The sequence below is a fragment of the Electrophorus electricus genome, chromosome 17 (genome assembly GCF_041902795.1).
Source record: "Electrophorus electricus isolate QZ-2024a chromosome 17, ASM4190279v1, whole genome shotgun sequence".
Lineage (NCBI taxonomy): Eukaryota > Metazoa > Chordata > Actinopteri > Gymnotiformes > Gymnotidae > Electrophorus > Electrophorus electricus.
Genome location: NC_137513.1, coordinates 15,549,017 through 15,663,538, shown reverse-complemented (window position 1 = coordinate 15,663,538; position 114,522 = coordinate 15,549,017). Strand labels below are relative to the sequence as shown.

General features: G+C 41.2%; 7 protein-coding genes across 17 annotated transcripts in view; 2 read left to right on the top strand and 5 right to left on the bottom strand.

Annotated features, from left to right (window-relative positions):
- Nucleotides 1–1,143, top strand: part of acadm (acyl-CoA dehydrogenase medium chain) — a 4,554-nt gene extending 3,411 nt beyond the window's left edge. For all 3 annotated transcript variants that reach the window (XM_081700160.1, XM_027008596.3, XM_035534176.2), the window contains 2 exons: nt 28–276; nt 416–1,143. In XM_081700160.1, the coding sequence (XP_081556286.1) occupies nt 28–276; nt 416–487 (321 nt within the window). In that variant the 3' untranslated portion in view covers nt 488–1,143. The remainder of the gene's footprint in view (nt 1–27; nt 277–415) is intronic.
- A 136-nt stretch (nt 1,144–1,279) lies between these two features.
- rabggtb (Rab geranylgeranyltransferase subunit beta) lies at nt 1,280–8,434 on the top strand. 2 transcript variants are annotated; one of them, XM_035534177.2, is made up of 9 exons: nt 1,280–1,438; nt 1,992–2,099; nt 3,955–4,152; nt 4,610–4,715; nt 4,851–4,903; nt 5,098–5,208; nt 5,332–5,457; nt 5,613–5,762; nt 6,582–8,434. In XM_035534177.2, the coding sequence occupies exons 1-9, from the start codon at nt 1,436–1,438 to the stop codon at nt 6,720–6,722; spliced, it is 996 nt and encodes a 331-aa protein (XP_035390070.1). In that variant the 5' UTR covers nt 1,280–1,435; the 3' UTR covers nt 6,723–8,434. The 2 variants fall into 2 exon arrangements, with proteins under 2 accessions (XP_035390070.1, XP_081556287.1); XM_081700161.1 differs by lacking the exon at nt 3,955–4,152.
- A 2,207-nt stretch (nt 8,435–10,641) lies between these two features.
- Nucleotides 10,642–13,063, bottom strand: LOC113576488 (ankyrin repeat and SOCS box protein 17). The gene is made up of 3 exons (XM_027008580.2): nt 12,909–13,063; nt 12,587–12,764; nt 10,642–10,848 (listed from the first exon to the last, which is right to left on the bottom strand). The coding sequence occupies exons 1-3, from the start codon at nt 13,061–13,063 to the stop codon at nt 10,642–10,644; spliced, it is 540 nt and encodes a 179-aa protein (XP_026864381.2).
- A 2,493-nt stretch (nt 13,064–15,556) lies between these two features.
- Nucleotides 15,557–62,662, bottom strand: efna2a (ephrin-A2a). Of its 2 annotated transcripts, none has more exons than XM_027008536.3 (4): nt 61,704–62,662; nt 23,121–23,413; nt 18,543–18,608; nt 15,557–17,798 (listed from the first exon to the last, which is right to left on the bottom strand). In XM_027008536.3, the coding sequence occupies exons 1-4, from the start codon at nt 61,811–61,813 to the stop codon at nt 17,668–17,670; spliced, it is 600 nt and encodes a 199-aa protein (XP_026864337.1). In that variant the 5' UTR covers nt 61,814–62,662; the 3' UTR covers nt 15,557–17,667. The 2 variants fall into 2 exon arrangements, with proteins under 2 accessions (XP_026864337.1, XP_026864338.1); XM_027008537.3 differs by having other exon boundaries at nt 15,558–17,795; nt 61,704–62,660.
- Nucleotides 62,663–63,346: 684 nt separating this feature from the next.
- Nucleotides 63,347–74,330, bottom strand: ptbp1a (polypyrimidine tract binding protein 1a). 6 transcript variants are annotated; one of them, XM_027008574.3, is made up of 16 exons: nt 74,239–74,330; nt 73,272–73,325; nt 72,895–72,925; nt 70,820–70,886; nt 70,534–70,706; nt 70,258–70,404; nt 69,912–70,067; nt 69,675–69,785; nt 68,726–68,906; nt 68,526–68,609; nt 68,108–68,268; nt 67,011–67,044; nt 66,146–66,238; nt 65,747–65,963; nt 65,593–65,670; nt 63,347–65,494 (listed from the first exon to the last, which is right to left on the bottom strand). In XM_027008574.3, exons 1-16 carry the CDS (start codon nt 74,244–74,246, stop codon nt 65,362–65,364), a joined length of 1,728 nt encoding a protein of 575 aa, XP_026864375.2. In that variant the 5' UTR covers nt 74,247–74,330; the 3' UTR covers nt 63,347–65,361. The 6 variants fall into 6 exon arrangements, with proteins under 6 accessions (XP_026864375.2, XP_035390080.1, XP_035390081.1 ...); XM_035534187.2 differs by having other exon boundaries at nt 68,526–68,606; XM_035534188.2 differs by having other exon boundaries at nt 72,895–72,922; nt 74,239–74,316.
- A 1,343-nt stretch (nt 74,331–75,673) lies between these two features.
- Nucleotides 75,674–89,960, bottom strand: palm1b (paralemmin 1b). 2 transcript variants are annotated; one of them, XM_027008592.3, is made up of 7 exons: nt 89,560–89,960; nt 84,375–84,420; nt 82,766–82,846; nt 79,337–79,458; nt 78,409–78,478; nt 78,005–78,026; nt 75,674–77,645 (listed from the first exon to the last, which is right to left on the bottom strand). In XM_027008592.3, the coding sequence occupies exons 2-7, from the start codon at nt 84,417–84,419 to the stop codon at nt 77,242–77,244; spliced, it is 744 nt and encodes a 247-aa protein (XP_026864393.1). In that variant the 5' UTR covers nt 84,420; nt 89,560–89,960; the 3' UTR covers nt 75,674–77,241. The 2 variants fall into 2 exon arrangements, with proteins under 2 accessions (XP_026864393.1, XP_081556552.1); XM_081700426.1 differs by lacking the exon at nt 89,560–89,960 and adding an exon at nt 87,077–87,262.
- A 5,526-nt stretch (nt 89,961–95,486) lies between these two features.
- On the bottom strand, nt 95,487–106,253 carry plppr3a (phospholipid phosphatase related 3a). Its single transcript, XM_027008533.2, has 8 exons — nt 105,831–106,253; nt 103,041–103,141; nt 101,726–101,911; nt 100,611–100,740; nt 100,081–100,276; nt 99,462–99,519; nt 98,805–98,978; nt 95,487–97,640 (listed from the first exon to the last, which is right to left on the bottom strand). Exons 2-8 carry the CDS (start codon nt 103,113–103,115, stop codon nt 96,330–96,332), a joined length of 2,130 nt encoding a protein of 709 aa, XP_026864334.2. The 5' UTR covers nt 103,116–103,141; nt 105,831–106,253; the 3' UTR covers nt 95,487–96,329.
- Between the last annotated feature and the right edge of the window lie 8,269 nt (nt 106,254–114,522).

Here is a 114,522-nt window from a genome sequence, read left to right as displayed (position 1 = left end):
TTGAAGGCTGATTTTCTTTTCAAACAGCACCAGGCTGTTTCATTTATTCTGGCAGAGATGACCATGAAGGTGGAGCTGGCCAGGATGGCATATCAGCGGGCTGCCTGGGAGGTGGACCAGGGCCGCAGGAACACTTACTACGCCTCCATTGCCAAGGCCTTTGCTGGAGACATCGCCAACCAGGTTGCTAGTGATGCCGTGCAAATTTTCGGTGGGAATGGATTCAATAGTGAATACCCTGTGGAGAAACTGTTGAGGGATGCAAAGATATATCAGGTCAGAGTTCTTAATATGTTAATCTTTAATTGTTGGCAGATGTGGTGTCTCAAAGCTGCTCAATTTCAAGATGGGGTTTGTAAAGGTATTAAAAAGGATATTTTTAAAAGAATAACTCTCTTTTTGTTTCTCTTCTCAGATTTATGAAGGAACTGCTCAAATTCAAAGACTCATTATAGCACGAGAGCATCTTGGCAAATACCAGCAGTGAACTTAACTTGAATCTCTTCAACAGGAGACTTAATTTTAGACCCTCTGATTCCATTTGAAAAATGGTTCTAAACAACAGATGCTGTTAATTGTGTAACACCTATTGTAATTGCAATAAGACCTACATGCTATTAGTGACTTGGTGGAGTGTTCCTTTTACAGCCAGAGGAGGATGGGCCATGCTTTGAGTCTTGGTTCCTCTCGAGGTTACTTCATGGGGAGTTTTTCCCCTTGTCACCGTCACCCTTATCTTGCTCACAAGGGGCTTGGACTGTTGTAAAAAGCACTAAATAAATGAGTTGGTTTGACTTTTATATGCATCAATGGATCTCAGGACTGTCATTCAGAATGCCAGCTTCCTCCAGTGTCATAGGCCAGATACAAAATCATAAATGCTTGTCTTGCTAATGTTTGTGCATAATGTAGATTTTCTTACCAATTTAATGTCAGTTAACACAATTTTGACTGGTGCAGAAACTGTTTTGTTTGCTTTTAAAAAAAAATCTAAATGGTATACCTTCCAAAAAATGAACAGTGTCCTCTGGGGAGTAGGGTTAATTCTATAATTGGCATTACTTTTGAATGTGTATTTTTGAGAATGACTGACTGATGCTTATGGCTGAAACTAATTAAATGTGTTTATAAATTAGTAAGCTATGTTTTCTACGTGTAATACGTTATTTTACTGCATAGTGGCAGAAAAGAAAATCTCATCGAACTTGTAGGCATAACGACTCAAACAAAGGCTTTGATTTAGTATGTATTTTAACAGTGCCCGTACTGAACAGTGTATATACACTAAGCAACATACCTAACGTTCTCGAAAATGTAATGGAGTGGGGATATATGTCCCAAAGGGCTGCCGTAGATCGGGCGCTCTCCAATGACGCAAATAATTTGGGACGACTAGTCAGTTCGCTTAGTTACTTCCCACACCGGCGCCGTCAAAATGGTGAGTGATCAGCAGAATTTGCTTTTTACGTATTATAGATCATTAAATTGTTATAAGGCATTAAAATATTTGACCTAGGTCACTGAGTGCTAACACGTCTTGAATGTCCGACATGAGATATTTATACACCATACAATAGTATGCAAACCAACTTCATAACAGTTCAATGAGTAAGATGAGTGAAATACAGGGAATCTTACCTGCAGATCGCTAGCGAGCTAGTTAATTAGCCAACTTCTTTTTATTGCTGACTGTTTGAAGGAGACTGTATAGCTAATTAGAACCGTTCAGAATCCTTCTCGGATTTAGACCACATACCCGCTCTCAGCAGTGCATACCACGATGTCTAGAATGAGTCTTAACTGCCCGTTAGCCGTATCTGACATAACGTAATTATATTGTTGCCTTTATTTATGCTCCATAATAAAACTCCCATGGTTATTAATGTATAGTATGGTTGTCTTGAATTCCCTTCTAAGTGTTTCATGGCTAAATAAAGCAATGCATTTTCTCTGCATCTTTTTTTTTTTTTTTTTTTTTTTTTGCCTTGTAGGGGACCCAGATAAAAGACGTGGTCATTAAGCCTGATGCTCCCAACTCTTTGATACTCGACAAACATGCAGACTATATTGCCGCCTATGGCTCTAAAAAAGATGACTATGTAAGTCTTGGTGAAATCAGGTGAACATTTGATGTCAGATTTATTTAATTAAGGGCTTCTATTAATTGCACTATTGGGCTCTGAGACAAGGCACCATTTTTGTAATGATTATTACTGCCACTGTTAGGCTCTATTTAGACTAATACAAATGAAACAAAGCCAGTTAAAATAAAGGAATCATAAAAGAGCATAATCAATAAAAGTATGATAGTGTTTGAGTGAAAAGGTTAGTCTTTAATCGAGATTTGAAAGATTAGATTACTGCCAGAAGATCTAATATTTTAAAAAAGATTATAATGATGGAAGAGTTCAAAAGAATAAACAGGAGCTATACCATGCTGAGCTGTGAATCTGAGAACATGGATTAAATGTTTAATACAGGAAGAGACAGGTAATCGGTGTAACTGATAAAGAACAGGTGTAGATCACTTTGTGTGTATCAGTACTCTAGCAGCAGAGGTTTGAATGTATTGAAGTTTGTTCAGTTAGCAGGAAGACTAGGAATGCATTAATATTGAATTTTCTTTGGCTGATACGATAACCAATAATTAGCACCTTGTTGTGACTAATGCCAATATTAATGACTGATATTTTTACCTGCATTTTTAAGCAAGTTCATGCTATAAATATGAAGTGCAATGGGTGTAATATGTAAGACAAACTGACAATGGATCATTAATTCATTTTACATAGCCATGTGTCAGGTAAATCAGACAGCACAATTATTGTAAACATACATAGCTCTTAACAGAAAGGGGAGCAAAAATAGTCTCATTACGTTTATTTTTTAACCTTTCTCAAATGTTAATATCCTACATTTCACTTGTTCTCATGACATCAGAGAAATACTGATTTAAAAATGGGCTGTTTTTGCATCTTAGATATGAACTGTATGGACAGGGGGAGTAAACAGTGTGTGTTGAAACCTTAACAATATTTAGATATTCAAAATTCTTTATTTCCATGATAGGTGGCCTTTAATTGCCATCTTTTGCCTTGATCTTTTTCAGGCATAAGAAAGCCTATGGCTGTAAACACCCCCGAAAATAATATAACTGCAGTACTACACAGTCACCAGCTACTTTGCTTAATGAGTAAAGAGCATGTCAAAATGATTGCAAGCACAGGTTGCATTTTGTGAAAGAAAACTAAGCATCCCTGATTATATTTTTTCTTAAAACTGTAATAATATACAATCAAGCCATAAATTAAACAGAAGGCTTAATCTATTGGATAGATTAACATAATCAATTATCAGCCAAAATTCCAGTATCAAACTGATGATGATAAATTCAAAATTGGCTTTATCTTTTTCTTTTCGTTTTTTTTTGTCTCTATGGGCAAATAATATATCAGCTACTGATGATCTATGCACCTCTAAGAAAAACCTATAAAAAGGGAACAGTCATTACAGTAGTCAATGCAAGAGCTGATTAAGGCATTTACTTGAACTTCAGCAATAATAATATTCAGAAAAGGGTGAAGATGGCCAGCATTATAAAATGAAAGAAATCAGATTTCGTGAGAGCTGAGAGATGGGACTGAAGAGGATGAGTAGACTCAATAAGGAAGCCAAGGTTTTTAACAGCCTGGGTGGGTTTAACAGCCACACCATCAATAGCAAAACTGGACAATTTAGAGACTTGGGACTTGGTGCCTACTAGGATAATTTTAGTTTTAATTGTGTTTAAGAAAATTTTAGTTCATCTAGAGTTTGAGGTCAGAGATACATGCAGTCAACACATGCACCAGGAAGGCAGTAGTAGACGTATTATTGGGAATGGAAAGTGGAATTGGTGATTGTCTACTCTCAGTGTTAGAGACTTGACAGAAAATTAAATCCTGTCCTCTGTAGGAATATACACTTTCAGAGTACTTGAGGATGAGTGGCATTTACTGGGGCCTGACTGTGATGGACCTGATGGGCCAACTTGACCGTATGAACCAAGAAGAGATCATAGACTTCATTAAGTCCTGCCAGCATGACTGTGGAGGCATCAGTGCCAGTACTGGCCATGACCCTCACCTGCTCTACACCCTCAGTGCTGTACAGGTCACACAATGCTCTAATGCAAAGCTTCTGCACTCTCGGGGATCCACTACACTGCACAGTTTCAAGTTTCCCCCACATCAACAATTCTGACCTAGCTCCTCAGTTTATTACCTAGCCACACATGAACTGCATAAGGTGTGTTGGGCAGGGAAAACGTAACACCAGTACATTCCCAGAACTGGAGTTAAGAACCCCTGTTATAAGTTTTCTTAAATCAGAAAGCAGGGTTGTTCACATACAGTTGTGGTGGGTTGCACAGATTAGTGGCTTTCCTGCTTACCAGATGCAGCTCATAAAGGCCTTTATAATTTGATAAAATACTTAACGTTGCAAGAATGGATTTTAACATCCATGCTTTAAGGCAACTATGACAAGTATGTTATCAAATTTCCTATATGTTTCTTCAAAATGGCAGTATATGAATAGACTTTTAATATTTTATAAAACCTTTTTCCAGATTTTGACATTGTATGACCGTGTTAAAGCCATTGATGTAGACAAGGTTGTGGACTATGTTAGAGGACTGCAGCAGGAAGATGGTTCATTTGCTGGAGACAAATGGGGTACCTTCTGAACTAATTCATTTAAACTGTTTTCTTGAATGAATGGTTTTTGGAATTTGTCTTTCTTTTAGAATCATGTGCAATTATGTGTTAGAAATAGTGATTTAACAGCATTTGGGTGTTTTTCCTTTGCAGGGGAAATAGATACCAGGTTTTCCTTCTGTGCAGTTGCAACCCTTGCATTGCTGGTGAGCTTCTTGTTTTGAGAAAATGCAAACCTCTGGGCCTTCAGTCTATGAAAATGAATTCAGCACACCAAGGAAGAGTGGAAAAAGGGCAAATTTATATTCCTTTGGGCTTTGGACATGTTTGGATGAGAATCATTTATCAGTGTAAGCCACTTTTAAAGATGTACCCATACATGTTGTGCATGACATTTCAGGGCAGACTGGATGCAGTGGATGTAGGCAAGGCAGTAGAGTTTGTCCTTTCCTGTATGAACTTTGATGGAGGATTTGGCTGCAGGCCTGGCTCTGAGTCTCATGCTGGGCAGGTGAGACCTATTTGGAGTCAGACACTGTTGAAATCAGTGTAAATCATGTATTATTAGAATTAGTCATCCATGGGCAATGTGTTTTTCTCAACTCACTTGTCTCCTCTGCATCTGTTCCTGCAGATTTATTGTTGCACAGGTTTCCTGTCTATCACAGGACAGCTCCATCAGGTCAATGCAGATCTGCTGGGCTGGTGGCTCTGCGAGAGACAGCTCCCATCCGGAGGCCTCAATGGGAGGCCAGAGAAGGTAAGCCAAAAAGAGTCGCCTTATTCTGAAGGCATCTGTTTTTGATGCTGTCAAACTTACTTTCTATGTTTTTGACATAAGGCTTTTTTTTCTGTGCTGCAGGGTGTAGTAACAGCTGTATCAAAGTTCTTTTTAAAAATTATTTTGCTTTTCAGCTGCCAGATGTCTGTTACTCCTGGTGGGTTCTTGCAGCTTTGAAAATCATTGGCAGAATTCACTGGATTGACAAAGCCAAGCTGCGAGCCTTTATCCTGGCTTGTCAGGATGAGGAGACAGGAGGCTTTGCTGACCGACCAGGAGATATGGTAACATTCAGATAACACTTAATCTGTTCTTATACTTTAGCTGAAGGTTATATCAGTATTATAGAAGATTATAGAAGTCATAGAAGATGGGTATTAGAATGGATATCACCTTTCTGTGGGGTTAATTCCCATCTGAAATGGTGTTCACAAGCTTTTCAGTTCTAGAGGTTTTTAGCTACATTGATGTCAGCAGTGTTTTTACTTGTTCAGGTGTAAATTAATGTTAAATTAATTTAACAGGAGGGTCAATGTATACATTTTCTAATACTTCTCTCTCAAAAATGATTTATTTTTTATTTATTTATTTTTTACACACACACACACACACACACACACACACACACACACACACACACACACACACACACACACACACACACACACACGTGTATATATAAATAAATTTTCCACTTGCCCTCCGCCTGGACTTTTTCCTTCAAGCTCGGGTCCTCAACCAGAGGCCTCCGAGCTTGAGAGTCATGTGTAGCTGTTCCCAGGACTGCGCACTTGAGTGAGTGAGTGAGTGAGTGAGTGAGTGAGTGAGTGAGTGAGTGAGTGAGTGAGTGAGTGAGTGAGTGAGTGAGTGAGTGAGTGAGTGAGTGAGTGAGTGAGTGAGTGAGTGAGTGAGTGAGTGAGCGAGCGAGCGAGCGTATGAGTTGTAATTGGAAGATTGTAAGCCTCTTTGGATAAAAGTATCAGCTAAATGCCAAATATTTAAATATATAACATGGAGAGAGAGTACAATATATATCAGATGTATTTTTTAAATGGTGTTTCTGTGACCCTAATCTGTCCACTGGCTTGTCATTTTACACACAGGTGGATCCTTTCCATACCCTGTTTGGTGTGGCTGGTCTGTCTCTGCTGGGGGATGAGCAAATTAAGCCTGTGAACCCTGTGTTCTGCATGCCAGAGGATGTCCTCCAGAGAATTGGCCTCCATCCAGACCTGCTGACTTAGGGCTATAGGCTAGGGAATTCACCAGAGCACAGTACTGCACAGATTAGTGTTTTTCTTGCTCTAACAAAAAAAAGTTTAATAAGGGTTTGATAATCATCAGATGAAAAGCAAATATGTTAAATCACAGAAAATGGTAATCTGTGTAGAGATGTGGCCCATCAAGATTGGCATTGGATGCACGGTTATAGATCCAGTCTACCAGTGTCTCTCCTTCTGTTCCCTGTTTATAGCCAGCTCTGCTAAAGGCCCTGTGGATCAGAGACATGACTGGGACGGTGCCAGGGAACCAGCTGCTAAAGGAAGGCTTTGGGTATTGCCCGTCACAGTAGTTCAGGGCTGTTCAAGTGCAGTTCTGCAGAGCCAAGTCATTGCATAGATTAGTGTTTTCCAGCCCTGACAATCCTGAATTATCTTATGAAAGACTTTAGCAGTTGGAAGAGGGAGAACACATGAAACGGGTCCGCACTGTGGTCTTGCAGGAGTGGACCTGGACACCCTTGGCACAGAAGTAGACACAAAGTATGAAGCAGGGTGCCCATACTCTATTGCTCTGTCCTGGAGGGTCAGAGCCTGTCACAGTTTTGTTTACTGCCTTGCCCACTAACACACCTGCTAATTTTGTAAATTAACTGATAAATTGAATGGGGATTGAGCAGGGAATACTGGCACTTCAGGACCTCATTGGGCACCCCTGGTATAGAGGGACCAGAGACTTTGGTTTTGTAAACTGTGCAGTTCTCTTTTAGTTGTGTGTCTTTTTTATGTATACAAGTTAGTAATGTTTGTATGGGCTTCATCTGTTTCAACTTAATTTACATGATTGCAGTGTTTAGAGATGTGTAAATCCTTTCCTAGGGCACTGAAGAAAACATTAAATTTATGTACTGCATCATGTGATTCAGATACAAAGTTTCAGTGGAGGGGCCTTATACTGTATCTGATGCTCTGTAAACACGTACATGTTATTGCATATTTAGAGGCATTCATTTCTGGACTGCAAATCCCAATGTCTAAGCCTGGAGTTTGTTATCTCTGGTAGTTAATTAAACAGCTAATGTTCCTGATTGGCCACTTTCTCATCACATCCGACTCCTAGGTAAAGGGTGTGTGGAAATTCTGCAGTACGTGGACCTTTAAGGATGTGATTTGAACAAATATGTTCTACAACTTAAATTGACAACCAGTTATTGCATTCCTAGATTGGATTTTGGCTTCATGGTCTGGAGTAGAATACCTCTAGCACTTGGTTCAACATGGATATTATGTATAAGACTGCTAAGGGTGTACAGTCACAAAGATTTTTGCAAGATTTTGCAAGTTTTAGAGATTTTTTTTGTCTGAGTTTGTGCATTACTTAAAATAATAACCTGTAAACTTGTTTCACTTATGTTTATCTCCAGTAGATGTTTGTGCTAAGTTAACTATGAAAGATATTCTGTGGTCATCCTTATGCTTGGTAAAGTCAAATCATCAATGCTTTATTCAGTAAATCTGCTACATTTTATCCAGTTAGCCTGAATCAGGGATTTTTGCAATGTGTACTCACACCAATATAACATGCAATAGCATTAAAAACAACACCCTAACTAAAATATAGTCCATATATCAAGTCTATAGCTAGTCATGGGGCTAATACGGTAGTGTGCATATGTATGGTGTGGCTACTGGATATTTTAATGGCAGTGTATGAATAAATGATGTCTGCAACTTCATCTTCCTGTGTCATAATGAAAGTTTAGACAGAATCATGTCTTCTGTAAAGATCCAAATCTTGTTACCAACAAGTAGTTCAGTTAAGGGAGTCTAAAAGAATCTAATTAGAACTAATTGTTCCTAAAAGTGAGCCCACCCGATGGTCATGGTCTCCTCAAAGCACCTATGCCTCATCTCTTGTGGAGATAAAAGGAAACGGGACTGGCAGAAACATTGTGCTCTGCATATAGAAGGTGTCTAAAAAGTATCTTTTAGAAGAGTTCTCATGACTTTTCTGCAGTGTTCAACTGAATTTGGAAAAAACTTTACAAATTCACTTTATTACATATTTTAGATTCTTAATCCCAAATAGTCAATAGTTTGATGTTTCTTGGTTAGACACAAAAGCAGATCAGAGGACAAATATATCTAAAAATTTCCCAGGTTTTTTTTTCCATTTAGATGGGCTTTGGTAGATGTACATGCAGTCAGGTTTTTTTTCCCAGTCTGTGGGAGAGCAGCAGAGCCGATACTCCTGGCAGAGCTATTGAGGCAAACCCAACTGTTGTTAGGGGACAGTGAAACCCTGCCGGAGCTCATCAGCTGCTTCCCCTGGAGGGAAGCGGACATGGCCCATCGCTGTGCATTTCATATGCTGTCCCATCCACGAACACAGATTTAAACTCTCCTGAATCTCATTTGGTGTAAAATCAGCATAGCAGCTTTTCCACATGAAAGACTCACAATGCAGTAACACAAAAACTACTGGATGTTTAAAACCAAAAAATGTGCACAGTATACAACCCATATGTGACTGGATAGCTACTTTGAATTTACATATGTATTCGGTTAAGCATATAGCCCTCACAGCCCCTTGTTTTTAAGGGGATTAAAAATAGTCTTATATGAAATGGCCACGTTTATGTTTTTTTGTAAATCCTTTGCAAATGACCCTAAGTCATCATAAGATGATCTTCCCCAGTGATGCTTTGCCAGGAGCAGCACGCTGCACTCTTCTTTTTCTACTCGTTTTTGGAGCATTTTGCCTTTGCTGTCATCAATAACAAGTAAGCCAGAGCTACTGGCAACCATATGTGAGTTGTCATTCTTACATATAGCTTTGGTTTAGCTTTGGATCAGGAGCAGAGCCGCTCCATTTTTTTCCACTGAATGTTCTTCTTTTGCTGTTTCATGCTGCCATTTCATGAGATTTTTAGCAAACCATGGCTTTGTAGCCTTGGCTTTCTCTTCTTGAGGCTTACTGATTTTCATCCTTTTTGTCACCTTGTGTTACTGTTCAGTTAATTAAGATGCACTGTAACATAATTCACATGTAGACAGTATCTGACTATTATATTAAGTGCTTGAATTTGAAAAAGACCATCAGCAATTTATGCAGTGTTTCTTAAGGTTTTGACAACTAGACATTTAGGAGTGGCATTTACAGCAGACAGGAGTGCACTTGTGCACTAGTACAAACACAAAGATCATACTGCTTACAGTATCAGTGTGGGGTAGATTTACAATTATATTCAGTAGTAAATTCAACTGTAAATCTTTGTACTCTGCCCATAAAAGGAATTCCACCCAAAGATCATTTTTCAAATTTGTCCCAATTGTCTGTAACATAAGAAGGGAATCATTATGTTCAGCAATATTTTATTAATATTTTACTCAGTTTTGACTGGACAAACCTCAAAGCCACATCATCTATAGATCAGGCGTGCCAGACTCCTGGAGGGCCATTTTGGTCGTTTCCCTGCTCAGATACACATGACTCAATTCCTCAGTTAATAGCCATCTTAGAGCATGGAAATGACCACACTGTGTTGGTCTCATGGACCAGAGATAAGCATTCCTGATTGCATCTAGTTCATCTGGTGATCTTAAGACAGATTCTTGTTTCCTTTAAAAGCAGGATGTAAGCATTGTCTACTTAGGTGTTCAACTCTTCAAAACATTCTCATTTATTCTGTGACCCTGAAAGCTAATTGTGAGGTGAGAATAGATTGTCCCAGACTCACTGGGCTGCCTCCCACGGATGACAGTTTTTTATTCACCAGGGGGTGTTTTAATCACTTTGTTAACAGGTTGCTCGGGGTGTGTGTGTGTGTGTGTGTGTGTGTGTGTGTGTGTGTGTGTGTGTGTGTGTGTGTGTGTGTGTGAGAGAGTGAGAGAGAGAGAGACAGAGACAGAGCAACCTCCCCCCCATAGTATGGAAGACCTGTCAGTACTTCAGATTGAGATAGTGCTGTAGATATGTGGGAAGAGGTAAGATCTTAATGGCATCTGGGAGGCCTCCTGTGAGCAACAGTCTTGCCCTCACAGACACTCTGCATAGGTGGGTGAGTTCGCAGGGCTCCTGGCAACGGTTGGTTGGAATACACAGCCTCCAGTCCTTCAACAAAGGAGTGTGGCCATAGGCTATCTGCATCTGAAGAAAAAACTCAAATCTGTAGTGTCCCACAATAACAAACAAGGCTGTGTGTTAGGACATGCATTCAAACTCCTATCTTTGTCATTAGACTTTGGCCGTATGACTGTTAACAACTATCAAAGCAGAGGTCTTGCAGAACTACACTATATTGCCAAAAGTATTCACTTGTCTGCCATCACAAACTTGAGTGACATCCCAATCTTAATTCATAGGGTTTAATATGATGTCAGCCCACTCTTTGCAGCTATAACAGCTTCAGCTCTTCTGGGAAGGCTTTCCACAAGGTTTAGGAGTGTTTCTGGGAATTTTTGGCCATCCTTCCAGAAGCGCATTTGTGAGGTAAGACACTGATGTTGGACAAGAAGGCCTGGCTTACAGTCTATGCTCTAATTCATCCCAAAGGTATTCTATCAGGTTGAGGTGCAAGCCAGTCAAGTTCTTCCACACCAAACTCGCTCATCCATGTCTTTATGGACCTTACTTTGTGCACTGGTTGGAACAGGAAGGGGCTATCCCCAAACTGTTCCCACAAAGTTGGGAGCATGAAATTGTCAAAGATCTTGGTGTGCTGAAGCATTAACAGTTCCTTTCACTGGAACTAAGGGGCTGAGCCCAACTCCTGAAGAATAACCCCACACCTATAATCCCCCCTCCACCAAACTTTACACTTGGTACAATGCAGTCAGACAAGTGCTGTTCTCCTGGCAACCCCCAAACCCAGACTTGTCCATTGGATTGCCAATTGTGCTACACTGTTTGCACTTGTGTAGCATGTCTGTTGCACTGTCATTTTTATGTTGCACCATAGTCCTGGAGGAACATTGTCTCATTTTTGTTGTATACTTGTATATAGCTGAAATGACAATAAAACCTCTTGAACTGAACTTGAACTTGCCAGACAGAAGCATGATTCATCACTCCAGAGAACATGTCTCCACTGCTCTAGAGTCCAGTGGCAGCATGCTTTACACCAGCGCATCCGATGTTTGCATTGTGCTTGGTGATGTAAGGCTTGGATGCAGCTACTCAGCCATGGAAGCCCATTCTATGAAGATCTCTACGCACTGTTCTTGAGCTAATCTGACGGCCACATGAAGTTTGGAATTCTGTAGCGATTGACTCTGCAGAAAGTTGGTGACCTCTGCGCACTATGCACCTCAGCATCCACTGACCCCACTCTGTCATTTTACGTGGCCTACCACTTCGTGGCTGAGTTGCTGTCGTTCCCAAACACCTTCACTTTGTTATAATACCACTGACAGTTGACTGTGGAATGTTTAGTAGCGAGGAAATTTCATGATTGGGCTTGTTGCACAGGTGGCATCCTATCACAGTAACATGCTGGAATTCACTGAGCTCCTGAAAGTGACCCATTCTTTCACAAATGTTTGTAGAAGCAGTCTGCATGCCTAGGTCCTTGGTTTTATACCCTGTGGCCATGGAAGTGATTGGAACACCTGAATTCAATGATTTGGATGGGTGAGTGAATACTCTTGGCAATATGGTGTAGCTCAGACACAGTTGTGAACTGCAAGTTACATCTTAGATGACAACTGGTTCTCCTTGCTACAAGGTATGTTAAAGAAAAACACACACATTTGCAAGGAATGTGGTTTTCATAGACATGCTGACCCTAACCTCTGTCAGTGATAGAGATGTATTTGAGCACTCTGAAACACAGCACCATGCATTCCTGCATGTGACTGATGATACCATCATGGTTGTGGACGTTTACTGTCTCCTCCAAGCTGGACGGATGGAAGAGGATGGAGATAACGACGTACAAAGGTCTCCTCTCGCACTCCGGCATGCCGTACTGGAACAGACCTTTCAGTATGTCACACTGAAGATTCCGTGCTATAAGCATAAGAGGAGTGACGCCACTTGGAGGGCTGTATCTTGGACTAATTGACCTAAAGTGAAAGAAAAAAGGTTAAACAGATGATTAAGAATGATAGTACTGTGATGAACCAGATTTGGACTGTGGAGCCTGAGATGGACATTAAGAAAGCCCTTCATTTAGTTTTTTTGGACCATATACTTGTTTTAGTTTCTACCTCCACACAATGGCCAAATGATTCGTTTGGTCGGGCAGATACACAGACGTCATTACCATCTGCTTCCTGACAATATCTGCGTGCTTTCTGCGCACAAAAACCCAGTAGAGAATGAAGTTGGCATAGACGTTGATGAATTCAATGTAGAGCCGCATGTCCAGGCGCACATGAGCAGTCTTTGTAAAAGTAATGAAGTCCAATATAAAGGAATCGAATTCCTCTGCTGTAGCATTACTCAAGATAGTCCCGAGCGATTTATAGATCCGCGGTTCATATGTTTCAGAACGCCACTGCTCCGGAAACCGATAAAGCGGTTTTCTGACAACACGTGACATCAAACGAAGAAAAATATTTTCACTTTGATCATCTTCACCAGCCGACATTTGCTGTTGCGGCCAGATAATGTAATGATTTCCACGACTTATCTAATTTAACCAAGAACATCATTATTACGTAAATAACGATCTTTTAAACAACACGCATATAAACTCGCGCTTGTACGCTACTGATCATTTATAGGATCATTTATATATATATATATATCACTTAGTCTTAACTGATCATTTATTGGGTGCTCTGAACGCTTTAGAACAAAACCAGAACGTTTCCCTCTCAGAATTATTTGTCTGTCTTTTTCAAAAAAATCACCAATATTTCAAATGAAACTGTAATCCATAATGAACTACACGAGGCCGCATCTTGGACGCCACTGGCGCTGACTTTAACGTAATGAATTTCAATGGTGTCCTGCATGTCAGTGGCGAAGCCACATGGCTGACACAGGGTGGCAGCTTCCACCGTAGAAAAAAAGCCTTCCCACCGAAGTTGCCACTCCAGTTCAAAACCTAAAATTAAATAATATAAATAAAGTACTGCTTTTTAAACTATCGTGCAAAACTATTAGCAAAAAAATATATACCAGTTTCGCATTGTCATTGGCTAAGAAACATTTTTGAAAGGCAGTAAGGACGTTTTTTAAGTGGCCTACTCCACCACTCCATTTGTGTGTCCTTGCTTGCCATGTTAAACGTTGTTTCCGCGTAAAAGATATAATCATAATATAGTGTACTGTGATTACCTTCCGCATTCGAGTAGATGTTATATAGGATTAATTCCTGTCCCAATATTTATAGTTCTTGAAGTATGCACGCTGTTCACTGATCAACGTGTTAAGCCGATTGATCAGTCATGATTATTATACCAATCTAAGTACCAGTAATATGAAATAACATAACTAGTTACATTGGTCCAAATGTCAAGCCAGTACAGTAATGCCATTATATGCCCATTAATTTTACAGGTAAAAATCATATTCTGCAGATGCAGCTTTGCCCTAATTAATTAGGACCCTTATTGTGTTCTTACCACCCCATGTATAAAATCCTGGAAACACCATTGATGCACGCGTCCGTCAAATGTTACTGCCATTTTCCCCTCTATAGTCCTGAGCAATCGCCCAAAGAGTTGTTCAGCACAGTACATAAATCATTCATCGTTGTTTGTCTGTTTTCGGACAATTTGTGGCCTCCTTTGTGGAGCTGTGAAAGTGGTTAAAAACTGGCGTGGTTCATTAAGTTTTGTCCTACATGATATTATTAAAGTTATAGTGAGGAGTGGACTTTAGATTTCAGAGACATCAGCGTTGTCGCCTTGCCAGATTTAATTCTCTACAGACCTCCAGAGTCATCTGAGCCTTTCTCCAATCTTAAATCTAAGACATTACTTACTGACTAAGGGTGATGCAGGACGGTTTGCTTTCAAGTGTCACATATCAGTTTTATATCACTTTTCAACTTGTTGAATTTCCTTTTTGAGCAAAAATATCGACCTCAAATAACCCTGGTGAAATCGTTTTCGGCCCAAAACATTTCAGTTGTTAATCGTTTTTTGTTTTGAGTAGGCATTTATCAAATTATCGCTTATCGAGGTGCTCGATATCACCATTCGCGTGTGAATCCTTGTTCTACACACTTTGCTGGGTACAAATTACTTAAGCACTGAGAGACAGACTGCATTAAAACGTGTGCCATTAAAGAGAAGGTTAGGCCTAAGTATTAGGAATAGCGAGTGCCAAAGGCAATCAGAAAGAGTAAACGACCATTCATATTTGCGCTCCTATCTACGCTATGACGGTCTATTTAACTAAGGATCGATAGTGGCATTTAGCATAGGTTATTTAGTGCATTATAAGGAACCGTAGTTGTTTTCGAGTTGCAATCACAAGGGGGCAGTAGATGTCCATTACGTGGCACAGGGAACTTCGGGTATGCTCTCTCTCTCTCTCTCTCTCTCTCTCTCTCTCTCTCTCTCTCTCTCTCTCTCTCTCACACACACACCCCACAACCAATGCTTTTGGGTGCATATAAGAATAGCTCTAATATAATGTAAACCTGAAAGAAAAACGGCTGTGTCAAGAGCAGCAGTAGCAAACACAGCATTGCAGCAGTAATACATGTTTAACTTGGTTTATAGACAGACACTGCTTTCTCAAGCACAAAGCTGTAAGACCGTTTCCCCATATTTCTACCAGAAATCACAGGATAAGAGATCTTCCTTGAGATGTTTTACCAGGCCTCCAGCTGCAAGTCACTCTACACTGATCACCTGGATAAAGATTATCTACAGAGTGTCTTTTCTAGGAGGTGGCCTGAAACATTCCTTGCCAATGTATTACAGGCTACACTGCATAAAATATTCAAACAGGACCTTCACATTTTCTGGGACCAGCCAGACCACGACCCCTCATCTAACATCTGAGTGAATAGGCCAACCACAAGTGTGACTCAAGCATATTTTACCTACATCAAAGCCACTGACTGAGGGTTGAGTCATACTATGCGATACAGCTTACATATGAAACGGAAATGTCAAAGTGCAAATATTTTAATAATAACTTATTCTAATTAATTTTTTTTTCAAGTTACAAGCACTCATTACTAGCTGTAAGAGTGTGTTAGATTGATGGGTTCTGTAACATTGCACTTTGATATTGAAACTTCAGCAGGTTGGCATCTAAAATTCACTATCATGAATATGTTTAATCCAAGGTAGGTAAAAAAAAAAGGTTAAAATGAAGAACATACAACATAATAGGGGAAATGAAATCTCTATATGATGCAGAGAAAATGTCAAACAAAACACAGCCTTTTACAGTACAGCTCAGTATTAAGAAAAAAGATTTTGTATCCAGAACAACATAATAGTTAACAACAAATATATTTTATATAGTCTAGGCCCAATATGGTTTTAACCATGACATACAAATAGATTAGCTTGATCTAAAACCATGTTTAGTCCATGACCTGATCTCTCATCCTGAGTTTACAGCTCAACAAAACTAATAAATGCTTGAGTTCACCATTTACAGCATCTTGTAGACAAAATGCTTTATTTTCATTTTCTCCATTTCAGTACTTTACTGCAGTTTGACAAAAAAAGTTGGCTGTACAAAATGTCACATGAGAAAGAGGACACTATTTGGATGAACGTCGACACATTGCCTTTTTACATACTGAATCGTTGGATAGGAGCACAATGACAGAGGTGTTTGGGAGAGCCACTTTCACTGCCTGCTGACTCACCACTGGATCGTCAGTCAAGACACTAAAACCATTGCCCATATCACATGAATAATTGATGCTGCTTTTAAATGCTACAAAAATAACATGAAATAGAATACAAAAAAAAATCCCACTCCAATTTCCCCTGCTGATTCTCATGCAGTCTCATTACTTCAGCGATTTTCACATTAAATGGAGACATGTCCCCGCACTCTTCCTCAAACACAATCATTTTTGGTTAGCATTTCACTCTTCCTTGCTACCAGTAGAACCCAGGGTGTGGTGTGAGAATGTGGAGGCTTTGTAGGGTTGAGCTGCAGTGGGGTCTGACCGGTACTGACCGTGCTGATTGCAGAGCTTTCTGGTACCTGCTCCCTCCCTAGGTTCGATGCGTGCCGTCACAGCTTTCAGGTGACTGCAGCGAGCGATGACATTCCGCTGCATCCGATAAAATCTCTTATCAGCAAAATCAGGGGTGACGGCAGGGAGTCAGTAGCGTGGCTTGAGAGTCTGAGAGGATTAGTTCATTTTTTCCACCGATAAAAATATATAATTGTTATTGTAACAAGATCAGTTTTATTCCTTCACAGTGTTTCACATGCACGTGAATAGTCTACAGCTATAGGTGCTGGTTCATAAAAACAAGATCTCTTCCATTCTTTCAACTGCTAATGCAGAGAAAAAGGTAAAAATATGTCCTTTGGCATCATCTGTCATAGGGAGACTAAGCTCTGTGTCAGGCTAAAGAGGGTCAAAGTATGGAATGACATCAAAATACAGCCTTTCTAGGAACCTAAGTCACAACATAGGTTTTTTTGCAATCTTCCCCTACCTGCTGGATCCTGGACAATAAACTGACACATGGACATATGCTTTGCTTACAATTAAAATGCAGACTAAATGCCAAAGTCACATTCCTCAACAGGTTCCCTCAAGCATCCAAATATCACTAGAGCTGCAGCTCAACCAGTAGGTCACTTTCCCTGTGGAAAGCTTGAGAGGGGAGCAGGTGTCTCTGTCCTCCATCTGGGTCCTTGCCAGCAGAGCGCTCTGGCCTGCTTCACCGTTGTCCATTTCCAAGGCTCTGCTTGCGTTAACCTGTGGACCAGTAGGCTGGCTGAGAGGGTTTCCCTGAGGGGTTGAGGGAGCAGTGGCAGGGTGATCGGCAGGTTGGAAGGCAAGGGCCGCTGCTGCACCTCCTACAGGTGGGGCAGCAGCAAAGCCAGCGTGCAGGCCAGCAGTGGCAGGCCGGTGGACCCGGGACCCTCTTCCCAGTGTCCGGGGCTCCAGTCTGTCAGGAATGGCTCTGGAGACTCGTAGCCTGAGCCATCTGAAACACATGAGCAGAAAGAGACAGCACGAGGAAAGGAACTGCTGGGAAACACACACCTTTTCTCACAGCAGCAGTGGGGGCAGAACGCTGACCTAATTATAGTTTAATTACTGAGACGGAGGATCTTGCACACAGCTCACTTGAGTACTGCACACTCTATTGCTGTAGATCCTGAGGTTCTGTTAGATGTGTGCTGAAACATTTAAAAGGCCATCATGAAGGATTTTTCTCTTTGTGTGTGTGTGTGTGTGTGCGCGTGTATGGGGCAAGTGTTCCATTTCATTGACCGAGCACTGACAGACACATCATTAGACACTAAAGGCAGCCACTCTCAAAACAGTTCTCTGAAGCAGAGGTGGAAGTGTGTAGGCGTTTAAGAACTGAACTCCCAACAGTGGCCACAAGTTAACAAAGAGTTTTCAGTCAAAATAAATCCTTAAGGAGAAATCACCCCTCATGTCTTTTATGCTCACTGACTATATTTGAGGTGTGAGTGTTATAGATCTTAGCCAAACATTTGCTATATATAAAAAATATACATAAATATAAGTGCAACATATGTTAAATATGCACAAGGAGATATTATTAGAGTTATTTATATGCAAGGCAGCTGTATCTAACAGCAGATCAGAATATACACATATATTCACAACACATATACACATACTGTATTTGGATAATAAAATTTTTTTTCCACTATGGGCATGTCCATGAAGGAAAAGAGCTGAAGCAGTAACTTACTTGTTGGCTTCACGTAAACCTTCAGCTTCAAACAAGGTTTTCCAGCATGGTTGGGGTGTGGAGAGGCTGAGGGGAGGAGAGGGTGAAAGAGGAAAAGAATAAATTCCACTCATGAAATAAGCATTTAACCCACTGTTGAATCCAGTTAGAAAAGCTGGAACTAGAAAAGTTAGAAGTAATGATTTTTAATGAGTCTATATCCCAACTCTGGACTGGGTTCTCAGAGTTTCTTAAGACTGAGACTCTGTTTGACCTCTTGATGTCCAAGACAAGAAGAAAGTCTGATATTTGCTCCTTCAGGGGGAAATTGCTCTGACCTTCTCTGACTCTGGTGCCGTCATTTACAATGGCCTGTCACGCTCGGTTTTCCCATAGCAAATTACTCCCCAGAGCAGCCGCTGACCTGAGAGCACGGAGCAGATCGCCCCCATCGAGTCGACCAGCTCTTACCCATTATGTGCCATCAGTCTAGTCGAGTATCAACAGTGCTCATATGCCCCCTCGTCAATAGACATAACAATTCTCTCCATGACATTCCCGCCTCGCAATGCTGAGTGTTGCCAGGCAGGTGCTGTGAGAGACTGAGGTGAATAGATGGATTTGGCAAAGCCGACACGCATGCTCTCATGAGCAAAGGAATGCATATATTTATGATGCTGTCAGGATGTGGCAGTAAATATCATAACCAGTGCATCCTTGAGTTTCTCATCCTCAGACTGGATTCCCCTGCCAAAACAATTTCTCTTCATGCCATGAGCCACCCCCTCTCAAAAAAACCCAAAAACAAAACAAAAACAATGACCCTCCCCAAGGGTCATTGTGCATTCCTGCACCGGATCCTAGGTTCATTGAGGATCACCCAACCTCGACCGATGGCAGCAGTGTGGAAGATGCCTGTCAAGATGTCATCACGGCCGATCAATACTGGCGGAGAGACGTGGAGATGGACGTGCTCTTTTATCAGCAAACAATCGAAAGGCGGCCCCATCTCCCACCCTGATAACCCCTCCAATCCATTGCTGCTCAACTGCCGCCTGTCTGCCCCACCCGACACTGATCCCCCAGGGGCTGTGACAGCCACAGTGCGGCTGGTGTCTAAACAATCCTCTGTAGGACATGCATTGCTGATGAATGGAGGTGACTGTAGGGAGGGGGGATGGGAGAGCTCTTCCCAGCTTCTCCCTCAGCCTGAAACAAAAGCCTTAACAATGTCAGGCCTGGCTAAGATCTGACTCTAAGGCATTAAAAACAGTTTTGTGGGGAACAGAGTGCAGGCGGCTGCTGAAGGCTATCTTTGAACTTTTTGTCCAAGACTGTCAGACGTGGATGATAAGCAGCACAACACCCTGCCGATCTAATAGGGGTGTGAAACGCCACCTCTCAACTCCAATCTGCCTTTTTGAGTCTGAGCCGTCACTCAAGTGGAAACTCAGCACTCGCGAAAGAGCCAAGTAGGATGTACGTCCATGTCTGTAGGAGGAAAAACTTGTCTGGTGGCTTTAAAAATACTGAGGTGAGGTTGTGGATACAGCGACTCCTTTGCTTGGACCTTCAGAGCTGCCTCTCTCCATACTGTACCCAGAAATCACAGGGGGTTCCCAGCCCTTCTGCGCTACCTATGTCATGAACCATAATCACCATCCAAAGTATGGCTTTGCTTGGCATGCTGTGTTATGTCCGAGTACCTTATGGTCCTGTCATGTTATCTTCTTCTAATGGTTTGGTGGGAAATTCAGAACAAAGTCAAATATATCAGTTTTATGTCTCCATGTTTTGTACACATATTGATGAACCAAATTGTGTCTTTAGAAAGGACATTAACCCCAGTGATTAATAGACAATAGAATGAAACAACTGAATCTCTGTGAGGTTAATGGAATGTGATTGCTGAAGCCATTTGTACTGGACACTAATAACACTATAACATTCCCAACCTTATTATTCATAACCTGACAATCTCTCTGTGTTTCTTGCTCTAAGGCTGTTTCTCATTCCAGTAGTTAATGCCCGTCTTCTTGCATCAGACTGTGACCTTGCTTTGCTATTTATGTTGCTTCACTGAAACTGCAGCCTGAATTTACATCAGAGGCCTCAATATCGTGGTAAAGTACTAGACCTGAATTAAAGGAAAACAACCCAAATACGCTAACATGGCTAGACCAAGTGAAAACTAATAATCAGTATGACATGACTGGCCAGTCATTAGGAGAGAAGTGATGTCTGTTCATTGTAAGAGAAGTGACCTTTCACTGTAAGAGAAGTGATCTCCATTCATTATGAGTGATGTGATCTCCATTCATTGTAAAGGGTGATCTCCAGTCATTATGAGAGAAGTGATCTCCATTCATTGTAAAGGGTGATCTCCAGTCATTATGAGTGCAGTTAGGAATTTTGTTTTAGTCTTGGTTGAATGTGTTCCATGCACCAATGGACCTGATTCAAATCACCAGGTAATTGTCAGCCCATTTCATGCACTGAGGCAGGTGTGTTAGAGCACCGAGAACATGAAAATGTGTGGTGTGTGGGATCCCCCGGGAGAGCACTGGGAACTGCTGCTTCAAGTTTTATTTATACAGCCTGACAGCCTTCATTTTATTTACAGAGCCTGACAGAACATTCAGCTTGACACGTGTCTGTCAAAGCAGTCCAAGGTTGTTATTGTGCAGTCCCATGTGGTTCATTGCTAAAGTCACTACTGTTCTCTCTTGAATGCCTGCCAGCTAGAAAACTAATTCAAATATAAGTCCTACACGAACATAGTACACACGACACGCAATTATACTCACCAGACACCAGACATTCAAAAGAGCTACAGTGCACCTACACTCACACTATTTGAGTGGCAGACCATTCTCAACACAACAGTGACAATGTCTTCACTGTGACATGGTAATAGGTGTTGTGCTGGTATGAGTGTATGTGCCAGAGTATTTCTTGAGTTTTCATTTGTTGCCAATAGCTGCTGAGTTGAATGTATCCATCTAACAGTGGTTCTCTTGTCAGAAACTGACCATTGACAAAGAATTGGGGGTTGGCTAATTGTGCATTGCAACAGACATGCTAATTGCACACACACAAGGTGTTTAACAAAGAAAAGTTTCAAATAAAGTGCTTGTGACATATTTGTACATCTGTAAAGTTTCCCCCCAGTTATTATTTATAGCCTTTACACTGAAGGTCAAATTACTTTTTTCTACTTTAGTCAGGAAAGTGGAAATCATGATATACCAGTTCAGTATCAAACTGACTACAAAATCCAGCTCCTCACATATAAATTTCTGCAGGGCCATGTTCTAAAATACCTCCTGGATATGCTACTTCCTTACCAGCCTACATGAAATTTAAGATCAAGCAAATCTGGATCACTTCTTTCAATGAGAATATAGAGCGACAGCGCTGCTCCACTGCTGAGGATCTGTAAGATTCATCTTGCGTCTGACGACCCCTCATACATATCTCCTTCATTCACAGCCTCCCAGCACTTTATCCCATCATTTTGATGTTATCTACATTATTGATTTCTCTATATGAGTTATCATATTGATTTCATTATAAGAATGTCCTTACGCAGTTTCTTGTACCATTGTTTTTATTTTTTTTTTATTAAACTGTGTTCAAATCTTGTTGTTCTCTCTCTCTCTCTCTCTCACTCTCTCTCTCCTTCTTACTTATGTGCTAAGCTTTCACATCTGGCATTAACATGCATCCTGCTTGATCCGATGATAATTGGACAGTGCAAAGTACACAGAGACACATTGAACAGTCCAATGTGTCTCAGAGACTCATTGTGATTTGATTATTCAAACATTTGGATATGGTCTGAGATGCATTTAACCACATGGCATTTGTAGTGTGAATGCAAAAGTGTACCAACAACAGAGGACTGCTTAATTGACTGTGTCTCTGTCATAGCCAGAAAAAGCATTAATCATTGCAAGGCTGGAAACTATCCTATTCGATCCACTGCCAGGCTAATTTATAATGGCGATGCCCATGTTTCAACATTAGTTTCAGCATCAAGATGCCTTATCTACATTTAGGACAAGGGCTCTACATAATAAATGTGACATAATAAATGTGCACCTTTCCTCCAGCAAAAATGACATTCGAAATCCAATCACAAGTGGTAACAGGAGATGCTTTAAACCTGGCAGCTGGAAAGAGCTAAGCATTTTGGCTGTCCACTTGTGATCGGATCACCATGGATGGATGTTAATATCAGGTGTGTACAGGGGCACTGGTGCAGACATCTGGGTACAGTGAGGAGGCATTTGTGTGTACTCAGCAGTTCAGGCCAATGTGTTCACACCTGTGAGTGTTTCTATTCAGAATGTTGGTAGAATGGAGTTACTGTGGTGTTTGCTGGCCTACTTGGCATGGGATTCCCAAATTCTCAGTCAGGCTGCATAAAAAGATTCAATGATCTTGCTCTTTTTCTCTGACTCCCTGCCTTTTCAACAGATGTAGTGACCTACACCACCAGTATTTAAAACCCTGGTACTTTGTGTGATTACCAAATACAGCTCCTGTAAATTGCTATAAATAATTTTTGTCTACAGACATTATTAGAGCACTTACAGATGTAGTAGTACTCATGCCCGGGGCGGAACTCGAAGCCCAGTGAGAAGGGTGTGAAGAGTTGGAACTTCTCAGAGAAGCGCAGTGGCCCCTCCGTGCTCTGTGGCCGGTTGCACTCCCAGCGTTTAAAGCCCCTCATCCGGTGCTCGCAGGCCACGTAGCCATCGTGGTTCACCATGAAGAGAATGTAGCGCTCCATACGTCCATGAGCTTGCGAGCTCTCGTAGTATGGGCAGTAGACATCCAGGTAGTCATTGATGCTAACTGCCACGGTGTATTCTCCATGCCAGAACCTGCCATTGGTAACAGAGAGTGAAGAAGATGAATCTCTAGATGGAATGCTTTAATTTTATATATTATATATATAATTTATTCTTTTTTTCCCTTCCAAATATCACAGCTTCTATGAAGGCTGGGGCCATAGACAGTGCGCAGGGTCAACCATTGTATGTAGCTGAGAGGGTTAAGGGTCTTTCTTAAGGGTCCAACAGTAGCTGCATGGCAGAGTTGGGATTCAAACCCACAGTACCAGTGCCCACTGCACATCAGTTCAGTGCAGGCTATGGTCCAATAAGCAATCTTTGGGATGAATTAAGTATGACTCCATAATGTAACAGACAGACAGACATATAATGGACTCTGAAACTCAGCATTTTCATTTTATCTTCTCTCACATCATATAGCTGTGATTCGGTGCATTTAAAACACAAAAGAAGATGGGCAAGAAATGACTGGCAAGACAAGAGAATGATCTGAAGAAAACAGACCCAGTCTACAGTCTTCTCTGAGTAGATGATAATTATGCAGCCTAGCAAAGCGAAAGGCAAACCCAGCGACAATCGAACAGAGCTGGCGGAGCGCTTCGAGTCGGAGGCTGAAAAGAGGGGGAGGTTCAAGTCTGATTGGAGCTTTTGTGCGCATTTACACCAGCAATGTGGGTGTACCACAGAATATAGATAAAATGTCTGTCAGCTCTTATTAAGTGACAAATGACACTGAGTTAGAGCTAGACACTACTCACCAAAATCCATATCTCTATAATTTTCTTATATGCCATTCGCACAGTACAATAAAAATATGAAACAGCCTAATTTTCTAGCAACACAAAACATGTAAGTCAGCTTACATTTTTCAAATTCAGAATCACTAATATTCAGTGGTATCACCCATCTGGATTACAGGGAAAATCAAAGTACCAGATAATGAACATCAGGAGAGATACTGCTCAATTCACATAGATGTTCTGCAGAGTGGTAGTTGGATGAGCTCTCTGATTTGGTTTTGTTTTTTTCGCTCAGAGCACATCTGTTCCTTTGTGAAGGTGGAGTGATCTATTTGCTGGCTGAGTATGTTCAAGATGGTGGCTCCCACTATGACATGAACACACTGATGGCTGTATGATTGATTTCCAAGGCTGACGATGCTGGAAGGTACTTGTAGAAATCAATTACAATTTCCACATCATTTAGAAGAACCGAGTCAGGTAGACTTTTAGCGCTGCAGGTGATGATCCACCTCACCTTCCCTTCTCACTGCTGTCTGTATTTTTATCGATGAGCTGCATGGCTACTGGAAGTAGAGTAAAGGAAGGGCCATACACACTTGTGCTGGTAGTTAGGCATCCTGACAGGTAAGAGTACATATTGTTTCCTTCTTGTCAAAAAATGGGAAATGAATCTACAGAGTTTGCGAGTTTCAGAGTTTGCTTAGCAGTTGTTCAAAATCCACAAACTCAATTCTGCCACATGCTATACTCTGCGTTTAACTGTGAGCACAAGTCTGTGTGCTCTGTGTGTCCTGTGGATGGGGTAATGCTACCATTCTTTACTGGTTCTGGTGTGGGGGCAAGAGTAGTCACAGAGGCTCGCTATTTTTATCTTTTTTGGAAGCAGGACAATAACAGATGATTTGGAGCTATGGGGAGCACAGGCTGAAATGTGCGCAAAACATTGTGTGAAGCAGCCACGCAACGTCTCATCTCAGGGTTGTCATGTGGTGGAGAAGAATGCGTAAGGGCTACCTGAGTGTTCACTATTCTGTCTGGAGAGTAGCCTGCAGGTTGTTGGCATTAGGGGAATAGCCCTTTCCTGGTTTAAATTTTATCTAGCCGGTTGCTACCAGTTTGTTAGTTAACATAAATGGGGACTTTTCAGCATACAACTAGGTTAGCTATGGACATCCACAAGGATCTGTTCTAGGGCCTCTGCTTTTTTTTTTCTTTACATATGCGATGAAAATGCTGTGCTAGATTCCACTGCTATGCTGATGATACTCAGCTATATGTCTCAGCTTAGTATTATTGACGAATGCATAAAGAACATCAGACACTGGATGTTGAGAAACTTTCTCAATTAATCCAGACAAAACAGAAGTGCTTTTATTAGGCCCACAGACATCTAGGACCTCACTAATGAACTACTTAATGAACCTCAAGGGTCTCCCAATCACATAGTCTTTAACAGTTAAAGATCTTGGAGTGATTATGGATCCCACTCTCTCGTTTGTAGCTCATGTAAATATTTATAGGACCACCTTTCTCCACCTCAGGAACACTGCAAAGATTAGGAACATACTCTCATTTATCACTTCATGACTGGACTACTGTAATGCCTTACTATCCGGCTATACCACTAAGTGCCTAAACTAACTCCAGTTATTCAAAATGCAGCAGCCAGAGTTCTTACAAGAACTAGAAAATTTGATTATATTACTCCTATCTCAAAAAAATCAAAATCAAAATTATTTATATATTTGTTATAGAATTATATATATTTTTAAGCCTCAAAAGGGTGCCAGTGCCCATCCTCCTCTGGCCGACAATGGACACTTATCTTTGCTACTTTTCGTTGACTCCCAGTAAAATTTCGTACTGATCATAAAATACATCTAATGATCTACAAAGAACTGAATGGACTTGCTCCACAGTACCTTAGCAAGCTCCTAGTGCATTAGGACCCACCAGGTCTACTTATATCAAAAGGTGCACGCTCTTTACTAGTATCAAAAATAAGAAACTCTACCGCAGGAGGCAGAGCGTTTTCCTATAAAGCTCCCACTCTATGGAATATCCTTCCTGTAAATGTTTGAGACTCAGACACAGTTTCAATATTTAAAGCTAGGCTGAAAACCTCTCTGTATAATCAGGCATTTTATTAACTACTTCCCATCTTACATCTTATGTAAAGGTGTAGAGCTGGGGGTCTATGGGCATTGAGAGTTATGGTAAACTGGGATGTTATGATGCTGTCACTTCACCTCTCTTTTGTCACTCAAGTTTGTTGATTGAGATTGGCGGAGTGCTGATGTTCCAGGATGCCCTAATGCCTGTGTTTGCTTCTGGCTCTATCCTTTTAGCTGTGCTGCCATAGCTAGATCTCCCAGAGTCCATCTTTGCACATTATAGGTTCCTAATTTACACACCCCCATATCTGAAAATGCCTAATAATCCATTTTCTCTTTCTACTGAGGACCGCCTACTCCTGAAGTCATTTTGTTATTGAGCCTCAACCCATCTCAGCTGCCATGGCACCTCCCACCACCATCACCGATGCCCCTTGCTGTAGCCCACCACACCTCCAACCCAGCCAAATACTTTTCTGTTGCCCTTGATGGACATTTTTGTGCAGGATGGGTTTCGCACTGGGGGCTTGGACTCGGACATTTGTAAAGCTGCTTTGTGACAACAATTGTTGTAAAAAGTGCTATATAAATAAATTTGACTTGACTTGACAATTTCTGCTAATATATAGGTAACAACTGTGATCTTGGTCGGCATTTACATAGTTAAATAGTAGTTGGGTTTGTGTGGTTAAAAATCAACATTTATCAATATGTACTGGGTAATTTAACATTTACTGGGTAATTGTCATAGTAGTTTTCCATTGATACATTTTAATCCGTATTTTCTTGCAGTTGATTCAAATACATTTTTTTCTTCCGAAAAAAATCATATGCTACATTGCAGAAAGTCAAAAAGAATTACAGAAGTCCTTAACAAAATGAATTCCATCTCACAATAATTGTATGTTCACAATGCAGTTACCAGTTCTATATTCAATCTGTGAGATCCCTTCTGTTTGGCACATAAATCATAATTTCATACTGTATTGTACATTTCATCCCAGCTTTGAAGCACACAGGAGAATTCGGCTTCAAAGGCTCTCTGAGCTTTGCATCCCATCTTTTCTCTGTATTGCGTGTTTCATGAGAATTCTGCTGCATGAGAAATGAAGGGAGGAAGAGAGGAAGGAGAAAAAGAGATGGAGGGGAGGAGGAGGTGGAGGAGGAGCAGAGAAGGTTGAGTGAATCAGTTTCAAAGTCAGCGTGACCTAAGATGTTCTACGAAAATATTGTGGCAGTTCTGGGAGATGACAGAGACCCATATGTGCATTCTACTTTCTACTACATCAGGCAAAAAGCTCCCGGAGTGGGGCAGCTGCAAACTCACTCCCACTTTACAACACAGTGCATGTTAGTTCCCTGTGGCTGGGATCTGAATCTCAGTTAAGACAGCCCCCCCCATGCTGGGATATAATGGTCTTGGAGAACCAGTACAACTGACCTCATTGTCAGTCATTCTGCCAGAGGTCATTCTCCCTGCATTCTAAAGTGATGTACATTTTTGGCAAATGTACTGTCCCTCCCAATTTGCTGAGGCAGCAATACTTTTTACCTTCACAGTGTGCAGTGTAATCTTTGGAGACATCCAAGGGCTTTAAACCTGACTAAAGAAAGTACAATCAAATTCATTAAAAAAAAAGAGACCACCAGAACCACAGTCCTGTGTCATGTCAATCTCATGACACTATATATACTGTAAGACCCCTTAGAGAGGGACAGTAATAACCCACCTCTGTCTGTATACCCATCAGGGGTTTAAGGGAGAACACACAAAAGCACTCCTGCCTCAGAGCAGGAGTGTGAGAGTGCTGTCAGGTATTTGGCTGGGCTGAAGGGTGTCTGAGTCACTCACGCAGAAGAGCTATGTACATGTGTGAGGACACTAGTGTACAGCTCTTTCAGAGGGACACAATCATCATAATCATGCATGTACACGTGTGAGGACACCAGTACACATGTCTTTCAGATAGACACAATCATGCACATATGCATGTGAAGACACCAGTGCACAGTGCACCAGGGCACAGAGGGACATTTTTCAGAGGTACACAAATATTTGTACAAAAATCCCACATCTACACATGTGCACATATACATGAGCACGTGAGCGCATGCACTTACCTATGTAGACACTCAAATATGCACAGATGCACACTTTTGTCTGTCTCCCTGTCTTTCTCACATCCACACTCCTCTTGACGCCATAAAAGCAGAGTTTAATTTACATTTACGGCATTTAGCAGACGCTCTTTTCCAGAGCAACTTACTTAATCACTTCCTCTCTGTGGAACATCTCCTGTCATGTCTCAGCGCAGTTCCCACAGGATCCTACACAATGACACCTGTTGGAGATTAGTGGCTGGAGCATGGCACTGTTGCCTTGGATATATCAATCTCAGGCACGTTTACACTACACAGACAAACGCACCTTATTTACTTTTAAACATGCCACATGGACTAGCAGGCTAGTCATCTGTATAAACAGCAACCAAGAATTCATCTTTTCTAAGTTTGGATATATTGAGGGGCAGTATAAACTATGATGTGATTCCTTTTTTCAAATTGCTCATGAATGAATGAATTAAACAGTGGATCTGTTCACAAACACCAGCAGCAATACAGATTGAGACATACAGTGTGTATGTGTGTGTGTGTGTGTGTGTGTGTGTGTGTGTGTGTGTGTGTGTCACACACAGGTCACCAGTTTTCCTGGAACACATTTCTCTTTAGTCTTTGAACTGTCGTATCCCTTCTCTACAGCCCATCAGGAATGTGTTTATGGTGGGTGGTGAAATATAGATTTGAGGCAGACTTCCATAACCTATTCATCAGTAACCACACTGATTTGTTACAGCTCTGAGCGCAGGATTGCGCAATCAATGCTTTTCTCACAAACAACCCCAAATTGTATTGTTGTTCAGACAGAGATAACATCACAGGCAGGCAGTGGAATCTTAAACAGAGAGTAACTCATGCACAGAAAGATCAAAGACCAGAGTCCCGTTCTCCCTCTGTCTGCCTCTATTTTTGCTCTCGTTTTCTCTTTTTTGTTTTCTCCTCTCTCCGACCAGCTAAGAGGAACGAGGTGCAGAATTGTAAACAAACACGTCGGTTCCTCTCAGCTCGACTCCTCTTATTCACCTGCTGTCGTCTTCACATCCGTCTCCCCTTCGTCTACTCAGCTTTCATATTCAATATATCCGTACTCAGACATACCGGCCTGTTTTTAGACAGAGTAAAGGGCCAACAGAACACACACACACACATGCACACACACACATAGAGCAAACAAGCAAAGACTTCCTTCCCAAATGAATGTTCAATGTTACAAATCTTCGGAACATACATATATAATCAACACGGGTGAACTGTAACACCACAAAGGAAGGTATTATTTTGATTATCTTAATACAGAGAGAAAAAGTATACACATACTAGCTCACACAGGCAATGCCCAGATTTATTTTTCCTGTGCAAGAGTATGGTGAGGTAACTTTAGCCAGTGTGGATTACAGCACTACTTCAATCTCCTCAGCAAATGCAGTTTTACTTTCTCCTTGTATCTAAAGATCCTTCAGGGCAGAGAAACACATGGATTCTCAGATGTGTGCTCATGCACTCCTGTATACACACACACACACACACACACACACACACACACTTTCTGTTTCTCTCTCATATTCTCTCTCTCTTTCTGTCTCTCTCATACACACTATCTGGCTGTAATCCCAAAGTGTAAAATACCTTCCTTTATGAACCCTTATGCTACACACTGCTGTAAAATTTAGATGGTGGCCTGTAAGCAGAAGAGTCTGGAATTTCTCCAGCTTTGCTTATTGTTTGCTTGCCACAAGCAAGCCTTTTGCCACCATGCCAGCCCTTTCACACACAGAGCTTTTAAACGATATGGAGCAGCACAAGGCCGCCAAAATGTGGTGAATGCAAAGCTCCCAGGCAAAGCTCTTCCACCACAGATAAAAGAGAGGAGAAAAGGCACTTATCGCACAGGCTATCAGCTGCCCACATCTGAAGTTGGGGCTTGGGAACCAGCCCCTGTTATGTCAAGGGAAAGAGGATGTGCTGAAACTGCCAAAAGCAGAGAGAGAGAAAGTGAGATAGAGAGAGAGTGAAGAAGAGAGAAAAAGTGTATGAGACAGAGGGGAAAGAAAAAGAGACAAAGGAGAGAGAGAGAGAGAGAGGGAGAGAGGGAGAGAGAGAGAGAGAGAATCAACAGTGGATGAGTTTTCTGAATGACAGACACGCTAGAGAAGAGGAGCCAAATTAAGCCCGAATGACGTCATCTCTCTTGTTGTTTCCATGGTCTTCTTGCTGGAACAGTAAATATAGGGCAAACATATAGAGAACCAACAGTGCAACAAAACAATACAGTTAAATCTCTGTACTGGAAGTGGTAAAAAAAAGATGTGCTCCATTCAAAATATTCTTGGAAATGGGCACAATAAACCCAGGGAGCTGAGCCAGTAATCTAATCTATTATGTGGATTTGATGAGGGGCCAAAAGTGAAAAAAGCCTCAATCATTTCTGCTCTGGCAATAACAGGCAGGAGTGATTAATCAGGAAGCAGTGTCTGCTTTACAAGGCTGCAGTATGATTGATGACGTTTGGGCCATAACGCAGCCCAGAGTTACAGCGGCGGAGGGCTGCAGCCTGTGCCGCTGGGCTCCTGGGAAGGTAGATCCAGGCCCCTCTGATGGAGCCTGTTTCTCAGGGCCCACCGAGGCTCATTACCCAGCCATCTAAGCCCAGGCCGAGACGCAGCGGGGACCCAGCTGCCTCTCAGCAGGCAGAAATGGTGCTATTGGATGTGATTTTGGGACCAGGCATCACATGCGAGTGCAGGCACAGTGGCGCCTAATGTGGCACTCGCCACTGGTCAGCACCATTTACTTGTGCCAGCAGCTGAATAAGGGGAAAATGACATGACCGCAGGGGGCGTCCCCACTGGCCCTTCCTACCCGACCTGCCAAGAACTCTGATCGCCTTAAATATGAAATCATAAGGTTTTGCGTGTGGGTGTCATAATCCGGAATATTCTGCTGCTCTTTAATTGGCTGTTCCAGAGACCACCATGAACTGGTGCGACATAAAAACATATGAGCTTCTTGGCCGTTGCTGTTTCCCATCAACAGGAGTGGTGTAGAAAGCATCTTACTGTACAACCACAGTGTCTGTTACAGAAGGTTTTGTGTGTGGGCCTCATAATCCGGAATACTGTGTTGCTCGTTCATTGGTTCATTCTCGGCTGTTTCCAGCTCCCATCAACAGGAGTGGTGTAGAAAGCATCTTACTGTACAACCACAATGTGAGTTACAGAAGAGGATGGGTGGAAGGTGGGTTGGGGCAATTATTACTCTGTTTGTAGTATATGACAACACTTGTATTATTAGCGGCAGTATTCTAGTAGAGCTCAGGGCAGTGTCGGATCCCAGGGAGCTCCCATGGGGAGAGGAGGAGCAGAAACAGAAGGTTAAATGTTCAGCTGAAGGAAAAAAACTCCAAATATTAAAGCTCCATATGATAAATCGAGGGCTGTTCAGCTGCACACACATTAAAAAGCACTGCGGAGGTGAGTCCTGTGGCGTGACTTTTTCATTTCAACTGCAAGACTCCAAAACTGTCCAAGTTTTCTTCATCCTGTGCAGTGTCAGTCTGTTAGGGATGCTTAGCATTATTCACAGATGCCTTCAGTAATGCGTACTGCTAGTTTAAAAACATGGGGTGTCTTCTTGAGCACCTGTCTCCACTGCTCCCTACTTTGGAGTAACTGAGGTGTGGTAGAGGTGAGGGCCCATTGACAAAGCTAAACAGGGTGAAGCAGAAAAGCTCTTAAAAATCTATACATTTCGAGAGGCTAGATGAGAGTGAAGAAGCAGGAGGAAGAGCTCATTCCAGGGGCTCTCGTCTCCACTCACCCGAGAGGGAGAAGCAGCAGTGTGTGTCTCTCTGCTCGCCGAGGCCTAATGGTGCTGGACAGCTGTCCGCCAGAGGGACGAGAGGCTTTTGCGTGACGGGCCTGCCGATGAGGCCTTCTGAGTAGTGGGCCCAGAACCACTGCGCTGATTTCACTCCGATGTCCCAGAATGGGCACCGGGTGCTTTAATTCCCCTACCAGATCCAGGCAAGAGACAGAGAGGGGGGGACGTGCCACCAGCCAGGGACAAACATACAATGAGGTAGGTCGTTCGCCCGCAGCGCCTCGGGCTGGCTTGGGGCTTCCTGCTGCAGAGTGAGAGTCCGAGAACCAAAACCGCTGTGTGAGAATGCTGACGGAGAGCTCAGGGCTCAGAGCACACCTACAAGCCTGCACACCTGCACACGAGGCATGGCCTTTTTTTTTAAGTAAGAAAAATGAACCAAATTCATGTGAATTGTATTTGCAGGAAAGCTTTCCATGATAACAGAGAAATGATGTGACACTGTATTCTCGGCTGCTCTCAAAAGGTAAATAAAGGTATGTTGATAAATAAAACATTCTTCCATAGACAGCACATCTGTCCTGAATGACAAGTAAATTGGAGCTGTTTGAAGTGAAGGTCAGAACAGGTGGATTGATTCTGTAATTGCACTGATGGCTCCCAAACATTACCATCTGTTGCCTTTTTTGGAGAATTAATCAAGCGATCCGCTGTGAGGTCGGCATGCCGTCCTGTCAGACCTGATTCGGCCGTCCCCGTCTCATGTGCATAAAGCAAGGTGAAAAATGGCTCAGTTCAAACTTCCCCCAAATCCATCTTCCCACCTGCCAAGATGGAGCAGCCAATAATGTAAATGTGAATGAACCAAACTCCCCTGCGTGGCTCCGCATGAACAGATCACCCTGAAGTTAAAAACCAGATGACACTGCAAATGCTATAAAAAGCCTGATAGTTTGCTCATTTCTTCATGCTTTTCTCTTCATTGGCTCTGCACTGACTTGCCCTAATCAGGGCTACTCCTGTGGAAAATCATCCTCATTGCTGCGCTGCATGATTGGGCTGAGACAGAATGGTCAATTTAACAGGACAACATGCAGCTACGAGCTGAACTGGTGCCAAAAGTGACCAGAATGCTGAGCTTTAAGGAGCTGAAAGATAAAAAAAAATTATCCACTCGATGCAAAACAAAACTAATGTGGCATTTTTAAAAAATGTATCTTGTATATATTTTTTTGCTCCCACCGAAAATCTTTCAAAATCTTACATATTACAAAAGACACCACATAATATTAGTGACTTTTATGTTGGATTCCCAAATTAGTTTCAGCCTTTATTCTTTGCATGCATGCAATTCATACTCCAGTAGAACTAAATTACAGAATAGATATGATAGAATTTTAGTAGGCTACAACACACCACACGCTGTTCCTACATATGTCATGACGTCCTATAGAAATTATTCTGCATTTACTGTCTTGGTGTAAATACAGAGACATCAGGGACACCAATTATAGAGGATAGAGTGGTTACCCTTGGGTTTAGCTCTGTGTGTGTATGTGCACGCATGTGGAAGGCTCTGTAACCAGTTCAGTCTGAAGCGGCTGTTGCTCTTATTTAAACGAGGCCGCTATTTTTCTCCTCTGCTGACCAAACCTTGACCCTCAGACAGCTTCTGGAAATAGGTATGGGCTCTGGGGAAACGCAGGCTCGAACAGCAGCCTAATTTTAAACCAAATGTGCAAATCACTGCCTCCATACTCTGCTGCCAGATGTGCTTTTCCCTCTTCTTGTGTGCTGAAATCAGATCCCAAGAATGCACTAATGGACCTGTGTCTGGTCCTAGCGATTAGCAGCCGTGCTACTGCTAACTGGATGATGTGTGTTAATAGGGGGTGGTGATCATGCTCTGACCCTGCAGAAGCTGACACGTCCTCACATGGAAAGCCTAACTGACGCTGACAGCAGAGTCGATATTCAGGCAATGGGAAAACGCTGGCTCAATCCATCGCAACAGTGAAATTAACTGACCTTCACTCTTCCGAAAAGAGAGTTTTTATTCCAAATACAAATCAAATAGCTTTTGTTGAGATGTCGGACTCTAAATTACATACTTCATAAGGGCTCAAATATAACTCTACTTTCCATTAAAAAATTTTGCCTTGCTGAGTAAAATGATGTTGCCAAAAGCTTGACTGGTGAGAGCTGAAATTTCTCATGGATGCCTATAAGCGAGCCAAATATAAGGTAACAAGGTGGGATTTTTGCCCTGTCTATCATCTTTTTTCCACATTTGTGCATGACAGTGGTATTTGCAACCAAAGTAACTGCACTCCCTGCAACTCCACATTGAAATTGCATCATATCCACACATCATTGCAGACGTCAAGCTGCTAGAATCACAACAACTTATAATATGGATAAAGCACAATATTGCAAATATATGGCTAATACTCGGTCCTAACTATACCTGGCACATTATTAAGTCCCTGAAGTTTAGAAAGTGACCTACTTTATTTTAACCAAAGTTATTTAATTTGAGGAAATGTGTGAATTTCTCGATTTATCCTAACCACCAAAGAACACTCAACTCTACCATCTGCATACTCACCAAACACAACATAGTTTAGGGCCAGTTTCCCAGATGCAAACCTAACCTTACCTAGACTACAAAGAATTAGGATTCATCACTGGGATTTAGTTCAAGACTACATTTACTCCATGTTTAGAAAACAGGCCCTAGATATGATTTGTTAGAGGATTCGTTTACATATTGTAACTCTCTGCTATATCAGTAGGGTCAATATTGCATTAATGATTAACAAAGTTAAATGATTAACAAACAATATACTGTGCAGTCCTAGGAGCAACAAATAAGAGAAATGACCAAAATAGGGAAGAAATAAAACACACACTGATAGTATGAATATATATCCTGTCAGTTTCAAATTACAGTGTTTTAATATTTTAACTACTGTAATTCTCTCAGTTGAGCAAAATCCATACCAGATGTTCCTTTAGCTTGCTCAGGCCTTCCCCTGAATGCTCATTGACCTGCTACCATTTATTATGAGTTCTGCAACAATGTCAAGATCTGGCAGCAGTTTCAATGTGGACTTAGATGTAGCAAATATGACTAGTTGTCTGTGCCATGTGTAATAAAAAGAGAGCAAATAAACAAACAAATAAATAAATAAAAACACATCCACTTTATCAAATGTCTACTGTAAAAATATATTGAAGAAAATTATAGATCTAATGTGGTAAGGCTAAAGAATCTGTTTAGACGATAAACTGATTCTTCAGTCTTTCAGAATTTGAGCCTGTGATGAAATGGTATTTTCTGACAAAAATCCATGCACAAGGAAAGATAGAATGGGTCACAATTAAAGAATGTCTTGGGGCATCAGCTCAATATGAAAGAGCACTTATATGGACATGAATTTTTGATGTCTCCTCCACGAGAGCAGGGGAATAGCAGTCAAAGAGGTGACTACACTACAAAAGGCATGGTACAAACTTTCATATTAACTTCAATGAAGGTCAACGAGTCACAGGAGCACTTCAGTAAAAAACATTGAACAAATATTTATGATTCAATAGTAGCTGGCATGCAGGAGGTGACACCTTCAGCACATCTCTGGAGAAAACTTACATGGTGAACCTGCACTCTGCACGGGAGCTCGAGCTCAAAGTCTTTATCCAGACTATAAATCTGATGGATCTCATTGGATGGAAAAACAGAAAAGAGTTTTTGCATTCTTGTCCCTATTTTATCCATAAAATGAAATGTTGGGCAGCAGGCTAAGTATTCAGACTAAATTATTCACTGATTCCAAACTGTTGCTTCTGGCCCTATACATATTTAATAATTCCTTTTGAAGTTCATTAATTAGCATTGCTGGCTCTGCTGTTTTCCACATCCCGCTTCCCTTCCTTCGTTCCTTTGGCATTAGTTAATTAGAACCAAAGAGGGGGTAATCCTGCATGTCTTGGTAGAGTGCCTTACACAGCATTAGAACATAATATTGCTGTGGGGTTACAACACTGTAAACACACACTTGTGAGTGAGCACAAGACCTATGTAAATATCTGTGACAAGCAGTAATGTAGGCATACTGAACCATGTCACTGCCCATAGAATTCAATAAAAACAAAGTAGCTGCTTAATTCTGAAAGTCATTTAAAACACTAATGTCAAGAGGGACATCAATCCCTGATCTGTTTTTGGTATCTGAAATATGACTCATGCTTTCTTTTTGAGTGCATACCGAAAGATTATCATACTCCACGACTGATTGGCTAGACAAGAAAATCAAACTTGATTGGAGCATTGTAGGATGGTTTACTGACAAAGTCAAACAGTCCTTTAATAAACTACATGAAAAAATCTAGTTAACAGCTCCCAAAATTAACGTTCTTTATGCACACCTAGAGCATAAGAGGGTGATTGAGGTCTTAGTAGCAGCAATAACAGGATGGAGAAAGCCTTCCAGCATTAGGTCAATATCCTTGAAGACTAACCTGAGATTGAACGAGTAGCCCTCCAGTGTGCTTCTGCTCTGGGCCCTGTTCAGAAGGCTGCACCACTGAGCCACCGGTACCTCCAAATCACTTCATGCTCCAGAACAACAGAGACATCCCCGAAATGATCTTGGCACATCACCGTGATGTGTCATTCCATCAGCTCCTTGAAGCGTATGCACATAGTCTGAGCTCACACAGATCCTCTTTTCCTCTTACAGCCAACATTGTAATTATAGAGGATGGCGATTACAAAGGATGGTCAGGTGACTGCCCGGGAAGGAGGCGCAGACATACTTTTTCACTTACTGGGGGAATGGATCTTTCATGCCTGAGATCTCTGATTGACTGCTAATGAGCTAGCAGTGACAGAGAAGGATAGAGGCCACGCTGGCCTGGCCTATAAATACCACTGGTAAAAGCTCCGCTGTCATGTTTCATTGATCTGAATGTGAGAGCTGGTGGTGAGAAGCCCGCCCAACTGCCGCACTGCTGCCTGCCAGTGCTGCTGTCTGTACCTGGGAGATGGTGGAAGCAGCAAGAGGGAGCCCAACTGTGGCGCTCGAGAAGAAGGTGCAGTGAGAAATCAGGAAGGCTCATCCCAACTGAAAACTGAGCTCGGAATTCTGAAGGCCATATACGGATGATTACAGCGCCTTAAGTAAAATGGAATTAAGTAACTCTGTGCCTGTCGCAGGGGAGTGGGGTCTTAATTTCATGATTTTCTAAAGGATTCGTTTGAAATGTCACTCAGTGAAGCAGATGGAAACTAATAGAGCACGTGCCGGGTCTTAAAAGAACAACAACATTGAGTGACAGAAAAGGCATTAAAACAACTGTGTGGAGGGAGATTACAAACCAAAATCCTGCAGGTGCTGAGCGCTGGTGGAACCATCACTGAGGCTAGTGCCCTTGTGCACATACCAGTTGGGATCAAATGTTAGTGCTCTGCACAGGACCCCAGCAAATGGTGCTAATGATATCTTTCCAGCGACTACCCAGAGATCAATTTCCCCCCAGCAGGTGGTCATGGAGAGAGAAAAGAGTCGCTTTAACAGATGGCTTGCAGTTTGTCACATCGATTGACTCCTACATCCCCAACACTGGGCTTGCAGTTAACTTTGAGCTGCAGCCAGCTACTTACTGGGGTTGAAGATTAGTATTACTCTCACAGTCGCTTATTTTCATCCTACTACGGCCCTTTCAAATAATACCCCCCCCCCACTCCATGACAGTCTTCCACATTTCATACACTTCAAGTGTTTTCATCTCAACATGAAGCAGCAGATGAGAAACAGTTACTTCGGTTCCTGTGTTACCACAGGCAACAGTTTTAAACGGGAGCACAAATATGCAGTTTATTCATAAGGGACGTGGTCTACAAAACCGGGAAAGACGATTTGTGCTGGTTGCCCAGTTGCTCAATGCTAAAGCACTGTATCCGCATCTGCTGTTCAGGATCAACATATTGTTTACTGCTTCACAGCTCTAGGACATAAAACATTTCAACCATAAAATTAATTCCGCTAAATAATTTCTGCAAGATTTTCATGAAACATATGAGTACACAAGCTTTCCTTTTACCAGAACAAAAGTTGGTAACTACTGCATCTAAAAAATAGAAAAGAAAGAAAAATGTATGATTAATCATATGGTGACAGAGGTTGCTTTGCACAGACAGCCACTTGCATCACTAATGAAAACCCTCATAAAGAATATTTTAATCATTCCAATTAGATTTAGTGCTAAATGCCACTCAGCACTTTAAGATGAGAAAATTGTGACCAAAAAATGATATTCACCACCAAACTTCAATCAGCTACCCGAGGCAAGACTCTCACCGGTCTCTTCAAATGAGTGGGTAGAACTTCTCATTGCCGCAACTCAGTATTCACATCAGGCAGAAGGCACAAGGAGAATATTTACTGGGGTTACATAATGGAGACAGAGGCACTTAAGTGTGTTTGACCTTGAGTGGAGGGCAGCGCCCTGTTCAACTATAGCAAACCGGGGGGGAAGAACACAGCATGTGTCAGGGCAGGAGGGCGGAGTGGTCCGGACCTCAACTGAGGGGGAGCGGGTGGGCAAGTAGCCTAGAGCACTCGGTGGGAATTGTGCCTGTTCCTCTGTCTTCCCCCCCGGCCCGCCCCGTATCTCTTACCCTCTTTAACATTCCCAGCGTGGGTAATGTATTCGTGGGGCGCTCCTGCTGCCTTGTAGTGCCCGTGGCTAAGCGGAGATCAGACAGTGAGATCTATCAGGACTCTCCTGGCACCACTGGCATGCAGCCTTTTTCTGGCTCCCACTGCAGTGTGTTATGTAAACACACTCGACTCCCTCACCATGTGATGGAAAGGATGGGACAGGGAAGGGTGCTCCGCTCCTCACCACATCAAAGCAGCTCGAGATGCATGTCATCATGGGTAGAGTGGCATGTTAATTGTTGTGCAGGTTAAAGTTGCCGATAAAAGAGATATAGAGGTTAGTTGTTCTCAGCGCTTGAAGATGAGATGGCTTGGCTGCTTCGTTTTTTTCTCCTTTCCAGCCGAAGTTTTTGCTAACTAAAGCCGGCTTTGTTGACGCAGGCTTTGATTCTTTTCCCTAGTGAGGCTCGTCACTTGATCTTAGGCAACCTTCAGGAAGTTCTTCCAGCTTGACAGCTTTGCTCTATTCCTGGTGTGCTGGGCCTTCATGACTGCACACAAAGTTTGCTGGCAAATCACATCTGTTGGAAAATGACCGCCAAAAATGTGAAATCATTCGATCCATCATTGAGCCTCACATATCTTCCTAAAACTGTGCTCAAGTAAGAGGCCCATTTTTAATCCAGACAAGAAGTGCTCATTAAGTGGATAAACAGATGCAAAACCTTGCTGCATCTGAGCGTTATGCTAACATCCTCAGCCTGATCAGGATGCAGCCAGGACAGTCCAGGAACTCCAAGTCCATTGAATCTGTCCACCATCATTCATCACTGCTTGAGCCATTCCCATCCATCTCCCCCAACACGTCAGGCACCAGAGACAACAAGCAATTAATACACAACAGGAGATCTTGGGAGGATGCAAGTAGGAATGAGCATAATTGCTTGAGCACGATCTGTAGCAAATACTATATTCAAATTAGAGTATTAAGCTTATTCATAAAACAGAAACAAGTTAGTGCAGTTATTTTTTCTATGGTGGAACAGCATGATACATCAACACAAATATAATTTTAAAGCATAAAAACCAATAGGGTAAAAAAGACCATCTCATATTTCGATTAGGTGGCACAACTGTGTCACATTATTCACCTCTAGGTGACAAAGTTGCTCTGACAATGTTGGACAAATGGAATCAGGAATGTGAATCTCCACACCTTTGCAATAGGCCGATCAAAAAGCACAGAGATGTAATTGCATGCAATATGTGAAAGAAAGAAGAAGGTAAATGTTGCAATCACATATTGCATGCAATTAATACTAATTAAGGCCATTGTGGAACTCGGGACAACTACACTTAATCAACTGTATAGTCCCATGTCTATAGTCTCTATAATGTATATTAGTCTGAGCAAACCATTCATTGTAATGGGAACTCACAAGACTACTGGAAAATATACTGTAACTCTGGTTCAAGCCACCATAATATAGCTTGGTTCTTCAGGTAAGATGGGCTGTTTGTAGCTGTCTGACTTTGTAGGCAATCTACACTGAAACCATTTTCTACCCTGAAAATCAAATTAGCCTACAAAGCTAACTCTGCTGGGTTCCACAATGTATTTGATGCTGCTTGCAGGTTGGAGGGTGAGGACAGATCTCCTCAGAACTCACAAAATGTAGTCAGAGGTGAGCTTGGAAGTTTGGCCTTTAGACATCCATCAACAAAAATGTGCCATCATAAAGTAATCCCAGCTTGTAGTGATTTAAATTATTGGATGATCTAAAACACATTGGAGAATTAAAACACAACAAAGCCCTAAAACCTATATCCAAAACAAATGTAATATTAACAACACAGAACTATAATACAATACATCCAAATGAAGGAAATATTCTTAACAGAATAACATGGTGTCTTTCTAATGGCAAACTCCTGATTCCCACCAGGAAGTCCTGCTCCAGTTCCGAACCTGATGCCCATCCCTGCTGGTGCTCTGGATGTGAGAGATAGGTGCCAGTCCTTCACCAGCACCCTTGCTGCTTCCTTGCTTCTTCAGTCATGCCACAGCTATTCGCCAGGGGCCAATTAAGATGTTCCCTGGGTATCGTTTCTGTCCCCGAGCATCACTCTCACTCCCATACCTGACAAGACTGTCAACAACAATGCCGAACGCAACACAACTGCAACACTTGTCTCGGACTCCAAAATCGCAGCCCCACCTCACACCAAGGACAGCAAGCTCACGAGACAGAGGTTTCAGCACCACGTGGGGTAATTTGAGACCTCCATCGGTGGGTGCGGATGGTGCATGTGCTGGAAGCACTCGGCCTTCTCCTCTCGCCTGTCATCGTTTGATGCTTTCCTACAGTGAAAAGTCCGGCTCGTGTTACCGGAGAACGAACAGACTCGCTGAGCCGCAGTAAGGCCTTAAGGTTGCATTGTCTTGGGGAGAGGGCCTGAATAAAGCAGCCCAAATGAGAGAAATCTACACTGTGAACCTTGCTGAATTTGGCAAACTTTCTAATCTTTTATTAGAAGAAAACAAGTATACATGCATGTATGAGGTGTACAACACGAATATTCATACACTGTAATATTCATTTTTATTCAAGTTTGTGTCAGCATAACAGTAATGTTTTTCTACAGGAATCTTTGGGGAAGCTTTGATAACAACGCAGAGAAAATAATAGAATGGAGCAATGAAACTGAGACAAGAAAAATATTCTATCCGACAAGTGCATGCTTTGCTTGATCGCATTGTACTGATCATCATTATGCTTACTATTCCCGACTGTGTTACAATTAATTTATTTATTTATCATAATTTATTATTATTATCACTAATGTTCTGTTTATTCTAGCACTTTGCTGGCAGGGCTAAATAAAGCCTCGATCTCTAAAAAGAAAGAACCTGAGTTCATATTAATCACTTTTATTACCCAAAAGGAAAGGGGTATACGCTTTCAGAGTTGTATTATATTCACAGAGATATTGAGGGTCTTCCTAAGGCTAATATACTGAATGGTTTCTCTTGTCCTTGGCGCATCATATAGTGCTGTATTGGAGGGAGTCACAAAGCTGCAAAATCAGATGATGAAACTAATTGTTATTGAATGCCCCACTGGAGCTAATTAGCTCTGTTGAAAGACAGTGTAGCATACCTCTGTCATTACCACACTCTGGGGATCAAAATGTCCCTACAATGCTGTTTGCACTTACCTTTTCAGTTTGACATGCGTGGTCAGAAGCAGTGATGAAACAGCTGTCTCATGGTAAACCACGGTAAACTGCCAAATGGTCGGTATTACCATTTAAAATGTCATTATCATTAAAATCACAGTTGATTACCATACATTGAAAAACTATTAAAAAACTGTTAAATAGTAAAATAGCAAAGTTAGTAACAGTCTCCCAGATGCAGGCACGTAGGTGCAGAATGCAGCGTAGGTTTGTTTTGTGTCATTGAAAATATAGCGGAAGGCAGTGACAACAAGATTTTTCAGCATTCTTAAGAGGACTTAAGACTTTGGAATGAAGGAAAATCTCATGGTTTGTCTAACTTGATAATAGCTTGTCAATAAATTATACTGAAGCTTTCAGTGTTATCTACTCTTGTAAATCCACTACTCGTTGTCAGTGGGGTGGGCCCTTTCTTTATCACAGCCTCAGTGCTACCTGAAAGCCCATTAAGAATGAATTCTGTTAGTATTTGCATTTTTCTAAACAGAACACTGTTTAGACCAGTTTATTTCTTTCTTTTGTGTGGATTTTCCAACATAACTACAATATGACAGCATTATTTGTATTTGTCTGAAGTTCAGTAAACAGTTGAACTCTTACTAAGTCTTGAGTCAGCCTACGTTGCTGTTAGGGGAAGTGAACAGTAGAAACATTGCCATTTAAAATTGTAGTCTTCAGCATTATTATTATAATAATAATATTATGAAGCACCTGCAAATTAGCCTATTATACCAGGTATTTTAGAAAACAACTTGCATACGCAGACTTAAAATTTTCCCTTCGCGTTTGATTTGCGAGGAATAACACATCCTTACCGTCCACACTCAGAAATTCAAGTCTTCCTTACAAGCTTATTTAAGCAACTGAAGCCATGCATGGGAATGTTGGTGGCTTAACTTTTGCATTTCAATACATGTATCTGCGCTTCATTTTAGAGCGTTCATCTAGTCTGAAAAAGTAATGTAATTTATAAAAGACCTGATAGACTACTGTAAGCAGACCTAATAAAAAATAGTAATAACACTAATAACTTTGATCCCCAGATTCTTTTGCATCATCGTGTGTCTGTGGACTATTTGCATATTACACAGAATAACACGTTACATGGTTTAGTCCCCCAACCAACGTATTTTGTTCCTTCTGACAATCGTTGAATTGGTTCTGAAAGTGTTCTGACAGGAGAACCACTCTTCTGTATTTATGTCAATTCTTGGACTCATTGCAATCACTATCGCTGTCTTTTTAAGACTCTTTTGTATTTATGTATATTTTGCATAGGTTTATTGTATATGCCCAAATGCAACACAGAAGATAGACTGTATGTGTGTGTGTCTGTATGTGTGTGTTTGAGTGAGAGAGAGAGATAATGAGAGAATGATGATATTATTATTATTATTATTATTATCTAAGAAGAAGAAGAAAATTAAGAATACAAATAAGAATAATAACATTATTACTGATAATAAATAATAGTACTTTTTGAGCATGTTCAGCAAATTTTAACAATACCAAGAAATACTGAAAGCTATGAAAAATTTGGTCACTATAATTGTGATATTAAAGTTTCTGTAGTCAGAGATTGTAACATCCATGAAAAGAGCTCACAAGTTAAGTGAAGCAGCAAGACTGGGGGAGTACATTCTACACACCTTCCCACAGTCACACACAAGTTCTGCACACTGACCCAACAGTTTGGGCCTGCTGGCATTTGCTGTAGCTACTTTGGATTTTGGGGGTTTCTCATTTAAAAACATGTAAGGCTCTTGGAAAGAGTGTGAGAGCCCCTTAGCAAGTAATCTGTTATTACAGCTGGGCAGATAATGTAGTACTATTATACTGATACATATATTATTGCTGTAGGACTTAAGGATGGGCAGGATGAGTTGGAGTAATAATATGCAGCAGACTCCTGTGATGTATCAGTCACAGAAGATTCACTGAAAACACCTCGAAGGGTAAGATCACTAGTTTCAAAGCACACTTTATTAAAGCTTTTGTTTTGTAATCATGCAGAGCAAAACTAGATTGTATTTAAGCGCAGTGAGAAGTTGAAATGGAGTCTTAAGTGCCTCAATGTTATGCGTTGTACTTCCCAGACCTAAACCTAGCAGCCTGACTGCGCTGCATGCAGTTATAAATAATGAAAAACAACTATTTTAAAATAATTAAAATTACCATACTGTTTTAATGCAGTATAGTTTTAAAAATGATAACCCATCCTTTACAAACTACACCATGGAATGGAATTTTGTTTCATTTATAGTAATATAATATATATATATATTTTTTTAAGTTTAAAAATGTAGCCCTCGTATTACAATTTAAAGGTAAGCTGTTCTTTAAGTATTTCCCCTGCTTTTCAAAATGACAAATCAATTGTTAAAAAGGTTACCATCTCTTGCACAAATAGGAGTGTTTCAGAATTAGTAGGTTCTATGTGCTTAGAAAAAAAGCTCCTGCATTCAAGAAACTAAAATCCAATCTGATTTGAATAAGTAAAAAACTCTCAACATATATCAAACAGCCGAGTTAAAAATGCATAATTAATTTTGTATGCTTACGTGATTCCCTAATACCTCTAACTAAATATTTAATTTCATTACACAAGAAGAGGATGTGTACAGATCAGACACTAAACAAATATTTCCCCTCCTTCCCTGACTTGTGACCACGGTACTGAGAATCTTGACTGTTTTACACATCAACTGTAGACATCCTTCGGAGGTTCACTTGACTTTTGTATTAACATTTATATGACTATCCCTAACCAAATTCAGGCTTTTTAAAATGACACTTGTAATAAGTCGCCGGAGTCACATTGAAAGCCCTCACGCAATCAGACCGAGCACATGGACCACTACACTCCAACACACAGGCGTGGAAAGGGAGGGGAAGAAATAAAGAGAACTAGAGGGAGAGAGGGAGAGAAAGAGAAATTCTCGAAGAGAAATGGTCAGGTGGGATTTGCTTTTGCACCTCTCCAACTCCTGTTGTCTCTTCCTCTCTTTCCCTCCCTCTGTCTGCTGATTTTCAAGAAGGGAGGAGGGTAAGAACATATCCAAGAACTAACGGCTTCCCTGTGGCGTCTTCCAACTCTCCACATGTCAAAATGACTTCTCTTAGCAGAACCTACAATCGGCTATAAATGACAAAATGCAATAAATCCCACTGCAGCGTGCAAGGAGAAAACAAGAAGCAATGATGCCGCTTTACAGCACCCTGCTCCATTCATTGGTAACACCACTACAGTGTTCCCTCTTGGATGGAGCCCACATGCGTGCTCTTTCGGCAAGGGGCTGGCAGGATGAGAAACACGCGGCATTCGCGGATCAAAGCAGCCATATGGTGATGTTGGGAGAGTGTAATTACACTAATTCAGCCGGCGGTCCCCGAAGCGTTCCTTTTCCCTTCACGCGGCATTATCCGCCTTCTTTCATGTTTTTGCTGCATTATGTCCTTAATGATGTCTAACAAGATGGCTCTGTATCAGAGAAGATTAGTAGGAGTTTTCCATTCTTGTTTTACAGTGGCTACACCCTGTGCGAACACCACACCTTTGCTGGGGTTTGAAGTGAGGACACCTTATTACTCCCCTGGTGTAAATCTTGACAGCTCTTAGGCATTTCAGCTGATAAATGTTACATCTGATTCAAGGAAAGACAAACTAGCATCCGAAACAGTGCACAGGTAGTACACCGTTTATGCAGATATACGTGAAAAGCGTCCACTGCAGTGAACTCCATGGGAAGGAGAACTGACGGGGGTTTCTTCCTTCATACTGGATTTCAGCTTTATCTCACCGAGTCCAGTTGTTCTCATTTCTGACAGACCTACTTTGTTGACGGGGACAAACAAATGCATGGATGTGGTTTTCTTGGGTCCACACAAATGACACAACTGCTAATCGTCTAAACCAGATGTTTCCAGGCAACATTGTCGGATCTGCCAGACCGCAAGCTCCTTCAGCTTCCAAATGCACCTCAGACAGGTAGCCAGGGCGAATACTTGAGCTCAGATTTTATGGAGAGGGAGAGATGGAGATGAGGAAGACAAGGGAGAATGAGGGAGTGAGATTCTTAAAGGGAAATGTTCAGGTGGGATCTATTTCTACATGATTTCCATCAGTTCCACTCCCTCTCTCTCTTTTACTCTTGAAAAATGAAAGGGGATAAAACATATCCAAACAGTAACGGCTTCTCTGTGGTTTGTCTTCCAGCTCTACAAACATCAAAATGACCTCTTTTAGCAGATCATTATAACAGAATTGTTGGCTGACAGAGGGTCTTTGATTGGTGAATTAGAAACATTGGGACAAAATCACAGAACGGTCCTATCAGACATACAGTAGACATACAGTAGCAAAGACCACCATGCATTACACAGTGTGCAGGGTGTGGTTGATTAAGGTGATGGGTAGGTATGGGTTAGTTTACATGTATGGGTATGGTTGGTTAAAACTTTATGTAACTGAAACAACTATCATTTCAATGTATGTCTGTGCTGGAGAGGTCCTGAGATAACTATAAGCAGTCTGAACATTAATCATCCCCACACAGGAGAAACTCAGCAGCTGGGCTTAGGAGGACTCATGGGAACAGAGCCAAAAAAATAAAAAATAAAAATCAGGACCAGGAACAGGTGTCACTGTACCAGCTGCCAGAGGAATGAACCCCATCAGCGCTGCCTGATACACCACAGCCGGAGCCTCTGCCCTGGATGTAATGCCACAATGACTCGGAGTTTAGAATAATGAAATAATGCATGAGGTGCATGACAATAAAGTGAGAAAATTGTTGGGCTCACTGCAATTACTGATAAAGATGTCAAAGGACATATGACCAACAAATGTGGCTACTGTAGTCAATAGCCTGGTTTCACAGTATAATTCGAATTTTGGTAATGGTAAATACAGTAATGTCTATAACCATATATTTATTTTAACAACCAACAGGCAGCATGACACCCTCATGGAGAAACTGTATCAGTGTGAGGAATTAGAACAGAATGGTAGTGTTAGCAAGAAGATTAAACTGGATTTTAATAATAACTCTTGTACTGTCAAGACACCCGGGTTGAATTAGTGTAAGTCCCCAAGTACATTTTGAAGGGTGGACTAATTATCTAGAATAGGTTTGCAGTCATGGGATCTCAGAGTCTAGTTTTGCTCAGTGTTTCCACCTGAGTGACAGTGGGTTTGTAACTGAGGGTGGAGTTTACCAATTAAAGGTGGCTTAAAATACTTTAGTGATTAACGGTTGGTGCTCATTGGAGCTGGTTCAGGGAATTCTCCTGTGTTGTAAAAGGATGGTATAGTTTTCCTTGAGAGAATGAGCAGAGGAAGCACTTTTTAAGTTTAGTTTATGCCCTCTTGGGAATTATAAATATGTGTTGCCTGCTTATCTTATGAGCTAATGTTGCTTTCTGTCCCCCTTTTGGTACACCTCCCAGTTAGTCAGATCCATATGGTTTTAATCTTTCTTTTTCTTTAACTGAAACTGGATTTAAAAACTGTTTTTCTCTTTCACAGTGACTTGTACCAAGAACAACATGTAAAGTGATCACACAATGTTACCTCACTAAATTAATTTGTGGTGCGTAGAGGACCTGTTTTTATTGTTGTTGCTATTTTATTAAGGTTTGTGCTGAGTCATGTCTAGAGGTCAGGTCAGGTCAGACTTTCAGCCACAGCACTTTAAGGACAAAGTACTATGAGTTTACATTTTGGGACTAGATAGCTGGGGAAATGGCAGAGTTATATAGACTGGCCATGATGCATATGATTACCTCATGCAATCCCATCAATGTTAGAATGAGAGGGTGATGGAAAACCATGGCTGGTTAAAGAAAAACTTGAGTGTTAGTCACATTTTTATACTGTGTAACAATATTTTATCATATCATTTTAACATAATATTTTGTTAAATTTACTGTGGCTTAATTGTAAAGTAAGTAAGTCTCTGTTCACTGCACATCTCTCAGGCCAGGTCAGTGGTTGTGCCTGTTATGTCTGAATTATTGTCTTCCCTTAATTTCCTTTCAGAAATTAAGAACATGCGCAGACATGATTTATTTTAATTTTTCAAAAAACTTTTAAAATCCTTTTATTTTAAAGGCTTGCCTGAACTGCAACCCCTCTACCATACCATACAATGACTTCCAAACCACTAATTGGTGGAGTGGGCCACTCCAAGGTAACAGCATTGATACTGTGGCTATGGTCTACTGATCAATCAAAAATCTGAGGAATGTGTCAAAAAAGGAAAAAATCTTCACACTGATAAAATGCTAGGCACATTGCCATGGAAGACCAGCTCAAAAGCTGAGTTATTAAAATTGATCTTTTAATGCATGGTGCAAAAAGAGCTTTGTAATTTACAAACCCAAGGCGAATATTTTAGCCCTTGGGCCACCATGCGTGCAATCAACTGCTAGGTGACAGATCAAAAACCTCCTCATGAAAGCTGGCAAACACATGAGGTAGAAAGTGCTACTGTCTGCTTTCAGGCAACAGAAAAACAGAGCTGCCTCTACCCATTTCAAGGCCAATGGCTTGTTTACGCCAGAACATTTCACATCAATTCATTTTTTAATTTATTTATTTCATTTCTCAAGTGGATTTTTTTGGATTTGTGTAGCCCCCCGTGAAGATGCAAAACCGTACTGCCAAGTCCCGAACCCTTCAGAACAGAGAGGATGAGAGCATGGAGCCAAGATTATAACAGTAAGAGACATAACCCGGATGGGGAGCTCAGGGGCCGAGCGGAGCACATGGCTGCATGCACCCGTGCTCTCCACCAGCCGCTGTGATTCTTTTAAGTTCGAGTCTTCACAAGAGAGCTCAACTGCTCCTCAACATGAAAGGAGACGACAATGCTATCAGTGGCTCAAACTCCAGATGAGGTTTGTAGCGATCCTGTCGATCTGTGATTTAAACTCATTTGTGTTAAAAAAAGAACATAACATTACAATCATGATCAACGGGAGATATCTGTGGTAGTTTGTGAATGGGGCACAATGATAGTTGAGTAATCATTACTTGATTAAAGATCAATGCTGGCACAATATGTAAGAGGTGCTGGGACTATAGAGCAGAATTCCTGCCAATGGGGAAAAGTGAGAAAAGTCCTATGAGTTTATGTTTGGGACTGGTGCCCTTAAATTGATTTCTGACAGCCCAATGCACTGCTGTCAGTGTAAAGACCACGGCCACAGGACCTTACTCCAGAATATTTAGATAAACGGCAGCCATGTCATGCCAAGTCGTTCAGTGCCATATACAAGGGCATTTTTCAACTGTGAACACTGTCCTTGCTGTTTCTGCACCTTGACAAAGGGGTTGGGAAGGTTAACCCACAGTGAAAAGAGTTTCATTCAACTCCCACGGAAGACATCACTGGCTCCTCTACTGGTACCAAGTTTGAAACAGTACAGGTTCAAATGATGACTCTTTTGTTACATCACTGTATGTGTGTTCTCTTGAACTAATCTTCAAAAATAACCCAACACCCTGTCTTCAATTATGTCATTTTGCTTCAAGGTCTCATGAGCAACTTGACACTGCAGTGTCCCCTTACGTTTTGTTTTTTTTTGACTGTGTTCATGTTTCTGTAGTATTCAGTAAAAATCTTGACGCTACATGTGTATGGGTCACCACTGGTTTTGACTAGAACGGGTTGGAGTGGTTGGGAACCAAAGCGTTTTCTCTCTGTTAGACTCCATGGGTTCTAAAAAGGCTTGCAGATGGTGGAAGTGTACACAGCAGGGAGCAAGAAAATGGAAACAAAAAACCTCAAATCCATGTCCACCTCTCTCACTCTCACTTACTCACACACACCTTCCTCCAAGACCCTAAGTTCCAACACAAATTACACCAGGAATGGGCGAAAGGGAGATTTATTGTCCAGCGTAATCCTGGTTACTCGCCTCTTTCAGTGTGTGACAGAAATAGGGAAGAGCAGCTATCAGTGCTGGACCCCTCTGCCTCCCTCACAGCCCTCCCTGACCCCCTGCTTTGTGCAGTTGCCAGGGGAAACAGGGCCTGTGGGGAGTGCGAAGCTGCCTCTCAGAGTGTCTGATGCACCATTTGGCAGGAAGAGGCCCCTTCATCCCATCTCTGGAGCGCTCAATACACTCTCCACACAATGCACAGCCAGGCATTCTCTCACCCTCTGATCCCCTCCACGTGCCCACTTAGCAGATGTGAGCTCATGCACCACTAGTGCTACTGCTTGCCAGAAAATACTCCTAAAAAACGACATCAGCGACAGCAACTCTCCCTCGGAAAAATCTGATGGTGCAACACTATTGCACTGCTCACTGTGAGAGTGTAACTGAGATACCGTGCTCCAATGCTTTCCCCAGAGAAAAGAACCCATCTAGTAGCTTCTTCAGCTCCATGGCAGAAAAGCAATACCACCCCCCAGTCATTCAGGCACGCCCTCTTAATCAATATGTTTGCTGTTTTATTAATAACTAAGAAGTACGGGCGAACCAGGTCAGCATTTCATCTGACAGTGTGCATGCAGGCAAAACGCACTTTTTCCTTCTCCTTGACCCTCTAAGTGCTTTTGCAAATCAGCGGCTTTGAGCTCTGGCTATTTAATCTAATTCTGCAGCACTGCCACAGTTTCTGTAACAAATGCGCCTTGCATTCTCATGGTTCCAATGAATTTAAACAAGGCTAAAAACAGAAAAAACTAAGATTTAAACAAGGCTAAAAACAGAAAAAAAATACACTTTATCCAAAATTCAGAGCCAGCGCTGCGAAACCTGACAGAGGTACAGTTCCAGCCCTGTAGTGACAGCCTCAGGATGTGTGACTGGACGTATGGGTTTGTGCTAAATCAACCTGCTCACTCCCATCAGGCTCCTCATCCTCCGCTTATTGATGCTGAGTGAAGAAGCTCATTACGCCGGCCCCCTTTGATAAATGCCATGAATCAGCAGTAACACCACGCTTCACATCTCCAATTATTTCCACAGTCTCTGCCTGCGCTGAATTCATCATCAGAGTTGATAATTTAAGCAGGGAAATGGCTTAAACGATTTTAAGACTAAACTAATATGCTTCTCTAAACATACTGCCTGCTTCTTGAGACACCATGTGTAATATATCTTGCCTAGTATAAAGTGTAGGTTAAAGGTTAGATCTTGAGAGAATTCTGACAGTCAAATCAGCAGGGTCTAGTTGCATATGAAAATATTTTTTATTGATGGGATGGGAGATGGGGAATTAATCAAACCTGTCCCATTATAGAAACACTCTTATCTTAAAAGGGAAGGTCTCCCTGCTGTTTCACCGTAGCTGACTTCTTGAATTTGCTGACATGAGCACTCTCTTTAATTCAGGACAGTCGATAGTTATTTTCTGGAGAAATAGCGATGGATTGATTTTGTTAAGGGAGTTTCTCAAATCCCCTTTATGTGGTTGAACAGGACAAGCACAGGAGATGGTTAGTCCACTAACACCTTGTTAGAAGGAGAACCCAAGAGACTTATCAATCTCATTCAGAGAGCAGAAGAGTAGAGAAACCACTTCATCTTGGGATTTACAGGCTGCAAAACCCTGCCTTAAGCACACCAACATCACAGTAAGGTGCAGTTAAGCAGTATAGTACACGCTATACTATTGTTGATCTACTGTAATGCTACCACAACACTGACCGGGGAGAGCGAGGATGATAGAATCATGCTCACAGCTGAGCTAAGCCTCCCACCAGGAAACATGCATAAACAGATGGAGTCATCTACAAACGGAAGGGCTGACCATTTAACATCCTGTCTGAATTCTGACATACAGGTCACAATGTGCAGTCCATCCCCGAAGTCCAACCACGCTCGCTTCCGACCTTCATGGCAAAGGGATCATGAGAGAAAGCTACAGCAAGTGAATTCTCCCCAAGACGCCATTTGCTGGCAGGAGCTTTTTGCGAGTCACCTCTGAGCCGGCGTAATAACCCATGTCACAAAAATGGGCTGAAATTGCAGGCGAGTGCACTGTGCGCATTAAGGGTCTATTTATGATAATACAGGACAACATTTAGTGGGAGGAGATCGGTGGAATGGAACTTGTGTCTGAGGACCGAGCAGTGAGGAGGAGGAGAAGGCCCAGGACCGGACATAATGTGGCTCTTAGCCACGTGCTGTGTCGCTGTCTTGTATGGCTCTGTAGATTAGGTATGAGTAAATCTGTCCAGCGCAAATAGTCCATAACGAGAAGGTAATGTTGGGGGCTTGCTGAAAAGACCTCTACTTTTAAATGTGACTTTATGGCTTCAAATTGGTACAATGTTTGGCGAGCTCTGTGCAGGGGCAGCGCAGGGTATGTAACATGACAAGCTAGAAAACACAAGCCCTTTATCTTCCATGGAGGGGTTTAGCTCCTGTAAACGGTGACTCGGAAACTGCCTCAGCAGTTCCTTCATCGATAGAAAATAATGACAAGGATAATTTGAGAAAATTTGTCAAGTTTCAGCATGTAGGATGATGTAGCATCAGCAGAGGGCAATCTAACATGTTTTCTTTCTCTTAACAACACTGTAAATTAAAACATTTCCCTGTAGTTAACTCAAATTAACTGTATCGCATATGGTGTGAATCAACAAACATTAATTTTGTCAAAGTTAACAGAAGGTAGAGGATGGCTGATTTACAACAGGGCACTATCAATATTGCACATTTCTCTGTGGTGTAAGCACCTGGAAGAGTCCTGGAAGGGAACAACCCATGTTCTTACTGCCTCTTTCACAGACAGCAGAAGCACTGAGCCAAGGTGTCAGCATTGACCTCCAGTTACATCAGAGCTACTGTAGGCTGTGCAGGAACAAACAACAAATGTATCCAATAGGTGGACTGGGACCTGAACCAAGCTCACAAATCCCAATACTAAGCCTACTCAGGGCTGAGTTGGAGGGGTGATTGAGAAGCAAAGTTCCCTGGGATCCATGTTAAGACTGTTAAAAACAATGTTCTGTACCTCTTAGCCAAAGGAGCTGTTCAAAAAGTCATTCTTAGTTATCCATCTAACTAAGACATCTGACCCAATGAAATACCATTAGGGCTGCACAGTAATGCTTGCTAATGGTTATTGTTATAATGGCCTTTGCAATACCAAAATCATTGTGTGCTGTGCACATCTTGACCAATGTTAGATCATTTCTGGCATTTTTTGATTAATCATAACATCCACATCTAACAAGCATAAATAATAACAGCAGCAATAATAATAATAATAATAATAATAATAATAATAATAATAACAACAACAACAACATGGCCAAAATAATGCAGTCCAGTCTTGACCAGCCAGGGTTGACCAGTGTTATTACAGGGTTATTACACTGCAAGCTATATTGCAATCACAATATGTAGTGAATTAAGCACGAGATAGTATGTTTATGCATGCAGTCGTTTTATGCTCCATATACAGCCCTAACCCTTAGTACAGATTAGTACAGCTATATTGTCATTCTGTATCTTAATTTTTTTATCTGATGAAAGAAAGGTAAGATATCATGAATTATTTATTGCACTACGCTGAAGTCATTCTGGAAACTTCACTTTGGTAACACTGTCTTAAATTAAAACTTTAAATTAAAACAATTCTTATGGCAACTAACTGACTTAGCTTATTGAATTGGCCCTAAATCAATTTGATTAAACATAAATAAACATTTCCCTAACTAAATGTAGCCATTAATTAAATATAAATAAATGGTTTCCTTTCATAAATGTTGCTCTCTGTTCATTACTTTAGGAGAATAAATCCTTCAATAGCTAGAAAAGCACTGTATGTATGTAAAGACAAAAGAATGAAATAAAGTGTATATGGCAAAATGTTCAATTTCAACTGAATAAGAGTATTTTCAGCCTCTGAAGGTCTCTGAAGTTGTTAGTGGTAGCCCTTCTCTGTGTGTGTGTTGGCTAGAGCTGGAGAATGTAGCTTCTTGCCTGGAGACACGTAAAACAAATCCGGTGAAATCCTTTGCAAACTAAACCTCCATTTTTAAACTCTCTACTAGTCCCATTAAAAATAAACTAGGTATCAAACTCCCAGGAAACTTCCCTGTGAATGTGCTGCTGTTTAGAGTGGAAATGTTTATCTTCCTCGCAACATGAATTCTGAAATTGTCTCAGGATGATGTAGTCACCCCATCATGGGAGAAATGTATCCTCTGCATTTTCATTCCCCATAGAAAAAGCTGCAAATAAATAAATAAATAAATAAAATAAAATCAGGCAGGATCCAGAGGTGTGGTGTGGGCACTCTCGCTGTTTTTTTCACAGCATCACACAGGATCTGTACATGCTAAACCTGTCAGACTTTGATGTCTTGCAATCTCAATGTTCGGCGTCAGTCTTTAAACTCTAAAATTCTAAAAGATTTATGTGGAACAAATAGAAAAAGGGGAAGAAAGAGGGAAAGGAGGAGAGAAATGGAGAGAGAGAGAGAGAGAGAGGGCTCTAAATTCCAAAATTGCCTCTCTCTTTTGCCTCTTTGCAATTAGACAGTCCCCTCCTTTGCAGACTGGGAGTAACACATGTACCACATACAGAAATAAGGCAAGCAAAGGGGAAATGAATTATTTAAACAGCCCTGTCTTTCAGAATTAAGGTGAACACCATGAGACTCTTCCAAGGTGAACAGGGTAGAACTGAACAGTTCAGAGCTACTACACCGACTGACAAACACACACACATGGCCCATAAAATATGGGCAAATAAGCAGGAGGTACCTTTTATAGGTTACCAGGAACAATATGAAACAGATTATATCAGATATTTTAAAATAGATATTTTTTGTTTTGGGATGGGTAATGAGAAACTGTTATTTCCATGAACAGTACGTGAAACTGTTACCAAGCATGACTACTAATGCCAAACTCCAAACAGCTACAGTCAAATGAGGAGGTATCTGTGTCACTCTGAATCTGTGGTGGTGCAAATCTACTAGTATTCTATTCTCATTCAGAACATGGATGGTTCCTTTCCCTGTTATTTTGCCAGAGAAAGGCTTAACCTTCCAAACCCCAGGCTCATATTTAAGTTATTAATGTTAGATCATATTATTCACAGTGAATTACAGTGAATTATTTAGTAACTACAAAACTAATGGGAAAAGTGACGAATAAGAGTTAAGACATGCTGGTAGCTCCTTAGAATGTAAGAGGACAAGTCATCACTGCTGTCATTTCAGATGAGCTATTTGCCATATACAGATTACATTTCTTTCACAGCAAACTCACAACAGTACGCATGAATCTGGCTGCAGCAATTTAATGCAGTAATCTGGGTTGAGCAAGGGCAATAATTATACCAAACATTATTACACATTACCCTGTTGCTTTTCATTACAGAATATCACAACTCCAATAAATCTATAGTACATGAGACCTTCAGAATATAAGTGTATTACACATGAGCCTTGAACACATTTCCAGCTAATGTGCATAGCTGCTACCACCAGAGTGTCATATACATCTATATTAGGGAATGTGCCACAGACAAGCACATTTCTTAGTTCTTAGGGGCAGGAAATGGCCAACACCTCAAATGACTAGGAGACAAAAAAAGCTGCTTCTCACTTAGCAGAAAAAAAGATTTAAATTCACTTAAGAATTGCTGGATTAATAAAATGTAGACTAATCGGAACATTGGTCACTAAAAGATAACGGGAGAGCAATTCTCTGAAGACTATTAATGAACATCATTGTACTTAATCTGTGTGTGCCTGTGTGTGTGTGTGTGTGTGTGTGTGTGTGTGTGTGTGTGTGTGTGTGTGTGTGTGGAGTGTTCTTTGCCCTCAGGGTCCTTCGTTCTCTTCAGCCAGCACTGAAAGCAGCACTCATGAACGAGGAGGACAGGCACACTCTCCTGCTGAGTATCACCAGTGCAGACCTAATGCTGAGGGGAGTTCTCCTTCTGTTTCAGTGGCTCTGGCAAACAGACTCCACATTTCCTTGGTTAAAAAATGAATAAAAATATTACTTTCAGCTGCTCTTTTTGACATATTTAGTTCCACAGACTGAAGCAAAAATAAGTAAGACATGCCTCTCTGGTCACTGCTATCAAGTTCATTGTCATTTTTCTCAACCTTTTTGGATGTGAGGCAAAGGAAAAATGTTGAGAGACGCCAGCAATGAAAACTCCGTGCTCGTACCCAAAGCCTCAACCCCCACTCTACCTCACCAATCTTACATCCTTTAAAATAATCAACGAGTTGCTTTAGGGCACACGCTCACAGGAACACACTCACCACTATAAAGCCAGTTTTGCTCAGAAAATAAAACGGCAAGAGTGTAGATAATCCAGTGAAACTATCAACAGCAGCAATAAACACACTGAAACAATAAAGACTTCTTGTTTCATAGGGCTACCAAGGTGAACGTTTGCCAATATATGAAAATCATTTAGAATACTAACTGCTGCTTAGTGGGATGTGTTCTCCACTGGCGTGTTTTGCACAAACGAAGAACCTTGAAACTAGGGTGGCACAGCAATTTGTTTTAAACTAGAATTTATCCTGCTATCTTAAACATCTTCTGGATCAGTTGTTAGTCCATGCTTCAGGGAAGGATTATACCCTCAGGACCACAAGGCTCAGGGCTGGACTATCGATGTGGTTACATATCTTATAATTATCTCTCTATCTATATTGCTTCTCAGAAAGCAAACGCAGGCAATAACATCTGGCATAATTGGTGTGTTTTTAATCACTGTGCAAAATGCATTTGTAAATAAGCAAACAGAGTCGATATACAATGTGTAAAATGGAGTGTAATGGAGGTCCTATCCAGGCAATCCTTACTGCTGGCATGCAATTGCCACCTCTGGCTGGAACTCATGGGGGTATGTGGGGATTCTTTGCTTGGAATGGAGATTCAATCAATAACCAATCTGTTGGAGTTTTATTCTGTGACAACACTCTTAATTAAGAGCCACTGTGAGCATGTCTGCGAGGGGCTGGGAAACTCAAGGGGGAAGGTGTGTTGATAGTGTCCGAGCGCTCTCCTGTGAATACAGCCCTGGAGGCCAGAGGCTGGTGGAAGACTACAGGAATGCACCGCTGACTCATGCCTGCCTCTGATCAATGACGTCTGCAGGCACGAACCCAGGCATGCAGAATGTGACCGACTTAAAGTTCCTCGAGCGTACACCCCATATAATATTGAATGCTTCACACTCAAATACGATTTTGTTAATCAGCGCGTTTGTGTCTGTATTTGTCCACTCATATTAAAAGGGAAAGACATTTGGTGAGACCATATAACAGAATGTATAACACCAAGACTACAGCAACAGACTTGCCTTCAGCTGTATGCTTTTGTATAAGTGATACTGATTCAAACCAATAGAATTAGAGATTAAGGAAACCAGTATGCAAAAAGCATCCAATACTGGTTCAGCAATTCCAATGGCACTCATGTCTGTATGTACATCATCATGGTGCTATGGGAAAACAAAACAATGACCAGCCCGTGTTCCACAGCACTGCAAACCTTCAAACAACTTCAAGAAATAAGAGCAGTCTTCCCCAGTGAGACACCACATGTCCTACAAGCAGTGAAGGAAGGAGACTTCAATGAGGAAATAGAGAGCAGTAATACTCACAAGAATTGCCTTATCCCATTCAAAACCATGTGGGAAAAGTGACGGTTTTAGTGAAGGGTTTGGTTTTACTTTACTTAGATTCCAACATTGCTTAGTAGATGCACAGAGTTGAAAAGAGAGATGTTTATATACTAATTTGTTCCAGTCAAAGCCCTGCTGCCCACCTGGGCTAAAAACTACACCATGAACCTTTACTTTTATGTCCTTAGATACCTGTTGACCAAGCATCTGTCACATGAATTTTCTGAGTCATGTAAGAAATGATCTGCTGTTCCCCTGCCTCATCAGCTATACATTTGCAAAGCCTGAAAAATATCCCCACCATAAAGTACACCAACAAGTGCGTTTTAGGTCTAAATTAAAGGAAAGGTTTGCAATATAAACAACACAGAAAATGTGCTACTACTAATTCCATGCAGCCATAGAATACCATGCACATTCATTGTTAAAACTGACACTTTTTTTGGTTTGTCAAGTTCATTCCATGCAAACTTTCACTCATTTAGTCAAATGCTCAAACTCTTGTAGACCAGGGTCCTCAAAAAGCAGTCCATAAGGGCCACAGCGCTCGTGTTCGCTGTCTCTGCTTCAAAACCCCAAATTCAACTCACCTGCTGTTCGTCACACCCTTCATGTGGAATCATTTATATTAAACACTAAACAGTGTAGTGCTGTGGGCCTCCAGGTTGGGAGCTCTCCCTTCATGAATCAATGTAATCTAGAGTGAAATATATACAAGTAACATCAGATGTGATAAAATATAGAACACGGTCAGTTAACTTTTACTCAGAGGCTTATAGAGCCGTGGGATTACATATTTAAAATGCACAAACACAAAATGCAAAAAAACAAAAACACCTTCACAGTTACCTTGACCTCCAGTTTTCCACAAAAACACAGTAAAATAGGAACAATAACTTGTACTTGTAATGTCAAATATTTGTAGAATGTACTGTTCAGTGTGTGTAAGCCTCAGGGCTGTTACAGAATAATTAGAATTTAGACATCTATTACAAAAAATAATATTTTAAAAAGACACCCTCTACTAAATATATAAAAATGAGTGTCACCACACACCCAATGAATTACGAAAACACTTCCAGTGAAATAGGGGAAAAAATCAAATGAAATATATAGGCTTTGTTGTCAGTTCTTCCCCTGTTTCCTGATGAGGCTGTTCTCAGAACATAACTCATGAAAATAACTCATAGAAGCACTCAACTCAGACGAAGTCCTGTCCCTCAGGAAGAGGCTAACCAGCTGTGTGAAAACTTCTCCAGATTACATTGTTACTTGGTCATGCAAGCAAACTTGAGTTAGGGAACAGTCGCAAATCTCCTCTGCCCATTTCATCTAATAAAAGGAAATTTGATATCACTCTAATACACATACACACAGTAGACAAATCAAGTTTCCCATTTCAGCACAGAGTGCAGGACAAACAGAGGCAGCAGGAAATAAATGTGTTTCATTCTGAAATAAGCTCACTGCACACCACGTAAGAAAATAGCTTCATGGGACTGAAGAAAGAACCAGAAAGCAAAAGGGTATTAAATCCTAGTCATAAATTTATCATTGTTCAGTATCCGCTCTATTCAACAAGAGCTCAAATGCACACGGCAAGTATTTCAGACGTCTTACATCAGATGCAGCTGTACATCATCAGAATCATTACACGTAAGAGAGTGTGCAATTTCATCTGAAACTAGCAATCTGATGAAAGATTACACTTAATTATACTCAGTCTTGAATAACAGTAATTTTATACAACAACATGACTTGCTTAACTTCTTGCAAATATATAATGGCATGTGAACAAAGATGTATGCAGCCTCTTTCAGGCCTCATTGCGTCGATAATGGCAGCAAATGTAAAAAGTGGAGTGCCATGCAAGTAACCTTCAAGATCTCAGCTTTGGCAAAGACAAGCAGAAAGCACAAAACCAGGTCAATAAGGAAATAAATAAATAAAAGTGGCAAGCGGCAGTATCTCTAGGAGGTGGAAGAAAAGCTTTCTTTTTCTGTCCCGGGAATAATGACAGCAGCTATGGATACACCTCCGAGGGAACTGGATTCCTGCGCTCCACTCTCTCTACCTCTCCAAACAATGAGACCTAAGGAACAAGCCATCCTCAGCCAGCAGCAGCACACAGAAGATGGCAAAAGAGATTGTGTGCATGTGTGCGCGGGTGTGTGTGTGTGTGTGTGTGTGTGTGTGTGTGTGTGTGTGAGAGAGAGCGAGAGAGAGATGGGCTGGAAGTTCCGTTAAGAACCTCAAAGCCTCTGAGAAAAGAAGCTCTTTTGAAGGATAAACCTCAGGATTAGATTAGTCCGCTCTCTAGGGTTACAAAGCTGGTCATCTCTTTCTGTCATGTGGACCCCCGAGAGGCCAGCCATATTGGCACTGAGGATGTGTCCAGCCTCTTTTTAACGCCTCCTGCCATAACAATCCCTAACGGAGGGCTTCAAAGAAAAAGACAAAGAAAATATGAATCATGGTAGGCTTGTAAAGCTTAAGGTGAATTGCTCCACAAAGGTTCATCTCCAGCAGTGCAGGAGGAGCTGGGGGAGCCGAGGAGGCCAAGTTGTACTGATGACCCCTGCGTGTTTTCTTCTTGCATAATCCCCTGGCAGGGAGTGTGAACAGCTCCTTTCAAAAGATCCAGCGAAGGCAGGAATGGGTTTGGCGAACAAGGAGATGACTAATGGAGATCAGCAGCTTCGTATTAGGATCAACCAGAGAAACTGGGAATGCTTCTAAGCAATCTATTTGCCTTGTATCTTTGAACAGGCTCTAATGTGTCACAAAATATACAAAATAACCTTCAGGTAAACACACAACCCAAAACTGTGTCAAATTTAGTTGTGCATCATAAACAGGTAATCACGGATTCACAAATTTATCACCTGAACATTCACTGGCTTTGTTTATGTAAGCACTTCAGAAAGGGCATGAAGGGCATTTGTTTATCTAGGTCTAAACAATGATTCACACTAATGGAAAATTTCTATGTAACATGTTTGATGCAAAAACCAAATCTAAGTGTTCTATTGAGCTGGATTTAATTGACAGACAGCTCGAAAATAGCCTCTTAAATATTTGAAGCCTCAGGAGTCTAGTGCTATACTGCAAGACAGTGCTGCTAAACTTTGCTTATTCAGCCATGAGAGGACCTCCAATGTTTATTTAGCTAGCCAGGATCTACACCTGTATAACCAACTGTCAGAAGCTATTAGAATGACATTCCCTTTCCATGTCAATGAGAGAATACCACACCTAGGCACCCTTAAAATACAAACATGACATTCTTCTTCACATCCCTCAGAGAAACAAAGAGCCCATAATGGGCAAGTGTTACCATGCTCCTTGACCAAAATAAGAGCAAACAAACAAATAAAAAAGACAAATACAGAGTGAGCTAGAAAGAGAAGGCTTGGATAAAAAAAGGTATGATGGCACTCGCTTGATACTGCCACAAAACAAATCACAAAATGTTGTAAAAAGACTTTAGAGTTTCACAAAAACTGCAAAGAGTTTATAACATGGAAGAGTTTGCAAGAATTATATTGGCTATAACATATATATGATAGAATATTGGAGTTATGACAACTACTGATAAATCTGTTATTGATGAAGAGGTGACCATGGTGATTGCAAGCCCCATGAATTGCAAGATGCCATGAAAATAGAAAGGTTCTAGCAAAGTGTTTTCACTCTTGAGGGGAAAATCCTAGCACTTTTACTATGTAGAACTTGAGACAAAAAAGAGAAAATATATACATTTAGGCTGATGGGCCCATTTTCGATGTCATTAAATAACTTAATAAAAAGGTGTGTTTAACTAAACAGATCCCCAACCCTATGATGGTTGTTAAGCAGACTAAGAGTTTTCTAATGCCTCTATTTTTGAAACACCATCAAAAACTGTTTGTCTGAACAGCAAACGTAAGACAAGGATTTGATTATGATAAAAAGCAGTCCCCGGTATACGTACTTCATGGAGTTCTCTTACCTGGAGTTGGAGCTATTCCAGTAGACAGCATGCCTATCTGAGATGATCTTGTCATCCGCCCAAACGGATACCCAACATACAATGGTAAAAACCATCACTGGCAGCTCCATCTGAGATGTTGATGTAGGATTTTCTTGAACTTGACACGAATATTCTTGTTACTGATGCGGAAAATTATTTCGTAAAGAAACCTATGTTCGTATATTTAGCCATAATGAAAACGCTCTCATCCAGTATCGTTTTTCTTCTCTGATTAACCAGTTTGTGAAGTCCATTTTAAGCAGCCTATTTCATGGTGGAATATTGGTAGAGACGATACATTAACTATAATTAATTTCTAGCCGAAATGGTCTTTTACGAAGGCGCTTAGAATCAGGCTAGATTATGCGCACAGTGTCCTCCATCGTCGGGAAGTGCGACTGTAAGATGCCTCGGTCGCCGCCAGAACGACAGTCCTTGGCAGCGCAAAAAGTTCCTCGCTCCAAATGCCTCTATCCCATGTGGTCTACGAGCGAGCGCAAACTGAAGTACAGCACCTTGCGTTAAACGTTTCCAGGTACTTCATATGTGCCTTAATCAATCTAGGTTAAAGTACTCACACAGAACTCGTTGGTTCGCATCGCCGTAGTCCAACATGTACAAGGATCACTGCACATCACAGTTCGCCTTCACCCCTTCGTCAGCGGTAAATACAAGCAAATTATTGCATCCCCGTTGTCACACTCTTGGAGCGCTTGCTTCCAGGCTAAAAGCAAAGGTCCAGAAGATACTCTCTGTGAAGGCTTTATCAAACCACCACTACTGTTCTTAATAAAGCCTGCCGGAATATAAATCCTAATTCGCCGAGCATCCATAGACTACCTTGAGAAAGGGGCGGGGCGCCCCGAGGCTTCCTCAACCTCTGCACATTAAAAGGTGATCAACTTTCCCTTCTTGTTCTAGACTATATTGAACGTTTTTATTTAAAAAATTTACGATGTACCTTTTCAGACTAAACATGCAGCCCAGGAACTCTATCCGACAAATTTTCCAGATTAGTTATATTAATACGGCTTTCGAACATTGTAGTAATAAAACACGATTTCATTTAAAGGAGGATATGTGATTTTTCACGTGTTTAGTCCGATGCATCTCTGCGGTTACAATGAAAGGATTAATGTACAGACTAATGTAGAATATACACTAACGCTCTGAGAAGAGACTTTAATAAGTCAAGTGCGCCCCCTGCTGTAAGAACTAGCCTACTTCCCCCACACTTAAAGCGTTGTTTTGTAAATTTAAATTGTACATTGTAAAACTGTTACTTAACTGCACTGATATTTAAAATATTTCCCAGCACATAAAACAAACGGTCCATTTACACATTTTTAGGCAATCCACTGCAGTGGTCATGTTAACACCACTGGAAACGTAACTTCCCATTTTACTACAGAATAGCTGAAGCGTGTTATTTTACTACTGGCAGAAACGACACCCAGCAAGTACAAGTATCTAAAAAGGGGAAAATATTTTCTTGAGGCAGAGTAAGGTGTAGGATGAAAAAAAAAAAAAAAAAAAGATAAGAAGCAAATGTTTTGTGAGTACTAAGCTGAAGTTATGTATGAATAACAAGCTCAACAAAAAGGGAGAAACCGAGAACAAGATAAAAGTGAGGAAATTTATTGAAAGCAGAAAAAAGTATCAAAGGATGGCTGTTTTCAAAGAGGGGGCATTTACATGTACCGACACATTTGGATTACCTTTAATATTCGGTGCATTAAAAAAAGCTCCACAAAGAGCAATGTTCTTGCTGTTGCTTTTATCAAAATAGAGAAAGTATTGAGTCCCCATTTAGGAACACAAGGTAGGACAGAAACTCAAAGGAATATGTACACAATCCAATTAACTTAATCTCTTTACAACTATTCCAAACAAGACTGTCTTTTTTTTAAAGGCCACAAGGTGGAGCTATATTTTTACTGTTAGACTGTTTTGGTCTCTGGTTTCAAGTCAACCATTCCACAACCTTCTTTCTCAGTCCAAGAGTGACAGAATAAGGCATACTTCCATTAAGTAGATCAGGATAGGAAAGAAAAACAAGGCCTGGAAAAACACTCCAATGCTGTCTCAAAACACTTTATACCATCCCAAAATTTAAAAGCAGGACAGACACCTGCTTCTCCTAAACGAAAGTTACAAACAAGAATAATGTCTCCACTTACAAATTCCCTGAAAACGTTGCAAAATAGGAATGTTTGAGAATTAAGACTATCTACCAGACCAGGGTAGGCAGTGCATGTACACACATTCAAAATATAGGACATATTGGTCAACCCTAAACCCCATAATTCCCTGCCCTCCTCAGTTTCACAAAAATTGCATCTACAAAGAGGTTATAAGTGCCAAAACACAGGAGTTCACAATTTTTTAAACTGTATTTTAAGACAGATGTTCTTAGCTTTTTAGTGCTGCCAGGCTCAAAGGGGGGGGGGGGGGGGGGACATTTGCTACATAAGCAAAACTGTCCTCATCAAGTATGAACAGCCAAAAAAATATTTGACTACTGAAGTGTCTACATTGACAAAGGGCAACCACAATGCCCTTTTCTTGCCTTATTTTAAATTTGGACAAAAGCTTCCAGGTAAAGAAAAACCCGGTTATAAGGCCTGTTGTGGAAGTATGCTAGCATGCATCGGTATTGTACAGACCCCTGTACAAATACACTGCAGAACCACTGAAGGCAACTAAAGAGAAAAGTAGTAACTGGTCTCCAAACACAATGGAGACAAAGCTAGCTAAGGCACAGTGATTGTGGTGGGACAATGCCCAAATAGATCTTACAGTATAGAATCAATACAAAAAGTGTGCATCTAAAAAAAAAAAAAAAAAAACCTCAAACAGACTGAAACTAGCTAAAGAGGAATACATTTTTACATTAGATAAGGAACCTTATATATAGAGTAACTATCATGGAAAAAAAAGCTTAGAAAACAGGAGAGTGATTTAGAAGTCAGCCATGTGAAGCTGTGTCTCATACAATAAAACTGAGGGGTATAAAAAAAAAAAGCTAGATCTGATATGTATTTGTAGAACAGTTAATGGGTTTATGTTCAAATAAGACCCCCCCCACCCCCCCAAAAAAGTCAGGGCTAGCACTGAGGCCAAACAGCAGATGAAGATGCATTTCAAACACCACTTAAGGCACAGCATTGCAAGGCAAAGGGGAAAAAAGGGGGGGTGGCAATGTGTGAAGGTACCAGAACAAAAGTGGTACAAAAATTCAGGTGGACAAACCTGAAACTGTATTGGTTCCCCTCACAGGCACATAGTATAAACTAGACAATTCTATGACCCAAAGCAAGACCATTTCTCAGAATCCCCACAAACCATGACCTGGTATGCACCAGTGCTTGTGTCTACACAGTCTGAGTGAAACAAAATACTCCAAAACAAAACCTTGAAACCAAAACAAAAATATTGGGTTTTCTGGGTCTCTTCTGGTCTACTAGAGTATTCATCTTAGACAAGCATACTTGTGAATAAAGATATAAGGTAAGGAATGATGAAGTGTGTTTTGTGGAAAATCCACAGCATACATTGTGGAAGGTTTATGTTTGGTCTAAAGTGACAGTCTTTTCACCCTCTTCTCTACATTACAAGCCCTTAACTAAGCCCTTCCTCAGATGGTGGACTTGGAGAAGGACACTCTAAGGTGATGACTCTCTCCAAGGTCATGATTGTGAAACTCAATCAGCGATGCGATTGCCTCCTCTACTGAGCCCATCTGAATGAGTGCCATCTTGTGGTCTTTCCTAAAAGGGAAAGAAATTATTATTTTTTTTAAATAAGAAAGACCAAGAAAATTAAAAATATGGAAAGCCCAATTCTACGAGTTAATATGGAAACCTACTGGAAAAACTTGAAAGCCTTAACCGTTGCCCCTGAACTTCTAAACAGCCCTTTAAGATCTTCTTCGCCAACTGAAGGTCTAGTAAGACAAAACACATAACAGTCATAAGATCACCAGGGTTCTCAACTTCTGTGGTGCAGTGCTGAGAACTCACGGGATGTTGGAGAGGTGCAGGGTAGACGAGGGAGGGAAGATGTTGGAGTAGTTTTTGGAGCCAGGCTTCTTGAAGCGGTGCAGGGGAGAGTTGCTGAAGTCCTTGGTGAGGCCTTGGTCTTCATGGCCCTCACGTGGAAGCTGCACTGTGGTGTGTTTGGACAGGGTGATGCGCAGGGACTTTCCATGCAGTTTCTGCCCATTCAGGTGGCTCATAGCTGAAGGGGACAAAAATGGCTCTGTCAAGTGGCTTATTTAGAAAAGAAAAAAAAACAAACAAAAAAAAACAACTCAACCCACCAAACACCAGTATCACCTACACGTACATGGATGCTCGCCATAGCTGCTGCAAGGAACATGACAGTCCAACAGAATAAGATGAATATTTAGGTGTCCATACCCAACTGGGCTTGTGTTCCATCAGCCATCTGCACCAGGGCATTCTCTTTCTTGTTAAAGAGGATCTTCACTCTCATGACATCACCATACACACCTTAAAACAGAAGAAACAAGAAAGTTGAAGCTTTCCTCAGAGCACCCACTTGATTTGTATTTAATCAATAGTGTTTCAAAATCCGTTAAGGCATCAAATTCTAAAATCTACCCATATCAGTTCAATCATTCATTCAGAAATGCAGTGCTACAACATGCACTAAGCACACCTACATGTAGAAACAATCTCCCAAACTGGGTGTAAGCAAGTATTCTGAAACATTACATTCTGCTGCTATATTCTCATCTAAGCAACTGACTAAATTAACTACTACAAATTAACTGTTTAGATCAGTAAAGAAGCCTACAATATATGCCTGTAGCAGAGAATGATCAATTATATGGTAACTGATTAATGAAACATGCAAAACCAAGCAAGATCAGTACATGCAAATCCCTAAAAGATGGCTAAAATAGGCTTTTAATTAGATGGCATACTTAAAAGAATGTTAGAAATGAGCAAAAAGATGCAACATCTCATTCCTAGATTACCAGCACTTCAGGGTTAAGTTAAGGCATCAAACCAAAGTCAGTATGCACTGTGACATTAAAAAGAATAGGTAACGCTGTGTGTATTCTGGTGAATTAGGCCAAACTGATCATTACTGCACAGTAAGGTCTAAAATGCTGCACCTTGTTGCCATCTCAACATGAAAATGCACAAAATATAGTATTTTACACAAATCAAACAAAATGCTTGTTTTAGACTGAACAGTTAAAAATATGAAAAAACAAAAAAGGGTAATTAAAAGAAGATGCCAATGATAACATACCGAAAAGAATAAAGAGGCATTGGGGCGTAACGCTCTTTAAAGACAGCAGAGGAAGGCAGCGGAGGGAGGAAGGGACAGGAAAAAGATCGGAGGCAGGAGAGTGGAGGTTGAACATGTCCGCAGCGAGGCAGTTCCACAATGGCGAAAAAACGGTGGTAGGATCATGAAGGTGGGTGATATTTGTTCATGATGGGAAGAGTAGACAGGGACGGGGACAGGGGCCAGGGAGGCATAGAAGAGGAGGACATTCACCACGGTACAATGAAATGTTTGGGGGCGTTTGTAGTCATTTGTGGACACATGTTTTGAAGGTGCATCCAATTTGGAATGAAGGGAGTGGTGGGGGGGGGGTGTTTAGGAGGGAGGTTAAAAAAAGGTGACGGGGGCACAAAAACAAACAATACGTGCAGTCAGTTTGCAAAAGGAGAATCCAGATGAAGATATATGGGGTGGGTGGGGGGGTAAGGGGAAGAAATGAAAAAGGGAAGTAAAAAAAACAAGGTCAGTATACACAAAGAAATGTAGTGTTCCAGTCAGCAGAACTTGCTAAAATTAAATGCCTTTCACTAGAGGAACACTAAGAAAAAGAGAGAGGAGAAAAGATTAACAATGAAATACAGAAAAAGGCAAGGAGACAATATAAAATCACAGCTCTAAAGAAAGGCTATAAATGAAAATGCATCAGGTGACTTGAGACAAGAGTTAATAAATGTTCAGAAATAGCCATCAGACACCTGTCTTTTTCCCTTGCTTTTTTTCTTTTTTTTTTGTTGAGTCAAGGACAAAGGTCATATGGATCAAACACCTTGAGTATCAAACATGATATGAAATGGGTCAGAAATAGCTGCGACAAAGTCAAGGTAAACAGATGAAGCTTCCAATTAAAAAAACAGCAGATTTCTTGTAAAAAGTCACATTAGCCAACTCCTTATGTAAATTCTGCAAAAGTGACCAAGAAACTGCTTTTAACAGCCAAAATTATTTCCTACAAATAATTAATTATATTCTTTTTGTGCAACATCTTGAAAGTGCAATTCTGCTTCGAGTTTTTTTGTGCAGGCTTGATGGGCAGGCCTGGTGACTGAGGGAACACTGACCTCTGGGTGCAGGTTGCTGACCAGCAGAACGCTGTGTCCTCCGGCTCCCAGGCTGGTCAGGCCAAGGCGGCCGGCTGCAGCAGCCGCAGCAGCTGCTGCGGCAGCACCTGGGACACCCAGTGAGGCCAGAGCACTAGCAGGCATGGCTGGTAGGGACAGACCTAGGAAGATGGGGAGACCAGTAACATTATGCTACAGTAGGGTTTTCCTCTTAACCAAGGTCTGACATACATTCACACCAAACATGCACAACACAAGGTTTGATTGTCTTAAAGAAAGATTAGTTTGTGAATTCAGTTGGTTGCAACCAGTCCATACACACACTGCAGCCTTTAGTGGAAATACCCCTGCACGGCACTCCAGAATAACCATAAAGTAGTATTACAGCTACTGTGTTCCTACAAAAACAGAAGCATACCTGCTGCCTGCTGGATGGCAAATGCAGGTGGGAAGCCATGAGCACTGGCATAGGGGGCTGCGGAGATGATACCAGGAGCTGCTGCTACACGGGGGGGAGGAGACCAAAGCAGAAAACATAACTGGTATTCCAAAAGCAGGGTAAACACTTTAAAAAGTGCTTGAAGCAGTGAAACAGTGCGCAAAAGGCAGAGATCTTACTAAAGGCAGTGGCAGCCATGGCCTGTGGGTCGAGCGAGGGCTGACTGTCTCCAGAGGGCAGGTCTGGCCGAGTGTAGTCTCTGCTCTTGTCGTTGTTGTACTTCACATTGAGGCTGGTCAGTTTGGAGAAGCTGATGCGCAGGGTGCAGCAGGCATTGTAGATGTTCTGCCCATCTAAAGACTAGTCAGAGCAAAAATAAGCAGGCTCATTCATGTAATTGATTCCAACCTTACATGGTCCACAGGGAAGAAAGCAGAGAAACTGTACATGAATGGACTGGTCTCCATGTTTAAGGACTCTGGTTTCCACACATGCAATTGAGTGCAAGTTAACCCCCTAAGAACACTGCCAACCTATGACCGTCATTCACACCTGCTCATTTCATGTCTTGAATATCAGGATTAGATCTGATTAAAAATTATCCACAAACAGGTGTAAAAATAAAACAAATTTGCTCAAGCCAATTCAAGAAGTGGTCTAGTCTGAGATTAATATTAGACATGGTCTAATCATGGATGCAACTGGTTGGTCCATGAACAAAACCCATCAGTTAACTAATCGGTTATTAGTCACTCATGCACCAGAACTGATCTGTGGTCCATAGTGGTATTTGCTACAGCTGTGACCAAGGTCGCTGCTGTACAAGTTAGCCTAACCAGTCTTCTCATTGACCGCTGGAGCTGGTGTCGCTTGAATTTTAAAGAAATCCATGATGCCATGCCAAAGTCTGAATTGAGGCATATTACACACCGCACAGCAGTTCCACTTCAAAGTGACCAACAAGAGATGTTTGACAACCAAGTGTGGCTAAATTCTAAGCGGGATGCAATCCATGTATTAATCTCACAAAACAACCAGGTGTTAATGGGATCTGTGGTGCACAGACACACGTTTGCCCATTGCCAGGGGAAAAACTGCTGACTTTTGCTTCACCGAGGTTGCACTCACCAGCTTGGCATGCTGAGCAGTCATGGCATCAGAGTACTGCACAAGAGCCTGGAACTGGCTGTTTTTGGTAAAGGTTATGATCTTCAGCACAGTGCCAAACTTGGAAAAGATCTACATCACCAGAAAACCAATCAGATCTCAATTAGTCACATTACATCTTTACAGAGAAACATTTATACTGACGTGATCTGTCAATGAACTGTGGTGATTTGAGCAAAGCTGAACAGAAATGAATACCTGGTGCAGAACATCCAGAGTGACTGGGTAGAAGAGGTTTTCCACAATGACTCTTAGCACAGGGCTCTGGTTTCCTGAACCACCTCCATCCACACTCCCCATCGACATGCTGCCTGTCTGGACCGCATTTACTGCCTGCAGTGCTGCCTGTGCCCTCTACAGGAAGGGTAGAGACTGGTGACCAAATCTATTTGGCAAACATCTACATACTAAGGAATGACCAATGGGTTCAGGGGTGCCTACTGAGGTCCTAAGTGGCTGGAAACCAGCATATTTTTGGCGATTTCCCTGGTAAAAGACCTCAACACATCAGCTAGTTATCAAGCCAAGTAGGCTCATGACTCACCACTTGGTTAGGGGAGTTGTCTGTCTTCAGCTCCTTGTGATTGGAGTACTGCATGAAGACTGGGTGGTTTCGGATAACAGGCGTGACTGAGGAGTAGTAGCTCACCATCGTCTGTGCAGATTCTTCTGTGTTCATCTCTAGGAAAGCCTACATACAAAGAAGTTCCATCAAAACGTGACTTTCAAAGGTGAGGACAATGAATCAGAAATGTTACAGTTTATCTATGCATGCTATTCTAACACCTGGATGATTTAGAACAGCTGTAGATGAGAACACCTGGTTTTTCCCCTTGAGCATCAGTAGGTTGGTCACTTTGCCGAAGGGCAGCCCCAAGGAAATCACTTCTGCTTCATTTATGTCATTCGGTAATTTACGGACATGGACAACTCGAGATGGAATGCCTGGGCTCCTGATGTCACCTTTGAACTTTTTGCTGTCATTACCATTTGCTGAAAGGTCAATTTCATTTTATAAATGTTGGCAAACACCACAAAGTAATGCAGTACAGACATGACAAAATTAGTTCAGCACTAGCAGGCATTTTGTGTGTGTAAACACATACCTGCTCCTGAGCTCATGATATATGGCCCGTTAGATAAGCAGGAGGAAAAGAGTTCGTCAGATCCCCTCTAAAATTAAATCAGGAGGGAAAAATCCTCTAAATTACAAGTCTCTCTCAACCAGTCTCTTAGTAATTTAGTACTAGGTACATGATGTAAGAAAATACAAATAAAATTTTCAAGAGCTCTGGATGAATGGTACAAATCAGCTGTAAAATCGAATGTGAACCAAATTAATGTAAATGTGTCTGATATTTAAAGGAAGTTTGTTTTAAAGATTCAAGGAGACCCCTGAACCTAGTTTTATGTGGCACTTGTCAAAAACATCAGGTGATATCGCACAATTATTGTAACAAAAATAAAGTAACAACGCAAGACACTGCAGTTTTTTTTAAGTGAACAGTAAAAAAGGTTAGAAATGCATTTTCTTCAAGTTTACTTACAGCATAAGGTTTTACAAAGGAGTCTGAATAGAAAAGGTCCCTACAGAACACGTGTAAGAACTGCCAGCCAACTCTGACAAGTCAATTTCTAAAAAGCACCTTATTGCCTAAAAACCATCTTTGTTAGCCAGTGGCTAGAGAAGAGATTACACAATTGTTTACTTATAAGAAGCACAACAAAGAGACCCAACTCAAACAGAGGCAGCTGTGTCCAGCACCAGCACAAAGCCCCTTGCTCAAAAGCAGACTGTGGCCCCTTGGTCAGCCAAATGCTTGAAGAGCAAATCATTCAGCATCACTCTCTTAATAGAGTACTTCAATATGGCAAGAGTCCGCTTAAGTGGTCACATGCGCTGGATAAGCTAAAGCCTTTACTCTCCATAGCCACAATGTGTGCTCTGTTTCAGCCAAAAGGAGTGCATTGTTAGTAAAGCTGAACTGGACTTCTCACTAGCTTTCTAGAGCAGGTTCCAGCATTTAATAGTCCCAAGTGATAAGCTACCACACCCTGATAGCCATCCGTACATCTCCCAAGCTTTCATTATGATAGCTTGCTTAGGACAGAGGAAAAATGCCTTCTGATGCAGCAATACACAGCTGGAGCACTCTGGAGTGGGGAAAACGACAACACGAGAATGAGTTCAGACTGAACAGTGGTAGCTGCATCTGGTTGCATTCAAATTTATAATATATAAAAAATAATTCTAAACTATTTTATACATTTTAGAAAGCAGACCATCGTCCAAACCAAATCGTCTTTCAGCACATCGGTTAGAGCACTCCAGCCTGGTCTTGATGAAAACGTCAATTGTTCCATGCAAACTGTCCACCACTAGCAGCATTTCCTTCCTCTATTTTTATGCTGCTCAGCAATAGTAGTGGAAGAGGGGTTGCAGATGACAGTAAAGGAGTAAGGGAAAAATTCCTACAGTAGCCTGTAGCAACTGAAGATTTGCAGGTGTCAGCTTGTTTACATCCTGGGACGAAGCATAAGACCCACAGGACTAGGCATGGCTACTGTTGAATTGGGAGATCGGGGAGGCAGGAATGCAGCCGCAAACATTCCAGACCTAGTGCTTGCACACAGCTATAATAGCCTTCAGCAAGCCTTGTGATGAGATCACTCCTTAAGACATGTGCAAAAGGCATTAGAGGCAAATACCATGTATTCCCACAATGCTCGGGAATGACCAAGCCTTTAAAAAAAAATGTGTGGGAAGAGAACACATTGGAACACACAATCTGTGTGCTACACTACACTAAACACATGTAGACAACATTAAAGGGTCTCAGTACTGTTTCTTCCATCCTAAGGCTTGTCAACAATGAAGAATTACAAGGGCAAAGTGTTACGCCTTGTGCGTTCTTGTAGCTTCAGGGTGATTGTTTAAACAGCGGGTGGCCTTTGGCCGGAATAATTACAAAGTTCAACAGGAGGTAGAATACTAGTTACAAATGCAATGTCCTTCAGTCTTGAGAAAGAGGCCTTATTGAAAAGAGGAGAATTTATACAATACCCAGAGAAGACCAATGCTGAGTCAGTCAATAGAACGCATAGTAAATTTCAAATGAGCACACCATTTTTCACAAGTGTAAAGAAAAACTAAAGTAAAGGAGGGTAGAGTGAAACATACCTTTGTGCCAACAGTTATATCATGGACACTACTGAGGGAGAGGAAAAGGATACTGTTAAGTTGGATACAATAAAAGGAACAAACAAGAATGCATTTCCATTACAAAATAAGCATCAGAATCAGAATTAAAAAAAACCGAATAAGTGGGCTGTAATTTTATTTTTAAATGGTCAACCGTGATGTGATTGTTTAACGTTTCTTTATGTATCGTTAAAAATCATCACCGCTTGCTACACACCTTGTGCACAAAAGCTTAAGTGGGTTTAATTCAAGAATTGTAGGAAGCTCTCTTTTCTGTAATCAGCAAAAGTGACAAGACAACGCCACTCAATGACCTGAATACATTAATACTAAGGATGCGAGCTAGAAAAACTTACTCTATATCGGCGACGTAGCTGGATCCCAAAGGATACAAATCCGTCTCTAAACGTCTGTGAAGGGATGAAACAGAAAACCTGACTTCAACGTAGAATACATAAGCAGCACCTTTTAAAGCGAAACTTATGCTCAGAATGTCCGTTTTAGGTTAATTAAATGGCTCTTGGGTTCCAGTATATAGACATGATGCGCCCTGGCTGCACTTCAGCTCTGTACCAGTAGGAAATGCTAGGCTGCTTGATAGTTAATGCTAGCTTTGAAATATTGCATTAAAAAGGTTCAGCTAGATAGCGCAATCAAGCCTTAAGGTTTGCGCAGCTAACGTAACCAAATATTGTAGCTAGCCAAGCGAGCTATGCATGTTATCTAACTCAATTAAATTCGTTAACACCAACGAAACGGGTTACGCAGCGTTAGCTCGCTATCTCGTTTACCATCAACTGAATAAACGTTCTTTGGAATAAGTAATTTAACGTCAAACAGTTGAACATGTTTCTATTACTAGCCAGCTAACCAGCAACGATGCGGAAACTGAGTCACGTTTTCGGAGAAAGTAAGCTAACACATCTAGCGATCTTAGCTAGGTTAAGTTAACCTGTATAAGTACCTGTCAAGTTAGTGTCATTTAAGCATGGCCTTGACGTTTTAGATGTATAGGTTAGTTCATTAGATTAGCTAAAATTACTGAATAGCAACACTTGGCTATCAAGTTCGAAGGTGCCATAGTGCAGCTACTCGCAACAGGTTGTTGATACAAGTTGGGCTCAGTGTCTCTTCCGGACATGTTGCTACTACCAGCCAAGGCACGCTGATGCCTTCTTCAACGAAACGGTTAAATGAAAATTCGACTTGGGTTTAGTCAATATACATATACATTTAAGGACTGTTTAAATTAAGCATAATGCATCATCATGAGAAAAGTGGTTTTCTTACATATTAATATCACGAAACATCTTTTCGACTTACCCGTCCATGGCACTACACAAAACTACAGGTTCGCGTAGTCGGGAAGTGTAGAATCGCTTGAATTTCTTATAACCTTACAAAATGGCGGCGAGGGCCACGGCGCTCTCTGATTGGCCAAATGCGTTGGGAAAGCCAAATGCGGGCGCTCTAACATCCTTTGGCTATGTGATTGGACATAATTATTGTCACTCTTAAAAGGCGGTCTAAACTTTAGATGAAACTTCACCGGAGCGTGCTGCTTAGACTCTAGTTCGAGATTAAAGATCGAATGCACTTAGGCAAATCATCAGTGATATTAACTAAGGTCACTGGGTGTTTCAGGTATTTCGAACATCAGGCGACTATTCTGAGAGTGATCAGTTCGCAGCTTGTGTCCAAATAGTATATGCCCACTTTTGATGCACAGCCATCTAAAGGCCTTTTCTGCTGCCTCTGTACTCGTTCTCATAGCCTTCCGCTTGTGTGCACCTAAGAGGCTATAGGCCTTACACAGAGGCTAAGCTGCCAGGTTTTTGCAGCCCACGTCTATGGGCACACACTGCGTTCTCCATCCCTTTCTTCAGCAGCCGTTTCTATGACAATCTTGACACATGTCTGCGTACGTGGCTTGCTTCCTCTCACTGGCCTCTTTGGCCTCTCCTCCCAGGGAGCAGGGAGCTCTAGCATGACCACCCGCATAGGGAGCGAGATCACTTGGATTCACTAACAGCAACAGATCCAACACAACATAATAATATTAAAATAAATTAATTCATTAAAAAAGTGAAAATATATGTGCAATATGTGAAATCAAGCAATTGCTTCAGACATGGGACACACAATGATATAGGTACAATGACATCTTTTTCACACAAAACTGATCAGATGTTCTCTTAGAAGGAGCTCACATTCCTTACTATAGCGTGTGAAGACAGTACACCGAACGCTGAAAAAGGTAGATCTAAGTTTACAAGACAACATGTTCATGTACAGTTTACTTGGGTGTGGTTTTGCTTTGTTGCACTTGTCTGAAAGTTAAAGAGGTGTTAGACTCTTTTTGCATTATTGGCTGCTATTCTGCTATCCACAGAAGACAGAAGAGCAGTCTTTTAAAAATGATGCATGAATAAGTATTGCATTTTGTTACTATTGTGTCTGCATTTCACATAGTGATCTACTATGTGAGATCTCAAAAACTACATTGGGAAAAATGCAAATTAAAAAGGGATACAATACTCAAAAAGCTTTGAGAGGATGAGATAACTTACAAATAAAGAATATTTCAAATTTTGACCAAAAGATAAAAAATAATTATTTGTCACTTTCTGATTCAAGGTTCTTTTGTGAATAAATAATAACTTTTAAAATATCATTAATCTCTAAACTTTTCTCATTCACATTTTATAAAAATTGTCTGTCAATTGTGGACAAAGACAATGGAACCAACAGCCAAATCTCCATCCATAGTAAACCATTTTTTATTTGTATTTTTCCTGAATCAAACACTTGGACCATAACAGGCACTGGTCATACCAATGAAGCACCTAAAAGTCATGACACTGTTTGATATCCACAAAATGTAGCCTACTGTCCCACACAAAGCAACTAAAGCAATTTATAACTAAAACATCACAACTACACTTAAAACGTCTTCACTTTTGGAATGTGGACAATTCTGATCAGACGGCAATTCCACTTGGACATCAGTGGATATGAGTTTTTTTTTTTGACATAATCTATCTGAAAAATGAGAAACTGGGTGTGATGCTTATTTTGTTTTGGCCAGAAAAAAACACTATAAACATACAGCAATTGCAGACACTGTACAACAAACATTGAAAGACCCACAAATCCATAGTCCTTGCATTGGTACAAAAGACTGTATCGTTGAATGCTCCATTCTAGTAGACAATTCTGAGATGGAATGCACTGTTTGAGAACAAATGTTAGATGTTTGATTAAATGGGAGGTATTTGGTATTTTTAATTTTGTCATTTTGTCCTTATTGCTCACAAAACAAATCTGGTCCTTCTTGTTGAAAAGGTACTGACAATTTATTTGGAATTTGATTTGAAATGTAAGAAGCACTAGCATATGAAACATGATTTGAGAATAGAGCATTGGGATGACCTTTTATTTGTCTCACTGGATAAACCATGTTCACTTGCAGCATGAACAGTCATAAATACATCAAATATATTTACACATATTTTGCTCTACCATGATGTGTGCTTGTGAACTAGTCTATGTACCTGTCCTCACAGTGGTCTGAGATGATTGAAGAAAGAAAAAAAACAAACAAACAAAACAATACTTATATTATAAAAGCATAACTTTATATGTTAATATAATTATTTGATCTCATCAATAAAGTAAAATTTTAGAAACACTACTATAAGAGAGATAAATAGCTAAATATTTATAGAGATGCTGTATTTGTGTCCTTCATATTTTGTTGAAAATGAGACAAGTGAAAGGACACCAAAAAGCTGTCCACCAGGTGGAACCTGAAGTGCGCTTCTACATTCTGTCCTTCCACGAGTGCTGAACATCATAAGGTTACATAATCAAAATATATGTTTATATATATGTTTATGTATATGTTTATATATATATATATATATATATATATATATATATATATATATATATATATATATATATATAGAGAGAGAGAGAGAGAGAGAGAGAGAGAGAGAGAGAGAGCGAGAGAGAGAGAGAGAGATAGAAATGTCAACACAGAAATATAGAAAAATATTAATAGAAATAAAAAAAAGAAATACATACTGGACAACGATTGTTTTCTGTAATATACACACAGTAAAAGCACCAGGATTGAATGAACTCAGCGAATACAGTGATTGACTCCACTCTATCTCAGCAGATGCAGATCTGGACTCAAATGAACACTGTGCGAGTTCATTAGACGCAGGTGATTTGGCTGTGCAGGGCCTACATCTGAGTTGCTTGGCGCTGTTCTGTTGTCAGGTCATGTGTTCAGCTAAGGGGAGTCCGTACTCAAGCTCACATGACCGTGCAACACTTGCATGGCTGCTTCTCTTTCTTCTTCTCCTCCTCTTTGGCCTCCTCCTTTTTTCCTTCCTCCTGGTTCTTCTCTGGGCTGGACGCAGTGCCATTCGGGGGGGCCTGGTCATCTTTGGCTCCCTCACCTGGCCCTTTACTTTCTCCATCTTCGATGACCACAAACTCCGCTTTTACTGCGTCGTCCATGCCCAGGGCTTTCTTAGTGTCATCCTCGCTTTCCACGTTCTTGTAGCCCATGAACACCATGGTGACTGGGTGCTCTGTGCTGGCGTTCTCAATGGCCGTGTCCGGGTTGGTGCACTGCAGCTTGGCTTCGATGCCTGTTATCTGTTTCTTGCTGGCCTGCTCGGTATTGGGGCTGGGCTTGTGGAGACCATTCTCCACTACAGAAGACACAGTGGGAACAGGGAAACAAAGATAAGAAAATTTCATCATATTTTAAAGTGTGCGAGGCTGAGTCAGATTATTGACGATTTTCTGTGAAATCACTATCGCTTTTATGTTTTTGTTTATGATTCAGGAAATGAATCAAGTAAAAAATCAGAAAGCATTACACTGAATAATATTGCTCATTTTGTCTACGAAGTAAAATATAAAAGGTGACTAGCCTGTTACATCAGTGAAATGGCATGACAGCCAGGAGACAAACTGTTAGAATCTTTGAACAAAGACTCCTTTTATTTTGTCAAAATCTTTCAAAAAAGAGCTAAAACTGGGAAAATTTTAACTGAGAAATGCTCACTTTTTCCAGGGCCATCGGATGCCTGAAAGAGAAGATTTAAGACTGATTAAGATTTAATGTATCACAATACAATACATTCCATAGTGTATAGTGTTATGCAGTTATTAGTACTATTAACCAAGGACTTTGAAAAAATGCTAGTATTTCCATGAATGAGAAGGAGTAGCCAGAAAGTAGAATTATGACAACATGATTGATTACTGGTGACTACCAACTTTAAGTCATTGCTAGTCAAGAAAAGACCTGATTAATCCAATAACAAAACATTACATTGGTTTGTCTGATGCAGGATAATCCAATAACACTTTGCTAATTTCTGGTTTGATTTGGGTAAAACACTCATTGTAACACTTATATTGACAATGTCCTGATAGTCATGGTTAGAGTAATCTAGTAGCACTTACATTGTCCTGTTTGTCTCCAGTAGACTTAGCAGGAACACTAGTCTCCAACTCCTCTATCTCCTCCTCCAGCCTGCAACAAACAATGGACTTTATTGTAAGGTTAGAGATATGGATGAATTTACAAATACAGACAGATAGACAAGGCAAGTGATGTTTGCACAGTACATTTCATACACAAAGGTAGTTGAAGGTGCTTTACAAAAATGAGAATAAAAAAATAGGATAAAAAATACATTAAATAAAAACTGTATAAAAGTAAAAAGATAAAAGGAATAAATCAATAAAACAAAGTGCACACATAATAAACCCCTAATTTCATACAGCTCTTAATACCATTTAAACAACAACAACAAAAAAAACTTGCCTAAATGCTTAAAAAAGACTTTAAAACCTTTTTTTAAAAAAAACAAAAACGGCATCTATCAGGTTATATCAAGATGTACCATAATCTGTGGCAGGAGCATGACAGTAAAAGCCCTACACGCAGAATCACAAAGAATAAATGCCCCATCCTTCCATAATAAATCAAAACATTAAGATGGCTGATTCTTTAATTTGACAATACAAGAAACGAAAATCTGAAATGAAAAGTTAATTTGATACTAATATGTTTAACTCTGTATGGAGTAGATTCAACTCTGAAACTGAGTAGGTAGAATGGAATTGGCAGGGATCCTTATGAAGATTAGAAAAAGTTCTGCCCAACAGCAGCAATTTAGCCTTGTCGCGCCTTTGTGGTCATGTATTTCACTAGAGGAAATGATGAATTATATGTTAAACAATGTTGACTCCAGCTCCACTGAAAAAACTGTTTTATATTCCTAAAGGGGTACCTTCAGGTCAGATTTAAACAAAATTCAGACTTGAGATTTATTTAGAAGTGAAACTGATCAAAGATAATGTGAAAGTTCCAGCCACAAATCTCTACCTGAGAATGGATTCCTCCAGTCGTTTGGTCTTGGCCTCATCTTCCTGCAGCTGTTTCTGAACTTCATTCTCTCCACTGGAGGGCGCTCCATCCAAAAGCCATCGCTCTCTCAGTGCCTTGGACTTTAGAGAGAGAAAAGATCAACAAAATGGAATCCAGAACTTCACATAACTTTCACACTTTCTAGCACTCTAAATCAGAATCACACGCACACAAACACAAGTTCACAATATACTGCAAAACTTTGCTGAGCTTCACATCGTTTTGCATGTTAACATATGTATAAAGAATGATCCCAAAAACACAACACATGCTGACTGGCTGCAAATCAGAGCTTTGGAGACCGGACATCGAGGAGATGCAATGTGCTGATGTCCTGATGTACACCACCCTTTTCTTGTTATCTAGGCCATTTATTAGCTCTTAGAGCTTCGCTAGCACATGACCATTAGCTTCTTCCTTTAAGGCATTCAACTAATGCACTCTATGCACATAGCTGGTGAGTGAAACATTACAAGAGGCGCCAGTCGAGGCAGGGCTTCCTGCCAGAGAGCTTATGGTCCTCACAGGGGTAAGAGCGAGGCTGCAAGAATAGGTGAAGTTCCATGGCTGCTGTCCGTGTGGCATGGTGGTTTTGGGGATTTTTTATGTGAGATGTTGTGGAGCAGTAGTGCTCTCAGCTTGGCAGGGCAGAGCTACGTGGAAGGGGGACTTCCTGTTTCTTCCTGTCTCTTGCACTCCTGTACAGTGCAGTACATAAGAAGGGTCATACTGGTCCTTTCTGTGAGCACAGTGATTAAGCAACTCAAGTTACACAAGTATTTATTTTAAATAGACATATATAGATAACTGAGGTTTTTGTTGCATGACCAAGATTATTAACAATCGTTAATTTTTTAATCTACTGTTATTGATAATAAGGATGGATTTGGGGTTTCCTTAAGAAAAAGATTTAGTTCTTTTGGGATCTTTATGTAAATTATGACATCATTGCCTCAAGTCTCACTCTCTCCCCCACCCTATTGTCATCTCTCTTATGACTCCCCTATCTCACACTGTCTTTTATCAACATGGATCAATACTCATACATGTTCTTCACATTTAAAAAAATCAAAGTTACTGCAACCATTAGCAAGCGTCTATAAACTACATTATAAACTCACCTGCTGTGTCAGTGACATTAGATACAGTACAGACCAGTCTCTTATCTCTCTCTCTCTCTCTCTCTCTCTCTCCCCAACTTTGCTCTCTCTATGCCTCTTCCTCTCACATGCACACCCACAATCAAAGAACAGAAAAAATAATACAGAATTAAATAAGGATAATTACATACACATAATCATAACTATACAACAAAGAAACAAATCTACAGAGTTGAATTTATGGGGAATTTAATATTACCCTGCTATAGATGAAAACAATTTCCTATGTAATACTCCTAAAATGATGTGGCATATTTAGCAACGCCCTCTGCAGGTATAGTGAAGTTCTTCATGGTCAGAAAGAAAAGGGACTACATTATTAATATGTTCAAATGTTTTGATATTATGATCGGCTATTCCATGGCTTGTTTCTTTCATTATTATTTAAGTCACTATATTTGAAGGTCATAATTTTGAACAGAAAGAAGGAAGATCTTAAAGTTGCATGGCCAGATACTGGGCCAGTAGGTAAAGTGGGTGAGACATTGTGGAGAGGTGGCTAGCCAGAAGGCCTCTATATTTTACTGAACACTGAACATATATTTTACTGAATATATTTATTTTATATTTTACTGAATATTCACAGCCTGATTGAGAGACTGCTAGGATATTATTGTTCTATTTTTATGTCAATGTGTAAGGGATAATGACCCAGTTCCTTCCAAAAACATTACCGAAGTTTTATCCGTACACTGCTGAATATTTTTATAAATTGCTATTTATCTATGATTTTGCACCTATAAAGCAGAATTGGCTTTACTGTCAAAAGAAGTTGTTTTATGCAAATTAGGAATATTTCTTTTTTCCAATTCGTGTTCAAATAGCATATAAAAGTCTCTCTCTCTTTCTGCATCTCTGCTCTTCCACTCTCTCCCTCCATCTCCCTCTTTGTTGCTTTGCCCTCCCTCTCTCATCCCTCTCTCTCTCTCTCTCTCTCATCCCTCTCTCTCTCTCTCATCCCTCTCTCTCTCTCTCTCTCTCTCAGACCTGCCCTCCTCCCCACTCTGGCAGTATGACAGCTCTTTCTGGCACTGTGTCTGTGACGCTGACATCACCACATGCTCACACCCATCCACATGCACAATACCCTCATAGCCCAAAAGGGAAGACAAAGGATCTGAGCCCGCACTGTTGGAAACCCAGGCCTGCTCGATTGTTCCCCGGAAGAGCAAAATCCCTCATGGACAAAAGACAATTGCAAGTAAAGATTAACAAGATCACACAGATCTGTTGTGACATAAAACAAAGCCATTGATTTTACAGGTATTCCAGTTACACAAACAAGCATGAAAATAATTAAGAGATATTTCATGTGTGGTGTTCATCTGCAGGGGGTTTTGCGCTAAAATTAAAATTAACAAGTAAAATTAACAGGAAATTTCAAGAAAATGGCCAGAACCATGCAAATGATGTCAGAGTAACAAGATGAAAAAAAGAGAAGCTTTCTTTGAATAAGAAAAAGCCCACTAAGGAAACTGTGGCACCTGCAGGCGCAATCTGCTGGGAACACAGGCGGTGTTCAAAGGTGAACCAGTTATTAACAATTTTTAAACTGTAAAATTGTATTGTTAAAATTTTATGGTGAAATTATATCACAATAAAACATTTTTGTATCTATTTACATGCCTATGTTGCTTAGTTCAGAGATGAGACACTGTGAATAAGTTGTTCGCTACAGTAATTTTTATTACTGCATATTTATGTTTAGTGAATTCTGCAGATCTCTAAATGACAAGACTGATTCAAATATCAGAACAGAAAGGTATAAAACACAGAGATACAGCTACTTTTTGAAGGGGATCTGGGCTACCATAACAATACAAAGCTTACAATGAGAGAGGATACAGATTTTTCTCTGGCCCTCAAAACAGGAAACTGTTGTTACAACCACCTCATTCTCGTGTTATGCTTTTCAAAAGAGGGGCTTGAAATAGAAATATTGGCTGTGGGTGCAGAAAAGGTCATTACTCAAGCAGGACACACCCAGGCAGGCTGCACCCCAGGAGTTTACACACACACACACACACACACACACACACACACACACACACACACACACACACACACCCACCTGTTATGCTCAAGTTATGCTCATGTTATGACTTTTCTGTAGGATAATTCAACAAATCGATCAATAAACAACCCAATCATTTCAAAATCAGGCCCATCTGTAATGGTACTATACTATACACTTATCAAACAGTGCTTAGCATTTTTACTGTGCTACCTTCAGGTGCTGGAGTTGCCTGCGTTCATCTTCCAGCTGTCTCCTTTTGTTCTCGATCTCGGCCTGCCTCTTCCTCTTTTCCTAAGAGACAGACAGATAGATAAATACAGAGAGAGAAATGAGGGAAAACAAATCCAAGTAAGGATATTTGCATATCTAGTACATTCACAAAATGTCACAAAACGTCATCAAATTCACCTCAACATAAATATCACAGAAATGTAAGGACATCCAGGGTGTAGCACTCAAATAATTACTTATTCTACCTGTACCTGTGCAAACATTCATTTCAATCAATAATAACCCCTGGATTCACTTATATCAAAGCAAACCTCTTGTGTTGTCAGTACTCAATGCTGACTCACTGCAATAAGGCTGTGGTTTTTAAATGGATCTGGAGTTCACAGAAGCCTGATAAGATAAGCTTCTCTGTCTTTAAATAATAGGTTTGTTTTCATTGGGTGGGTGGGGCTGTTATGTGGTGTGTTATGTTTCAACTCCCTTGGTTGATATTAGTATCTACACAAGCAAGCAACGCCTGTTAGCATCTGGTTCACCATACAAACAGAGGTACTCAGTGATGCTAGCATATGACTAAAGAAATCAACAGCAACAGGATACAGCTAACTCTAAGACAAAGGGAGAAAATCCTCAACGCTCCACTACTCTCCACTATAATACATTAACAGCCAAAAAAGGGGGTCACTGTTGAATTAATTAATGTTTACATTGTTGAATGAACTTCTATTGTTACACAGGGAGGTTTGGCAGGATGCAAAAGAGGAGCTGTGATACATATAACGACGTTTATTTTCAGACACAGAAGACAACGTAGCACTAAGGCCATCGCGGGATCATACACTGACAATGAACTTATATACACACACATTAACAACACAACGGGGAGCAGGTGTGAAACACATGGAGGCGTGGCCACACAGACAAACACGCACACAGACAAACACACACACACACAAACAAACAAACACACATGGGGAGATGTTTGGAGGAGGAGCCGTACCAAGACATCTACAATATTTATTTAGTCTACAAGGAGAGAGGACATACTGTGACTGCATTTATATTGCTACATGCTATGAAATACCTTGCAATATATTATACACCATTGGGGAACCACTGACGTGGTTAAACCAGTGGCAACAGTATACAAACCTACTAGATGCTCATCTAAACTAGCCACTCCAAGAAGTCTTTATGTCTGACTTTAGAAAGGACTAGGATGTAAAAACATCTGGGAAGGAGAGTGCCTGGCAAGAAGGCACTGTGCATGACCCCTCCATCAATAATTTACCAGGCAATAGTGGTGAAGACAGCAGGACATGCATCAGCCTTTACAGAGATTTACAAACGCATTAGGCAATCTTGGACCCACATTTGGCCAAGATCCTCTTTGTTGCTGCATACTTGCCTTATTACATGTTACAAACTTTACTGTATCTTCTTGAATCTAATATCCAAATATGAAAATGAACTATATCACTGCAGAAGAGAAGGGAATTTGTGGAAGAAGATTATCTAGTACAATGTTGCTGTTTTTTGTCTGTGTGTGTGTGTGTGTGTGTGCGCGTGCGTGTCACAGTGCACTTACAGCTATTGCCTGAAGTCGTTCTTGCTGTGTCAAAGCCTCAGACATCCTGCAAAGAAAAATAATATTGATTTGAATTACAATATTTAGATTAAAATTAGTCATGTAATGAATGATGACAATTGGTTGACCAGTAGCATTATAGTAATTCTTTACTCATCCAAGAGAAAACACTTCAATGGCCCATCAAAAAAACTTCATTGGAAATCAATAGTGGACTGAGAAGCTTTTTCCCCTCTTCCCACAAATACAAAAGGCAGAAAGGAGCAGGGATACTGCAGGATCCCTCAGCCACAGCAGGACAGAGGCATGCAAATTTCAGGACTATGAACATTTATTTGCATTCCTCTGTAAATTGATTCCAGACATTATTTATAAAGCTGAAGCTGAGGGAAGCCCTGCTCATGCAGAATCATTCAGCATATGAAAGCTTGCGATTAAACCTGAGTTCTGTGGCCTTGCTTGCACACATAACAGAGCAGAAGTTAAATAGGAATCGACTTAGAGCTTGGGGACTTAATGCTGGGTTGACTGGTACTGTTGAAGATCATTGTGTCTTTCCACCTACTTGTAAATTGCTCAATGCTGCGAATGTTTTGTGTTACAGTGAGCTCATATTGGATCCCGAGAAAGGCTGGGAAATCATTCTGGGCTGGGACTGAGGAACATTTTGCCACAGAGTATCAGAGTTAAAGGTACACGCAGATTAAAAATTAGGTCAGCTATGTAGCCAAGAGATGGCTGTTGGAAGGCCTAGTTAAGTCTGGCACAATGCTGTCTTTTGTCATAATATGCTTTTTTGCTGTGTTTTGCTGTGGTCCACAGAGAAAGAGCTTCTCTTCTGAAACAAGTCCACAGGGAAGAGGCATCCAGCTGATTATGAAGACTTTAATGGTGCTTCCGAGCAGGCCAGTCACATGGCCAGGCCTTCTCCAGGCAAACTGCAAAACATGTTCACAGATGTGCCCTTTCTTTCCCACACATTTCCCTCAATGGAGCTGATCATGTCATGTCAAAAAGCTAACATGTCTAGCATTGAATAAAGGTAACGGGGAGCAGTTAGCATGATTAGGGCAATGCCAATTAGGGTAATGCTACTGCCTTTCATTAACTACTGACAATGTTAGAATTTGGGGTGAGGTATCCTTTTAACATCAACTGACTCCTAAACTCACCCATATATGATAGGATGGTTTGTGAACAGCAATCTACCTACCGCGAACCCACTTTGCACACAGCTAATATTAGATAAACACTGACACTACAACTCTTCACTACATAGAAAGTCATTCAAGCAGTTGGAGACACACTGCAAATGATTCATGCACAACACCTACTCATAACACAGTGTAGCCAACTAACTGTAATGCAATCCATGGCACTGCAAAACTGATCCACACAGAGCCTGCTGAACATCTGTTAGCATTTGATGAGGTCTTTGCATCATGCACATTTTGCATAAAACTTGCCTGTGCTGACTTGCACACTGATTTTCTATATTCTACCAATTAGCAAATCCACCCACATCAAGGGACAGATGATTGCTCCAAGCAATTGTCCTGCTATCTAGTTTATCTAGTTTCTTAATCTGACCCCTGCTCCCAGTATCCTTCACCCAACTAATCTGGGATAATTCCAACCAAATATAACACCAAAGAATTATAATATCTGAAGCTATGGACAATCTGAAGATCAGGACAAGGGAGTAAAGGTTAAAACCATTTCCTTGAAAAAGGTTTAATATCATGCATCTATATTATCTCAGAATCTCATCAAGAAGAATGGAAAAGTCCAAGAGTGGAAGAATCCAAAGAAAAATACAGCCCTGACTAGCGTCTTCTAATTTAGGAGCTGTGACTCCTGTGTAGATGCAGTCAGCTCTGGCTCGTGGTCTGTCCCAGAGTGCCACTGCTGGACAGCAAAGTCAGGCCACAGTTCGACCTTTTCAACACATCACTCACCAGCCAATAAAGGAGCTTTAAATGTCAGGGGAAACAAGAAGCAGCCAGTTACAATGAGCAGCTGATCCGAGCCGTAACATAGTAAGAATTACATCCCGAACAGCAACAGAAAATAGAAAGAGAAAGACAAAGCAACAAAAAAACAAACAAACAATACACCACATCCAAAGGAGTGAAAACCACATCTCGTAGAAGATATTTGTACAAAAGTATTGGCAAGAATCCTCTGTTTAAGTGTGTTATAAAGGTGTAGTTAAATACACATAAAGCGATAATCCCAGGCATGGTCTAGCAGCATCCATGTCTCCCATGAGTTTAATGACGACCGTGAAGATGTTTTATTTTGTGTTAAATATCTGAAACTGTGTAATCTGTGGAAAACATATTCTACAGTTCTGGTTAACAGAGACTGCCAAAATCTGGTTTAAACATTTTTTTAAACTAAATATAAAGGAGTACTTATTCTTAGAACCTGTAATTATATATATTGCTCTGCTCTATTTACCTTAGAATATAAAACTAACATAACCAAACACCGAAGGTGTTGATCTTACAACCTGCAAACACTCAGTTACTGAAGATAGGAAGATAGGTTGTTTCATGTTCAGAGCCTCAAAAGTGGTATTGGTACAGACGATCCTCAATACGCCTACAATGTTTACACTGATGCCAAGGCATAATGTATCAAAGTGATAGTTTTGGAACTGAACCTAGTTTCCTTTCAAGAAAAAGCCAAAAACTAACCTTGTCCTGCACTGTTTCTGAGGCTTGAGGTCAGCTGCATGACAGCAATTTCCCCACTCCAAAGCATAACACAAGCACAACAAACCTGGAACTACCACACCAAGAGGTATTATCTTGCAAAGAATTTGGAAGGGAGGCTTTAGAGGTAAATGATTGAGGAGTTTGAGTACATCCATGGATTGTAAAGAAAGGCATCAAATGGGAGGAATATCCTTCAGCTGTGTAATGTCAAGAGTAGGGGGCCTCAATGGCTGGAGGTTGGGGGGCAGGAAGGGTGGACACCCACCTCCGAGTTCAGCTCCACAGTGCAGACACAGATGCAGCTAGTATCAAGCCAAAGATATGGACTAGCATGTGGGTCATAAGAGCTAGCAACACTTCAGTGCCTCCCTGGCTCTGGAATCTTCTGGACAATTTCCAGCCTCATTCAAGCACTCCCAGATGGAAAGTCACTTGCCAGATGAAGTTTAAGTAGTTCTCTTATTATACTTATCACCATGGTCACTCTGCCTGCCCTATCATTCTACGTTTAAACGCACAACCAAATGTTAATTGGAATCTAAGCTTTGGATTCAAATGTTAAGGCATTACAGGATAAAGTTGAAGCGCTGTATGGTCATCACTTAGACAGAATCATTAGGATATTTTAGTTTTCAGAAGTCAACTGGTGGGTTTGTGTTTCAGAGAGTCTGTCAATTTAAAGTGATAATCGCAGGCAGAGCACTTATAGAAATAGGATAAGATAGAAGTAAGGAGATAAGAAAGCAAGAGGCAAGTCATGCTTTTTTAAACTTTAAAAGACATTGGCCCTGGTCAGGAGTCACAGCCATTGAATGCAAGTATCCATGCGTATGAAAGCGGCATGCATTAGGATGATATTGGCAGCAGGAGAATGTTAAGACTGGGCTTCAACATAGCTGAACTTTAACATCATTGTGTTTTTGCATTTGATATTTAGCACCAACCCACCCCCTGCACACAGACAAATGTATTACATCAAAAATATAATATCAAAGATCTTTGCAAATTTTCTAGTTAGCCTGGTTAGATGCACAGCTTTGTGCTGGTTAACACAAGCAACAGGAAGGCCGGCTGATGCTGTTTCCAGAGCAGTAACAGCAGAGTGCCTGGGTGAAGAATGTGGTGTGACTCAGGACCTGTGCCAGATAAGATACGCTGCTTTGGAAAAATGGCACTGTGATTGCAGGACTCATTCAATTAGCTCTAATGGGTAAGACACTATCTAAATCAGTGTCATGGGAATCTTAAGGCCCACACAGGTTACACTGGCCTAGCTATCACCAACAAGACAAGTAAAGAGTAGCCAAACGAGTTACTGTTTCCATGAAAAACAGGTTAGAACAATGTGTCCTCGGTGTAACTTCTAAGGGCCGATTTAACACAGATGCATTCTAGGTGCACTTATACACAATTAATTAAACACTACAGGTGTTAATTCAACACGGTTGTTTTTGTTGTCTGCTGCAATATTTCATGCTGTCAGTGATTGCATTTCTGATGTATACTACTGCTCTGGTCTGCGTTACCGCGGCCTACTGACCCAGTGTTTCAATTAACTGACGCAGCTTTTGCCGTTAACGGTGTATTAGGTGTAACTGCCTCCAAAGCCCAGGACTCTCTGCGAGTCGTTTAAAGCGTTATTGTTAATGACAATTAAGGTTAAATCATTGTGTTAACATGTCAAAGGACTGATTAACCAATTCTGGATTTATTGCACCACTACCTCAAGAAAAAAATAACGCTTTTTGCCCACTGACGGATGATGACCACATTTAGAAAGTGGGTGGGGGATACACACCAAATGTGGAGGATGAATTCAAAGCTAAACGCAAGGCTATTAAAACAAAGTCCCAAATCCATGCAATATGTATATTATTTCTGACACCCACTTCAATATGTATACAGAAATCGCCGTAGAGGGACAATAACAATAGTCACACACACCAACGTTTTAACCTCATTTGTCAGTAAACCTAACAACATACACGGCCATATTGGAGCATCCCACCCATTCACGTCGTCGGGCGAGTAAAATCTCCTCGCCTCACAACTGCACTTCTCCATGGCTCTGCAAGGCTGGGGCGCTGGAGAAACCCAGATATTTGACCTTATTAAAAGATCGAAACGGTTTACAAATGATTTGTTTCAAGCTCAGAGACACTAGTGGCTAGTGTATCATATAACGGCTACTTAAAATACTGTTACTTTAAAGTACCGCTTATCTCGTTTTAGACGGTAACAATGCATTCCGGTTGACCATTTTGTGGGTAGCCTAGAAAACACATTAGCTCGTGTCCCCCATATTATTCGTCTCCCAGTTATTTATTGGACCGTTTCTGCGTTATTTAAAGCGCCATTGCAAACAACGCCTTAGCCCACAGTAAATCAATATACAGGGATGCCAAAGAACGAAAGACAATAAAACAGCAAAAAACTGCAATCGTTTTCTCATTAGTACTTACTCAATACGCTGTCCCGTTCCTTAGTCGAGAAGTGTTTCTTCTACTTTTGTCTTAGAATGAAACCACTAACGCAGACGTAATGACAATTGGTATGACTTGTAGACTGACACTATCTACTGTTTTGCATAAATTACACAACGAATCTTCAGAACTGCAGTTGTAGACCTTGTTGTTTTTGTAGGTTGTTTTACGGGGAGCGGCGCTCAACCCGTCAATGGATAGGTTTGGTTTCCCTCTCAAAATGACCGAGGCAAGAGATCGCCCGCTCGCTCTCTCACATGGCTTGGTGTGTATGGATGGAGCGTGAGTCCCGACTCCAAAGCCCCCTTTGTTTCCCGCGCAAGTGTGTTAGGAGCAATGTCTGGCATTTGCTCTTCAGCGACTACTGAGACAGAGGGAAGATGTTCATGAAACCCTCCCTCTGGGGAAATGTCAGCTCGATTCGTTTGAGTTGTCCTTAGAAACTACTAAATACAAAAGGAGGTGTTCATTGTTTTGTCTTGGGGATATGTGGAATATAGCTTTCATTTATCCTATACAGCCTAATTTGTTTGTGATTTATTTTATGTTTATTTGGACAGGTATATGTAACCGAAAACTGTAACACTTGTACTAAGTATAATCTGTTGAGAAAAACCGATTAAGATGTATCAGTTTCACCTCCAGTTCACACATCTGAGATGTGTCATAAATGTACTTTGTACATGTACCTTGTCTGCAATGTTCAGTTTGTTGTATGATATCAGAAACATTCCAAGCTGAATTGTCTTGCAGTACTAACATACCTGCTTCAGAAGGTGGTCTGACAAATCTTATATAATCTGTATCCTTTTATGTATTAACATCAGGACAACTGCCCCAAACTGGATTAATATCATATACAAATGGCTCTCTGAATCGTCCCAGCTATTGTCCCATCTCTGGAAAGAAAAATGATTCTCTATATCACCTAAAATGACATTTGAAGCAATGCAGGATTTTGGTTGATAACTTTTTCGTGTTATAGAAATGTTTGAGCAAAATGCAGTAGAAATGTTTTGAAACAGTGAAATATTCATTATATTTTTTCTTTTATTACTTTTTGAATTCATAGCATTAATGAAATACACCCTCTAGCGGGGATAAATGGGTGCATATATCGCTTTGTTGTGATTAAGTACATCTTATATTAAATAAAAAAAATAATAAAAGTTAGACATCGTAACAGTGATAACATTAATATTTAACTATGCAGAACAGAAGTTTAATTTTGTAAAGAAGATGAAGTTGATGAAGGCTCGTGTACTACCATTCTGTGCCTTTATCTAATTGTGTCTCAGACTATACTCGGCTCAAACTAATCAGTTTAAAAATAGCACAGTAAAGTCAGCAGTGTAAATTTGGCTTCTACGGAGTCCATTCACACTCTAGCTATTAACTCAATCATCTCAAACAGTTTTATTGCTTAGCAATTTCTTCAGCCTCCTACAAACACATCGCATTCTGACATGTGTGAATGTGTTCATCGATTAATTAAATAATTTATGAATTCATTCATTCACTCATTTCTGATGCGACATAGGACAAACCATATTGCGTATGTCAATTTTATTACATTGAGAAAACAAATATTTTTCATTTCTTAATGTAAAAGGTATTCATTTGTGCATCAAACTTTTGCTGTTTTCTCAATTAGAATACCGTCATGTAGGCCAGCGTAGCATGCCATATTAGACTATATTGTCCTGTAGGTGGCGACAGTGTTCTATGTATGCAATCCGGCTTTCATCACATTAACGTCTCAGAGCAGGTCACTTGACAATATGTAGTCCCAACAATCGTAAATGCACCTACGCTTTAGTTAGATCAGTTACTTTACTACTAAAGTACAGATAACAATGTTTAAGTGATTTCGGCATTCTCCATAAGCAAAATAATACAGTTGGTCCTAATGAAAAATGGAATAATACATTTGCAACATAACTGAAAATAGGACCACTTCGTCTCGCATTCACGTGACAATATTTTGAATTGCCATGGGTGGTTGAGGTCTCAGGGAAGGTCCTGCAAGACAGATGATGTATCTAAACGTTATTACAGGAGATAATCTTTGTAAATTAATTCTCTTGTGCGGTAATCTACAGTTTATGGCAAATTATTCAAGACCCAGTTTGAACTGACCGATTTCATCTGCTTGCGTCAGGAACGTAGTAGGAAATTCAACATGTGTTCCAAAAGAATGAACCCGTCGGCCGTCTTCGCTTGTAATCGCCTGTGGCCGTGGGCTGATAATGCACTGCAAACGAAGACGTGTAAACGTGCATTATGGAGTTCAACAGGCGTCAACACCCACATTGGATCTGGATACGTTTACACTGCTGCTGCCAACCCTCGTGCCATTAAGTTGAATGCTCAAACTAAAGAGATATAGTCTTTTACCATGGGATTGAGCAGCACCTTCAATCCGGTTTCCTGTGGACATTTATGACTCAGAGAGGCATATAGAGCATCTTCCATCAACTCACTTTCAACCGAATACGTGCTCTTTGGATTTTGTGTTTAAGAGCAGGCTCCAAGGGCGAGAGTTCAGTAAATAAAAGTGCGAGTAGGCTTTGCCATAATTCCGACATTAGATCGACTTGTTTTACTACAAAAAGCGACGATATGTTTCACCCCCCTCAAAAAGAGCAGAGAGCGTCGCTAAAACTAGTACTCAGATTAAATCTTATGGGAGTTGCAAAGCTGAAGGCATCGCTGCAGGGATCTTTCACGTCAATATTAAACAGCCCCCACCCCTTTTAAATTAATTATTTCCGGGGGTGGCTTGTATGAGTCAAGGATATAGAGCTTAGCACTCCAGTCTCTTCTTAAGTACGTTTTGAAGTCTTTTAAAAGTAATTAACAAGTCAGGTATGATAAGAACAGATTGGAGCTTTTGCATTGTAACTGTGTTATCTTACAAACAGACCTATGTCTATTAAACCTGTTAAACATGGTTTTGTTGATTTCTTTCATGAGTCGATTGGCTGGATCCGTATTGACTCACAGCTGTTACATTACATTCTTGTTTTTAAAATGATGTACGCACACAACATATTGACAGTTTGCCCAGTACAGAGCCCCCTCACCCTCTTCAGCAGTAGGGGGAGGAAATCTCTCACATGTGCTGTCACTCTGTAGTAAAGCAAGACCGGGTCCAGATCCGACACCTTCAGCAGCATCTGTACAGCAGGAAAATGCCATCTGCTATAAAGTTGAGCAACCACAACCAGTAGGTTGTATCCGCTGGACAGTTTTATGGGTGTCCAAGAATCGGTGTTAAGTCTTAGCACGGTAAGTTATGGACAACGTCAGAAAATATCAGGACATGACACACGGGAGGAAAATATACTCGGAAACAATTAAACATGGCTAAACGATCCAGTAAACAAGCAAAAGGTTTGTATTTAGTCATGGAGACATAATATTTCTACAATAATAAAAATATTGGAAGACATTCATTTTTTAATGAGCCCGGGCTCAACAACGGTTTAAAATAAGCAATGATGTGATATGAGACTGCTTTTTTTTGCCTGGAAATGGAACTGTGTGATTAGAGGGCTTTGTGGACTGGGGATGATTGCCTTCACTCTGTAAGGTTGGAAATGGAACTGCAGCCTAACAGCACGGTGGGTTTGAGTGCTTCCTAAGAGGGCACATTTCCCTTCCTGTTCAAAATGCTGTCACTGAGCAAAACATGCAGCCCCAGTGATGCATTTCTCTCCTTCTATTTCTGTCATTCACTCCCTCTTTCTGTCATAGTCAGTAACACAAATGCACTCCTTCATGCACACACACACACACACACACACACACACACACACACACACACACACACACACACACACACACACACACACACACACACACACACACAAATGAGCTTCTGAATTAGCCTGGTCCAGTACTCGTGTCATTGTGTTACAGAGCGTTAGGAGGCCTGCAGGACACTGTCATGACATTACCATGTAGACCAGTGATCACGCATCTGCAAGCAAACCCACATCAGTTCCCGCCTGCTCAAGGTTCCCTGCATCTCTGCAAGCTGCTGCAGGAATACTCTTACTGTGAAGCTCATGAGGTGGGGGAAGCTGAAGTCGTTGATCTGTCACAGCAGCCAGTAATTTGAGGGCTTATTCTGTAATTTCCTATCTGAACAAGGCAGCTCGATATCTGTCTAGGGAAAAATTACACCCGAATGCTGTTACCTCTGACAACCAAAGAATACTGTCATCTCAGCGCAGCAAGTCTGGATAGTATTTCTTAGGCTTCTGAAACACACACAAACATCATATAGCAGCTAGGATGCCTCAGATGAACCAGACAAGTGATGCAAGAGGACATTAGACTGGAAGCAACTTTCTCTCACATTCAGTCCTCTCTTGCTGTTACTTATTCTCTCTCTCTCTCTCTCTCTCTCTCTCTCTCTCTCTCTCTCTCTCTCTCTCTCACTCTCTCTGTCTCTCTCACACACACACACACACACACACACACACACACACACACACACACACACACACAAGCTTGAGTCACACCTTGAGTCACATTCAGGCCCACTGTGGTGGTTTAGCCCACTGCACTCACTCTGTTCACTCTCAGCTTTAGATCACCACAGCAGAAAAGCAGGGAGTTTTGCTGCGTGACCCACTAAGAAGACACCCTCTCCTTCTTAAGATTGCAGTGTTGACTCACAGCTTAGCTTGGCCTAGCATTCTGCATGTTTTCATGCATTTGTCATAAATGACTATATGATTTGATCAGCAGTTGCCCACAGACAGGCATTTCACAATATTTTCAGTTTCATGCTTTTAATGGGGAGTTGTAAATATGATCGAAGTTTTAAATATGCGCTAACCAATGACCTAAGTTTTAAGCTTGATCTAACCAATTGGTTTCACTCCATGTCCCCCCCCCCCCCCCCAAAGACTTGTTTTTTCTTAAATAATAACAGAACCACAGGAATTATGTTCGTTGGCAGGTTTTCTCTTCCAGAGCTGGTAGATTTCATTATAGATAGGTGATACTGACCCGGTCAGCGGGCCAGTGTGAATATAAAGAGACCCAGCTTAAACTGCAGGGGAGAAACAGGGTTGCTTTGACTCAGCTGAATGTCCATGTGCAGGCTAACACAGTATTATTCTCACTGCCTCTCTGCACCTACAGATATGTGTAAACATTACGGGCTTCTTTGTCAGCCTCTAGAACCATTTTAACATCATTCTTAAATGAATCTGAAAGAAAGCACCCCCAAATGAACTGCAGAACGTTCTGTGCGTGTATGCATTTTACTATAACATTTTGAAAAAAATGTTTGTATAAAATGAAAATATCTCAGATGAGTAAAAATAACTGGAAAATATTACTTTGGAAGTGAATATTGTGGTGGCTGGTTGGTTATGATGGATGCTTCACTCACCCCCACCAACCCTCTAATAGCTGGTCCCTTAAAAAAATGTACAAATTGGTGTTAGATAACAAGCAAAGTGATGTCAATACATTTCCTAATTCTTGTATATTTCTTAATGCTGAAAGATAAGGATTCATTTTTCAAAAATGAATCAAAGGATTCATTTTTCTCTGTTGCTTAAATTGATTTGACTCAATAAAACAGGTTCAGAGTCTTTTGTTTAGTGTTACAGGTTTCCAGACTAGCATACTTGATTTGTTTATTAAAAGATAATTACAAAATCCTGAGCAATCCTACCCATGCTGTGGTTGTGCTTTTGGTTGTGCTGCAGAGCAAGTTACCAAATACACATAAATCTCTGTTTAAGTTAGTGCCTTGTTTTTTGATTGCAGTGGATCCAGGCCATATGGTACTATGTGGACTCCCAAGCTACACAGAACCACCCAATAAAGGGAGCAAATATTCAATTTCTTTAGTCAATAAATGTACTAAAGAATTAATATGAAGGAATGTAATAGCAATTTTATTTTGTTACCAAAAGCTCAACAATAGGCAGCAATATGAAAGAAGTTTTTTTTTTCTGCTGATATATAACAGTCCTTCCACGGCTTAGCACACATAAATAAACACACATGCAACACACAAACAAGCAACAGTTCCCAATGGTTAAGTATAAAAAGGGTCAAAGTTACCAAGCCTACTAAACCAAGTCATCTTCAAAGAGTCACTGGAAAAGAGTGCTAGGGAAGACTGCACTCAAACTGCCTGTATTCTGTCCAGATCTGCTATGCAAAAGTCTCTGTTCTTAACATTCTACATGACTCAGAGGTCCTCAGAAGTAAATCAGTTTTCCTCCAATAAATGGTAGATCTTTATGTTTGCATGAAAGCCTATGGCACAATGACAGACAGAAACGTTATTATGGAGAATTACAATTAGAAATATGTTAGAAATGGAACATAATCAGGTCCTCAAATATATCAAATGGCTTCTTGATGTGGATCGGCAAGTGTAGTCGCGCTATAAACTCATGAAGCCGGCAGAGCCTTCTGACATCTGTGTTAATTAGCGTTTGGTTTCATATTCCACTGGAGTGAATCCACTGCCATCTCCTTCTTGATGGTCAGATTTGCAGGGCAGCTTTCTTCCCAGATTGCGTAAGGTCTTTCCTGCTCGCTGGCGTCTGTGCACGCCTGCTGGCTCTCCTGCGCACTGATCCACTCCAGATGCTCTTTGCGAGACAGCCAAAAGAGCTGTGGTATTCTCCCCCGCTCCCCAATGAAACATGACATATTCAAAATGAATCCCACCCGCCAGAGAAAAGAGTCTTGTGCGTCCCGTTGCTCTACAAGCCTCCATCTTTGAACAGCCTGTCTGTCTGCAGGTTCTTGAAGAAATGGTCAGGCTCGGGGTGGGGTTGCCCGGGGTCCCAGTCCTTGCCCGAGATGGAGGGCTTGCGGTGGGTGGGCAGCTCACGACTGTGGCTGTCCAGCACCAAGTCAGGGTGTGGTGGGGGTGGAAGCAGGCTCGGACTGGGCTCACCGCCGGACGAGCTGAACGAGTCCGTTTTGACGTGCCGGTACTCGTGCCTGGGCAGCGTGCGGCTAGCCTCGTGCACTTCGACGCTGCCATTGGTGCTGCTTCTCCAGTGCCAGGTGTTGGCACTGCCTGATGACAGGCGCACGATGGGGTGGTGTGGGCCGTGAGCGTCCACCGTAATGATGCTGCAGCTGTCTCGTTCGGATTGGATGCGGTAGTAGGGCGACTCCGAGCCTGTGCTGGATGTCGCACACGACGAGGCCGTCTCAGAGGACCTGGGTGTGGACACTGTGACCTGGCCAGCCTGCTTTGACATGGCGATGACCTGCACAACCCGTGGTTGGTTGGGGAGACGTGGCGGCTCTGGTGTGGCTGCTGGCACGGGCACGCCCTTCTCCGTCATGGAGAGCCACTTGGCCCTGGTTGTGGCGCTCTTCGGGGACACGGGTGGAGGCCTGGATGCCTCCTCTGGGATGTGGACCAGCTGTGGGGCACCAGGCCTCTGAGACATTGTCACTCTGGCACCCCCTGGTGTTGCCGCCGCCCTGCTGGCCTGCACAGTGGGGTAGAGGGAAGACGGCATGCCCAGCTCCTCCTTGGAGCCTCCGTCTGACTCCTCCTCTCCCTCCATGGCACTGCCCTCCTGGCAGTCGTCCCTCAGGCTCAGGCTCCGCATCTCCACAGACTTCTGCTTCCACTCAGACACCAGCTGCTTGGAGCGTTGCGTGTCCAGAGACACGTGGAAGGTCATGTGACGCTGGGCGTGGGCAGGCTCTTCTGCACCATTGGTGTTGGCTCGAGGAAGCGTGTTGCTGAATGTCACCATTGTCTCTTTCCCCATGGGGCTGCGGGGGGCCAGAAGCTCCACGTCAGCGCTCGCTCTCTTCAGGCTGCCCATGGAGGCCTTCTCCCGCTGCACCTTGCGGTTGAGGCCGGGAGCTTGCGCTGGGGTTGCCAGCTCATCGTTGCTCTCGGAGGCATGGGCCTTTTGGTAGACGGAGTCATGGCCGCGCTGTGTCAGCGCCCGCAGGGCGTCCTTCTGTGGTTGGTGGGACTGCCTCACGGGCCGGGGGGTGGAGTCTTCTGAGGGTTTGAAGTTTCCGACAGCATATAGAGCCTACAGAGAGATGTCAGTGAGATGTATTTACTGTGAAAGTAATACATTAATTAAATAACAAATGAATCTTCTAAATAATTCATTATTAAAAGATAACCTAAAACTTCTATTTATCTTATTGAAATGGTGCAATATGAGAAATTCTGTTTCCAAAGGGAACTGAAGATAAGGTTTAGAATTAACACAGCATGCACTACACAATGTAGCCTACACATCAAGGTGAATCCCCATCAAACAGCAATTCCTCCTGAAACATACCTGGCAGAGCAGATAGAGCAACTTTCTGGCAATACCAGAGTCATGGGTTCAATGCCTTGGAAGCATACTTGTGGTACTGATAAACATGTATGCTGCTAAGAGTCTGTGCTGAAAACACCAAATGTAAGTAGAACCCTGGCTTTTAAAATCATGAAACCGTTTAGGCTTTAGACTTACGCAGGATTGCGTTCTACTTTGTGGATATGCTCACAGGCTACCCTGTTGAATCAGCAGGGGCTTTGTGTTTGGCTGCTTGGTCTGGTTCTTGTCAAGAGCTCTTACTTTTCCCTTAGAGCCCAACCTCTTGATGTTTGTCCTCGTTTTCCTATATATTTTCTATGTTAAAAATTCAATGACTTTTTACTTCCATAATCTTATGCAGTTTGCACTTCCAAGAAATTCAAAAACAATACTCTCCAAGATCTTCTCTCTTCACTTAGCTGAAGAGTATGCCGATAGACTACTGGCATATAAGAAGAAAGCGTTTACCTAAAGTAGTGACAGAGTGAGAGGAAACTAGATAAAGATTAAGACAGCAGGAGGAAGCAATGAGAAAAGGGTGTCTGTGTGTGTGTGTGGGGGGGGTAGAGAGAGAGAGAGAGAGAGAGAGAGAGAGAGAGACAGAGAGAGAGAAAGTAACTCTGAAATTGTTTCTGGAGAGTTTGGGGAAGAGTTTTTTCTCCCCAGATAGAACTACAGCCCTATATATAGCCATTGCAGGAGACATCCTAGAAACCGTAGCAAGAGTAAGAAGTCTGCGGCCCAGCTGGTGTCTCAGAATTAAAGCAGGGAAGGCATGGAGTGAGAGGTGCCCAACAAAAGAAGAAGTAGATCACAACAACAGGAGACTTTCAGGGAGCGGAAACTAGTAGTCGACACTAGTAGTCGGTTTGGTGGCAAAAGTACCAGGTAAACGGCGATTCCCGCTCCAATGACGAAGCCCACATAGACGTCGACAGGATGGCTGCGATACTGTGTGATCTGGGTGAGGCTGGCTAGCGCAGCGGCGATAGCGAAGGCGAACACCAACATGGCCTTCAGCAGCTTGGTGCTGTCCGAGATGCTGGAGTTAAAGTACATCTTGCAGGAAGAAGAGAGAAAACGTGCATGGCACCATCACACAAATGCATAGCCCTCACCATCAGAGGCACACTGCCTTGTAACTGATGTTTCCTGGTGGTAACAGAGACAGTTGTGATATGAATAAGACTACATCTGCTCATCTGTGTCCATTAATGATGCAGACTGAGCTAATGTTTTAATTAACAGTTGGAATCTTTCACTGAAGTCAACAAGGCAAAGCTAATGCAACCTGACTAACGAGGGGTTCTCAGCTCTGTGCTGGGGAATGTATGGGTATGAGGGGAAGCTAACTGTCTCCAACCTTTAAAACCATCGCTATGACATTGTTAGTGAAGAGGCAGAGGACTGGCAGTACACGCTAACCCGGGAGATATCATGGCATTCTATTCCAATTGCAACATATATCTGAACTCTGATATATCTGATTAAGAAGTGTGCATTGCCACTGATGCTGGAGGTTAATCTGGAAAAAATGCTTACAGATATGTAGACAGCTGCGAAGCCGGAAAGCGTTGCATGCTGGGAAGGGAACGTTTTTCTGATCAGAGAGAGATAGAGAGAAAAGGGGGAAAAAGATCAATTCAGCAACAGATGGAGAATCACAGCCATAGAGGTTTTTTTTTTTCCAATTTTGTTGGGAGTTTTAAACAAACTAGCTCAAAAGAGGATAAAAAGGGAAGGGAAAAACATCTTCACACATCATTAAGCACATGCAAAGTAGGCAGACGTCTCTGTCTCTGAGCCTGCCTTTTTCACTGCTTGCTGTGTGAGCGATCAGAAGAGTGGGATCAGATCAGCCTGTCAGTAATCCTGGTTATGGAATATTGGCAGAGGATCAGTGCTTAAGAGGCTGGATCAAAACCACAAAACAAATGGTCCATGTTTAATCACTGCCCCATAATTCATACCCCTAAATCTGTGACTGTAACTGTGCTAGGCTGCCAGGGATTAGCATGTGGATCTGGTGCGCAGGTATGGTGTAGTTCTATGCATGAATCTGATTTTGTTTGAGTTGGAACATGTGTATGGTTAAAACTTGTGTATTTGTGTGTGTGTGTGTGTGTGTGTGAATTTGTATATGCAGGTCTGGAAAGATTACCTGGCAGACAAGATTGCATACTGGTCTCGTCCAGAACAGATGTCCTGGGTAATGTAGGGGTTTTTGTCACAGGCCACACCTGGCAGTGTGTAATTAGGCTTGCACACTGTCAGGAAGAAGGGTGTGTGGTAGCCAGTAGCCAGCTGTATAATGTCAGTCACTAGGGCAGTGGCACATAAGCCAAACACGTGGACACCTGTTGAGAGGAAAGGAGAGGAGAAGAAAGGGAGAGGATTACGCACCTTGCAGGAAACTCTATTAAATGAGTCAGACAGAATCTGGTGTTGGAGACACTGCAGGAGCAAATCTCCCCCATACTGCTGTGTTCCAAAAGGACGAAGCTGGGATAATGGCAGAAAAGGTTCAGAAGAGTGATGCTGGGAGACACCAGCTATTCAAGTTCCCATACCGTAATGCTTGTTACAAGAAACCGACTCATGGTGTGATGTGGAAGAGGGTCGGTCTTTTGGTCACCTTATAAGTCGCAGCAAAGAGCCGCATTCAGCCAGGAGTGAAGGGGACCAGCGTACCTACGAATCGCACTGTCCTACGCAGGAAGGAGTTGAAGTTGCAGCCACCAGCATTGATGCTGGCCTCTGAGCCAGGTCGACGCTTCAGCTTGGACTGCATGCAGTACATCAGAGCCTCCCCGAGCATGATCTAAGACACAGCCATCATTACACTCCAGAGATCGTGAGCTCTGGCATGTCCTCACCTTCACCCGGCCGCCAGCACAAAATCAGCTCCAGACAGGATGAGGTGAGACATTCAGAGGTGGGGTTATTTCTGGAGATTTCTTATATATTTCAGATTAAATAAAGCAGGAGTCTAGTCGGAGTGCTGATAAATGTATGGTAAAAAACTGGATTGCAGGCTAATTATTAACCCAATTCTAATATGATTGGAAATGCTGCATGGTGTTTTACAGCTTGATATTTCATATCCACTTTCCATCCATCAATATCCAGCATGGATTTCAATCACTACAGACACTGCTGGCTCAGCATGTGCTCTGCAAGCTCAATATTACAGCTCAGGGCTGTTTTAACAGCAGAGGGGATGTTAATATTGAAAAAAGTGCTATGGAACAAAAAGCAGCTGAGTTGCAATGTGCACATCTCCCCACTGCTCTGTCGGAACAGTACTTCAACAGCCCCACTCGGCTCTGTCCCTTGACTGTACCCTGCTCTAGTTTATAAAAATCCAGGACAAACAAGCAGGTGCGCTTTGACGGCACCTGCATCATTTGTGAAGCTTTTTATCACCCCCATCAACTGAGATGCACTGGTAAAATGTGTTTGTGACACCACATCCAAAGCTTCTTAGTGAGCTCAATGAATGACAATAAAAAGCACAAAAACAACAAAACCAAACAAACAATTGAAACTAATCAGCTTTAGAGATGGTGACGAAGAGTTTGAGGAGTGTCGTAGAGGAGGTTGGTGTCTGTTGGAGCGTAGGCTGCTGAGTGTTAGAGCGGAGGCCGGTGTGTGTCAGAGTAGAGGATAGTGTGTGTCGGAGCGGAGGCCGGTGTGTGTCGGAGCGGAGGCCGGTGTGTGTCGGAGCGGAGACCGGTGTGTGTCGGAGCGGAGACCGGTGTGTGTCGGAGTGGAGGCTGGTGTGTGTGTTGGAGTGGAGTGCTCACTGAGGCGGCAGGGCCAGCGAAGGCCAGGCTGAGGAGCATGAGCAGCGGGATGAGCTCGTCTCCCGCCTCCACGTACGGCATGCTCAGTGAGCGGTCGTGGCAGCGGAAGCCCACTTTGGCTGGCTGAAGGACATCAGTCAGCTCAAGGAAATACAGTGAGATAATAGACGAAGCCACGATGGGCAGCTGGGAGAGAGACAGAAGGACAGAGGGACAGAGAGAGAGGTACAGAAAAAGATGGAGAGAGCGCGAGAGAGAGAAAGAGAGAGAGAGGGGGACATGGAGGTGTAGAGAGAGGAAGCATGAGAAGGGAGCAGAAACAGGCAGAGAGGGGAAAGAGATAAGGGTTGACAGAGAAAGAATAAGGGCAAGGTGGTGGGATTATGGAAAAGATGGCACAGGAGATTAAGCGGATTATACCAGGAACAATCAACATTTACTGTTTGGTGAAGTCATGATTAATTGAAATAGTAACAACCCTCACCATATAAATAAACCAGCAACCTAAAACTCAAGGCTAAAGTGATTTTTATGAATGAACTATTTAGTCTTTATCATTTGAATACAACATATGTTAGTTGCTAAAATGTGATCATTAACTTTTAATCTCACTGAATACACAGGATCGCTTCCTAAATCTTCATAATCCGGCTAAAATCCCAGTTAAATTTAAACAATTACTTCTCATCACCTCCATTATCCACAAAGATAAGATAAGAATGAAGGATGAGATTTTAGCTTCTGACCCATTATATGAGAATAAATTAAAATCTTTGATGCTAGATATTCACTCAAATCTACCAGGACTTCACAGTTCTGAGTCACAACAATTTCAAGTGACTCACATGGAGTGGCTCCAGCCCTGCATCTTAAAGGCACCTCTACCTGCACATGTGTTTCAAATAAAATTAATCCATGATGAGTTGTTTTGTATTTTTGTTACCACTTTTTGAGTTTTTGTGAGGTTCTTACATGAAAGAAACAGCCTTCATCTGGGTAAAATTGTGTTGCGTTGTGTCTATACATTAGTATGGCTTAAGCACTTACTAATCTTTTCACTTTGTAGGATTTTCTTCTTTTCTAAATGCAAATGAGGTTGTTGCTCTTGTTTTACTACTGCATACTGAATATTTTTTGCCCTAAGTTACATTTGCATCAGTCTAGGATGCTTGACTTTTAGAATATGAATCCTTTCAGATTATGCATGTACTTTTATCTCTTTCTACTGCAAGCACATTTTTTGTAAGTCGTTCTGGGTGACTAAACACATATGTGGACAGTATTCACTGTAAGAGATCAAATTCAGGTGTAATACCTCCACAAAATAGAAGCAAGGCAGCAACGTCATACTGTCCTTGGGTGGCTTTTTGGGTTTGTCCTTTGGCGACATTGTCTTGGGGTTGGATCGCAAGCACGCTAAACGTAGGAATTGAACAGTTAAGAAAGCAGGACACAAAATTCATTCAGATCAATTAAAAAAAAAATAAAAAAAATACACTTAGATAAAAAACAACTAATATAAGGCCTAAAATAATAATGTTCTTCTTAATGAATAGGTCCAAACTATTTTTATTTAAAATGTGTCTTGGTTGTATTAAAACATTGGTTGAATGAATAGTTTATTAACAATATTTTAAAGTTGTGCTGCTAAACATACAAATTCAATGAGCTCAGTGCAGTGCCTACAATTGGCTACACACACACACACACACGTGCGCACACAGACACACTGGTATTTCTACTGACTTATTTTTTAAATGCTGCAAATAAAATGAAACCAAAAAGAAATCCTGTTTTAAAAATAAAAGATGAATTTTATTAAAACAAACAAACAAACACTACTTTCTCATGGGGACTAGCCAAATGTCCCCACACCATCAAAATGTTCCTGTTCACCTGATGTTATGGAGATATTTGGTCTCCACAAATAGCTAAATACAAACCCAGACACACATACACACACACTCTTCTGCATCTTCTGGGATTTCATACTCAGTCTATTGGGGGACTTATTATGACTAATGAAAGCTTGACCTACTAAACTAAGTTGTCTTTCATTCTGATGTTCTGCAGAGGTTTATAGAAATATACACTATAGCCTTTTATGTTTCATTAGATTATTATATTAAATTAATATCAATTAATATTAGATAAAAAAAAAACAAAGAAACATGCACCCCCCCCCCCCCAAAATCTATATAAAATCTATAAGTGATGACAGAGGTGCTTCGGATTTGCAAACTTCAGTTTCAACCCACAGAAATTGGAATGCTCATCACACAATCAAAAGAAAGCATGAGTGAGTTCCCCAAACCCTCACAGTCCTTGGGGCTTTGGTCCTGGGATAAAGGCTGAGCCTCAGGAGAAGACAACAGGCCTGGTTCTGATCCAGCACTTTGAAAAATCTCATCTTAAAAATAATATGAAAGATGGCAAATCAGTTCAATGAAACATGGAGAAGGGTTTGTTGAAGGAGTTTTGAAAGACCAAAAAAAAAAAAAATTTAACTATTATATAAACCTCATTGCACACTGCACACATTAGGTGTAATGAGGGATAAAGTGCACAAACACAAAAGATGAAACAAAGAAATAAGTCCAAACCCTAAAACATTTAATAATACTAAAAGCAGCATATGACTAATGCATGTGTGGTGCTTACATTTTGGCCACTATTTTGGATTCCAACAAATATTATGTTTGAGAGAGCTAAGAACTAAGTTTATGAGATATCTGTTAAAATACAGTACTGAAAGCTGGTTATCTACTTTTGCAAACATGGGGTATAATCCTGAAGATAACTCAGCTCCCTCTCTTCTTTTTCAAGAGAAGAGCGAATTAATTTGAGCCCCAACATGGTGGCCATACAAGTACCCATGCCTATATGCAACACCACACAAAGGGGCCTCTTTTTAGTGGAGAGGGCTATTTATCTTGCTCTGTCCTGTTTGTCTCCAGAGACAGTGAAGGATACAGAGAGGCCTGGTTTTTGACTGGAGCCTGCACTGTTAAACACTATTGGCTGGCAAAGTAAAAGAGAAAAGCTACAAAAGAGCAGCTATTCCTTTCAGCAAATCTCTGCACCAGAGAGTTGCAAATAAGCACACAAACATCTACTTAGTGCAGAATGTGTGGGAGAGAGATAGCCCTTCAAAAGTCATTCACTAAATCCTGCAAATATTTCCTTTTAAATGTCCTTGCTCACACTTCAAAGGGAAAAAAGTTACCTCAAATGTGCTGAAGCTGTTAAGAAACTAAATTCAGATATGCTTGTTCCAGAACTTGGTGTCTCAGCCTTTATTGTAATGATGAGGCCACATCTGCGGTAGGATTGCTACATCCTATCACTAACGTTTCCCACTGGAAATATTGCCTTTTGGTATGGACTAGACCTTATACAGTATTTATTTATTTCTGAGTATGTCATTTGATATGCGTCAGAACCACTATCACTTCACCTACAGAACAGATAACTACTAGCCTATCTACCTTTCATTAAATGTTGATTGCGATATCCAATCGATCAGTTGGTGTAAAGTCAGTCTCAGCAAAACCTTCCGGACAACTATTATGATCTGCGCTGTCCACTATAAGGTACTGAAGCCCGTTTGAGAGAGCGCGTGGCTGAACGTAGGGCTGACTCGCCGTTAACGTCTTCAGGAGTAGGCGATACGATGCGAGTTTTTATTCGGTAAAAAATTATATATTTGCTGCTTTGGACGGTTTAGTACGAGCTCATAATGTAACTTGTTAACTTATGAAAATTGAATAAGATTAACGAAATTAAAGTTGCTCGTTAAAACATACGTATTTAAAGGCGTTTTGTCCGCATTTTAAGACGTTCAGTTTAGATACCTCTTCGTGCCAGTCATCTTTCTCCTTCCAAGAGAAGGTGATAGCTCGTTAAACGCAGCGTAAGCGGTGCAAGCAAACATGACGGACACTGAAAAGACTTCGATGATTTAATGATCCACTTAAATGTCTTTAATAAAGATAACCAGAAAGCAGCACTGGAAAAAAATCATGAGTCTCCACCTTATTTTACCATGCCCGGTGCTTTAGGCGCCCCAGGTCAAAACCAATAATCAACAACAGACAATACTTGCCTCTTTCTCGCTGATGGTGTAAATTCACCGACTCCTTGCGCTCCTTGCGACCCCTTCCCCTTCTTTTCGATCGTCTGTGGTGCTCCAGTTTGGCTCAGTAGATTTTAATCCATATCATGCACTTGTACACTTCAGGCTTTAGCCGACTGGACACAGATTTAGTGTCCGATTTTACCTCTGCTTGTTCCGATGAGAAACTCTTGACACCAAGGAGCCTGGTCAGCTCTTGGTCTCCTTTCAGTAGAAGAAAGTCCTATTTCCGATTCGAGTATCCTACTTTCTTTAGTGTTATGAAGATGAATGGGTATCCAGTGGCTTTCTCACGGATGCCTCACAACGTGCTCCACATGAACGACTACTGTAACCTAGACGGTACCAGGAATGTGGCCACTATGAACTGTGTAGAGCAGCGTTAACACAAAGACTTTCGGGAGGGGGGATTTAGAGGGAGGGGGCAGCGTAAATGAGGGAGGAGGCAGTCTACACCCGCGGACACACAATTACACGCACACCCACCCACCCACACACACTCTCTCTCTCACTCCCTTGGAGCGTCATTCGAAGCCTAGTGTTTTTCTGTGCTTATTTCCATTTATCCATCATTAAGGTTTAGCTAAACAAAAGGGACGAAGGCAACGCTGAGGGGGAGTTCCGTGTATGACCGCAAGGTTGACAGCGGTCTCTTTATGAGTCTGTGCACCATCTGGTCTTGGTCTACCCTCCTCCACCCACCCACCCACACACACACTAGAGAAAAGGATTTTGCACGATATGTTTGGAAAATAAAATATCTTATTTGGTACAACATTATTAACACGATTTGTCTACAAGTACAGTCTCATTTATTTGAGAGATGGAGTTAGTTTGACCACACACCTCTTTGTGTCTCGGTATGTTTTCGGTCAGGAGAGGACGGCACATGGCGAGAAGCGCCCGAGTCGCTACCAGTGAGAAGAAACGTCAGCTGAGGCGCACGCGCAGACGTCGAATTTAAACGCTGCCACTTTACCAGTGAAATAAAAGACGTGGGCGAATGTTAACATTTTTGTAGCAAAATAAATATGGATTCCAAAGAGAATCCCACATCAAAAGAATATATTAATATTTGTCATTACCTACAGCATAAGCTACATTGGCATGACGCAAGAATCCCACGATTATTATTTCACTGGTAACCTATTTCATACAATAAAAAAGTCCCTTTCCAAACATCCCTATTCTAATATTTATCCACCAAAATCTAAGAAAAGGAACACGTGGTAGGTTGCCAAACATGTGGGAATATACTACGATTTAAAGATTTGGCCAGTACACTAATGGTCCCAAATTCACGTTGGCACTCGGCAGTGGTCTGGGAAAAGTGGCTTCTCGCCCCGGTAGAAGAATATAGGGTCGGTCTCTCTCTCTCTCTCTCTCTCTCTCTCTCTCTCTCTCTCTCTCTCTCTCTCTCTCTCTCTCTCTCTCTCTCTCTCTCTCATACACACACGCACCCCCCCCCCCCCCGTCTCCCTTTCTGTCCCTCGCTCTGACTCTCCCTATGGCCTTTTTCTTCGTTTACCCCAGAGACTTAAGTCAGGCCTGTCGGGCATTGCCGCTATATCTCGAGGTAAGACCCAGCTGCAGAGCAGCTAATAACCCCATCACGCTGTGCTTCTGCTTGTGTCTTCTCTGGCCAATTAGCTGCAAAGTCTGCATTCTGCGCCCGCCTTCACTCCATCCTTTACGCTCTCTTCACATTCATTCACTCCCATAGCGCACAAGTCAAGAGGGTGGCAGCTGTGGAGTGTGGAAAGAAGAGCTCCTAGGTCCTCTTCACAACTTTAACTTCTTGGAGTCACGTTCTCTTAAAGCGACACTCCCTCTGATGGCTGGTAATTGAATGGCTTAGGGCGCAATGTGTTTCTTTGACTGATTAAAATTCTTCTTGACTTTTCACACATCAAAGCCAATTACAGGGAAGGCACTCCTCTAGTTCTCCCCAACTCCATGTTTATGACTCGACAGGGACTTATTGTACTGTGATTGATTTTGGCTCTGATCTCTTACTGGAGTATGGATCTTCTCATGGTTATGGGTTTGAGAGGTACAGAAGAGCAGCGGTTTAAATGAAGTGCAGATACAAGCTTTCCTCTTCTCCAGGTATACTTCTCTGACCTCGTTTAGGAGTCAGGACGACATTATAAGGACTCTATTTTAGATAAAGCTAGAATCAAGGACTGAACAGGAGGACAGGAGGACAGGTGTGTCATAGAATTATTCAAACTAGGAACCGAGTGCGCTTCTCTTCATTTCTTTTACAAAAGGTAAACTAACACTTTATTAAAGGGTATACAATGGAGAGTTTCTTTCTTTTATGTCTATGGTTATTGATTTCACGACTGAGTCTTGGACAGTGTGCGATATTCTAAATGAAGATTCCAGTGCTTGGTCTTGGAAACCTCAGTCATGTAGAATAATTTCATTTCACTCTCAGACTCCCGGTGTCTAAGATGCGCTTAGCATGCAGCCATCTCCCACAGAGCTCAAGAGCCCCCTTGTGGCAAAGCTCTAAAATTATAGCAGTTTGTGGGAGATTGTGGTTTAATTGTTGTACAACGCTAACAACAAATATTACAGGTTTTCTGAATTGCTAAAACACTAAACCCCATTTTCTAAACAAAAATGTCAACGGACATTTTTATTGAATCAGTCACACAGTTGGAAAAACTTTAAACACGGTTTACGTTAGACACAGTTGGCAAATCTGAATCCCCCAATTTGCAAAATTCTAAACACATTCACAAAACACATTTTAGCAGTGCAGTGCAATTTCACACAACATAACTCACACAGGCCACAAAATTAAACACAACTAACACACTGTTATCGTTAACATACCACCGCTCAAAATTGAGCACGTGTCCAATCATTGATTTGCTGAACCCAGTATCAGTAAACAGGATATACAGTAAAGCCAGGTGAAATACAAATATTGTATGGATGAGGAGGAAGAGGAAGAGGATAGTAAGGAATACCGTATGAGCCATAATCTCAAATCAGAGCAACAATCACTGACCATGTTCTGGATTATTGAATGAGTGAAGCAGGACTACGTGTTCAACCTAATCTACGTAAGCAGGTTCTCAGTGGCCTCCATAGTCAGGACATTCAGAGAAGAAAACAGGTAAAATTACTGTAATCTTTGGTCTCTGAAAGTTACAGTACAATATTCAGTAGGATGTCTCATTAATTTTTCTTTTTTGCTGACACTTTTCCTGAAATCTCCTCTCCTTTTCTAAAAACAGTAAACACAAAACCCCAAATATAAGATACATTCACAAACTTGCCTTTATTGATCAAACAATCAACTCAAATGGCCATTAAATGACACACAAGGCCAGCCAATCCATAAACACCACACTGCAGTTATAACACACTACTTAAACACTGTGCTTTTAACACAGCAGGCCAAAAAAAAAAATCTTTATTTAGGAATTTTGCATATTTTTGTATTCATGAAAACATGTTTATTGATGTATTTACATGTTTACTAGAAAACCAAAAAAGAAATACAGCATATGAACTGCAAAATATTTAATATTTGTATACACAGTATGCAAAGTCAATCATTCATTCTGCCTCAGCGTCATGCCTGTGGGCTGGGTCAGACCACAAGACTTCATCTACATCACAGGCAATCCTCTTTCTATTGCTAGGCAACTGGGAAAGAATCCTTTTGAATGCTGAATACAGCCTTGCAAAGAATCCACTCTTATGTCATTACATTCTGCGTCCATTGGCTGGAGTAGATTTTCCTGGTTATAGGGGTTTCAGTCATAAACCTTCGACCTTCTTTTACTCTTTTATCATGGTGAAAGCTCACATTGTCTCAAACCACAACATACACAGCATACTCTCACAGCTCAGGCTCCCCCTGCTCAAGTCCAAGCAAAGCATCCTGCAGGCCGTCCAGAAGTGAGAAGATGTTCTGTGTTATGTGGCCCTAGCGGATCATGGCGATGCAGAACCCGTTGCTGTTGATGGCTGCACATAGGGTCACCTTGTCACCATGCTGGCCAGACATATACTTGCACATTGCCCAATTATAATTGACCTCTTCTCCACCTCTTTGTGAGGTTGAAGCCATTTCATCCAAATATATACATTTGGGTTTTGTGAAACATCATGACAGACCTCATGCCATTGTTTACATGTGCTGCGTTATATACAATACAGTATGTATATTTGGTTGTAGTGTAACTGTACTGTAAATCCACACTTACTTGCAGATATTGATATCATTTCTCTTTCACACTTTCTGAGTTGCGTTCAAATGGAACTCGATATGCTTATTTCATCCATACGTGGTTGCACTACAGGAGATGGTCAGTTGTGTCAAGATTCACACAGTTGATCCATTCATAACGTATATTGTCTTCAATAACCTGCTGTTGTATTTCACGCAGTTGAACTGCATTATTCCAATGGACCTTATCAAAAAATGAGAGTCTCCTGCAGTTCTGAGAACAAACGTGAACTTACACCCTCATATCGCCAGCTTTCAATTCTACAAATAGAGGTCGTTTTACAATATTAGATTTTACAATACACATACTGTAATAATATGCACTGCAGCAATACACTGAGCTATTCACGGTATACTATTACTGTACTGTACTGTAACCTTCAGGTGCCAAACACATATACTCTACCTGTATTATTCTCTGAATGTCCTAACTATGGAAGCCACAGAGAATCTACTCAAATTCGGCTGCACACGTTGTCCTGCTTCCCCCAGTCATGCCAATCCTCTTCCTCTCCTATTGTTGCCCTCCATTGCTAAAGTCACACAATACAGCTCAGAAATGCCACTTGCATTGCATGAGCTGACTTTAATCCTGTTTACCTACTGATTTCAACCCTAATCACTGATTGGACACATGTGTGCACAGTTTTCACCTGTAGTTTTTTAATGATGAAAATAGTGTGTTTTTTGTGGTTAACTTTTGTGACCTGTATGAGCCATTTTGCATCAAAATGCATTATCATGCAGAATGTGTTTTTGGCAGTGTGTTTAGAGTTTTGCAAAAAGGTTGATTCAAATATGAAAACTGTGTCAAAGTAGGTGAAAATTGTTTTAGGTTTTGTGATGAGTGATAAATTCAATAAATGAGTTTGGCAGTTGAAAGTCGTGTTCCAAGAATGGGGTTTAGTGTTTTAGCAGTTCAGAAAAAAACTGTAAATCACTCCACCAAAACTCTAGAAAGTAGACAGGTAAAACAAACCTTCCTTGTACAGTATTGCACAGTATTAGAGGAAACATGTCTGTACAGTATTACGGTATGCACACTTTGAACAAAAGGATCTTTTTGTAGAATGTAAAAATTTTCACATGAGAGTGGAAGGACACATATTCTCACAACAACAAGAGACTTTCATTGTTGATATGGTCCTTCAAAATAATACAGAAATACAACAGCAAGCTGTTAAAGACAATGTGAATCTACAGTGCTACTGTATTACATACATTTATACTGTATTGTTTGTAAAGCAGTACATGTATACAGAGACATGCAGCTTGCCATGGTATGTCATTTACAGAACTTATTTTAGTCTATTTTCCCAGTGCAAAGAGAACATGTGTATTGGACTCCATGGAGAGGACTCATGAATGGATGAAACTGGTTCACTTTCATGAAGTAAAAGTCAATATGCCACTGGTCAATACGCCATTGTAGAAGTGCCTGGGAAGTGTGGTGGCAATGTAACCATATGTGCTGCCATCAGCACCTATAGGCATCTTCACCGCCATGTGACTTTAAGGCCATACAACACTGACCATCTCATAACATTTCTGGATGATCTACTGGATGCTTTGCTCAGACATGAGCAGAGGCACAGCAACCTGTGTATGTTGTAATTTGGACAAAGTGAACTCCAAGCTCCAAGGATTTGTGAATGGTTTACCAATAACCTGTGTTTTTTAAATGCGCGCCTCCCACCACACTTTCCCTTCCTTAATCTCATAGAAGAATTTTTCTCAGGATGGCAGTGGAAGGTGTATAACCCGGAAAATCTCCTCCAGTCAATGGATGCAGCATGTGACAACACAAGAGAGGAATCTAGTCAAGGCTGGTTTTGGATTCTTTTCCAGTTGCCTAGCGATGGAGAGGATTGCCTGTGATGTAGATGAAGTCTTGTGGCCTGACCTGGCCCACCGGTATGATGCTGAGGCAGAATGATTGAATGACGCATGATGCTCACTCTAATCAAGTAGTTTTTTTTTTTTTTTTTGCTGCAGAAATGTGTAAATGATCTGCTCTGGCCAGAGTGCAGTTTTTTTTTGCATTTATTTATATAGTGTGTAACGATTGCTGCATAGTGTTTATGCATTGGCTGGCTTTGTGTGTTATCTTAAGACAGTGATTAGTTTTGAATAAAGATAAAAATATTTTCAATCAGTATTTGGTTTTGCAAGTTAAGTCAAAGTGTATCTTTGATTCGAGAGTATCTTGAATTTTGGGAGTTGTGTTTACAGTTTTGAAAAAGGAGAAGACATTTCAGGAAATGTGTTTTAGCAATTCACTAAAACTAATCTTTTGTAATTTGACATTCTTGAATCTTTAAACTGTCTGTATACATTTTAAAACTCCATGTTCTATGTATCCATGTATAACTGAGTGATTAATTTTGCCCATCATTATACCTGAACCTAGACAGAAAGCATAAAAACAAAGGCTATTACAAACCAAACACACCCAGAAATGGTACATTGTCTTATATTTGTCAAGTAAATCACATCCACTTAAATGAGTTTGGTAAACAAAATGGCACAAATGAAGTTCATTGCTGTCCCATCAGTAACTCCCCAGCCAGTGCTCTATACACTGGAACATTGAACAAGCCTAAACAATTTAAATGACAATTTTAATTTTTCTCTCTTATTTGCATAAATGTTAATCTGTAGTCTTAATCTCAGTATTTGCCGTCTCAGCATGTTATTGGTACTGTCAGACTAAGATAATAATATTATTAAAAACTAAAGTGTACTTCATTATGGGTCATTTTGCTGCAGGAACCCTTGCAATATTAGACCCCTTTTTGGAGACAGAGCTATGCTCTGTGGTCTTTATTTTCTATGTGGTACAGGGTAGGAAAATGGAGCACAGAGCATGGAGCACAGCAGCAGTTTGAGGTGGACTGGCTAAGCTTCTAGAGAAATGTGAGCGAGAGAGAGAGAGCGAGAAAGAGAGAGAGAGTGAGAGAGAGAGAGAAAGAGAGTGAGAAAATATGAGAGAATGAGAAAGAGAGAGAGGGGAAAGGGAGAGAGAAAAAGAAAGAGGGAGAGGGAAGAAAGAGTGAGAAAAAGAGAGAGTGAGAGAGAGAAATTGCTTCATCAGCAGGTTTAGCAGAATTTGCAGTGCATTGGTGATGGTATTTTTGTATTCTGTTCCTTTACTTGAGTGGAGATAGGCTATGTGGTCATATGAAGGGCAAACATCACTATTACCAGGAGAACATGAACAGAAGATGCCTCTCACCTCCTCTCCTCACTCTGGATGTAGGAAGGCACTGAATATAAATGCATAAAATACAAGACATCCAAAACCTGGTGAGCAGTAAGGTGGAAGAGGAGCTCTAAAAATAGGTCCCGGTGCTGTAAATTTATCCGGCACATCTCCCCCATGCTGGCCTCATCTCTGAGCTTACGCGTTACCCCCACCATAAAATCCAACAGGATCTGGATATCTCCATCTGCCTCGAAGGACCTGATCCAGCCACAAATAACACAGGCAAGGCACACGCAAGCAAGAAGAGAAGCACAAATATGTCTGACGTGGAGGAGCATTGAGCATGCATTAGCATTGGGTTTAGTGGTGGGCATATGGGCATATTTGTGTGTTTGTTTGAAGTGGAGCAGTGCTAATGTCACCAATTTGTCTCCAGCGAGGACTCAGCAGTAGCCACCTGTGTGAGGCTCCCAACTCTAATCACACCGACATATGGAAGCACTAGGCCTGGCTGGGCTGTGTGAACTGAAGCGGCGGTCCGAGGTAGCGCTACAGGCCATTTGCTGATGGTACGAACATAATGATGAAAATGCATGGAGACGGATGCACTAGTGCCACCCGGAGGATGGTCCCTGCGTTGCACCCAGCTGTGTCAACAGGAATGGTGCTGAAACAGGATAGGCACGGTGGTACTAGAGCAGCCGTGCTCAGCTGGTGTGGAATAGGGCTCAACGGCTAGATTAGTGAGCAGGACTGCCATGTACACCATTAGTAGTTGTAGTCAGTTTTATTTTCTTCCTCTGTAAAGTCAGAAATTAACCAAGGAAGCCTGCAGGGCTATCAAGTCCCCAAAGCCTCACAGAAATAACAAATGGATCCAATAAAAAGACAAAACTCAATCTCTGTACGTTTGTTTTCTGGACTCATGTTTAACTCCACATATCAGAAGATGAATAAAAAAGGCGAGTAACATTTTAAAAACACACAGGTCCTCCCAGATGACGAGATGATAAGAAAATCTCATCTATTAACAGCTGCCTTAAACTGCATACTTTGTCCAGCACATAATTGGCAACCAAGCACACGTGTTTGCTATCAGAGGAGACCTCTCACATTTAATGAAGCTATGATTCAGCAGACTCCCTTGAGATAACTTGATTGCACCTTTAGGTTGAAATTGCCCCTAGACCCTCTACTCCAAG

What these genes read in the sequence shown, in the direction of transcription:
- LOC113576488 (XM_027008580.2), bottom strand. Translation starts at nt 13,063, where the DNA reads ATGCGGCTCTACATTGAATTCATCAACGTCTATGCCAACTTCATTCTC. An exon ending in CATTTGGCCATTGTGTGGAG is followed by an intron (nt 12,765 to 12,908) that starts GTAGAAACTAAA and finishes CTTTCACTTTAG; the next exon opens with GTCAATTAGTCCAAGATACA. An exon ending in CGTCCAGCTTGGAGGAGACA is followed by an intron (nt 10,849 to 12,586) that starts GTAAACGTCCAC and finishes TTTTTTCTTCAG; the next exon opens with ATGCAGATAGCCTATGGCCA.
- plppr3a (XM_027008533.2), bottom strand. Translation starts at nt 103,115, where the DNA reads ATGTCGCCAAAGGACAAACCCAAAAAGCCACCCAAGGACAGTATGACG. An exon ending in CTTGCTTCTATTTTGTGGAG is followed by an intron (nt 101,912 to 103,040) that starts GTATTACACCTG and finishes TCTCTCTCCCAG; the next exon opens with CTGCCCATCGTGGCTTCGTC. An exon ending in CGGGAATCGCCGTTTACCTG is followed by an intron (nt 97,641 to 98,804) that starts GTACTTTTGCCA and finishes ATCTCTCTGTAG; the next exon opens with GCTCTATATGCTGTCGGAAA.
- palm1b (XM_081700426.1), bottom strand. Translation starts at nt 87,252, where the DNA reads ATGGATGTACTCAAACTCCTCAATCATTTACCTCTAAAGCCTCCCTTC. An exon ending in CAGAAACAGTGCAGGACAAG is followed by an intron (nt 84,421 to 87,076) that starts GTTAGTTTTTGG and finishes TTTTCTTTGCAG; the next exon opens with GATGTCTGAGGCTTTGACAC. An exon ending in GGCAACTCCAGCACCTGAAG is followed by an intron (nt 79,459 to 82,765) that starts GTAGCACAGTAA and finishes CTCTCTCTAAAG; the next exon opens with TCCAAGGCACTGAGAGAGCG.
- ptbp1a (XM_081700132.1), bottom strand. Translation starts at nt 74,225, where the DNA reads ATGTTTCGTGATATTAATAT. An exon ending in AGCTACGTCGCCGATATAGA is followed by an intron (nt 72,926 to 73,271) that starts GTAAGTTTTTCT and finishes CCTCTCCCTCAG; the next exon opens with TAGTGTCCATGATATAACTG. An exon ending in TGGAACACAAGCCCAGTTGG is followed by an intron (nt 65,964 to 66,145) that starts GTATGGACACCT and finishes TGTCCCCTTCAG; the next exon opens with CTATGAGCCACCTGAATGGG.
- efna2a (XM_027008536.3), bottom strand. Translation starts at nt 61,813, where the DNA reads ATGGAGCTGCCAGTGATGGTTTTTACCATTGTATGTTGGGTATCCGTT. An exon ending in GCATGAGTACTACTACATCT is followed by an intron (nt 18,609 to 23,120) that starts GTAAGTGCTCTA and finishes TCCTCCCCTCAG; the next exon opens with CCTCTCCACACCCCAACCAT. An exon ending in GGTTTACGTGAAGCCAACAA is followed by an intron (nt 17,799 to 18,542) that starts GTAAGTTACTGC and finishes CATGTGTTTCAG; the next exon opens with ATGGCTCAGGCTACGAGTCT.
- rabggtb (XM_035534177.2), top strand. An exon ending in ACACCCTCAGTGCTGTACAG is followed by an intron (nt 4,153 to 4,609) that starts GTCACACAATGC and finishes ACCTTTTTCCAG; the next exon opens with ATTTTGACATTGTATGACCG. An exon ending in CTGACCGACCAGGAGATATG is followed by an intron (nt 5,763 to 6,581) that starts GTAACATTCAGA and finishes TTTTACACACAG; the next exon opens with GTGGATCCTTTCCATACCCT.